This window comes from Lagopus muta, chromosome 2 (assembly GCF_023343835.1).
Source record: "Lagopus muta isolate bLagMut1 chromosome 2, bLagMut1 primary, whole genome shotgun sequence".
Taxonomy (NCBI): Eukaryota; Metazoa; Chordata; class Aves; order Galliformes; family Phasianidae; genus Lagopus; species Lagopus muta.
Window position 1 is genome coordinate 53,106,371 of NC_064434.1, and position 129,639 is coordinate 53,236,009.

The 129,639-nt window shown below is 39.7% G+C and overlaps 2 protein-coding genes across 6 annotated transcripts; one reads left to right on the top strand and one right to left on the bottom strand.

Moving 5' to 3' along the window:
- The first annotated feature begins 5,633 nt into the window (after positions 1-5,633).
- On the top strand, positions 5,634-81,765 carry AKAP7 (A-kinase anchoring protein 7). Of its 5 annotated transcripts, XR_007375291.1 has the most exons (9): positions 5,640-8,184; positions 11,936-12,091; positions 13,076-13,221; positions 16,551-16,687; positions 20,396-20,556; positions 30,902-31,014; positions 40,936-41,080; positions 79,561-80,226; positions 80,465-80,575. XR_007375291.1 is itself a non-coding variant. In XM_048936619.1 (8 exons), exons 1-8 carry the CDS (start codon positions 7,800-7,802, stop codon positions 77,963-77,965), a joined length of 1,335 nt encoding a protein of 444 aa, XP_048792576.1. In that variant the 5' UTR covers positions 5,635-7,799; the 3' UTR covers positions 77,966-79,479. The 5 variants fall into 5 exon arrangements, 4 of the variants coding, with proteins under 4 accessions (XP_048792577.1, XP_048792576.1, XP_048792573.1 ...); XM_048936619.1 differs by lacking the exons at positions 79,561-80,226; positions 80,465-80,575 and adding an exon at positions 77,874-79,479 and having other exon boundaries at positions 5,635-8,184; XM_048936616.1 differs by having other exon boundaries at positions 79,561-80,582.
- On the bottom strand, positions 33,634-37,975 carry MSH5 (mutS homolog 5). The gene has a single exon (XM_048936615.1). The coding sequence runs from the start codon at positions 37,859-37,861 to the stop codon at positions 35,432-35,434; it is 2,430 nt and encodes an 809-aa protein (XP_048792572.1). The 5' UTR covers positions 37,862-37,975; the 3' UTR covers positions 33,634-35,431.
- Positions 81,766-129,639: the final 47,874 nt, after the last annotated feature.

Consider the following 129,639-nt stretch of genomic DNA (forward strand, 5'->3'; position numbering starts at 1 on the left):
TGTGATGAAAAACAGTGTTGATAACACACCAGTGTTTTATTTGTTGCTAACACAGAGCCAAGGTCTTTGCTGCTTCCCACTGCTCTGCCAGTGATGAGGCTCAGAGCACACAAGAACTGGAAAAGAGACACAGCAAGAACCAAAGGGACATTCCTTACTCTGTGACGTGCTTCACAAGAAAAGCTGGGGGAAATGAAGATGGGAGGGAGGGGACTGTCAGAGTGATGCTGTCTTACTAGTAATGGCCAGGCCTGATGGCTCCTGCTTTCCTTGGAGTGACTGAACCCCCACCTGCTGACAGGGAGTAAAGAATGAATTCCTTATCTTGCTTTGTTTGTGTGTGCAGCTTTGCTTTACCTGGTAAACTGTCTTCATCTCAGTCTATGAGTTTTCTCACTTTCACCTTTCTGGTACTCTCTTCCATCCCACATGGGGAAAGTGAGTGGCTTTGTGGTGCTGAGCTGCCTGGTGGAGTTAAACCATAGCACCACTGTTGCACCAGGACACAACTTCTTGTTCATACTATTATTTTTTCATTATTTTAAATGTACGTATTATTTGCAACATTGATGCTTACCTGTTTTGCTCAGAATGATTACAAAGCTTTCAGGAACCAGCAGAAACCAGAGAGAGAGCAGCCATACTGCAATGCTTTCTTGTATGGTAACTTATCATACATGTGATCAAAACTGAATGGATGCATAGCTCATATGGAAAAACATCGAGCTGAGTACAAATTATGTGTGAGATTGCATTGTTTCTCTGGCTATCCACCAAAGGCAGAGGTCTTGACAGGATGCATTTTAATGTATGCTTGAGCTCTTACCTTTCAGTATTCAAAATAGACACGTAAGCCACGTTTCATTATTTTTAAGTTGTATATTGATTTTCATGCATAGAATTGAGCTTGGCAAATTCCGCTCTTGAAATGAAACTGATTAAAATTAGTCTTTCTTTCCCTTCTTCATGGGTACAAGTTCTTGTAATATGACCAAATAGCTGTTGTGATCAGACTACAGGAAATACAGCTTTTAAGGAGGCTGAGAAGATATTTTCCTCATACTTTCTTCACCTGATATATCAAACAATCGTGAACTCACTTTCACAGACACATGCAAAAGGACACGGTACTGACTTACTGGGTGAGATTGTATTCCTGATAAAGAGACCCAGATCTGGTCCTGGGCATAGGCATGTTGAAAATACTGCTCTGGTTTGGACTCAAAGCCAGATTTACCAGAGAAAATTTGATAGTTTCCATACACTTTCAGATCTTGCAATGCATTTTAGTATGGGGAATAAGAATTCAAAGTGACTCAGCAAAGGCTGTGAGATTGAACAAGATTGTAGGAGATTTAATGCGCAAGGTGGAAAATTAAAATCCATTCTTTTCCCATTACCTAGAATGCACATAGGTGGGGTTTTTTTTTGTTTGTTTGTTTGTTTGTTTCTCCTTAAATGTTTTTCAGGCTTTTTCATAACACTAGATGAGTTAAGTCTTTCACTTAAGCTAAGTTAAAATAATGACTGTAAAATGTGGGAGCTCTGAATGGGTTCACCTTTGCAAATTGTGCATTAAACCTTAAGCCTCCAGTAGAGGATCAGTAACTCTCATCATTAGCAAAGAGCTGGCAGTCACCCGGGGAGGAGTACATCCAGTGACTGCCAGGGAGTTCAGTGACAGAAACTGGATGCCAGGTCCAGGTGTGAATGGCAGCCAAAACAACGTTAGAACTGAGCCCTCTCACTTCTTAGGTCAGGGACCCTTTTCTCTTTCTGACAGTAAGTTACTGTTTCCCTGAATAGCTCACAGGAAAGGTATTTTGAACAACAGTTGTTTTGTGGGGTTTTTTCTTTCTTTTTTTTTTTTTTTTTTTTTTTTTAATTCTTCTAGTTAAATATAAACAAACATCTTAAGAGACTGCTGATGTGAAAGCAGTGGGTGGGATTTTTTTGTGCAGCTAGCCCCAGCCACACCAGGGGTAAATCAATTTCAAAATTCACATGAAATACAAAACAACAGTACTCAATTATTTCTTCCTACATAGGCTCTGACTTGGAGGAGTCCCAAAGCCTACACTGCCGAAGTTTTCAGAGTGCTTGAGCTTTGCAACATTGGCAGTAGTCTTTATCGGGTTCTTCCAACCGAGCCTGGCTTAGTGTCACATCCCAAAAACATTTGCTTTGACATGAGTGTTTCCACTTAGAAAGTAAATGCTGAATTTAATTGTCTGGGCTCCAAGAGGCTTTGCCAGAGACTGAAATACTAAGCCAAAGCACAAAGATTTTTTCCTAATTCTAAACCAGCCTATCACAAACTGTAGGTCTGGATTCATTACACCCAACTCGTGCCTTTTAACTGATATGCTCAGCAGGATGTCTTCCTAGTTGTTCTGGCCATCTGTGCCATCTGTGGAGAAAGAAGAGTGTCTCTAGAACAGCTCTTAGGCATGCACCAGAAATGCCTCTGGACTAAGAGTGATGATCTCTACGTCACAAGGGGCTGCACTATGTGCTGGCAACAAGAAGCTCATTTTTTTTTTTAATTGGACTTTGTGCTCAGTAAACATGCATGAAAGATACTGCCTCTATTCCACAGACATCTTAACCTTACAAAAAGTCTACAGATAATAAGGGAAAAAAGATACAATGCCACTCACAAAGCCTGCACAGTGGTGACAAATACATAGGGTGTTTGTGTAATACTTGGAGCCTGGGAAGGTAAAGAAGTCAGGGCTGAAGGAGAAGTTTGTGGCTGAAGAGAGGGACAGACAGATGAGCAAGAAGGGAGAAGAGAGAAAGAAACACAATAGATAGGCAGCTGAGAATCAAGATTTTTCAGTTTAGTCAGTAAATACATATTTCCCCCACCCACATTTGGAATAATATGCATTTTGGATTCAGAACTGCATTCTTTACTTGCCTAAGACTCCCAGTAAAGTGTCTTCTGCTCAAGGAATGCAGGATCTGGTGTCTCGGCTGCGTGACTTCCGCATGGCTTTTTGGCAATATTCACTGCATTTAAAATCAAACTTTTAAAACTGTGGGCAGTGTCTTCTTTTTTTAGATTAAATTTTCTGTCCACACACTTTTCCTAAGTTTCTATTTCAGTCAGAAAATAAGAGCAACTCCAGAGACTTCGGACCAAACTTAACTTGACCTCTGGAGTTAAAAAGTCCACTAGGTTTATTAAAGGCTCTAAAAGAGAAATGTGTTTTTATTTCAATGTACACTGTGTGGAAGTTTCCTATCAAACTGAATGCTGTCTTCACTTTGCAGACTGTCATTAGTGGTCTCCATTGCACAAAACCTTTTGCATAAATCTGAATGGTACATGTGAAGATTAAGAGAAACAAGATTGTAGCTATCAAAATCATTTATTTTATGTTTTATAGTTACATCTGTGGGTGCATAAATATTTAATGATAGTAAAATATAAATCAGTAGACACATTCCATAACATTGTTTGTATTATGTTTACCTTGTATTTTTGAAACTAAACTTCTATATATTTAATTGTGTGACAGAATTTGTACTTCTGAAACAGGTAAAGAAAAGAACAGCTTCTTCCAACCTGACGCTGGAGCAACGCAGGGAAAACTGGTTTTGTCAGCAATAGCATGACAGGTCTGCTGCAGAATGAGAGTTTATTCAGATGACTTCTTGTGGATTTTATTTTGTACTGAGAAGTGAAAGAAAAATTAGATTAGGAAAGCATGTACCCTCTGCTTCAAGTATTTAAGAGGAAACATTAAAACTAGCCAGTGAGATACAATGAGCAGGGCAAATGGATAAACAACTGACTTCTTTTTTTTTTTTTTAGAGAACAATATACAAAAATACAACTGTTTTTTTTTTTTCAGGGAACAAGAGCTGTAGAAGGAACAAGGATAACTAGAATTGCTTAGCAACTGGTAGCCTTTTAACAGGGGCTATTAGTCTTCTCTGCATCCCCACCCAATTCCCCATCCATGAAGGAATGCAATTTATAAGCAAACCGAAAATGATGTAATAGAATCCTGAAAGAGATCTGTAAGATATCTATGTGCTTGTGAGGTTAATTATGTCCTAAGCCAGTCTCTCTGCACTACAACTAATGGGAAATGGTTTTAAGTTGAGGGAGGGAAGATTTAGGTTGGATGTCGGGGGAAGTTCTTTACAGAGAGAGTGGTGAGGCTGCCCAGTGAGGTTGTGGATGCCCCGTCCCTAGAGGTGTTCAAGGCCAGGTTGGATGGGGCCCTGGGCAGCCTGGTGTAGTATTAAATGGGGAGGTTGGTGGCCCTGCATGTGGCAGGGGGGTTGGAGATTCATGATCCTTGAGGTCCCTTCCAACCCTGGCCGTTCTGAGATTCTGTGGTTCTGTGATTCTGTAATCCAGCAATTAAGTCTTAGTTCTCTCAGAGGTGTGTATCTTCTTCCACTTGCATTAAGGGGTACATGTCTTCCTGCAAATGACCCTGTCCTTTCAGTCTGATCCAGCAAAGCAAAATTAAACGAATATTTTAGTCAGCTCCTAAATAGACATATCTAATACAAATTTATTTTTGCTACTTGGAGATGTTCTTCCTGCTGCTTTTGTTATTGCAAAGCCCTAAAGGCCTCAGAAGGATTTCCTCTCTTTTGGCTGTTTGGAGCTGTGCTGAAAGAAGGCTGGGAAGATGTGTAGGCAAGTACAATACTGTAATCTTTATACAGAAAAAGGGTCTGATTGAAGTTGTAAAGAAATTTTGTGTAAGACTAAATCCATAAAGCATAGCTACTTTCAGAAATATGCTACAGCAAGGCAATCTGGTTGAAGGAGCTCCGGCTAGAGTTTACACCCTAATAATAATGTTCAGTGCAGAGCTCATCCAAGCATGTAAAAAATGTCAGGGACCTAAACTAATGCAGAAATGCATCCAGATGCTTTTGCCAGAAACATCTGACCTAGATGCAAGATCTTACATTTGTCCTTGTTTAACTTCAAGAAGCACCTGTTGTCCCACTTCTCCAGCCAGCTGAGGTCCTCCCAAGTGTGTGCCAGACCTCCAGCTGGCCTCTCCCAGCTCTGAGTGCTAGAGCTTCACACACGCTGCTTTCTCAGGCAGAGAGGGACAGCCTTTGCCAGCACACCATCCTGCATGTGCCATCCCACCATCTCTCACCACTCTCTGCCAGTACATCTGGGAAAATTCTCTCCCAGTTTATGTCTCTGTCTTTCAGTAACCCAGTCTAAAGCCCTCCTTAGGAGGCCAGTAAACCTGCTGGCAAAGGCATTCATGTCCCACTTTGATATGTGAATCCTCTGTCTGCTCACAGTGATGCTCAGTGTCTTGCCATCACAAAAGCCTAGAGGTACGTGAAAGTGCTCAGAACAATACATCAACATTAATAGCATTTCAGTGTGTAGATTGACCTTTACCAGGTGATTCTCTTAACAGGTCACCACCTAGATGGTAGCAAGTAATGAACTGCAGATCTGGATAATCAACTGATTTTTCATCTGATTCCCCTGTTCTGTTCCCTTCTCTTATAATGTACATAAACTACCATGTCAACAGATCATGCAAATATCGATATATGTAACTTTGATATTAATATTCATGTTAGATATAAAACATAGTTTCTATTCATTAAGTGCATAAATACACAACATCACTGTGGTTTTCTTCCTTTTATTCAGTTACTGACGCAATCCCAGCATTTTGCTTTTTGATCTTTGCATTAAGTTACTTTAATCCAGGCACTTTTGTCTATCTCTCATTTTCCAGTATCTGTAGTTCTGCAACTTGTGCTTTTCTTTGTTCCTATAGAAAGTCTCTTATTACTACGAGATCACAGTCTGTTCTTCACTTGTGAGAAAACAAGTTGCTCTATCAGCAGTGGCTGTAACAAAGCCTTGTTTCATATCAGCTACGTCCTCCCATCTTATCACAACAGCCAAAGCTTCCCCTATAGTCTTGATGCCCTGCCATGACAATATTCTCAACTCCCTCCCACATCCTATACAATATCTCAATATCCTCTTTCAATATTTAGGCCTCCCTGAACTGTATTTTGCTCCTACCCCTTTATTTCCTATCCTCCACAAGTGAATCACGTCCTGAATACTCATGGCTCCCACATCTCTCTTGTTTGACTAAGATAAGAGATTATATGTGCAGATAAAATGTGCTGTGACCTATCGTCTAACGCACGACCAAGACTCATGGCCAGCTGTCACTGCTTCAGGGAAAAACATCTACAGAGCACTATCTCTTCATTTGGGATCTAAATGAATCTTTTTTTTCCCAAAACACTCATTTTCAGGAAAGGTGTGGGAATATCACGCCTCTGAATCTTCTTACTCTCTACTAAATTTGATTTAAATTAAATGATGGATTAAGAGACAGACAGGTGAGAGACTGATAGATACAGGCAGTGTGGCTGTATACACAAATCCATTTGTAGAGCTGCTTGTGCTTCGTCTTTCCGCTAACATCACTCAGCTGTCATATGAGTTCTGATTTTCTCTCCTCAAAGGGACAACTGTGCCACTGTGAGGTTAATCAGAAACTCTCCTTAATAAAGACAAGGCCACAGAAAACTGATAAAACTTTGGCATTAGCCCAAACCTAAGCATTTGCAACAACATACGCATTGGCTTGCGTCAGATAGGTACAGGTCAGTGACAACTATGTAACTTTTATGGTATTTAGGCAGGCAGAAAAATCAGCTTTCTAGTCCCCTCTTGAACATCTTCCTTCAAAACACTTGTAGGGGATAATTTATGATATCAGCTAATCTCACAACCCCTAACAAATGCATTTTTTTCACTTCCCTGCAACCTGCACACTCGGGCACACCATGAGCCCGAAGAATACATCTCCATATTAATACTAGGCTGGTGGCTATTGAACAGAAATAATTTTTTAAGTATTTCACTCATCTGTGCTAAACAGGCCAGAAAGAGGTGACCATGTATGTATTGAGACTTCTTATGACAGCTGATATTCAGACAAAACACACAGCAAAAAACACTGCCTGCAGCCTTATGCTCAGACTCCCCCCAGATTCCTCAGGACTTGGATTTCTGTGTCACATGAAAAGGCCGCAAGTTTTGCCAGAGGAAGTTTATGTTAGACATGAATAAAAACTATTTCTCTCAAAGTGGCCAGGCACTGGAATGGCCTGTCCAGGGAGGTGGTGGAGTCACTGTCCCTGGCATGTTCAAGATGAGGAGCTACACGATATGGTTTAGTGCTTGTGGTAGCAATGGTAGTGGGAGGATGGATGGACTAGATGATCTTGCAGGTCCTTTCCAACCTTGTGATTCTATGATTCTATGACATCTAGTCTGTAGTTTCCATAAGACTATGCAGACCTAACGAAAATACTGTGTGAAAGACATTAAGGGCAAACACAGCGTGAAATGGGTCAAAATAGTTGTGAAGCATTTTTAAGCAGATTTTATCTGCCACGAAGAAAAGGTACAGACAGGTCGAGTACAGAAATCCACACAACTTTCACTAGTCTCTCAGCTTCTAATCTCCTACCCACATCTCTCTGTGCTACTTCTTGCTATGGCCATCTTTGTTTTCCCTCTCCTCCACTCACACTCCCTCCAAAAGCGAAAGTAAGAACCTGCATTTACATATACATAGTCAGCCCCTCCAGATCCTGTCTGTACGCACAGACCTATCTGCAAAAACATAAAGCAGGATTTGGTTTGGCATCATCCACAAAATACAGCGCCAGAGTTTTGTTTCAAAGGGGCGCAAAATCTTCATTCAAGCAGGAAAACAGAGCATTTCACTCCTCGCAGGCCCACCACACGGACGATGGCTCGGAGCACCACCAGCACCGCCCGCCTCCCGCCATGCCCTGGGACGGCCGCGCGGTGCGACTTGGGAGCTGTAGTCCCTTGCCTGCGGCCCCGTGCCCCCTCTCTCGTCGGGCCGAAGGACGCGGCGCCTGCGTCCAGGCCGCGGTGTCCCGGCGGGCATCCTCGCTCGTCCCACTTGGAGATGCAGCGTGCGCTGTGCAGGCTGCTCCCCTCGCTCTGCTCGGCGTGGCCTGCGGCTCTCCTCGCCCCGCGCCCCTTCCTCGCCCCGCGCCCCTTCCTCGCCCCGCGCGTGGGTCCTATGGCGCTGCGGCCGGCGGCAGCAGCAGAAGCGGGGACCGGCGAAGAGCCCGCCATCGCAGCCGGCTCAACCCCAAAGCACGGTGAGGGGACCGGGGCCTGGGGGGGCCGGGCTGCGGGCGGGGCCGAGCAAGCGCGCCGCGGGGGCGGGAGGGCGCGCGGCAGCTGTGGTCACGGGGCGGTGATGAGCGGTTCTGTGAGCGCTCCGCGTCAGCCTAATCGGGCTTGCGCTGTGTGGCTGTGCGGAGTGCTACACCGATCCCTTTCTGGCTTATTATTTAAAGGAGATTTCTTTAGCTGGGTCAATTCGGGGCTGACCCTGTTTAATAATGTATTTATTGACGATCTGAATGAGGGAATTGAATGCGCCCTTAGTAAGTTTGCAGATATCACCAAGTTGGAAGGAAGTGTCAACCTATCTGGGGGTAGGAAGGCCATACAGAGGGGTGTGGACAGGCTGGATCACTGGGCTGAGGCCACTGGGATGAAGTTCAGGAAGACCAAGTGCTGTTTCCCACACTTTGGGTGGAGCAACCCCGTGCAACACTATAGTCTTGGGGCAGAGAAAGACTGTGTGGAAGAAATGGGTGTTGGTCGATGCTGAATATGAGCCAGCAGTGTGCCCAGGTGGCCAAGAAGGCCAATGGCATCCTGGCTTGTACCAGAAATAGCGTAGCCAGCAGGAACAGGGAGGTGATCATCTCCTGTACTCAGCACTGGTGAGGCTGCACCTTGAGTAGTGTTCAGTTTTGGGCCCCTCACTATAAAAAAAAGTCATCAAGGTCCTGGGAGCATGTCCAGAGAGGGTCAAGGTGAGGGGTCTGGAACACAAGAGTTATGGGGAGTGGCTGAGAGAACTAGAATTGATTAGTCTGGTGAAAAGGAGGCTCAGGGAAGACCTTAGAATCATATAATGGCTTGGATTGGAAGGGACCTCAAGCATCAAGTTCCAACCCTCCTGTTATATGCAGAATTGCCAACCTCTAGATGAAGTACTAGATCAAGTTGCCAAAGGCTCTATCCAGCCTGGTCTTAAACACCTCCAGGGATGAGGCATCCAGAACCTCTCTAGGCAGTGCGTTCCAGCGCCTCACCACTCTCTCTATGAGAAACTTCCCCCAAAGTCTAATCTAAATCTCCCCTCCTTTGGCTTAAGACCATTCCCCATTGTCCTATCACTATCTACTCTTTTAAAAAGTTTATTTCCCTCATCTTTATAAACTCCCTTTAAATATTGGAAGGCCACGATCAGGTTTCCCCTGCAGCCTTCTCTTTTCCAGGCTGAACAAGCTCAGTTCCTTCAGCTTATCTTCATTGAATAGGTGCTCCAGCCCTTGGATCATCCTGTATAGACCTTGTTGCTCTCTACAACTATTTGAAGGAAGGTTGTAGTGAGGTGAAGGTTGGCCTCTTCTCCTGTGAAACTAGAAATTGAACTAGAGAGAATGGCCTCAAGTTGCAGCATGGGAGGTTCAGGCTGAAGATTAGGAAATATTTCTTAAGAGTGGTCAGGTGCTCAAACAGGCTGCCTAGCGAGGTGGTGCAGTTACTGTTCCTGGTGGTGTTCAAGAAATGTATAAATACAGTACTTTCAGACCTGGTTAGTGGGCATGGTGGTTATGGGTTAGACTAGATGATCTTAGTGGTCATTTCCAACCTTTCTGATTCTGCAATTCTGTGGTTCTCTGGGCCTGTGAAGCTTGTGCCAGTAGTACGAGCTCAGAAAGCCTAGAGAGCCATTTCCACAGCAGCAATAGATTCAGCCCAGGTTGGATGGGGTTTTAAAGCTTATCCAGTTCCAACCCCAATCATTATTTGTTACTATTCATGGGAACAGCAGCCACAGACCTAGTCTTTGGTGTTTTTCGATGTGCGGGTGTAAAATAATCAAAAACTGTTTCTCTTGCAACTAAGTGTGAAGAGAGGAGGCCTGAGAAAGGAGCACAATGAGAGTGTTTTTCCTTATTTTTGTGTTCTCTATGACACGTAGCTTGTTTTGTTTTGTTTTCTTCTTTTTTCTGCTGGAACAGGTGGCTCATCTTCATGAACAGCAGTGACTGCTTAATGACGGGTAGCTCAGTAACCGCTCAAAGACAAATACAGGAATAGCATAGATCCCTTTTCATATCTGAAATTAATGCAGTTAAGAATAAAGTTTATCCTTCAGTAGTCTAGTGGCCAAGGAGTTGCTGCGGAAGCTCTTCCAGTTACACAGGTCTCAGATTATCAACATTTTGCCAAGAACTTGGAAAGTCCTGTTTTCATGTTGCTTTAGTGTCTAGGATACAAATCTTGGATTTTGTTGGTGATTTCCTTAATGTTTAATTCAGGAAAAGGTGGGATAGAGTTTTTGATCGGAATCTCGATATGTAGAGTTGAAAAGCAGTGCCTGTGTTGTTTGGGAAGGGATGTCGCTAACAGGCTGTGCCCCTGCCCACCTGCTGCTATTCAGCACATGCTGTGCTTTGTGTCTACAGGGCAGAAGGAGGGCATAATCTGCAATACGCACACCTCAGATTTAGGTGAATCCTTGTTCCACAGCTGATGCTACCGTACCAAATTCCTTTTGCTCTTAATAGTTTTGCATTTCTGAATCCTGTTGACAGCTTTCCTACCCCAGCTGTCCTTGTTTGTCAGTTTCATGGGTTTTTGTTTCTTCCTTTTGTGACCTTTCTAAAAGGTGAAAATGTTATGTTCTGTATGCTGGTGGATCACTAGCACGTAAGCTTAACTCTAAATGTTAGGTAATAAATTTATTGTTGCTTTAACATCTCTTTGTCATACCCGGTTCTTTGTTGTCTATGGAGGGAACAAGCAGCCACTCCAAACAGTTTTATTCTTTTTATTAGCCTCTGGCATAAATGTAGGTGTCAGACCACAACCACATAGTGATTTACACCTCCCTACCTTAGGCTGGAGTTAGCATGTAGCCAGATTCTTCTTTTGCTTATCATCCCAATGGCCCAGACTGGCTATACTGTTGATTTTACACACGTAGCATAGCTTTGCATGCCACAGTAGCATGATATGCACTTTTGCTGCCAGTTTTTCCCCTTGGGCCAAATTTGGACTATCTGCATGGTCACAAGAGAAGCTTTCAAAGTGTGTTGTCTGTCATAATGAGCTGTCCTGGGATAAACTGCAATTCTAACAGAAGGCTTCTTCCACTACAGTAATCCCATTGTGGAGCTGTCCCAAGAGAATATTACTGGATGTCTAGTTGTGTCTACATTCTCTGTTGCTAGAGGAGATACTGATTTTTCATTTCTTAAGGTGTAGTTTAATACACATATTACACTGTGTGGGAGATACAGGACTAGAATAATCATCTCGCTCCTGCATGATGTAGTCAGCTGAGATCTCTTTGTTGTATGTGAATTTGTAGGATTCCCTTTCTGCTCCTTCATGCCACATTTTCAGCGTGTTTGTTTGCACTGCAAATAATTTTCTAGTGTTTATCTGCACTGAATTTCACATGCTGTTATTGTTCTCCAGAGTGAGCTGTACATGATATATAAAGACTTGTATTGTTTTATACTTGCTCATAACTGTCCTTTTTGCTTCTAATGCATTTACTTAGAACGGATCAAAACCATAAGTTATTAAATGTAGAAGGCTGGACTCTCTTTTTTATGCTATTTCACATAAAGCATTGAAGTATTTTTACTGATCTGTTGTCAAGGAAGAAGAGTAGCATTCTTAAAAAAGATTTGTATCATTATTTATTTGTTGAGAAGTAGATAAATTTATGCTTTGTATATTGCTTATCTATAATGTCACGTAGGTATTTATACTGAAAACTCATCCCCAGTGTGTTATTTAAATATATTACAGATGGGCTGGATAATATGCAACAAAAGAAGAAAATTGTTAAAGGAAATAAAAAAAGGACACAAGAGGGAAAAAAGCCATGTCCTCCTGCTGATTCAGTAGATTCTTTGATGGCAGAAATGCCATTTGCCGACACAGATATTGAAGATGAACTTGCTAGTAAGTGTATTTAAATGGAAATAGTGTAAAAGGATAGACATATTCTGCACACAGTTCCTGATCCTGGCTGTTGGAATGCACAGGTAGGCTGGGCACGTGGAGTACAGTCTCCCTGCAAACGGAACCAAGTCCAGAGGTTTATTAGTCCTCAGTCCTGCAGATATTTGAGCATGTTAAAAATTTGTTTTGTGATTCATTGAAGCAATGAGCCACAGCATAATGATGTCTCATATATGTTTATTCACATTACTATATATGAGCTGCTGAAGTGATGGCTTTTATGAGCTGTTTCCCAGATGTGTATTCCCAGCATGTGGCTAGAAGTGCACTTGTTATTGAACAGTGGAGAGAGGCTGCAAACAAAAGGCTGGGAGAAGAGTAATTTGTGATACACACAAGAACTGAGGATATGCACTTTTTTTTTTTCCTTAAATGTCGGAAGGGGGCTTTGAGAAGGGAAAAGATGATAGACTAGACTTAAATTTTCTTCTCTCTGGGTTTGGTCCATGAACTGTGGATTGGCCACTCCTAGTCTACCACAACCTTCTCCTTTAATAATCCTGCGTATCTTGTTTTATACTGTAAAATGCAGTATGTGGGGAATTGCTCTGAACTCACGTCCATGCTCAAGTTGCTGGCCTAGTGCACTGCAGCAACCTGGCTAAATGAAACACAGCTGTAGTTTGGAAGCCATGTATGTATGTTAACAGCTTATAAACCTTGCCTGGATGTACTGTTAGTTCAAGCATGGTACTTCACTTGCATGGCTGTGTTCATGGAGGCTAGAGTGGGATCCCAGTCAGACAGTTCAGTGCATGGGCAGATCAGATGTCTGGGAAGATGTGGTCCTGTCAGCTGACTGAAGTGATATTAAGGATTACTGGGTATGATATTAACTGTATCTTTGTTCTGATTCGTCTATATGCTGAAGGTATTTTCTTTTTTTTTTTCTTTCTTTTTTTTTTTTTTTTTTTTTTTTTGCAGTGCATACAACCTCTGAAATAAACATGGAAAAGAAAAGGAAGAGGACTACTGGGAAGGAAGTTCCAGAAGGCAGTGAGAGAAAGAAGAAAAAGAAAAAACAGTACCAGCCAAATTATTTCATTTCTCTTCCAATTACTAATCCAGAGGTGATATTCTTTATTACAGTAATTTGGTATAATTAGACTTATTTCAGCAGCTGCATGTGTTTGTAAGAAGAGCAGTGTTTGAGCTTGAGCAAGCTCATTTTTTTCAGGTATTTTTAGAAGAACATTAGCAGCCTATTCTATCAGTTAATGTTTTTAACTAACATCTTTGTGAATAAAATTACTCATCTGGGAAAGACCAGAGAAAGGTTATCTTTTTCTGCTCTCTTACAAAATTCATATTATTTTGATTGAAATTGCCTTAATTTCTCCCTCTGCACTGTTTCAGTGTTGTTTATTTTGTCATTTACATGGAATAAGGAAGAAAGACATTCCGTTTAATAGGAAAATCACTGCAGTATTTCTAGCTCTCCATATACACAGGATTTTAAATCTGGATCTGTTGCTGTTTTAATCTTGCATTTTGAAGTTTTTAAAGTTTCCCATAAAGCTGATCACCTTGTTTAAAATTCAAACAAGCTACTGCTTTAGCGAGATGCTGTTGAAATGGATTCAAGAAGTGCAGCAAAGTCTTCAAAACTTATTCTCCTGCAATTAGCACATGTTTAACTTAACAGTAACATAGCTCTCAGGTGAATTTTAACTCATTCTGCATCTGTACTGTCTGTTTTCAGTGAAAGTCAAAAATGGAGAGAATCTGCAATGAAAATAATATAAGCTAGTTTTGGAAAGTGCAGTCTTTGATTCCTCAGAATATGTTATGTGAAGAAGAGATGGCAGAAACCCTCCCTTTTCAGGATAGTTTTAGGATAGCCTGACACAAGCGTTGCTGATCTTTTATGCCATCCTGCTCCGAAATATCTTTTCTTCCTGTCTCTTCCATGATTTAACAACAACAATTAATGTAGGAGTTACATAATCCGATAATTGAGAATTACTGCTCACAGTTGTTACATTGAATTGCTGATGGAGCAGAAAAATCTTAACTAAACATGCTTCTTTCTTAATACGCTGTGTATTTGATCTTCTTTCATTTACGGAGGTAATGGGACAAATGTATTAAATCTCAGAGCATTTAGGAATTCCAAGACTCTACTAGAAAGTTTTGTTAACACTTGCCTCAGATGTAGAGTTGTTATCAAAGTAGAAAATACATGTTGGAATTTGTTTAGGCAACAGTAGCCAAAATTCAGACTTCAGACATCTGGTTTCTTGATAGCCGGCAGGGATCTGGTAATTACTAGTAGTATTTCAGTTAGCAATTAGAGGTCTTCCTTTTGTGAGAATTTAATTTTATTCCAGTGAAGTGTTTTAGGCATAATTGCTCTTTCTTCATATTTTATATAGTATTTTGAGCTTTACACAAAGAACCATTTTGTAGTAAGGGATGTTTCTGAAACACTTAATGAACTGTTCCTCTCAGTTGCTTTCATTTTAATGAAGTAAAATGCAGTGTTCCATTCATTTTGGCTTTATAGTCAATTCGTATTTTTAACTGTGCAAAAAATGGTTAAATGGATGATTATTGTACCTGATAAAAGTTATCTTTCACCTGATGTGTTAGCACTGGCTAGATTAATCCCCGAGGGTCTTCCAGTCTTGATTATAATTGCAATAAGCTGTTCAATTTTTAAAGCTACTTCCCAGTGGTGTTCAGTAAACAAAACTGTTACATTATTGCTCTTTAGAGTAATGTATTCTAAGTAATGGGAGAGGTTACACTAAAATCAATATTTGAGTTCTAAGAAGGAATTTTAAAAAATAATTTGAGAGGGGAACAGTTGGGACAGACATCTCTTTAAGTTGGGAAATCTCAAGCTACATGAAATTGTCAGTGTGATATGATAGCTAAAGGGGGAACAGGTGGTAGTGCAGGGAGAATTCAGGACATAAGCAGGAAAGGACTGGGATGCACTGCTCAGAAAATAATATGGATGAGGCAGAGTGAGGTGTTGCCTTCTGATATGAATGCTGAATAATGCTGATCTTCTTCAGCACTAGGGTATGGCTTAAATTTCTCCTGCATCTGAAAGTACAATAAATGTGTCATATAGCCAGGATAAGTTCTGACACATGAAGGAAATGGTTTTATTTCAACATGATATATAATGAGAGTATTGGCGTGATTTTATTCAAGTGTGTTACACTACTGTAAACACTTCTGGTTTTGTTGATTCGGTATCACTTTTTTTCTGGCAAATGGTTTTTACTTTCCTTTGTCCTTACCATTTTCCCTAGAGTTGATACCATTCAGTTACAATTTATTTTTTTTTTATGTATATGGTGTCTTATGTTCTAAATACATAAATAAAAAAGGAGCTACTAAATGTATGAGGTTAAACTACTGCATGGCAAAACCTATCTTAACAATGTGGGTCACAAAAGTACTGCTTGCCCCCATTATATTCTGCTTTTTCAGGAAACATGTATGTTCATTATAACTACATACAGCTATTTTAAGCCTCAGAGCTACTTCTGCTCATTATAAAAGTCAATATATACAGTATATTTGTTAAGCATTCACCAGGGAGTTTCAAATAAAAAACAGAATGACAGTTTCTACATGCTTCTTTTACACTATGTACACCAAAGCTGATTTGTCTTTGCTTACTGTGGTTTAAAGAAGTAGCTCATTTTGCCAGTCAGTCAAGGTTATTGGATTTGATTTACTCATAGACTCAAGCCTTCCCGCATGTTTTTTTTAAATTACTGCAATACAACAGCTATCTTAATTGCAAGCACAGTAAACAGTTTGGATACAATTTATAAAGCATATATTTTTCACTGGAGAAAAATGCAAATCAGATACTTTTAAAGAAGACTGATGGTGTTAGATCTGCCAAAATGTTTGAAGAAAATATGTACATTGTACTTTCTCTTGGACATGAAGATTAGAATTGTAAGTCCGGTATCTCCACACACACAGATATACATATCAGAATATCCTCTGTTTAAAATAGGCCTGATCCTGATCCTCCAGAGACCTCTTCCACTTTTCAGATGCTTGTCTGTACATAGCACATACACACTCAATACACGGTAGAGAGATTCACTAAAGAAGTCTCTGATCTGTGCCCATCAGTGTACAACAATCTGCATGATCTCAAGCTGTTCTAGGAATCTTAGGGAAATCAGGTTCTGTTCTGATGTGATGAGGAGTGTCTACTTCTTTGTTAGTCACTGAATTTGTATTCGCTTTGAGTTTACTCAGATCAGCTAGCACAGCTTTGTTGCAGGATAAAAGTTCCTTCTGCAAGAATGATTTCTACATAAACATTTGACTTCAGTTTGTGTGCTTTCTTGTTCAGCTGCATTATTGGATGCAGTAAGCGTAATGGCTAACTGTTGTTTCTATGTCTCTGTCTTCCCAGATTGCTGACAACATTCGGGCTCTCCAAGATGCAATAATACAGAAGGATGATAGGCTTTCCAAAGCAATGGTTCACTGTGGTTCATTGCACATCACAATGTTAGTGATGCATTTATCCAGCAAAGAAGAAATTAGCATGTAGGTATTTGGAAAAGTAGTTTTATTGGTGAAGTTTGCAAAAAGATAGAAAGAATAACTGATGCTTTTTGTAAGCCCTAAATTACTGGAGTTACTGAGTATTTAATTCATGTTGCTTTTAAATTGCTAATCTTAATATTAGCTGTTTGCATACCATGGTATGTCATGAGCTCTGCCCAAAGTACACGTTTTCTTTGCATTTTTCACAGCATATGCTGAACTTATATGCAAAAATCTCATGTTTTTTAAAGGAGTTATTTGAAAACTGTGTTTTGGTTGTAGGGGATATTGAACAGATTAACAGAGGAGCTTTCAGATTTTCATAGCTCAGGAAATGTTACAGGCCAAGTCAATGAATAGTCAATGAAAAACTACAATGAAATAAGCCTTAGCTGCAAGGTACTGTTTCGTGCAATTAGTTTTTTATGCCTCTAAATGCCTCCAGAATATACTTACACTGAAAGAGAGGTGTTTATATTGCCTTATATTGCTTCAGGGAAATAGCTGAATGTTTGATCATATAGAAGGCATAAAAGTTGTAGAAAAGTGTGTGCATAATACAGAGACGTATGTATGTAAGTGTTACATGTGACTTTGCTGTATAAAAGTGGAATTGTTTGGTTTGGTGGCATTTGCTCTTTATCACATGTCATATAGCGCTCAGGCAAGCCTACTTCAAGGTACAAGTTCAGTGGTTAGTGTGAAGTTCTTAATGTAAGACTCAAGTCAGTACAGCTGTAATTTACAAATGTTTAGAATAGTAATTTGCATGTATAGCTGCAATTGTGACTTGAAATGAGTTTCACAGTCCTGCTTTGCATGGACTTTCTTGGCAGTTCCTACATAGATGTGGTGTCTAGTAGCTTATATATATACACATGCTGTCTCTATATATGCACACCATAATTGCAAAAATGAAATGGCTGATAACTAAAATTAAAATGCTGATAAATAGCCTGCTGGTATTATGCAAACATCTGGGAATCCTTCAGTGTTTACATATCAATGTTGTGAATTGCTCATGAATCAAAATTCATTATATTCTTGTAATTCTATTAAAAAAAAAAAGCCCCAGTTGTTCTATCTCCCCAATAGGAGGTCTTCCAGGAGGCTTCCATCATTTGTATATCTTAATGGTCTTAAAAGCCATGCAGTCCATACACTGAATTATCTAGATCAGTAACTAACAAGTGCAGTGAGATATTGCTTGAGGTATGGTAATACAATTACTAAACAATGTGTCTATTAATTGTGTGTGGTAAATCACTTTTATCCTCAAAAGGTTTTGCTTTTAAAGTACAGATGGCTCATAAGAAAGAATTCAAGGTAGAAAGTAACATCAAGTAGTAGAAGGTATTTTGGCTGAAAACACATAATGCTTACAAATAATGAGATACCAGTGTGTCTAAATCAGTTGCCCTGCTTGTTTTTCACCCTTGTTTTCTTGAGTGCTGTAATACTAAATCCTTAGGCCTCTATGTTCTTACCTCTCCTTTTGAAGTTATGAGTTTCTAGCCTTCCTCCTTCAACACTCTGAAAAGAGAGAGGTAGCTAACCAGGAGCAGAAAGGAAAGCAAGGTATCCCAGATCTGCTGCACTCCTCCATGTTCCTTTTGTCTCCTGGAGGAGACACACCTGCTCTGGTTGATGAGGAAACTGTGGTGGCACCTGAGAATTGGTGAAAACAGTGAGAACAAGGTTATTATTGAAGGCATTTAAGTATGAACTTTTTAAAAAAGAATTGTGAGGGGTTATCTCAAAGGCAAATATACCTTGCCATTAATAATTTTTTACAGTTCTAAACTGCGTATCAAAACAAATATTGCCAAATTCAGTATCCTTAGCCACACCTTGAGCTCTTCTCAGCTCTTGCTGGGCAGCTGGCACTTGCTTATGGAGTTCTTTTCTGCCTCTCCCAGCAGAACTCCACAGTCCAGGAACACAGGATCTGTCCTCTAGTCAGCAGCTTCCCCAGTGATTCTCCCCTTTCCTGTCCAGGTGCTTCCTGCAGCTATCTAGCTCAGCTGTCCTCAAGGTATTCTAGGTTGCATTTTCTATTGTGTGGGATTCTTATTTTTTCTTGTAACTGATGTTTTCTTTTTAACAATCTGTGAGGGCTTGAAGACAGAAAAGTTGCATTTTCCTTTCATCACCAATTTTTGATACCATGTTAATGGAAAGAAATCAAGATCTAGACTGGCAAAAGAACCTGTAATGTGTAATGTTGAGTGACAGTAATAACTCAAACTGCAACTAGTGATCTGGGCAGCTGAGAGTTCACAGATCCAGAAGTTTGGATCCATTAAGTTATTCAGATATTTACACTATCATGTATTATCATGTACTATCATGTATTGCCTCTGTCTATATGTTTTTTCTGTATCTAGAAATGAAATGCATTGAATGCTGTTTGAAGTCCAAACGTGATAAGACTGTTCTAAACATAATATTCAATTGAGCATGACATGGAAATGGGAGATCTGTATTTTAAGCTTCTCTTTGTACGGGAATCCAGACCTGCAATTTGCATAGGAGCTTTCTAGCAGATAGGCTGCAATCTGGCCTCCATAAGTACACTTCACATTTAAGACTGTATAAAACCAAGAATGTGAGATTTAAAATAACATAAAGAAAGCAAGCACTCCGTATAACATGACAAAAAATCCTTGATTGAAATCAAGTAACTAACTTAACCTGGCCTTGGTTTCAATTAACTGCATGGTTCTCAATACTCCATCTTATTAAGCACAATGGAAAAGTGTGTAGAGATGCTTGTATATGTGTGTACAGGCATAAGAAAATACAGACATGTTGGAAATCATGCTGATGCCTTTCACGCAGCTGCTGTAAAAAGAGTAAAATAAAGTCATGAGAGTTTTTATCCTGTTACTGCCATCTAGCGTTTATAAAGCCAACACTGGTTTCGTGAAAACTTCCAGTTCTAGAACTAAAAAGCACATGAGAGATCTTTGGGAGGCATTAAGAATATAGGGTTCTTCTTGATTGTGAATCATTTCAAAACAAAAGCGATTCAAAACAAATATTTCATGTTCTCATACAAGTACCTAATAGGGCTAATTAAAATGATTAGGTTATGAGTGTCGATACTGTTAAATTACATGTGGATTATTTGTGCATGCTACTTCTGTCTTTTAAAGTAAGCATTGGTTTTGGTGATACTTATTTTCCTGTCAGCTTTAATGAGCTTAATAGCAATTTCCATATAATTTTATCATTATATTACATATTAAATGTCACTAACATCTGTTTATACTTTTAAGTAACATTCTATGGCAAGTTTGAAGGAATCAGAATCTTGGAGCATCCCACTCAGATAGCAGGCATGAACAAAAGTAAATTGCTTTAAGAATAGAAAACAAAATGCTTCTCAATAAGCATCTTAAATGTGATGCACAGAGTAATAGAGACACTGTCATCTTAATATCTAGTCATTCAGATGAACTCTGTTCAGGAATTACACCTGTGGCTGTCTGCCTTACTGTTTCTAGTTTTACAGCAGGATGTGTGAACCAGTTTGCCATTACAAAATAGTGAGAATACTGACTGCACTGATAATAAGTAGTGCAGAAATACTTGAGTAAATAGTAAATACTAAAAATTTTGAGATTTTTGTATAGAGAGATTAATAATATATAAACAATATTAAAATATGTGACTATGACATACATATTATCTTTCCCTTGACAGAGCAGTTGGTGCTCTTTCTGACAGCAAGGATTTTGTAGAAGATCTCCTAAAAGGAAAAACCGTGGATTTGTCTTTTCAAGGAATCGATCACTTCAAAAATGAAGTTGGGTTTGTGCAGCTGGCAGAAAATGATCATACAGCTGTACTTTCGGAAATAGCAGGTACAACTTGTGAATATAATGTTAAGTGCTTTAAAGACTTTCTAGCAACCTTATGAAGTAAGCCTTACCTAGCACAAATATGAGTAAGCTGGTACTAATTTAGTCAACATTGATTTACCTTTAACAGCTGCTATTGTTACACAATTGATTTCTCAGCATACCTGAAAGGGACTTTAATTACAGTGCCATTCTATGAGATCTTTTTACTTAGCATATATAAAAAGCACAGCACAAGTTTATAGGTGGATAAAAAGACTTTAACTTGTTTTGGTTCAAACACTGTGTGTTGTTTCTCAGCTGATATGCACTTTATCTGACTTGTAAAGTTGCACAGTTCTCTTTAGTGTTCATGCTGAACAGAGTACTGAGAGTTGGTGGTATTTGTTCCTCTTCTATGGTCTGGGAGTCTTTAAGTTTTGTGTTTCCTCTGTGCAATATGTATAACTCTTAAACCTCATCACATGCTTGAATATAACTGCACATACACACACAGAATTGTATACACCTTTACATATATTTATATAGAAGTATATACATAAAATCAATTTGAGACTTTCTCTCCACCTCTGGAGGATAAAGGGAAATCAGAATATGGCTGATGTACCAAAGGAGTCAAATCCATGTCCACACAGCTTTAGCCTGAGGTTTTTTTTTTGTTTTGTTTTGTTTTTTGAGTGCTTGTGGAACCAGTCTGTGGCTAGTTCAGTGTTATTGCCTTCATTTAACAATTATGAAATTACTGAAAAATGTTGCAGGTGCACAGTATTACACATGTGTACCTGCATGAGCAATTCAGGAGCATAACTCTCAGTTAACAGTGAAACTAAGGCCACATAGGAGTTTTCAAGTCGCAGGAATATACAAATTAAAAGTCATATAACTGTCAGCTAAGAAACAGCAAACAAAATAAGGTAGAGCGGAGATTTTTTTTCTGTCTACAAGGCTACACTCAAACTATGTTGTTTACAGATAGTAATTAAAAATTCTCAGCAAACATTACTAATTCATCAGTGTCCTTCAAAGCACTTTAAAACAATGCCAGCAATTCTACCTATTCCCTGAAAAGACTATTTTAAAGAGTCCTGCAGCATTGAGGAATTATCTTTTGTGCTTTGAGGAATGTGAGGTCACTCTACTTTCTTAATGATGCAACAACCCATATGGGACATTTTGCAGAACAGCAAAGACTGCTGCTGTCACAAAATCTCTTGTGCAATCCAGAATGGATAAATGGAGCTGGTATTGCATCCATTGAAAAGAACAGATGAGTATTTTGCTTACATTAACTTCTGGAACCAATTATAGTACCTCTCATGACTTTGGTTGTGTTGGATGCTTCATCTATCAAGTTGCATGGTGAAGCTTTCAAAGTGCCTTTTGATGCTCAGGTTGTCAACAAAATTAAAGTTGAAAAAAAAAAGTTGAATTAAAATGATCACATTTTATCTATCATTATCTACATCTATCATATATCTACATCTGTATGGTGTAGATACATTTTGGTGCACTCCTCCACTCAGATACCATGTAGTAGTTTCTGGACTGTACTTGAAACAGTAAACAGACCTTCTAACACAAAGAAGCACATTAGCAGAAATACACTGTTGAGTTTTTCCGTAACAAGTTTCTCATATACATTCAAAAATAAGCTGTATGTCAAAAATATACCTTGTATGCCTGCTCTGTGGATAGTATCCTGAGTATACAATTTAGGAAGACAGCTGCAAGAGAAGATACTGGGAACTCTTTGCTGGACTTCTGTGAATCAGGATCTGTACACATATATTCTTCTGCAGCTACATGTTTGACATAAGACAACTGTTAAAAATGTATTTTTCCATTTGTGAAAGCTGTATTCTCTCCAAACATAGCTTGTCTGTAATATAACTTGGGTCCCTGCTTTTCCCTTACTTGAAAAAGAGAAGGCACTGGAGAGACCTCATTGCAGCTTTCCAATACTTGAAGGGAACATATAAACAGAGGGATAATGGCTATTTATGAGGGTGGACAGTGCTAGGACAAGAGGGAATGGTTTTAAACAGAGACAGGAGAGGTTTAGGTTAGATATAAGGAGGAAGTTTTCACACAGAGGCTGGTGACAGACTGGAACAGGTTGCCCAAGGAGGTTGTGGCTGCCCAATCCCTGGAGGCATTGAAGGCAAGGCTGGATGCGGCTCTGGGCAGCCTGGTCTGGTGGTTGGCAACCCTGCACATAGCAGGGAGCTTGAAACTCAGTGATTATTGTGGTCCTTTTCAACCCAGGTCATTCTGTGATTCCCTGGAACTGGTTTTAAAACTGAAGGTTGCAGAAAGAAAAATCTTCCATTGTTGTTTGAAGGATGTTAATGATTCTGTTGTCTGTGGGAGAGCAAACTCCTGTAGCTGGTTTGGTTTCTGGCAAGATCTAAGCTTAGTTTCTTACAGAATTACTATTGTGTTCCTTCCAAATTGCATGTGGTTTCTGTCGCACTCTTAAGGTGAATTGTGTTTTCACCTGTTATTTTGCATTCTTGAAGATGTTGAAAGAGAATTATCAGTAACACAATAGAAAATGCATTAAGTTCACATTAGCTTCCTGTAAGATACTGTTCCATAAGTAACATGGGAGTTTGATACGGATAACATCTGAATATACTGAAGAACCATCATGGCAAGTTCCATGTCTAGTAACACTAATGTAAACAGAAGTTTGGTAGAGAAAAAAAATTCAGGAAATGCAGAGGTAATATTCTGTCTGTTGTGATTTCCTATTTATTCCCTAGCAATCCATTAACAGAGATTAGGATATATTATCTACTAGAAATAACACTATTTTTAAGTATTAACTAAGGATCATGAGGAGTACTGAAATCCATTTTTGTCTAAGCCTTCTTAGAAGACTGTGGCTAAAAAACTAAGTAAGTACAGTGATTTTAAAGAAGCTGTCATTTTTTATACTTCATTATGCCATGGAATATTTGAAGTAGTAAGTGAATTTGAAAAATAACAGATTTCATTTTTATAATTATATTAAAAATGCTGTTTGAAACAGATACAAGTGAATGAGTGAATCCTGTTTGTTGTTGATTTGTTTTTTTGTTTTGTTTTGTTTTTTAATACCATAGGGTTTGTAGTTTCAAGTTTAGGGATGAATGGTGCCAGTTGCATTCTAGTCACCAGAGGGAGCCTGAATTCCATCAACAAGAGTTACTGATGTTTTGGCAGTTGACTGTTTCTATTGCTTTCGATCCTTTGTTTTTTAAAGAAATGTTGAATTATTCTAATTACGTTAAAATGTTTAATCAAATGTTTTAAAACTCTTTAATTAATTAGATGATGAAAACAAGTAGTATGCCTAGCTTCTCTAACTTTAGTTTCCTAAAAATGTCATTTAGTCTAATTTCTCTATGCTAGTTTTCGTAACAGTCACCACCAGAGAGAGAAATGGAGAGGCAGTCACAGCCTGTTTCTCTAAGTGCATTGCAGCTTTACTCAAGCATAACACAGCATTACAACTGTGCCAAAGCAGTATGGCTCCCTGCTGTGTGATTAAACTAACCTTTTTTTCCTTTGCCAGGTAATTTTAACCTTTACAATTTGTCAGTGTAGTTTGCTGAAATGCTACATGACTGTCAGCACAAATGACAGGAGTGGTGGCTGACCTGGGGCTAGAGAGCAGGAGCCTCTTTAAAAGATTATGTAACCACATATTTGTCATCTGTCTTAGGGTGATTTATGTTGCCCTGACTTCAGAGAGCCTAAAGAAATACTTTAATTCAGTTAATTTAGTTCACTTAGCTTCCAGATGGCTGATGCTAAGATAAATACATTTCGTCTCTTGTCAGTTATTTTTAAACCACATTGTATGATGTAAAAATCATGAACTCAAAACTGTTGTAGTTTTTCATTAAAATAACTGATTTGTAAAAAGTGAACAAAAAGCTGCTAATCCAAATCCCTAAGAACCCTATTCAAGATATACTGCTAGGGTAGGTTAGGCTTTTCTTCCAGTCCATGTATCTGTGTTAGTTACTGTTCCTACGAATGCGTGTACTTTCGATCATAGTTTTTCCACAAACTCATAAGAGGTAAACAACAAGCAAGAAAAACACAAAAAGGAATAGATCTCGAAAGTTGTTGGCCTGTGTAGAAACTTGGCTCATGCACAGCACAAAGAAAAGCATGCTCTAAAGTTTAAAGTAACTGGCAGTTGGATTTTTCTTTTTTTCCTAAAAAATATAAAGTATGTATGTATAGGCTGATACAGACTATCATGTGATTAATAGACTCATCAGGAAAAAAAAAAGTGGTTTTGCTGATTGCATTGCAAGAGCCAAGACACCTACCTGGTAGTAGACTTGTGCATTGTTCGTGCCTTTTGATATGATGTAGTTTTCTGCATGCAGCCTTTTCTAATTAAGCCTTTTGCTACATGTCAGTTTTCATTTTAGGCCCTTTGAGTAGACAAATGCTGACAAAAGAGGCATACATTTTAATGAAAATAAACAATAACCATTAAAGATTAGCACCAGTTAATTTTATGTGTTGGTACTCCTGTAGGTAATAGTTATTAAACACTACCAAAGTATTATGCTCAAGACCTTATTATTCATTAGTGAATGTTTAATGCTGTGACCAGCAAAAGAGGCCGAAGGGGATATGAGAAGCGCTGGACTGGGATGGGGGCCTGGCTTTGTACTGCAATGCCTCTCACCTTTCAGTTCCCTGCACTTACACTTAGGTGGGGTCTTAAAATTCAGGACCAGCTGCATGGCAGGAGGCAGAATAGAAAAAAAATGTCTGGTCTGCTGAGAAAAATGCAAAAATATGATTTGACTCTATAATGAGGGCATTTTCAGGGAAGTGCAGAGAGGGCAGATGTAAGGGGGATTCTTTTGTCATGGTGACAAACATTTAGGAAGTACTGGGATGAATTAAAAGCACTATAGGAACTGAGTTCCATTAAGAATTCATGTTGAGCCTTCACATTATTGTTGTCTTGTCAGGCTTACCTTACATATTAGCATCTGTGTACAAAGTGTGGATTGCTTGATCCAGGTGCTCTCTTGATCTTAATGAATGAACACATTTGTTCTTTTATATACCTGTGTAATGATGGAGACAAAGAGAACAACCCATGATTATTTCAGACATGCATCAGTAATAACTATATAGCTCACTGATGCATGATAGTGGTGTGGTGGCAACTCACTGTGGAAAAGCCTAAGTAACTATAAAAGAACTATTGAGAAATAGCCTAGACTATGTCTTGCCTGCTGGTCCAGTGCAAAGCTGCCTGCCTATCTGCAGAGAAATGCCGAGCATGTTACACTCAGTACTACTGTGAAAGTAAGGATGACATGAAGACCTGATTTGTAATACCCAAAACTTTGCTAAGTGGTAGCCAACAAAATATTCTCCTAAAAATACAATTCTCCTAAAATAACAACTAGGAACTTAAGAAAAATGTACATTACTTAGTGTGTTAAATTTATAATTGTAAGTGTAATTTAACAATTCTTAGCTTCCCTGGGTCTTCAGTTTTAAGAGAATAGTCAGGAACACTTCTACTAAGTCTACCAATTTAGGGACCATGGTTTAAAAACAAGCAGAAATTAATAAACTGGAAGAAAATCTGCAAGCATAATAGCTTCATGCATTCAATGAAATATTGGAAAAGAAGAAGGCTATTATGGATTATTATTCAATATACAATTGTAGCAGTTAGGCAGATCAAACCAATGGGAAAAGTATTACATCAAAGGCGTGATGGTAAAAGAACCAGCACATTAGAAAGGTACTATAAGGAAAAAGAATAAGATTACATACCCATATCACAAGATTCCAGGATCACAAGAGTAAGCTTCATCAAAGAAGGATCTCCACGAAGAAATCTTTCCCCAGAGGGGCTCAGCCCCTAAATCAGGGCTAAGAGAGGTGCAGCCAGGCTCCAACCCTTCCAGTCACACAGGTGGATTACCTTCACCTGTGCTCCTAGGGCGGAACCAGGTCCTTTCCCCAGGTCATCAATCAGTGGTTCAGGCTGTGACCCAACAGTTCACATACAACAATTTTTCTGTGAATGATTCTGTATTGATCTAGCTGTGTAATTTCTGAGCCTTTCAAGTTTATAGTTGTTCTGGACAAGTTTCATGTATTGTATTTCAGGTCTAATTATGGGAAAACAGTTGTCTAATGAATTTAGCTACATCCAATATAAAAGGCACAGATGACATTCAGTAATTTTGACATTGTAAAAATAATGTGCAAAGTGATATTGCAGAGTACAGCGAACTGCATGAAAGATGGTCTGAAAGCTGTCCAAAAGTTTGTTCTAGGAAGTCACTGAGCTTGCAAATATAGCCTTAACTTTTTGAGGGTATACTTTGAAGCTGCAAAAACTGGTCAGCCTGAAATTAATAAGGGAAAATACAGATCCTCTTAGTTTTTCAGTCCAGCTAGTAATGTCATGTATGAGGGAAAGATGGTGGATGCTTAGACCCATGTGCATCGTCTGTCTGTCATTCTTGTCACTGGCCTCTGCTTGCTTTCAGATCAGGCAATCCTCATCATGAAGTTTAACCTTCACATATTTGTTCATTCTTCAAATCCCCTTTCATAAAATCCCTTAAGCCTGGAACTTTTTTTCTGCCCACAAAATCCATGCTTCCTATCCCCGTTCTTTTAAAACCCTCCTTGTGATCACTTCTTCAGAGGGCTGCATAGATATTAATAGCATTACATTATCTTCTATTCTTCCTGTGCTCTCAGAATAACATTTTGCTTTGTTTCTTTCTTTCCCCTCCATCTCCTCAGATTTCTTTCTATTTTCATTATCTCTGAGGAAGGAAACATTGTGGTAATGACATTTGTAAGTCACCTTAACCTGTAAAATGTCAAAGTGTACTACAAAGCCATACAACTGAAGTTATCTGTAGTGCCAACAAGTGTGGCCAATCCTTTGAGCCTGTGATATTTATATAATGATCTATCCCACAGCAAAGGAGGATGTATGAGGAGGTTATGTCCGATCACCATGGGAACACACATGGGCACACACATACACATGTAAATAGATCAAATTTAAAAGTGCAGTCTCTCTTGTTTTCTACTTTACAGCAGTTTTTCTTTATGTTTTTTCTTCTTTAGAATTGCCAGATAGGAAAAAAAGAAGATTTTGAAAAGATGATTAGAAACAAAATTATAAATATGTTTATTTAGCACAAATTGAAGACACCCATGCTACGTGGCTGCTGTTCGGCATTATAAAGTGTAGGTTCCTTACTGTCCCACTGTAACACACATTTATAGAACCATCATAATCATTCTACCTTGTTGAAAACACCGTGTTTTAAATCCCATGATTGGCTAAACCACTGCTGTGACACTGAGCTCTTAGAGGAATTAGGGACATATCTCTGTAATCACATCTTCATCACCACGGATCTTAATTGCAGAGGGGAGAGATAAGACATGGTGGCAGAAGAGTTGAGCTTCATAGTCGAGAAAAAAAAGACTACAATCCATGAGACTATCACAGGGTAGCATGAACTTGTTTTTAATAAGACTAATCCTTTGCTGGAGTATCAAAGTCAAGGAGTCCCCAGATGATGCTGTTCAGAGGACCAAATAAAGGAAGCAGAAAATGGGCTTGTTACCAACCATTTCAGTTTTAAATTCATCTAACGCTTTATTCAGCATTTACTCAGCTTACCAACATCAGAAAATAAGCTGGCCATTGGAAGCACAGAAATACATGCCCAGCATTACTAATTGAGTTAATTTGAACTTCTGCATCTCAATTTGAATAAGCAGCAAACATTTATTTAGTTTTGATATGTTAATCTGTTGTTCATGAATTCTTGTGTGCACAGCTGCATAATAGCTTAGCAGGGATTCAGGGCAAACGTAGAACTGTTTCCCACAGACACAAAATAATACAGGTAGGTAAGCTGATCTTGTGTATAGCCTCATATCCAAAACTATTCACAGATTGTAGATTAAGATACGTAGATGCATAGATCTATAGTTTACTTGTAGATCTGTATGGAAGTTATGCCTGTGCACATATTTGGATGGAGAGGGAGGGAAGAATGAAGGAAGGGGATGGAAGGAAATAGGAACAAACTGAAACACAGGAGATTTGGTCCAAATGTGGGAAAACACTTCTCTACTGAGGACTGGCACAGGATGTCCAGAGAGGCTGTGGAGCCTCCTCCTTGGCAGTATTCAGAAGCTGCTTGGACATGGACCTGGGCAGCCTGCTCTGGGTGGCCTTGCTTTAGGGGTCAGACCAGTTGGGCCTGAGGTCCCTGCCAACCTCAGCCATTCTATGATTCTGTAACATTTACTTATATACATAAATATACACATACATGCACTTTTATATAATCTTCTCATGTAACGAGAGGAATTAAATGAGAAAAGAATAGTGATTGTCCAACATAACACAATGAGTTTGTTTCACTTGTGGGAAGGAAGTCCAGATCACTTTTGTACCTCATCTCTTGGGCTGCATCATACCTCCACCTCCTTCTCTATTTACATGCAGCATATGAATACATCCTCCAGAAAGAGAATTCTAGTAGCTTATTTTGAAACCCTGGCATTTACTTTAAAATTAAATTTTGATGCCTTTCTCATCTCTCTTTTCTCGATGTTATTACAAAAGTTCTAATTACAAATGTTTGCTTTACTTCATTGGCTGGGTAGTATAGTAGTAATTGCAAGAAATAAATTTGGATGGTAAATGAGTGGAGACTCAAAAACCATAGAGTGAAACCAAATCTAATTTTACTGACTACCACAGGACAAGTGACTGTTTATACCAATTGTCACCTGTGTTTTGAACAGTGTATTGTCAATTTGCCTGAATTTACTTGGCTATGGAAAAAAAGTGGCTTTAGTACTGACAATTCACACTGTCACACAGCCAAATCTTCTCTCCAGCTGTCCAGTTTTCCACCAGAGACCCAATTCTAGCTTCAACAAAAAACTTCATGGGATCTCTAGAATCTTTTCTCTCCGTTCAAGTGAAATATGTCAGCCTTCCAGTTTTAAGACATCTTATATAGAACTGTATTTTTTAGAACTCCTCTGATGTGAAGTCATGCACAAGCTTGTAAAATCTCTTCTTGTATGTGATTCCAAAGTACCTCACATATATTTTACTATAGCAAACAATCAAAAAGGTAAGAGTAAGTACTAGAAGAATGTGTGAACGGGCAGACTCGCCAGCTTTGAATGCCTGAATTTTGGTTTGTTGGGCCTTCCCTTTTTTCATCTAGCCTTGCTTTTCACTTGCCAGTGTAATGCATTTCCTTCCAAGGAGAAGAATAATACAGTGGGTCTTTCTGATACAGCTTAAGCATTTCAACCAGAAGTAATTCACGTTACTGCAGATACATGATTATAGTAAGAGTAGATTAAATTCATCTGATAGGATTTTTTTTCCTGTTTCGATTTTAGCTCAAGGATAGCGTGTGTCATCTAGATTTACAGCTAGTGAAAAATTTGAAGTTGTATTTGCACAGAAAAAAAATGTTAGCAGTTTTTCTGTTTTTCAGTAATAGGAATATTCTGTTTGCCACAGGTTTTATCTATTTCATCTGAACTTTCAAAATTACAACAGATATTTTTCATTTATAGTATTTCAGTTTAAAAATAAAGCCTAGTTCAAAAATTACACTGAAATTTATTTCCAAGAAACAAAACATTATATTGGGCAGATTAGCTGTGATATGGTAAGCGAGGTCTGTGTAGTAGAGCTGCTTTGACCTTTGTGGTAAACAAATGTGTATTTCAAAATTAGAAAAAGAACTTCAAAGGCAACAGTGAAGACTAAAAAAGTAGAACAATAAGAATCTAACTTCAGTATACTTAGCATGTCTTCCAGCTCTGCCACATAAATTCAGTGACGGACTTTATAGCTTCCAACTTCAGGATTCCTTTAGCCTAAGAGGGATATTACCCAAATAGAGAAAGTAGGACTTATCACAGAACAATATTTTTAAAGACAGAAAATTTTGGTATTTGTTTATAGTCTTCTTGGAGTTTGCAAAACTTTTCAGTGAGAACTCCTGGACTGTTTTAATCTGATGGCCAAAGAAGGCAGCACTGATTGCTATTTAATTGCCATTATCTTACTAATGCCAAATTTGTGACCCATATTAATTGCAAATGCAAGAAGATTTTCACATGAAACAGTGAATATCTTTGAAGTTGTGTAGAAACCTCTCTGCCTTTTGGTATTATATATATTTTTTAAATACTGGCGTGGTTGTGACTCATACTACAGTTGGAAACACACTTTTAAGCATTCTGTGGTTTAATTTCTGAGTTCCTCTACATTTTCTTCCCCTCTTAGAGACTATGAGGAAGATATTTCAAGAAAAGGGCATCTTGGCAGGAGAAGAAAGAGCTTTTAAGCCCCATCTGACCTTTATGAAGTTGTCAAAATCAACACAGCTACGTAAGCAGGTGAGCTCAGGTTTCATGTAGCTCAGCAGCAATCCAGAAAGTTTAATTTGTAGATGAACGAAGGAGTTGCTTATGCTATAGCATCATAGTTTTACATCTTTGTAGCCAGCTGAAGAGGTAAGACTTTAAAATACTGATATGTTGGAAGGAATAATTAGTACATCTACTGTGTAAAAAGTAGTCCTATATTGTACTGTAGGTTAATACTCTTGATATTCGCATTACAGTAAAATCATAGCCTGTTTTCTTTTGTGAAACTAAGCAAAGCAAAAAGGTGGAATTACTTGTTCAAAATTACAGAATTAGTACTAAGGTGTAGATCACATAGTTGGAAATGCTGTCACAGAATTTATATGCTGCTTGCGTGGATATTGTTTGGTTACTCTGTGGGAGAAAATAAGTAAATAAACAGGGGAATTTATATGTTGATTATGCATAATGTGCAGGCTTGCATTTCTTTTGATTGAATATGTTTTGTTGAATTACACGTTAGTGATAAAATGCAGCATTATATTCTCTTGCAGGTATCTATTTCTTGCCCATTTATTAGCTTTTTTTTACAAGAAAAAGTAGACAAACTTAGAAGTAAGCTACAATAACTATAATGAGAAATATAGAGAAGCAATAAAGGATATTTAGCTTTTTATTTCACACTAACTTAACAGTAATTTATTATTAACGTAAGATCTATCTCCATAAAATTTCTTTGCTGGTATTGCAATACAATGCTTTATGTAACCTTTCAACATTGGCTTGGAAAGTAATTTTCAGAAGAAATATTTTCTAAAAATAAGGATTAAAGTACACAGTATAATTACTGTCAGGTGATTTAGCAAGCATTAAAGTACTTTATTCATTAGAAAAAAACTATAAAATCTGAAAGGTGAAGATCTTAATCAAGGAATATTCTGAAATCAGCTGGAAGATGGAATGAGTTCTAAGATGTATTAAGTAGTTTCAGGGACATAATGCATAATTGCTCTGAAGCAAAATAAGGACTTGTCTGCAGGTTGTAGGTGGTGTGTTATAGCTCATCAAATTGTAGGCTGAAGCTTTTGCTTGTATTAACAGCTGCTTTTTAAAACATTCTAAAAATCCACAGCTTTTGCAGAATATCAGCTGTTCACCAATGTAACTGTTTTGTTAAAACATCTCAGATAATCAAGGTGCTTTTTTGCCAGTCTGCTTTTTTGTTGTTTTTTGCTTTTGTTTTTTTTTTTTTTAAAAACATTTATCTACCTTGCATGAAGTATTGGCCAGGATACATATTTTCTGTGTTCTGATATTCACAGCTACTGACAGAACCGGGTTGGTGTCATTTCAAATCATCTTCCTTAGTCCTCCATAACACTGGATAATACACATAGTATTCTGAAGATGCACTGTTTAGAAAGATATTATGTATTAAAAATCTGTAAATTATCAGGAATTTTTGTCAGTCAATCCACTGTCTGGCATTAGCATCAGTCTTCTCTTATCATTTTTAGTTTAATTGTGTCCATATATTTAGTAAGATAGTTTCCTTGCATTTCCTGACAACAATAAATAACAACATGAAACACAGAAATTCTATCTATTTTGTTGTATTTCTTAACATAATGTTGGATTGCATTTTCAGATCATATAACAGCATGAAAAACAAGAAATGGAGAGTGGATGACGATGGCATGAGAAAGCATATAAAAGAGTAAACAGAGCAAAGTAGTTGACTGTAGTTCATAGCTACAGCTTCAAAAATATATCAATATTTTTTAAAATGTGAGATTTCTAATTTGAATCAGTACTTTAAACCATTCTCCATACAATAACATCTAAATTCGACCAACATTTCATTTTGTAAAAATAATTTTAAATATCTTTTTACATTTTGTGACCTATGTATCTTCTGAGAAGACTTGAACTTTCCAAACTTGTCACGGGTATTTACAATGTAGAAGAGTTTGAGAGTTCAAAATGAAGAAAAATCTCAAGAAAACAGCTTTGCACTTTGAAGTCACAGCATTAAGCTAAAAATAGACAAAATGATAAATGATAAATATTAACAAAAACAAACAAACAAAAAAAAAACCCCACAACCTTGGAAATCAAAATTAGTGAAGGATAACATTTCAGATAAAGTGGACAAGGAAAGAGCTGCCTGAGTGCCCTCTCAGCTTCTCAGGTTAAAGAACCTTCTTAACTGCTCAGAAGTGGAGAAACTCATTCTTCACATTCAGCTTGACAATCCTGAAATCAAATGCGCCATGGAAAACTTCCCCAGATTAAGCAGGCACTGTGTGTCTTTGGGTGCCCTTTGGACTGAGACAAAGGGAGATAATTTACTTGCACGTGCCTAGTTGTTTTCACAGCTGACTTGGATGGTAAGAATACTGGGTTAGTATCAGTATCTTCTGAACAAAGAACATCTGAAACACAGTGAAAGAAGTAACTGAGTTTTGCACTTAAAAATAACGTTTCTATTCCTGTTTCCCTCACTATTTTGCTACGTTGCTGTAGGTCAGTCCCAACCCCTCCGTTTTTCATTCATCTGCTATTTATTTCAGGGAGTGTTGTAAGGCACACCAGATAAATGCTGTATAATATTCAGAGATCCTTTAGTACATATACTGCTGCCTGAACTGCTAATGTGATGAAATGGGTTTTGTTAGATGACTGGCAATTACACTGCTCAGATAGCATCTGCTTAATTAAAAAGCTGTATATTCTTAGTCCAGGCATAGGTTGACAAGAAAGTATTCCAAAAGTATAATTTAAGAATATTTGACATATAACTCTATGCAGCACATATTTAGAATGCAGTATGTATAATTAATAAAAGAGAATATATTTGTGAGAAAAATCTGTAAACAACACTTGTAAGTGTAGTACATGGCCTGTTCACTGCTGTCATTCAACTTCAGTGGTAATATCCCCAAGATGTTAGATATTATTTTGCAGGCAGTATTATTACACTGAAAATAGCAGCAAAACTGCAGAGTTTGGTCATTTACTCTTGTATTTTTAACGTAGTTTATGTTAAACTTTTGTCACTATCCTGTTTTCATTATAGATAATAAAAGTTACTTTTTTTGTAGTGTCATAAATGCACATCATAAAAGGAGGACATTCTGCACTGAGCCTGCACTGAACTGTCTCTAATTTCAGATCTTTTTGGTGGACACTCACGTTCACCTTCTTGCTGTCGTCAGTAAAACATACCAAACAGATAAAATGTTTAGTATCTATGTCAAGTATCTAAATGTTAGTAATTATGAATATAACTTTTTTTTTTTTTTCTCATATAATTTTTTTCTCTTGGATTAGTGATAGTGGAATCTCGGCTTCCTGAAATCAAGTAGAGCTGAAGAGAGATCCAGTGTATCTGCTGATTCTCTCTGATTAGCAATACTGTTAGCGGTTACAGACAATCAGTTATCTCATATCTTTTCTGTCTTAGATAACTTAGATAAGGCACTTATGCTCTTGCAGAGAAGGTTATTACTTCTGTGGTAGTTACATATCATGCCTCCTCTTTATTCACTTGTTCATGTATATGTGTTGCATACTCAGTGATCAAATGCTGGGTTCAGAGTTGATCCCTGGCACTGACAGAAGTGAAACGGACTCCTTTGCTCTGGTATTAATCTTTTAAGTTTAGTTGAATAGTTGAAAAAAATGCTGGTTTTTCCTGCCTTATATGCCTAGTATAGTTTACCATTTCCTGGACTTGTAATTTTGTTTTTGTACTCACAAAGCATAGTTATGTACTCTTACTCTGCAGGACCTTAAGAGAGTGATTATTGATAAAACCAAAGCGTTTCCCCTCTAGTTAGACCCCACTGATTCTGACTCCCATTCTTTTTATATCAGCTTTTGGAATCTCTCTGCCTTTATGGCCAGAAATGCAGCTTTATTAAATGTCACAGAGCTCATTAAATCCCTCTATATTTCCATTAAGCAGTGTCTACTTTAGTGGTTTGTACTGTAACAAAGTGATCTGTTGATCTGGGAGTCCAAAGCACATACTTACATGTGATCCTTTGATGATGATCCTAAAATGACTGAAATGATTATTTCAACAAAACAATCAACACTTTGTTTTTATAGTGCCATGAGACCAGCAGAACTATTTTGATTTTTCTACAGTATTTTTTCAGTCTGAGAATCTAACAATAGGGGCTCAAAATGCACGATCCAACAGCTGGAATAGGTTCTCTCCTCTTTCAAGTCTTCCTGCTTTCATATCATGCACCATACAGGGATATACAACTACCATACTGATTTTAAACAAGAATAAGAAATGACATACATTATAGACAATTTTTAAAAGTGAAATGTAGTGTGAGGCATTAGTCATAGTCTTTATTGTTGAAATTACCAAGCCACCCTATCGAACGTGGCAGATACCTTGTAATATATGCTTTTAGACATAGCCATGCTATAGAATTGAGGCTGCAGAGGGCAACACCTCTTTATGCATGAACTCTTCTAAGTTCACATTAGGATCATCAAGGTCTAGGCTAAGAAACTTTTCAACAACAGCCTTGCATTTTTCCATCTGGTCTCCTTTTGAAGGATGATCAATACGTTTGATAGCTTTTCCATTCCGAATCAGTTCTGATACTTCCACTCCCCTTTCAATAATTTTGGCAGGCATTCCAGCTAGTGCAGCAATGTTGGCAGCATGACTAACAGTGGATACTCCTTGTTTGATCTGATAGAAAAACACCAATTCATCTCCATCTTGGTGAGTCTCCATGGTCAGGTATTCTAGAAGAGGTGTGTCAGGCAAAAGTTCCAGCTGCATTAAGCTGTGAAAATTAGTGGACACAAAGACCTGCGGACACTGGGTTCCTTGATTGATCCAGTACTTCAGCACAGCAGCCAGAAGGGCCAGGCCATCTAGTGTGTTGGTCCCTTTGCCAAACTCATCAATAAGTACCAATGACCTCTCTGTGGCATTGTTTACTGCTTTGGCAACCTGGTTAAGATCAATCATGAATGTGGAGAGTCCTACAGAAACTGATTCCCTAGTGTGGATTCTTGTGTAAATCCCATCAATTGCTCCGATCTCTGCCTCTGCTGCAGGCACATAACTACCAATTAGACCCATAAATATTATAAGACCTACTTGCTTTAAGTAGACGCTCTTTCCAGATGAGTTGGGCCCAGTGATTATCTTTATTCGTCTGGTAGCCTCACCACTGTTCACAGGATTAGCCACAAATGTCTTTGCACATAGTTCCATCAGTGGATGTCTTCCATCCTTGATGTGGAAGCCATGGCGCTGAGTAAAGCGTGGCCGGCAGTAGGAGTTCTCCCGAGCCATCACTGTCAAAGCCAACAGCACGTCCAGGTGTGCAGTATACTCAATCACGCTGTTAAGCACTTCAGACCTCTCCAAGATCTTTGCCTGCAGCTGGTGCATAATAAGTGTTTCTTGGTCTCTTATCTCACAGTGCAAGTCACCCAGCAGGCTGTCTAGCTCCTTAGTTCTAGCACTTCTGTAGTGCAGTTTATCCTCTGACAAGAACATGAAGTCCAAGCCTTCAATTTCAAAGTCATTTTTATCCACCATGCTTGGTAGCCGTGGAATGGAGAGAAGGAACCCAATCAAAGGAATGTAGATCACACAACAGGAAGGAATATGGTTGTCCAACGTTTCCAGTTCTTTTTGTGCCACTTCTGTAAGAAAGTCTGACAGACCCATTAGCCTTCGCTTCTTTTCATCAATGGTGGGATCCACATTGGGTCTAACAGTGAAGCGATTTTGAGAGATGCTGCCTTCAAAGTCCACCACTTTGCTGATAAGACTAGCAATGTATTGCAGATCATCAGTGAAGACGCGTGAAATAATCTGAAAGAGTTCAATACTATGGGGCAGAGAGCGACATGTGTCTCTAAGGCACAGTGCACTGCACACTGTCTTATAGAGTGCTTGCCAGTCACTAACTTTTGTATGGGATAGAGTCATTCTTTTTAGAATAAGAGGCACATTTTTTATATTCCTGAGGCAATCTTGAAGGGTAAGGACTGTTTCATGGTTCTGAGCCAACAGGAAGAAGTGGATAACATCCAGCCGTTTGTTTAGCTCTGTCAAGTTCCGAGTAGGTCGTGTAAGCCACAGCCTCAAAAGTTTTTCTCCCCGTTTGCACCTACAGCGATTTAAAATCCCATATAAACTGAATCCTTCTTTTAGTCCACTAGAAAGTTTATACACAGAAGGATGGATATCACTTTTAAATATCTGTAGAACACTGTAAGTGTCTTGGTCTATATTCACAGTTTCTGACAGAACAAACTTTCTAAAGGCTAAAACAGGAACTGCAATACCACTTTCTTCCAGTTCAACTCCAACCCTTCTCCTGTCAAGGTACTTAAGGAGCCCCCCTAATGCTCTTATCATGAGTGGGCACTCAAAAGGGATGACTGAGGACAAATAAAGAATTTTTTCTGTTGCAGTCATATGGGATGGGATAAATGGAAATTGTCTAGATAGAATTCGTTGCTTGCTGACTTCTAGGCCAAAATCTATGTTAGGAAACAGGACAGTTTCTATTTTTCCTTTATCGCTATCACTGTCTGCTAGGTTGGTCAGGAAATTGGCAATATTCTGATCCTGTTTTGCACTTGTCACTATGCATTTAGGATGAACTTCCCCAGTCACTTTTTGCAGCAGCTCGAGGCCTTCACTATCAGGTGTGTCAGGCATGAAGTAAACTGAGCAATCTTCTGTATCATAGTAAGTAACTGCAAACTCCCCTGCATACCACAAGACAGACATATGTATGTCAGAACACTCTTGCTCCTCTTGTTCAGGCACAAGCAGTGATGGCAAGGGGCAACTCGTGGCTGATGTGGCACTCATTCTACTGGAGAACAAAATCCCTGACTGGATGTGGTCCAGTGCAACCTGATGCAGGCTACTGCTTTGAGCCAGAGGGCAGATGGGTGATTGCCAGAGGTCCTTCCCAACCTCAGCAACTCAGACCTACGCCCAGCATTTCTGTGAAGTGAACTGTGCAGCTTTACCAGAAGTAAGCACAAATGCCCATAAATACAGCAGCGTACTTGTGCATATATACGCGTATACAAAAACAACTGCCCGCCCCACTGACCACAGTGCCTTGCAAAGACACAGCCACACGGACTGGTCAGCTGGGCCTCCCTGCTATTTATGCACCTGCTTCTTCACACAGTGCCAATTTCTGTGCCAGCAGATGAACGTTTGCTGTAGGGGTCAGCCAGTCTCCCTTACAGAAGCCACAGTAACAGCCACCTCTCTGCCTCCAGCTCCTCTCCTTACCCTCCGCTCGTCCTCCTCGCCCACCGGTGAACAGCTCACTGCAGCTGTGTGAAGGCCGCGACTTCCACCTCAACCCCCTTCTTCCTTCCCTGGCTCCCGGCCTGTCAGGGAGGCACTGCGCCGGGGCCGAGCCGCTCCACCCGGTCCGCAGCGCCGCCTCTGGCCGCCGCGATGCCAGCCCGGCCGTCGGCAGGCGGCGGGCTCTGCTGCTGTGCTGTGGGCCCTTAGCACGGCTGCGTGCCGCGCAGGCCTCCGCTAACTGCGGCACTGCTTCAGAGGCCGGGTGTTTTCTTCCTCCCCACCCAGCACCCAAGTACAGCACGTCTTCGTAATCGAGCGTCTGTAGCTTTCCCATGTGGAAACAGCTCCTCTTCTCCACTGCTCCAGACACGTTCCTGTAAATGAGCCATGACCTTCCCATGCACCTGCATTGTTTCATCCTTTTACCATCAGCACCTCATTGCAGCCATTGCCGGCAGGGCTCCATCAACTGCTCCAAGTCAGTACAAATATCATTCAGGTTTCCAAATATCTTTCAGGAGTGTGTCAACAGCAAAACTCAATTCCTGACCATTTAGCATTTGATTCACTCACAACCAATCTGTTTTTGACAAGCACCATCCCAGCCCCTTTTGAATGCTGTTTCTTATTGGAGCATGATGATCTCGATCTCTTCCCTGGATTCCTCCCTCATTTTCTTCACCGAATACTTGAGGCTTCACATTTTGACAAGCATTCTCCTGGCTGAAAAGGTCTTTCTTTAAATTACTGATGGAAGACTAAGCGTATTTCAAAGAACTGTCAGCCAGAGAACACAGTTGATGATTTAGTTTCAAAGTAGCCTAGAATTCGAAATTATCTAAGAACCAATTCAGCCATAGAATATCATATTTTAAATAATGAGTGAGTTTGGAATGCACTTACACTTACAAGGAGATTGTGTACCTTAGATAGAAAACGTCCACCACTAGATGTCATCATTTCAGAGATTAAGGAACTGGAAAGACATTTCTGACCTGGTTGAACAAGACTTACAATGATAGAACTAAATGTGCAGGTACTTAGAGAAACAAGGTTCTTCTGAAGTGAATCTTTATTGAAGTAAAAACTCAGTAGAAAGCCTTCAGTGAGCACATATTGCATGCAAATAACTGTGAAAGGATCACAAGAAATGAGTATGTGCACTGCTTAGACAAATGGATGTTGTATAAAGGTATGTGGAAGGAGACAGCATCTATCTGCCTTGGGGCATCTGGTGGAGGACCTTTTCAGTGTGGATGGAGATAATAAGAAAAGCAAGAAGCCAAAAGCAGTGGCATATGGGGACACAAGCCTGACTAACATGATTAAGGAGACAGCAACAAGAGTTAAACCTAGTCAGTCACAGTGATTGCTATGAGTGTGTGGAGTGTGGGAATGCTTATTTCCATCAGATTGTCTAGTAGAAGGCCTTGTCAAGTGGGGTGATAAGGGGAAGAGAGAAGCCATAAATGAAATGTATAGAGACTCAAAGCTGTCAGGCAAATGTAATACAGGCAAAACCAAGAAACAAACGTTGCCAATGACACTAATTGGTGGGCTGCTGGGAAAGTGCAGGCAAAATAGGACATCGCAACTGTTGGTTTGTGTAAACCTTGAGGGTCCAGGATGTTAAAGGATGTTAAAGGTGAGACTACAAACTAATGGACGAACATACTGGGGAAGGGGATATCGGAGAAACAAAGGAGGGACAAAAAAGAGTGTAAAAAATCATGTAAAACAGCACTTGCTTGACCACTGAAGGCCGTCCTGTTTTATTAAATCTTCTCTTAACCAGCTGTCTGCGTAATCTTACTCCCAGTCCTGTGTGTGCTGCAGGGATAAGGGGCCAGCTACTGGGGGGACTGGTGTGTGTGAATTTCGAGTTAGGGCAGTGTGTGAGTTCCGCAGGCCTGCTGTGTCAGTGGCTGGAGCCAGTGGAGTCTCAGTGCCAGATGCTGAAGTGAGTGGGGTCTGTCTGCTGTCTGCCCTATCTGTGGGTACTGTTGTACCAGTGTCTTGCTGGGGCACTTTCAGTGTATGTCCTCTACACTTCTGCCTATGTCTGGGGATATGTGCTCAGCCTTCCTACCAGTGGCACCTGCACAGAGAACAGCAGCAAGTACATCCATCACAGAGCCTGTGTCCCCACAGCGCCAATCTGTTAGGGAAAAAAAAAAAGGAAAAAAGTACATATTTTCCATTTGATGACTTTGAAAACAAAAAACTGCTCTTGACAAACATTTGAGATTTTTCTCTGTAATAACTTGCCTGGTGCTGATATGGCGAATAATTTACAGTTAAGTGTTCCATGAAGACTCTTGCAAACCATTTGAAATTAAAGCACTTGCAGTGTTGTGTATGGTACGTGACTGAAGAAGAATGAGTAGAAAGGAGGTTTAATGACATTTTTAATCCTTTGTTTAAGTTCTGCAGTAGATAACTATGTAGCTGAAACAGAATATTTGGCACAGCATTGTTTCAGTACTCTTCTTTCATTTTGAAGCAAATTTCCATTTTAACAAAACCTCTAGTTAAAATGAAAACTATAGGCATTAAATGTGAAAGTTCAGTCTTCTAGCAGAACCTGTAATTGAACTTTATATTGATATTTAAAGGTGAAAAAAATTGACTCAAGCCTTTATGAAGATTATAAAAGCCATTATTTTGGAAATGAAATCCTGCATCGCTTCGATCTTTGCTCTATGTTGAAAAAAAAGCAACCCAATGGCTATTACTACTGTGAGTCCTCTGTTTTTCTTGGTAAGTACATCTTCATTTTCCTCTTTTATCAGTGATGTCTATAATTTATCTACATGAAAAACTATTCTTTCTGCAGTGTATGTTAGGAATTTTTTGTAATAATATCCATGGAGTTTGACAGAAGTCTGTCCTTCAAGTCTTGGCATATAGGTATACTGTGTAGTGCTTCTTGATGACAGCTAAAGCTTGTGGTTAACTATCCATCCCCAGTCCTATTTCTTATTCCAAAATGAGTGAGAGCTCATCTCTCTTTTGACTACAAAGGCAGCATGTGTTACCAAATTTGATTAGACACAGTAACTATGGATGATTAACAGTAAGTGAAATATCTCTGGTATGGGAGAGATGCGACTTCACTTATTCATATATAAAGAGAATTTAAATGGTGTAATAGATTTAATAACTTGTCAGAGTATCATCAACACTACTGACGTTGTACAGATACCTTGTGTAGAATGTTACAATGCCAGAAATTACATTTGTCTACTCCTGCTTTATTTGAAATTTCACTCAGTAGTTATTCTAGACTTGACTTTTAATCTTTGCCACAAATCATATATAGCTGGCATTTCAGGTGGTATGCAAAGAAGGTCTATGCACTGAGAGTCTAGGAGATAAAGGCTCTATCATAAACCCACTTAGTTCCAACTAGCTGATGGTAGAGCTTGGTTGAGACTGCTGTTATTCATATTAAGAACATGAGTTAAAATAATCTTCAGTGGAATATTTAGAAAATTTTTAGGATATTTACTTAAATACAGTCAACCCTTTCAACCTAGGCATGCATTGAGTAATTTATTACCTTGAAAGACACCATTCCCACAGTTTGGAGATCTTTAATGGGATGACAGGCTAGTAGTCGTACAGCAAAATTAAAATTAATTGTAATTTTTTTCCCTTTCCTAATTAGGCAGGATCTTTATATGTGCTGTGTCAGATGTGAATCTTAAACGAGGTTTATAACAGGGAACAGTTCATGGTCACAGAAGGTCAACTTATGTTTTTTCTTTGTACACCTTTGATTTTATATTTTGGGTCATGTCAATGGTAATGTAGTGGTGTTGGAAGACATGGGATACTGACATTCATGCCAAAAGCTCATTTGAAGATTTAATTTGGATTTTTCCTTTAGAAATAGAAATTCAGAAATGGAGCAAAACTTTGTTTTGCATGTTGTGAATGAGCAGTGGTTCCTTTTCAACAAGAATGTGGACAGTCTTAAATGTTAATAAATTGAAGTCTTCACTTTGACATACTCAAGGAAAAAGAGAACATCTGTTCTTGTGTGGTTCCTCTAACAAGAAGGAAGAAATATAAAAAATCTTTTACAGGTGTCCTCAACAACAAAATGCTTACTTAAAGACTATGATAAACTAATTCTATGATAAACTATACATTGCAGCATTTTCCAGAGTTCTGGTAATAAGCAGAAATATTCTTAACAAAAATTGACCAGAGGGATCAACAAGCATGCCAGTGGATATAACCTTTCCAACTTAAAAGCATCCTAGCTTTATTAATGAAAATATCCATGACCAAGGAATGGTGGAATCCTCAGAAAAAGAGAATAAAACATACATTAGGGAAGTCTTCCAAGACCGTTGTCATCCCTTCTAGCTCAATAGAAACACCTTCATTGTAGACAGTTTTAAAGGAAAGCCATGACTTCATCTTTAAGGACTGAGAAATCTTAAAAAGAAGAAAAATTCTACTTATTTTGAAGATGCATCCTTAAAGACTAAGAAATCACAAAAAGATGGGAACTTTGCAAAGGTAGCGTGTCCATTCATCCTCAAATTCTGCACAATCCTTAAAGGCACGATGAGCAAAAAAATAAAATGAAAACTGCTGATACAGGCATCTTTTCTGTCTGAGCTGATTTCAGTGGAAAGCTACAACATTCTAAGGCTTGAAATGAACAGAAATACATGGGATTAATTCAATATACTCCATTTTTTTTCCCTAGCAAATACTATTCTTTCATCATAAAAAAACTACACTGAGCTTGTATGCCTCATCTGCTGTTTTTCACCTACTCTTCAACATCTGAAGTTGTTAATACTTAATGCTATGTCAAAACTAACTGTAGTGGAGAAGACAAAGGGTGTTTACGAGCAGTTACTACCATCTCTTTAAGTTTCTATTGTTTGGAGCAGATTTGCATAAACACTGCTACTAAAAGGTAGTGTTGCTTCCAGTACCCTATGTAGGGTGCAGGGGATAACTTGCTTTGTGCCTTGTGGTACCTTGTTTCCCTATTCTCCAACACTGATGGGGGAAGTTCTTACTGATCCTCAGGTCTGTTTTGAGGAATTGTTATTAAATACTTACACAGTACTTTCAGCGTGCCAGTCACTTTGCAGATGCTAAATATTATTTTGTGTTAATGGTTTTGTTTGCACTTAGGTCATCTTTATTGAAATTTACTGTTGCAAAACAAATAGAAAATACTGCCTATGGTACAGATTAAAAAAATATATATAGGATGGCTCTTTAAATTAGTGTCGACAATATTGCAAAATCCAGATCAATCAAAACCAAAATTAGATTTATTTATACATTTCTCTTTCTCTCTCAGTATATATAATATTTTTTACTTGTCTTATGGATGTTTTATAGCTTTATCTATGTGTATATATATCGCTAATATCTGCACATATGTTTGCACATCCAATTAGGTACTTATATATATTCAAATACTTAGAAAAAGAGAAAGTAAAGATTATTTACCATGGAACAACATTTTTCATTTGGATTAAAGTAAGGCTCAACTATTCACAAATATACTTTAGAATGTTTTGGAATATGTATCTGATTAAGGAATATGGTAAATAGCTCATTATGGATAAAAGTATATGTGGTAGATATTGATGATATTATTTTGGAACATTTATTTAAATCTCTGTGCTTCTTGAACTTTTTGTGTTAGCAGCATTTGAGAATGCTAAAATGAGATAATCTTTCAGCTTTTGAGTGTAAGTCCCATTAAATGTTTTTTAACAACAGTCAATCAACTGATATTCAAAGCAAGAATCAGATGCCTCTTTGGCTGATTTGTGGTGTGATAATGCAAAAGAATTTATGGGAAGTGTAATTTTCACAGTCTGAACAGAATCCTCTGAATTGTTTTTATATGAGTACTACATCTGGCTTTCTCTAGCCATCATATTTGGATAGTTCTTCAGTGACATGACATTAAGAAAATGGAGCTTTCTGATCCCCATTTTCCTCAGACCCTCAGAGGGTCAACACATCTTTCCAAAATGTATGCATCTTGTTTTTCTAGTTTTGTGTACATTCTAAAGGCAATAGTAGAGGAAAAACAGCTATATTTGAACAGAGTTTAAAGCCTTTATTGTTTAATTTCAGAGAAGGAGAAACTATTCTAATGAAATTTGAAAAACTCAATATTTTAAATATTTTTTAAATATTTTAAAAGATTATTTGAATAGGGGCTTTAGTAAACATAGCTGGCTACAGCATTCAAGTAAACATGAGAGGGAGTCAATGCAGTTCTATCAATACATCAGAAATAGAAAAAATTAAAAATTACTTATTACAGACAAGAGCTGTGCCCAGCCCTAATTCTTTCTGCGTATGTGCACTCAAGCACAGGTTTTTCCTCAAAGTGCACAGAAAACGCAAAGGCAGTATTTACTTTTTACTACTTAGAGTTTGGTCAAATTTCAAGTTTACTCATCTAATAAGATGAAAAGATCTAAAAAAGGGTCAGATGTAATGCTAGAAGAGGAACACAAATCGATACACAATTAAGGGCTGCATACTGTCATTGCTATTGCTAAGAAATGCCACAACACAAACCAGCTTGGTAGCTGCACATTTTAAAAACGTTTAAAAATAGAGGAAGCATTAAAGCTTGATATAGACAAAGACAGAGGTGGAACACCTACTGAGATTTAACAGTATGCACAGCAGGTGAACAAGCATTGATGGTATGTTACAGAGAAACATCCAATATCTTTAGCATAGCCAATAGATGCACATACCAGACCTCTGCATCTGCATGCCAGCCCCTCAGGGTATGTATTCAGAAGTTAGAATTTGACGTGACAGTGACAATGGGGTTGAAGCTTTATTCTCAAAGCAGAGACCAGTTTATTCTTTAAAGCAAATAAAACAGCAAGCCATCAAAAAGTGCTTCTTCAGACAACTCACTGTGACACCCCTTGTATGTCACCCCAAATCTGAAAGAACAGTGAATGTTGGAACGAGGTGAGCTTCTCAATATGAACTCCCTTAGCTAAATGATGGGTCAGTTCTTTATGTCACGTTAGAGATGTTCAGTAGACCATCTGGCCATCAAAGTGATCATTATTAAATTTCCTTATGTTAAACATGACTTTGATGTTAAGTATCCTGCTTAAATATTTTTCAGGATCTGTACATTAAGATTTTTGTAGACTTTTGTTTTAAAGAGAATGTATTTATTGTAATAAAAAATAAAATTGAATTATATATACATCAAAGGAAGCTTTCACATGCCAGGCTGTATTTGTGCTGTAAACTCTGGTAAGGTTCTCCTGAGTGGCTGCTAATAAGGTTAAATATGAGACTTCCTCTGTGATATCTTTGAGACAGAAGATCCTCAACAGTAGTCTGTACTTTGGTGGAAACCACTCAGCTCTTTCTTTCTGCCCAACTAGAACTCACATGTTGGGACTGTGTGCCAGGCCAGAGGTTAGGGCTCCACTTAACACTTGCAATCTAGCGGTAGCAATCGGGAAAGTGAAACAGCAGATGACAGCCATTTAGTTATTGTGAATAGAAGCGTAAGAATATGGTAAAATAATGCTCTATTCTCAAATAATTCTTCGAACAGGTGCGTTTTTCAACAGCAGAGCACTGGTGTGTTAGTCTCCATTTCTCTGGAACTTACGTAGAAGGCAGGTGTCCAGTCTGCTTTCTGCAGTCTCTCTGAAGTGGGAGACATGTGCAGACAGTCATTCATCCCATCCTAAAGTGCATGTCAGATAGGCAGTGCTAAGAGGTGTCTAATATAGGCAAGAAGTGGATCTGCGATAACCCCATTTAAACAGTTGTTAGTATTTGTTAATTAGTTTGCTTGTTAATTATATAGATACAAAACCACACAGATTCTCAACTGAAGGATGCATTATATTTGTAAGGTTTGCATTTGAGGAGATCAATAACCTTATAAGCAGAACATGTTACAAACAAAACATATTCTTGCAGACAGCTGTTCTTAGGCCATCAGAATTGTTTAAGTAACTTTTTTAATAGCCTCGATTTAGGATGTAGTGGTGCACCTTATGCTTCCATATTATATTTTACAGTGCTAGCCAGGCAGCTGGTTTGACCCGACTGTGATTGATTTTATTCATACAGCAATTAAACATTTTCTCACGTTGGACACAGCAGTGGTAAACAAGTAAATGTTGGTTTGATCGTCCAGATTCTACATCCTTTAAAATGATGCGTGTCTTTTATTGATTTCTTTTACTCTCCATAATTGCATGGCATTGAATCACTTCTAAAATTCTGAATCATCCTTTGAATTTGCCCGTTATCTGTCCTACTCCTTGTTCTATAATTTCAGAATATTCCTATTCATATTGTTTCACTTTTTAATTTTTCTTTCCGTGATGATCTATTTATAGGCTTTTAATTTCTCTACTGTATTAGGATGTGATTAACCATTCTTGTGTTTCTTGCATATCTCTGGCACACTTCCTAAATTTTAATTAGTAACAGCAGTCATGCTGCTAATGGATAAAAATGTCTTGGGCAGCTTCACAGGGGCTATTTCTTAACATTTGTAATTAGTTATTCGTTCACTGTTTGTGATGAGTTTATCCACAGCTGCTACAGTTTTATGCATACAATATGCTAAATAGCGCTTTGCCTACATGCAAAGCAACAGATACCACGGGTTAATCTGTGAAGTCTTTCTTAAAAGCACTATTTGTTTGCAGTGTCATGTCATCAAATACTGACGTATAAGAGGGATTCCTTCCAATATGGCAGAGAAGCACTCACATTTTAGTTTATAACCTAAAAACCGGGTTCTTTATGGACAGTGGATAGAAAGTGGTGATCCAGTAGTTTCATACACTGCAAATATTTTGTATTCATTGCTGAGAATGGAGCGTTCCCCTAGTCATTCATTTTTTCTTGTCTTACATTAAAACTTGATGTATGCTCTCTTTAGCTTTAGTGACATATGTCATATGCTGTACAGTTCCTCCTTTATTGATAACTTTATGCTATTGAAACATTAATCATTAGCATGGCATTTTTCATAATGATACAGCACTTTTATGTTAAGTTATAAGTTAAAAGCTATAGTGATAAATACTCTGTGTAAATAGGGAGGCTAACAAGTTGACTGAAATGAAATTAATCATTGTAAATATGATTTGAAAAGATTTTCATTTCAGAATGATATTTTATTGCTTCAAGGGCAACTTCTAGTGTCCCCAACATTCAGCTCTAACATTGGCAAATGTGTACAAAACTTTTCATTAGAAAGCAGCAGAGAGTCTTAAATACAGGAGCGTGATGCTTGGTGTTCAATCATGCATTTCCTAATACTCAAAGTAAGTAAAACCTCATCATCTTCCAAGATTGTTATTTGTGAGTCCATGATTACATATTATTTACTTTGTATGGGGCAATTTTTGCAATTTTCTTTTAAAGATATTGTATTAAAATTCTAGGGCTGTCTGAAGCCTAAATGCTGGTATTTGTCTTCCTATTTTCCAATAAAAAGATGTTTGAAGCTGAGATGTTTCATGCCAGTGCTGTTATCAGCAGTGGAAACAACAAAAGTAAGACTTCCCACAAATAGCTTTCAAAATTATCTGCAGACAAGGGAAGAAAATTGATGAAGTAAACCTGACAGAAAGTACAAAAGTGTATTTCAGATCAATGAGAATGTGACTCATAGTGAAAATTTTCTTGAGTAAGTAAGTAGAAGACAACTGATTTTTCATCACATAGGCTAACATGCTGTAAAGTACAATTTAAAATTACCAACCATCTTTTTTGTATGTTAAGTATTTTTCCTTTGCAGACATTTTTCCTCAGGCAGATGTTGGTTTCCAAACAGCTGATTCATTCTTAAATTTTTAAATAGATTGCAAATATATAACATATTGAAGTCAAGATATGCTAAATGCCTGCAATAAATAAACTGCGAGTTTATTTTTATTTATGTGAGGAGTAAATAAAATGTTTAGTGTTCTTTCATTGAATGTACCATTAGAAAATAGTAATTTTTTACAATTTTCCAAGCTAGAAAGTCACATCTTGTTCATGCATATTTATTCTATGGTCGTAACATCAATAGGAAGCTATATTTGACTTACTGTTATTTAATTAAGCTCTTGTGCTGTACCTGCACGGAGTGCTTTTTAGTAATTCAAAGGGCGTACTCTGAGAGGAAAAACAGTATTCTGTTGTTACAGTGTGAGTATTTTTCAATTGCTCTAACTGTCCACAGCCTACCAATTATAGCAGAAAGTACTTGCTGACCAAAGACTGTTTAAAAAACTTTGTAATTTTAAAATCAGTTATTCAGGGAAACAGTGGAAAAGCATTTTAATACCCAGTTAGTGTTTTCATAGCTTGTTGATTTATTTAAAGATGTTTGGGTCAGAATGCCTACATACCGAGCTTTGTTGCTTTAATCAAGAGAACAAACAAAAGGCTTCTTTACACATAAAACTGTTCCTGATTAAATACACATGGAAAATGGGTCAAGCTGAACAGGAACAAAGCACTCTTATTCCAAAATAAGAGTGTTCACGTATGGAATTGACCAGAAATGGCACTTTGTATTTTAAAATGCCCAACCAACGTTAATCTGTCTTATCTTTCAAATGCAGGAAAGCTCCGTATTTTTCCTTCTCTGTTTTTATCTATCGTATTGGAAACACAAAGCACTGCATGTTAAAATTTGCATCACTTAATTAGGACATATACAACCCTTGGCAGAAAAGGAGACATATTGGTGCATATTTATTATTACAAATGTTATTTTTACTACTGTATTGCAGTTGTACTGGATCAATGCGAAGAAATCACTTCCAGAACAAAACCTTTGCTATATAAATAGGTTTATTTGTCAGGAGATGTATGGCCATTCTTTGGTTAAAAAAAAAAAAAATATATATATATAGAAGCATTAATATAAAATCAAAGAGACAAACAAAAGCTTATGATTGTTGCAATGTGACCATATAAACACGTAAAAGCAAGTGAAAGTAATAATTATTTTACATGGCAAATATAGCTGCTTCTCGTAGATGGACTTTTTTAGAAGCATAAGTTGAATTCTTTGTAGTTTTTATTGCTAGTCAATTCAGTTTTTTCAGTATTGCAGTTATCTTCTCTGACAAGTTAGCCAAGGTGCATAGATGCTAATCTCCAAATCTCTCAACTGCTCTCCATAATCTGGATTAGCCATTACCTCAGTCATTTCTATCATCTAATTCTTTTGCAGTCACCTGGTTATCTAGCCTCAGCTTCTCATGTGACTCTGTGTTTCTATGTGTATTTTTTTCCTTTTGAGACATATGCACAACACCTTGATAATCTTTCTTCATTACTTGGATTGGTTTGAATGTAGATAAGTAGACTGCTATATTGGTTATATATTTTTGAGGATAGTTTTTCTTAACTAGGAAAGTCATGAAGAGAGTTTTTTTCTTCAAATGGGATTTAAAATATTATAACACATTTTTTCTATATAGACAGCATAAACCTATTTCAAAGTAAACCTAACTATGTAATTTGAAATACAGATGTGTAAATACCAAGGCTTTGTTTAGTTTTAAATTTGTAAATATTTTCCTGTTGAAGCAGAATCTGAGTTTTTGCTGCTTCTCTGTATTATCATGCCTTATTTTTTTACTTACATTACCAATTTGTGCAGTGAAGCTGTGATTATTCAAGTTGCTTATTAGGAAAAAGGATAAGATTTTTTTAAAACTGAGTTCTTTCTGATTTTTTATGTCCTTTTATTTCTAAACTCTTCAATCACTTTCTGTCCTTTTTTCCCCATGTCTTTCACATTTTGGGATTTCATGTGGTTCAAGGCCAGTAGTGGTGAGGCATACGTAATGAAATTTCAGGAAAATAATTATTTTGGGAAAAAAAAACTCTGTAGTACAGTGGAGTTAGAGGTAAAAATTACAGAGCACAGTGCATTAGCCAAGTAAAAATATTTCTGAAAGTTTCGATCCTACTTAGCATCCCTCTTTATTAGATGAGTTGCAACAAATGCATGGAATTAATCAGCTGCTGATATTTAGTAAATTCACTTTTTATAGACATAACTTTTATGACAATTGTGTTTTTGTTTGAACTCTTTAGTTTTTGTCGATCACTTTAATGGAAGAATTAATTTAATTTAATGGAAGATGTTGCATTCTGTCATACACATACATTCTTCATTGTATGTTTACATAGAGCCAGACTAATCGTGGAGACATTCAAAGGCTGGACAGGGCTCTGAGCAACCTGATCAAACCATAAGTATCCCTGTTCATTGTGGGGGAGTTGGACTAGATGGCCTTTAAAGGTCCCTCCCAACTCAAACAATTTTATGAAATTCAAATGCAATGGTCCACCAGTGCAACTATATTAAAACCTTTGTGCTATTAGTGCACTTATATTAGCAATTCTCTCTACAGTCTCTATCTTAAGGGCTGTTCTCCAAACAGATTTTCATTCCTGGTCATCTTGCATGCAATGAAATATAACCCATGGACTGAATGAATGTTATCTACTCGACTGAAATGTGCATTTGATAGGTGTGTTATGTTGACAAGTCCTGTTAATCTGAGTTATAGAAGCGTGTTACATGTCTATGTATAAACAAAAGTTACAATTCAAAGAAAGGAATATCTTTTGCAGACATTTGGTCCCAAAATGAGATGCTTCCATTTCTAGGCTGTTCAAAATGAGCATAAGTATACGACTACACGAGTGCTTGACTATAGTAGTATGTACATATTTTTATTCTATTTTTGGATGCAGACATATCAGTCAAAATGTTCTGTTTGGTCTTCTCTAATTTTAGTGGTATTCGTTCATTAAAGACAAATTATCAACATAAAGGGTTGATGAGTGTGTGTGTGTGTGTGTGTATTTCCATGTTTGTGTATGTGCACATGCATGCATGTCTATGTACCGTAATGCAGCTATTTATTTAACTAAAAGTTGCCTTTAAGCAGCTCTTTTCTCTCTGGAAGCCTTTTAACCAACTGAGCCTCCAAATTGGTGTGTTCACATGGAGAGAGTTACAAAAAGCACAAAAGAAATGCATTTGAATAAGCATGCATTTTTGAGCATTCTTTGACTGTTGGACTGTCACCGTTCTTGACATACCAAAGCTGCTTCCTGCCAGTCCTGTGGATTACAGATTACCCACTACATGCAGGCTCTGGACTGAGTAAAGCCCAGATGTTCTTTCTCACATGTACAGTTAGTACATGATTCATTAAAATGTTCTTGTACTTGGAAACAGTTCAGAGTTTCCTAGACTGACATGTTTGTGAATGTCCATTTAAAAGATTATCTTTTATACGTGAGCTTACTTTTTAAGCTATGCTTTATTTTGCATTCTTGCTTAAAAGCTTCTTTAGCACATTAATGAAAAGTTCATTTTTAGCATTGTAAGTAAAATAAATACATAAATCCTATCAATTAGTGCAGAACAGTATTTTAAAAATAAACATCAATACCAAAGGTGTAACCAGTGATCTCCTCTACAAGTTTTTTGTTTCTAGGAGTAAATGCAGTTTTAGTTTGTACAGCACACAAAAATGTTATGCAAATAAATAGTATCCAGAGCAAAGGAAACCACTTTAGTTTTTATAAAGCTTGACTACATTTTATAAAGAAATATTTTCAATAGACTCAGGAAGGGAGAATGGATTTATTATTTTGCTTAATAGATATTGTATGTTCTTGTTTTGACAGTAAGTACAGAATCCCTTTCCTTTTTTTCTTATCTTTATAAATACCGCTGTGTTATTTGAGTGAAGAAATATATAGGAATGTCTGCTCAGTTGCTTATGGTGCCTATACAGGTGTCTCAGTCACAGCTCTTTTTTAAGAATTAAGATATTTTTCTCAAAAGTATATCATTTTTCTACAAATAAAATAGGTGTGTATGAAACTGTATGACCAAATGACCTCTAGAGGTCCCTTCCAATCTCAGCCATTCTGCAATTCTGTAATTTGGTGATAGCAGGAATCTGCCTATGTCTAACCAAAAGGAGTTCCGTTTGCAGCCACCCAAGAAAGCAAAAGCTAGCTGGCTTTCCAAAATCTCCTTTGCTTTCTATTTAGAGTGAATTTTCTGCTTTGCTGTCGAAGAAACCATGGAGGAGAATATCATAAGAAAGCAGTTAGTGTTACTGCCTCTCTGGATCTTTTACCAGAGACTATCTGGCACATTTCTTTGTGATAATGAATCCAATAGATGAACACACAGGCAGTGTGGCAACTGCAGTACTCTCACAGTGTGGTAAAAAGACATTTTGCCTGCAGGCAGTAGTCAAAGCCCTGGCAGTGGTGGAGGTCTGGCTGTTGGGGAGATGAAGCTGCTTTCTCCCTCATTGGTGTGGAGGAAGCTAGAACTCAGCTGAGCACATTCAGAAGTTGAGACTTCTTTTTGGAAAACCATGAGACAGAATGTGTTACATGTTTCAAAGGAAGGGGTGTCAAAGTTAATCCTTTATTTTCCTAATATTTTTTTCTTTATACTCTGAACAGGTTAAGGTGTGCAGTTTACTAAAGTTCACAGCTGTTAGATTTCAGTGAACTGGTATTGTCTAATTTCATAGACTTGTACACATTGAGTCTCATGAGGCAGTCACATGAATCTCATGTGATTTGCTCTGCCCTTAAAGCAGGAGGGATTTGCTCCCCCTACCCCCAGCTAGAGGTTCAGGGACATGAAAGTTGTCAGAAGCCAGTCTGCCAGTAAAGTCTGAAGCAAAGAGCTTGCTGAGTTCGTCAGTCTGTTGAAGCCAGTTCTCCCTTCTCATTTATTTAGGGGCTACACTCTTCTCGGCCTGTCTCTTCTGACCAATGTACTTGTAGGACCTGTTGTTATTTTTTACATCCTTTGTGAATTTCAGTTCCACCTGCACCTGTGTTTTCCTGATCCCATCCCTGCACGTTCGGACATCGCTGTATTCTGCCCAGGGCGCATGTCTCTACTTCCACTGATTGTACATTTCCTTCTTTTCCCTCTGTTTGACCAGCAGGTCAAACTCAGCTATGGTGATTTCCTGCCTCCTGTGCTTGATTTCTTCTGCTGGAGGACAGAGAGCTCCTGTGCTCTCAGAAAGGTGTCTTTTAAAGAGCTACCAGCTCTGTTCCATTTCTGTTCCCTAAGGACAATTTCCCAGGGGATCTTGTCCAGTAATTCCTTAAACAGCCTGAAGGTTCTCTGCAGAAGCTCAGGGTCCTGACTGCTCTTTGCCAGGCCCATGTCCCTCAAAATCACAAACTTGACCAGGGCATGGTCAGTACAGTTCAAACTGCCTCCAGTCTTAACTTAATGACTTCCTCTGCAGTGGTGAGCACGGGTTCAGTAATACTTCACCTCTGGTTGGTCTCCCATTACCAGGGACCAGGAAGTTATCCTCAACACACTCCGAGAGTCTGCTGGATTGTTTGCACTGTGCCATGTTGCTTTCCCAGCAGATATCTGGGTTGTGTGAAATCCCTCATCAGTATGAGAGTTTGTGATCATGACGCCCTCTTGTAGCTGAAGCAAGAAGGCCTTGTCAATGCAGCAAAGAACATCACACTGTGCCATGTTGATACTGCATTTTATTTTGAATGTAGAAAGTTGGCATGTTTGAATGCCAAAAAGATAAAGAAATTTGAGAACATCTAACAACTTGGTAGCCAAGTTTTCCCGTTCATTAAAATAAGTATTGTTAAATGCTTAACATAATCAGGAAAACAATGCAAATACTCAAACCATCATTTGGACAAAAATAAAAAAATAAAAAAATCAGAACCCCTCTAAAAAAAACACAGCATTAATTTGTTGGAAATGAAGGTGTACCTAGCTTAAGTATTTGAATATAGTCATTTAGAACCTCACCACTGTTTTTAAAATTCGTTTAATTTCTATCCACAGAAGAAAAAGTCTTTTTACTTTACTATATGAGATATGTTAGAAGGAAGGCAACATTTTTATTTTCTCCTTAATTTTTTTAGTATGCTCACAGTCAGGTTAACTCCTAGTTAACCATCAGTGAACAATGATAGCTGTCTCTAACTACTTACTGCTAGGGACATAGCTTTTCAAACTTCATTACCCTCAGCTGTTTTAGAATGAAAAAGTTCACAGGTGCAAGCATTTTTGCCCTAAATTAAATTTCAGTGTTTTTTTCACATTGCATCTGGTAATTTTTATTAAGCTAAAAGATTCAAGGGTTTTTTTTGTTTGCTTGTTTGTTTGTTGTGGATTTGGAGGGTTTTTTCTCTGTCTCTAACTAATGTATCCTTCACTCAAATTGAGCCAATAGGAGTTCTGGATTAAAGGAATGCTTGAAAGTACTCAGAGGCTCAGGCCTGTAAAGTGAGCCTTGGAAAGAGCCTGAAGTATGAGGTGTGTCTTCCCCTAGCTTTTCACACTGTCATACTCACAGGGCTTATCTATACATTTCCTTTATCAAGGAGAACATTCACATATGCTGGAGTTCTCTAGGAAGCCCATCTCATACACCTACCCTCTGCTTAGGCAAAATCACTGCCAGAGCTGGTGTGATGCATTAGGGCATGTACCACGGACGTGTTCACTGCAAGAAAGGGTTCTGTCTGTACTCCTGAATTTAAGGTTTTCACCCAGAAGAGCTTGTGACTCATTCCAAACATGGCTCTGAATGCATTCCTGAGCGTAAGCAATCTGGGCAGTTGGCAGATTTGGTCTTGAGCCTCGCCTTCAGGTTACACTTAAAATAGAAGTCAGGCATATCAGTGGCTGAGTTTTCAGCCTTTGTGGAAAAGGTACAGTATGTTCAGCAAGTCGAAGTCTGAGAAGCAGTAATTTACAGTGAATAAAAGCAAGATTCTCTCTCTAGAAGGCAGTGTTGTAAAACATATATTAGCAGTTAGACATCCCTGGAAGCATATATTTTAACGTAGTTTTAAAAAGCAAAGCTAAAATAGGCACTTCTATTTTAGAATGCAAATGCCAACGCAGTATCTTTTTTTCCCTGTAGCAGATGTTTCTAGGGATATGCTTAAACCATAAGAATAAGAAAATCAAACACTTTAAAATCAATTTGGTTTAGTCATTTAAGCTTTTTCTCTGTAAAAAAAAATAAAAATAAAATGGAATTCTTTTCAGAAGGGCACAATGGAAATTCTGATGGAATTAACACTGCATTATAAATCAAGTGTCAAATAAATGGGAGTATAGTCTGCAATGTTAAGTGCAGCAGGAAAATGTTTGCATTTCAGGAAGTCCAACAGAAGGCATGTAGTTGTAAAGGCTTCCTCATTTGTTTCTGCTTTTTTCTTCTTGACAGAGATTGTAGTCTTGAACTGATAGATGCTCAAAAAACAATTCCTGACAGTGGTAGACAATCTGATACCTATACACACATAGAGAGAGATACCCAGGCTTGGGAACAGCTTATGTTCCTTCTGGATGGATGACAGTATTCAAAAGCATTAAGAAGGCTGAAATTATCATTGCCTGGAATTGATACCTTTTATTTTTCTTTGTCTGCTCTGAAAGAGACACTTTCTGAGATTAAAGATGATAATTTCTGATTGGTAAAAGCCAATAGTTCTGCTTGCTGGTTCTGTACCAGCTCAACTTGGCTAGTCTAGGCAGGCATCCTTGTTAAGGGTGCTACCTTGCCCTTCCTTGCCTGGAGAAAAGCCTCCCATCAGCTATAGCCCCAAGGACCCTCCAGCTTCTCTGCCTCTCAACAAAACAGGTACCTGTGTATTGTAGGGCTTGTTTGCTTTTTCTAATGCTGTGGCTGCTCAGGCCTCATGTGACTACAGTTGTTATAATTAGATATCCAGTCACATTTCTGTGCCTGTGACAGCTTTATGTATCTCACCAAAATTTCAAGAAGTGTCAAAACAGAATGAACTAAAGCTGACAAAGCACTGATTTATGATCAGTCACACTTCTGGCAGTGAATATGTGCTCAAATATCTAAACGGACCATATCCAGCTGTGAAGGTGACTTCATGGTCCCTGCTCTCACCTGCACATTGCAGCACCACAGGCTGATCTGGACAGAGCCCTCCTTGAATCCCCTTTCATCAGATGATTTTGAGTGAGATCACACTGCATATGTGGGAAATCCAGGGTATCAGGCCCAGCCAGCATGGGTTCACAAAAGGCAGGTCCTGCTTGACCAACTTCTGTGATCTTTCTGTGATCAAATGACCTGCCTGATGGATGAAGGGAAGGCTGTTGGTGTAGTCTACCTAGACTTCAGCAAGGCCTTTGACACTGTCTCCCACTGTATTCTCCTGGAGAAGCTGGCAGCCTGTGGCTTGGACAAGAGCACTCTTTGGTGGGTAAAGAGGGCTGGGCCCAGAGAGAGGTGGTGAATAGAGTTAAATCCACTGATCACGAGTGGTGTTCCCCAGGGATCGGTACTGGGGTCTGTCCTGTTCAGTATCTTTATGGATGACCTGGATGAGGGCTTTGAGTTCACCCTCATTAAGTTTGCAGATGACACCAAGTTGGAAGGAAGTGTCAATCTGCCTGGGTGTAAGAAGGCCCAACAGAAGGATGTAGACAGGTCACTGGGCTGAGGCCACTGGGATGAAGCCAGGTCCTGCACCTTGGCCACAACAAGCCCATGGAACAATGCAGGCTTGGAGCAGAGTGGCTGGAAGACTGTGTGGGAAAAATGGACCTGGGGGAGTCAGTCAACACTGAGCTGAATATGGACCAGCAGTTTGTCAACATAGCCAAGAAGGCCAAGGGCATCCTGGCTTGTATCAGAAATAGTGTTGCCAGCAGGAGCAGGGAGTAATCATCCCCCTGTACTCATCTATGGTGAGGCCACACCTTGAGTACTGTGCTCAGTTTTGGGCCCCTCAGTGGAGGGTAGATGGTCATTGATGCCCTGGAGCAGGTTCAGAGAAGGGCAATGAAGCTGGTGAGGAATCTGAAGCACAAGTATTATGGGGAGCAGCTGGGGGAACTGGGATTGTTTAGTCTGGAGAAGAGGAGGCTCAGGGGGGACTTTATTGCTCTCTGCAATTACCTGAAAGGAGCCTGTGGCAAGGTGGGAGTCAGCCCTTTCTCCCAGGTAACTAGCAATAGGACAACAAGGAGTGGCCTCAAGTTGTGCTGGGGAAGGTTCCGTTTGGATATTAGGAAAAAATTCTTCTCCAAAAGAGTGGTCAGGTGCTATAGAAAAGGCCCAGGAAGACGGCTGAGTTACCATGCCTGGAGGTGTTCAAGAAGCATTAAGATGTGGTTTTAAGGGACATGCTCTACTGGGGAAATATTGGTGGTAGGTGGATGGTTGGACTACATGATCTTGGAGGTCTTTTTTAACCTTGGTGATTCTGTGATTTTGTTATTCTATTTCTTTTCTGTATTTGCATTTGTGATTATGTGCTTTGTTAGGTTTGGCTGAAAGATGGCTTGTATATATGAAAGAGATCTGTCACTGGTTGTGACTGTTCCAAAATTGATATTGTCTACTTAACATCTCTGAATTGCCAGGACTGCTTAGAAGGAGAAGAGCAACCAGAAGAGAACTGGTTGCTACATGTTTGAAGTATTTTATGCTTCATGTGCTGCTTTGTATAACGTTATCCAAAAGATGACAGCACCCCAAGTTCTCTATTCATTCAAATACTGCATAGACAGGATATATAGGAGATTGTGCCCGCTAAATGTATGCTATTGTTTGCTGTATTACTCAAATGTTTCTGATTTTTTTTTTAACATTTCCTAATGGAGAAGATTTATTTTTCTCCATAAAATATTGCCTGTGTTCCTGTTTTGATCCTGAACAGTGTGGAAGGACCTTCTGGCTCTTAGACATAGCCTCTGTGCTTTGATGACTGGCTTCACGAATGCCCTGTAGTATTCATGTTTAATTCACTTGCATAGCAGAATGTGGGTCATGTGCGTTCTTTCTGCTCTTGATTGGGCTGACAGCATCTTCTCAGATGAGGGCACTGCACAGCTGAAGAGAATTCCTATGAATGTAGAACTTGCAGTATGAGCTGAACTTTTACAAGACGTGGGCACCCACAGCACTAATGCCCGCAGCACTGTGGTTATTTCTCACCTCCACCCGCGATCGGGCCGGGGCTGGAGCCGTGTGATGGGGGCGGGCCAATGGGCGGAGGGACGGACGGGGAGAGGGAGCCTCCGCCCACCCCGTGCCGCGGCCGCCGGCAGCGGGAGCCGAGCGGGCGGGAGGCGGTGAAGCTCTGTTCGGTCCGCACCCAGTCGAGCTCGCGGCAGGCAGAGGGGCGCGGGGAGCGCTGCGTGGCTGCTGCCATGGGGCAGCTCTGCTGCTTCCCCTTCTCGAGAGGCGAGGAGAAGATCAGTAAGTGCCGCTGGGCGTGCTGCCCGTGTCGGGGAGTTTAAAGAGGAGAGCCGGCTGGAATTCCGCGGGTGGGATTTGTTCCTTTCTGAATAGGTGGTGACAGACTGGACAATATTTCTGCTAAGTAGATTATGATTTCTTTGTAATACAGCTGAGTAATTACGTCTAATTGTATTTGTGTTCTGGCAAACCATCTCCATAGGCAGAAGCAGTCTAAGTGAACGTTTCAGTATTCCTTGTTAGCGGCATTTAACGTGCGAGGTGCAGGGCAGGACGCAGAGGTCCCACTGCTGCGAGCATGGCACAAGGCTGGCGGTGCTCCCCGCACCAGGCGGGCTGTGACTGCAGGGCAGGGGACTGACGGCTGGCAGAGCCTAGCAGTCCTCTTTGTGTGGGTGCTGCGGGAGCCCGCACAACGATCAGCTGACGTGCAGCACAGTGGCAGCACAGTGTGTGTCCGGCTAGCACGTCCTAGTGACCAACAGGCGCAGCACTTCTCTTTGGTTTTTGGCTGAGCAAACCCATGTTGGATAGGAGGAAGCGATTTCTGATTGCTTTACCCTTTGGTGCGCCTAGTCACGCAGGCTAATTTGGCTGGAGTGTTGTTTCTACTCAGTTATGTGCTGAAAATTGTGTTTAAGTGTGGTTACACAATAATATTCTCACTCTTGACTTGCTGTTGGGTGAAATATTTGTAACCTTTCTTCTAGAGGTTGTAGCCAAATTTCTGTCACACTCCTCCTGAAACCAGTTTTAACTGAATTCACATAATGCACTGGCCGTAAGCTAGAGAATTCCCTTTTATAGGTCTGGTTTGTATTCATTTTTGTTCCTCAGGAAGCTGTTCAGGCATAAATAAAATCAGAGGATGTATCATCAGTCAAAATCATGTGTACACCACCAATGCCATATATCTAGAAGGCAGCCTGAAGGAGTCTGCTGTTCATAGGTGTCTTTCCTTAACAGGTCATGGGATGAGGATGACTGCTATAAATTTTGTATGGGGAATATGACTGAACATTTTATACTTCAGAACTCTTTTTTAGCATATAGCAAGTATAGATTTCCTTTGTGTGAGAAGCAAGTTGCTAGTGCTCCTCATTTCTAATGCACAGAGCAGAGGGGCACAGACAGCATTAGCAAGTGTGCTTTGAGACTGTTGTGCTGACAGAGAACCAAAGATACACGAAGGGTGGGTCCTCCTGCATCCCACTGCTCTCAATCCTCTCACGCTGCCACCTCTGTGCTTCCTCTCAGGCATCCCTTGTCATGCACCAGCTTTCCTCCTATGAGTTCTGTGAGCAACACACAGTGTGTATAGCATTTAGCACGACGTGACCTGAAGCTGCTTGTGATCTGACAGTGGTGTTTGGGGATTGCACTGTGGCAAAATGAGAAGAGCATTGGAAGGGTAGGCTTGGGGCCTGCAGTGTCTGATGTGGGCAGCACATGCTCTGGGGAGGGGGAATAGGCACCGTTATATGGTACAGCTATGGGTAACTGAAGTGGGGAGGTCTCGTGATGGCTGAGATAAGAGTGTGGTGTCTGACGTGGAGATAAAAACACAGAGGCGGCGCTGCTCTTTGTGTGGGAAGGAGGTGTGCTGAGATACCTTGGAAAGAGAAAAGTAGCGGAAGTGTTTGACAGGGGTAGTAAGTATTGGGCTTTGCCTTCAGCCCAGCACAGCCTGGTAAGAGAGAGAAGGAAAGAGCCAGAACTGTCCCTGTGTGTGCCAGCGCTGATTCTCATGTCCCATGGCTTTGAGCCCAGCGTGCCATGTGTTGCCCTGCCCTCCGTAGCTGCTGTGTCAGCGGTTGCTGCCTCGATCGCTGCTCTGTGACAGCCCTGCCTGGCACTACAGGCATATGAGGGGAGGAAGGGAATGGCGTTCATGTATGTTTGTCATCTTCTGTCATGCTATCATGATGGCCTTTAAACTGATTGCGCTGGGAAATTAACCCGAGCTTTTTATTTCCCTTGTGACAGTAACAATTGCCTGGTTGTTTTGCACTAGAAACAATGGAGTTGGTAGGGCCATCAAAATTTGGCTTCCTATTCCTAAGAAGAGACTTCTTAAAAAAGTGTAAATTCCAAAAATACACTATGGAGTATATTATGTATGTGTGTGTGGTCTACAAATTCTTGATATTTCTGTGGTCATAAGGGAATTCTCTCCATGATAACCCTGGAGTTAGGCCTGGCATTGGTTTGCCTATGTTAGTGCTAAACATGTTGGGTTTTTTTGTTTCATTTTCTCTCTATTATTCCAGGCTTCAGTGCCCATTAGGAATTAATTACAGTGAATGTGTGAAGCTAAAGGTACCACCTCATTGTTTTCAATACATTTATTCCTTTCTTCCTTTGACTAAATTTTACTTGAAGTGCATCTTTGGTACATGCTGAGAAATTGCTTAATCATGTGTTTATTTGATATATACAAGTTCATAAACACACACTACATTTAAAACATATGGTACTGTGGTGGCTATGTATATGCTCAGGATTACCATACATATGTAATAAATGTTTGCATGTGATGCTTTTGTGTGTGTGTGGTTAAAAAAAAAAGAGAGCGTTTTATGAAATAAGTGGTGTTAAACTTCATGTTAGCCCATTCGCTACCTGGTTTGAGTCTTTCATGAATTAGCATGATTTAAAAAACAAAACAAAAAAAAAAGAGAGAGACTTGTAAATATTAAACATATACAAAATTATGTATCAGACAATTAGTGATATGATCATCACAGTAGAATATGAAACTTATTTGCACTGTAGAAGTTGAAACTTGCATCTTGGCAGGGCAGAGTATAACAATTTGAGCATTTATGTTTTGATTTAATGAGATCAAGCATTTAGTGCAGAGTAGCTGTCAAACAATAAATTATTACTTATGATGTAGATTGAATATAATACCTGAAAATAGATGTGGAAGTAAGTAAATTAATACAGGGACTGGGGCTGCATACTGTCTAAGCAGGAGCAAGGGAAGCTGAAATGCACAGCCTGGCCAGCAAAATTCAATCTTGCTCTTTTGGGTTTGACCCAAAACTGCCAAAATACATCAAACTAGGGATTGCTTTCCAGAGTAAACGAAGGGTCAGTGGGCAAAATGTGATCGTTTTATTTAAGTAAGTCTTGAATTAATTTTGAAAATTCTAAAAGTTATGGTTGTAAATCAGTGAGTTGACTAAACTTTTAATGTGTCGGATAGGGGTTGACATGAATTATTTTGTATTTGTGCTACATCCACAGAAAAGATGTATTGTCCAGCCTTCTGTCATGAGAGGCAGGACAGGTTTGCCTACCACAAGCAGTAAGTCAGTCTTTGTTGTTAAACGGTCCTTGAATGCTTGCCAAGCTGTCTAACTGGTTTCTGATACTGGTAGCTGCTTGTCCAGCAGGCACATGTATTGGTGCATGACATTTTCACTTTCTTTTTCTGATATTTTAACTCCTGGCTGCTCAATCTGATGGCCATTCAGATACCAGGAAGGCCCTACAGTTTTCCTATCTTCTTCCCTGTGTATGACAACTCACGCTCATTATCTGAACTTGGTAAATCCTCCATTCTTCAGTGCTTCTATTCTTTCTGGTCTTGACATTCTTTCTGGGCAATATTGTTTCAATTCCTACACATCTTCATATGTGTAGGATATGAAGATATGTGCAACAAAGTTATGCATGATGTGATAAAGAAACAAACAATTTGAAGGAGAGGTATGTGTGTTCCTCAAAATGACAGCTTGAATAATAATTCGGTGTTGTTAATCTTTTTTTTTCCACTCATAAAGCTTCTGAGTGACCACAGTGAGGTTTCTAACGTTGCTTCCATTTTCTGCTGGAAGAAAATGGGCACAGGAGAAAACGATCCCACAGACTTTCTAAACAGTAAAGAAATATGGTGCAATGCTGAAAAACACATCGTGATTGTGTCATTAGTTCCTTTAGGATTTGGTGGCCCCATCCAAAACTAATTGCTTAATACTTGTAAGTCAAAGTTGAAAAGTACACAAATCTCTCTCCTGCTGCCAGTGATGTTAGGCTTAATGATCAAGGCTGTGAGCCTAAGCAAGATTTGGTGATATCCAAGGCTGTCATTCGTGTTTGTGAAGTATGATTGTGGATACTTGTTTGTCGAATCTTGGGATTCACGTTGGTTTAGGAAATAATTCCTGCAGTAATGGGGGAATTGTACGTATCAATGCAGAAAAAGAGAAAGCAGAGATTTAGAGAAAATCTGGCAGGTAAAACAGAGGAGTTAGTTGTACTGGTAAGTTCAGCTTCATTGCAAGGTGTCCTAGAGGGGATGGTAGAAGAACAAGCTTTCAAATAGGAGGAAGCAGACTTGAAAACAAAAAAAACAAAGAAACCCACAAAAACAAATAAAGCACTAACAACATATATGCCTACTTATGGCCTTAAAAACAGAAAAGTGTAGTTATCTTGAAAAGAATAAAAATAAAGGTGACTGCAAAAGTGGGGATTGTAGAATGACATTAGGTGTATCCTTATGCCTTTATGCAAGCCTTCCTCAAACTGAAATGTCCCTGCATTGTATTTATTTAATTAAAATTACTTATTGCTTTTAGAAAGTAGCCCTGCAAGGTACGAACACACATTGCTGAATTTTTTTTCTACTATCTATAATTGTTTCAGCTATATTTGGCATTTGATTGAAAACAGAAAATCTTTTTCTTTTTTTTTTTTCCTCTTCCTTTATGTTTAATAGAAAGATAAGTAAAAATTTAGTCCTATAAGCATAAGTATCCTATGGTAAGAAATTGACCTTTTGAATTCAGTTTTTGTGTCAATTTTTATTTGAGCGTAAGGAATTCTGGAGCACAGAACTATATTATTTTTAGAATTAGGCTACATTTTCGTATTTCATGAAGGTACAGCAGACTGTCTTACTTTATAATGTGTTAGACTGCAGATGTTGGGATCCCTTCCACATTTCTGTCAGGATGTTTTATGTTAAATGAATTACAACTAGGAATTCTGGACATGAATCGAGTCAAGTGTGATTGCCTTGCTATTAAATTATGTTACTGGGGGTGGAGGGAGGCAGAGCAGCAGTGTTTATTACAGAGTTTATTTAGAAAAATGGCAGAAGTGCTGCTTTCCTGAGTAGAAACATGAGCAAAGGCAGGAAGTTCTTAGGTACGTAATAAAAAAAAAAGTCCACGGTAATATGTAACTGCTTTTAAATACTTTAAATTGTGGTTTTGGTTAGAAGTAAAATCTTTCATGTAACATGTACTTACATATCAAATGAAAATGTGTATGAAGCCTAAGACCTTGTGTGGAGGTGCTTAGGACCACAGTGATCCTTTTCTGCTGAACGCTGAGAAACTTCAATGAAGTCTTTAACCAAACCTATCTTTATTAAAGGAGTCATCATATCTATACTAAAGGAGCCCATCAGAAGAGGGGTGGCCAGCAGGGACAGGGAGGTGATTGTCCTCTTCTACTCTGCTCTTGTGACACCCCATCTGGAGTACTGTGTCCAGGTCTGGAGCTCCCAGTGTAAGAAAGACAGGGAGCTGTTGGAGAGGGTCCAGAGGAGAGCCACTAGGATGATCAGGGGACTGGAGCACCTCCTCTATGAAGACAGGCTGAGGGAGCCGGGCTTGTTCAGCCTGGAGAAAAGAAGGCTGCAGGGTGACCTCATTGCAGCCTTTCAGTACCTAAAGGGAACCTACAGGCAGGAGGGGAATCAACTCTTTGAAAGGGGAGATAACAGCAGGACAAGGGGAAATGGTTTTAACTTGAGGGAGGAAAGATTTAGGTTGGATGTCAGGGGGAAGTTCCTTACAGAGGGAGTGGTGAGGTGCTGGAGCAGGCTGCCCAGAGAGGTTGTGGATGCCTCTGGAGATGTTCAAGGCCAGATTGGATGGGGCCCTGGGCAACCTGGTCTAGTATTAAATGTGGAGGTTGGTTGCCCTGCATGTGGCAGGGGGGTTGGAGATTCATGATCCTTGAGGACCCTTTGGCTATTCTGTGATTCTGAGTTAAAGAATTACCTTTGAGAAGTTTAGAGGAATTTTCAGTTATAGTAAAGGGAAGACCAAGATGATCTAATTGGTGTAGGTGACTAGTTCAGTGGTGGGACACATACCAACATTTCTCCTTGATCACAGTGAGAAGAGATGGAAAAGAGGTGAAGAGTAATAAGAAAATTCAGAAGAACCTGATGGAAAACTTTGAGACAGAGTGCTAAAATGTCATGTTAATATATTTGAAACTTTCATGAACTCAAGGGTCTCATTTTCAAAAAGTGTATGATCGGAGAATCAACCACCAAGCAACTTGTGACTCAGTAGAGCAAGATGAGAAAAGTGCTGAGATCACTGAGTGCTACAGTCTGTTACAGCAATACCTTGATTGTTTCTTTCTTCCACAACCTCACTGGGAGCCTGCTGCAGAAAATGTCTGTTCTGAAGGTGAAGACCCTTTGAAAACTTCCCTTCTGGATTTATTTGTGGCCAGTTTGTTGCAATCTATTGTATAAGCATTGACCATTAGCTCAAGCATCTAAGGGTAAATAGTTTAATGTCATTTTATAATAAGCACAATTGTGAAATCACTGCTGTGAATAAGTGGTCAAAATAAGGACGTTTTTGACTTTTGAATGACACACATGATTTTGTATACATGTTTGCATAGGTTCATTGTATTGTGTTGAAATCATATGTTTGATTTCCGTACTGAGGCCAAGAGCCTCTATTTGCAAGCTACTTTTCATGTGAAAACCTCCACAACTGTTAGCTTCCAAAAATCTGTTTAAATTACAGGCAGAGTGGAGTGTAATGTAACAATGCCTTTAACGCTCCCGTTTGCTGTGATTATATTCATCTTGGCCCAGATGTAGGAATTGTGTGATACTTGGCATGCCCACCTCTCGGATAAGACCATGGAGTTGAAAACTGGACACATATTTGGTAATCCTGCCAGTGCCTTGTAGTGGATTGCTGGAAGCTGCCTTCTTTTACAGTGAGTTCTAGTTAGAAATACATGGTTATGTGCAGCGCTTATTAACAACACATTTTAATATTGTTGTTACAATTTAATGTTGATAGAAACAAAGCTGTTAGCCTGGCAGTTGTTAAGTTAGCAAACAGTAGTGGCTGTAAGGCCATAAAACCCCATTCTCTTTTAAATTCAGAAGTGTTGACATAAGTGTTTGCTGATCTCACATGGTCATTGTTGCCAGTATTGTTGGTCATACAGTGGTGATGTATGCTACATATACTGCTCCATAGCAGAGCAGATTACATGAGCCATCCTTTAAAGCAAAATCACCTCAGTGAGGTAAAACACTTCTCCATTACTAACCCATCTCGTTTTTCTTGAATTGAATTAAGGAGTTCTCCAAACCTGTGGGGCAGATGATGGTAAGAACCAGCTAGGTATAACTTCTTCCAGTGTAGGACTGGATCAAGTAAAAAATACCTTTGTGTTACATCAGAAATATATGGGCTCAATCTTGCAAGGTACTGACCAGCCTTGATCCTTTGTGAACATGTGCATACAATAGTGCTGTCATGTTGCTGCCAGGAGGGATGTTGGGAGGGACAAGTAGCTGAAACTTTTCTTGCAGGGGAAAGGATTGGAAGTATAGACGTTATGGTCTTTCTTGGTTGACTCAGTAATGTTTGTATTGGTACTCATGTTTAGGTATAACTCCCTTAGCACAGTGAAAAGGATTCTGCTTTGTTTAAAATACTAAGCTTTGCTTCAGTGCAGGCTGATCTGCTAATACTCATGGATAAAATATAAAATAAATAGCTGAGAGGTTTCCTCTTTGGTGATCGTCAGAAGCCACACAGATGTGTTCCTGGGCATGCTGCTCTGGGTGGCCCAGTTAAGCAGAAATTGGACCAGATGGTCCCTGCTGACCTCAAAAGTTCTGTGATTCTGAGATAGACATCAGATGGGACTCAAATGGAGAGAACAACTAGTTGTAGTCGTAATGCTTTTTGGAAAGTGCAACAAGAATAGTTGGAAGGGCAAATCTCTGAGAGGGGTTTATGGACTGTGCATCTTTCTCTTGCCATTCCTCCCAGTATTATCGCTTCATGGCTGCTGCCCCAAAAATAAAGTGCTGTACTTCTCCTGGCTTAAAATGTTCTGTAAGGTGTACTATGCCTGTGTTTCACAAGAAGTTTACCTTCACATTTGTGTACTTTCCCATTCTCTTTGTATCTTCCAAAACATAATTCTCTGAGAATTCCAGAACTGGGTTTATTGAGAAAGAAATCATAGTTATGCCAGTCTGGGAATGTTGAAAGTTGTGGAAGAAAAATGCAGTGAATGAATCAAGTTCATATAACATTTCTGCTGTGAAGAGCATTCTGTGATCCATTTATGTATTTTCAGGTAAAATAATCTATTTCATTATACAAGAACAAGTTCTTCATTGTTTAGTCATTAGTGCTGCAGTGGATAACTCAATTTTGAGACTTTTTTTTCGTTAGTAAAGATGAGAGATTATATTGACATTGTTTTGTTTATAGATTATGGGAACGGAGCTTATGATCTGAGTTAGCCAATACAGAGATTACCACTGCTGGAACTAATCAGTACTCATCAGTCTAACAGTGAATAGGGAAAAATGAACTATTTATTACATTATAACTGTATAGCTCTTTCTGGGCAGAAATCAAGCATAGTAAGAGACTGTGCAATATTGGTGCACTGTAAAGAACAGGAAAGAGAATCTTCTGTCAAGGAGAGGGACCTTCCCTAATGCTTATTTTACTGCAGGTTGATGCAGTGCATTAATTCTGTCACTTGTTTTTTTTACATTTACTATCTATTTCAAAATTTATGCTCAAGTAACTTTTTAGCACACTTTGCTACAGGGTCAGGCAGTCCAAATGGAGAGGTAATGTGCTGGAAACTTGCTTATGTGGAGACATTTCTCACCGTGACATTAGACACATGTTTTGTTTATTGTTTCTGGTAGGTATTTCATTCAGAGAACTGCACGAATGGAAGAGCAGATTGCAAAATAAAAATAGTGTGTTCTCATTCTACTGAGCACACTTAGTGCTCCTTCAATTAAACTGATTGGCAAATGTTTGATGCAGCAGGAAACTTTTGTAGATGCAGAATTGAGCTTTAAATTTCTTTGGTTGAAGATGTCAGTTTAAATTCCATCCACTGTAGGTCACTTCCTTGCCTGGCTGGGCAGCAGGCAGAGAATGCCTAAGAATATATCCAAAACATTCTGTATGGCAGTCTAGGGAGAAGGAAGCTTTATGGTAGCTTGCAGTGTGAGCAAATTCTGCTGAGGTAGATTTCAAGGAGCCCTGGGCGTTTCTGTGGGGTAGCAGCTGCCATGGCAGATTACAGCTGGCAATTGCATTTAATATTCCAAATTACGCTGCTGCTTGATTCAAAACACCAGAACAGTAGCACAGACCAAAGAATGGTGAATATCATCTTTCCTGGGGCAAAATCTTTCAACTGCAATTAGTTTGTGTATAGTAGATCTCCCACAGAGTTAGAATAAAAACTTGAATAGAAAATAAATATTTCTTTAATTATACTGGAATGGATAATAGCCTTTCACCAAATAATTAGTTGTTAACCAGTATCTGTCAATTGGCAGTGTAGTATAAATAACAATTCACAGTGCTTTTGCCTGCAAACTTACTTCTGTACAATAAATATGATAGCTTTTTTATTAGTGACAAAATCTCATTAAATGTCCATTAAAATTCCCAGTCAGTTAATAAAGATTATATTCATTTAAAATAATTTCAGTAATATGCCATTCAGATATTTCAGTGCTCGGGAGCTGTCTAAGAGGACACTTAGGCTGAAGTATTTCGTTAGAAGCAAGTTAAGTGTTTAGGGGTATTTGCTAAACATGCAAGTGAATCTGTCTCACAAAAGTGAGATAGATTATCTGGGGCGTGAATAAAGTGGTAGTGAAAATGTCAAGTGAAATCCTTAGCAGCTGTAAGTAAGAATAGTGCTGGTTTATACCAATCTAGGACCTGGCCTGCCAAGTGTCATGGCTGTGACAGTCTGCTGGCATCCCTGGAGTTAAGGACTGTAGCAAGATGGATGGGAATATCAGCAAGACCATGTAGAAGTGGCCTTCTATAAATAGTATCAGGAGGGCTAGTTCAGATGGCAAGCCAACAAAGTGCCAGCTTCATCTGGAATCTACTTCGTAGCAAGAAGAGGAGGACAGGTTAAAAATACTGATCTTTCAGCCTCAGGCAGACAATGTCAGACTCCCTTGGAAGAAGGCTGGTGTTCTGCTCACAGCTGCTGGAGGAGACTTCCTGCACAATTTCTTCAAGTGAGAAGGCAGCAGATCTGTAAGGAGAATAAGGCCACTTTAAATGTTCTGCATATACACTGTTGTCCTTAAGCAGTTTGTTTACTGCTATCCCATATTCTCTTGGGTTTGAAAGGGAGTATAAAGGACAGCAAAGTAAACAAATACAAGCATGTTTTAGGTAAACTTCAATCATTGTCCTCTATGCAGGTGTTCCATTTAAGCAGAGAAAGCATTGTGTTGAGTTTCTCATACTTCAAGTGAGCTGATCAAACAGTGTTGCTTGTTAGTGATAAAATGTGTTCTGTATCTACCACACACACTCTTAGATATGAGATATTCTGTCTTTTAAGCCGTTAAGATGATTTTAAGATAATCTCAGTAAGACCACTGCTGCAACAAAAGGAAGACAAGGCAAGACAGAGTGCTCAGAGCTGTTCTTGCTTCTCACTAATGTACTATTGAATAAAGCAAAGTCTATGACATTGTTTGTATTGATTTCCCAAAGTGTAAATGAGACGCCGTTGCTATCACTGATACTATTAGAAGCTGCATTATGTTCCCTTTGAACATAAGACAACATCCAAATAGCCTATTCTAAGGGAACTCCCCTTGCTTAGTACTGCTTCTCATATTCATATTAATTTTCACATGCTCTTTTCTCAACTTACTGAGCTGTATGTATGCTCTGGTATGGTGCCTTTCCCCTTGTTGTACTAATTGAGAAAAAGAACTTGTGCCACTTGCAGCTCACCAAAGAAAAGAAGGAGCAGTATGTTTTCTGAAGTCCTGTCAGACCTGCCCTGAGAAGTAGAAAGTGTCTGAGAACCTCAAGGGATATGAGTGATATCTCTGTGTTTCCTCATGTCTGAAGATTAAATCAGAAGTGCTGCAGAAGGATCTTATCATCATGGAAGAGGAAATTGGCTGTGTTGTACCCACAGCTTTATCAGAGTCTCAAGCCAAATCCTGTCTCTGTCAGTTGCATTATGAGCTGCTGCTGCACTGCATTATGTGTTCTTGGTAATATTGGTTGCTTGTGCTGGTAAATCTGTAGAGCATGGTACAGATCTGGCTCTGGAGAAAAAACACTTTTGAAAATAATGCATGGCAGTGCCCAGGAGCTTGCTTGAGTCACTTTGGTGGTGTGGGCCCAAGCTGGCTTCTGCTAGCAGGCCTCAGTGCCAGAGAGCAAACAGTGGCACTTGCAGCTCGCCTGTGCCAACACAGTTGTGTGTGTCTCAATCAAACACTGGGCTGAGGGAATCATTTTCACATTGCTCTAATGGTTTGTCTAATAGCAAAGGAGAACATACAGCTGACATGCTGTATTTTCCTTCTTCGCTCAGAAATGAAGTGTGAGCAAACCCAAATTATGGCCAGACAAGAAGTGTGATGTGCTGAACATTGAATACTGTTCTCTCTTACCAGATACAAACAGCTCCCTCAATTTGCAAAACTCATTTGTTTCTGCTGTTGAATTGCTATATGACAGGTCATGCTGTAGCCTGGTCCCCATGAGCTCAGGCCAAAGTCAGTCACTGCATGCAAATCCTAACATATGGAGAAAAGTATGTGTTACAGAACACAGTCACAGTAAGGGAGAAGTGTTAAAAGCCGTTATGTAGTGGTTGTTTGTAGTGTAGTGGTTGTCTACTCCTTCCTAACCTGATGTTTTAAATGGGCTTTTTTTTCCCCCATCTTAATTGTAATGCTTAATGCTAGCTAATTGTGTGCTTTGTTTTCTAGTGGAGAGTGGTATTCTTGGAAGCAGCGAGGCGTGTTTTAACCTTTAATCCAGAAAATGTTGAAATAGTAAATATACTTAAAAAAAACTGCACTGTCTCTCTTAAAGATGTCATATAATTAAAAAAGAGAAGACAACTAACTTGCTTCATTTTGGCTTATTAGAAAATGTAATCTGGGTAAATAATCCCAGTCAGTCAGACTTGACTTGACATTTCCATTCTGAGCTGGAATGACGGGAAGACTATACTCTGCCTTCTTTTGAAAAAAGGCTTCATCCATAGAAAATATTCGCCTTTGGGAAGGAAAAGAAAACCCCAAATCTTCTCTCTTTTTCCCCTTTAGCAAGATAATACATCACTGTGCCTACTGCTGCATTTTAGCATAAAAGGACATGCATGTGGTGCAAATTAAGTCTGCCCTGGGAAGATCGGAGTCTCTTCTTTCTGGGAAGCCCAGAGGCACAAGGCAGGGCTGAGCAGGGTACAGATGGAGGGCATCTCTGTGTGAGGCGTGCTCACATGGAACAAGTCAGAAGGGTTGCTTTCTCACCGGAAGATAATGCTTCAAAATTATGGCAACCCAGGCAGCTTCACTTCCAGAAAATGGCTGGGAAACTGTGGAGCTGCAAACCCAGGAGGCAGGAGGAGGTTAATTTGATTAAGCAACTGTTAAGATAGTGCAGGATTACTTCTGTTGCATCATGCATAATAGGAACAAGAGGGAACATTTTGTATATATTTTGGGGAAAGCTTCCTTCCAGTGACAGATGCTGGGCTGCGGAGCAGACTCTACATTTTGCAATATTGTGACTGGGATTTTCAGATGAATGCAGACAAACAAAGCAGGCAAGGCAAACAAAGGTCCTTGGTCCAGTGAAGTGGTCCTTTAGATAACACTGGGCTGTTACTACTTGTTAAACACTAGGCAAAAGGGAAAATAAGGGATCTTGTGAAGTATTGTAATAAGGGTACTGACGTGTTGTTCAGCAGCTAGTTATTATTGGTTTAGTACTATTTATATCTTTTCTGCTATTCCTAAGATTTGGGTAAAACTGTCTTTTCTGTTCCCTTAAGCTTGAATTGTGAAACTGGGAGAAAGGACTGAGATTTAGGGAGAGTTCTGGGTGTTGGAGAGCTGTTACATATGCTCTGGAAGTCAAACTGGAGAAAGGGATATGCAGTTACTCTGCATTTATTAAAGGAAAATGGGCTGGATGTCACGGATATTGTTTAAATTTACCCTCTACCAAAGGAAATGTTTTGAGTATAGACTAAGTCCCTGGGCCTTTACCTGGAAGTGTGACACCTGTGGCATTTCCAAACTCTTGCAATGGGTGGTTCTTTCAGACCTGTAGTTCTGATGTTAGCATACACAGCTGAACTTCTGTCAGGCTCATAACCCAGTGTGAAACCCTCATGAACCTTAAGAATGCTGTTTTAAATTGGTATAGAGAAAATTTGCTCCTTATTTTGAATCTTGTCTGGATTCCAATGCCCGAAGTCTCAAAATCCTCCATTAGCTTTATCATTCCTGCTGATGGCTTAATCCCTTTGAATATCTTCCCATCTCAGGTAGAATCCATCTGGCCACTTGCTTCATTTCCTGTGAGTTAAAATACTGAGATATGGATAATTCATTTACTCTCACTGGAGAACTTGTATCCTCTCGCTAAGAGAAATGCTTTATGTCATGGTCTATTATGGTGTTACTCATTCCGTTTCACATCGTAGCTATAATTTTTTAAATGGCATTTTATTCAATTTTCCACTTTAGTACAAAGCACAAGCATTGAACAAAGCCGTATTAAGTATCAGGCATGGGTTTTGCAGCACTTCTGAGGCTGAGAGGAAACAGCAAATGAGAAACATGCTTTTCTGTCTTTAAAATCCATTACCACTCAGTGTAGATTAATGCAATCATAAAAGTTTCTCTCTCCTCTCTTTTTTCCGCTCTCCCTTTACTTTTCACAAACACATCAGTAATAGAATGCGAGAGGCTTTTTTCAGCACACACAAAAAAGTTTGTTCTTGTAGTATAATATGAGACTGAGGTGAGTTTCAGGGATAGAACACCCTTCTCAAGTCTGGGGTTATCTTTTTTGTTAATGAGAAATCTATGAAATGAGAAATACACATACAGCGTATGCATATTTTGAAAGGCTTGATCCTCTGATTTAGTCAAGTAAATACTGCTTTCTGTTACCTCCACCTTGTGCGCTCTGTTCACCCACCATGGGTATTTGCACTTACAAACGGACTGAAACTTAAGGAGTGAGGGCCTTGAACAACAAGGACAGAGGGCTTGGTACAACACAGCCCAGGCTGCTTGGGGCACTGCCTGTAACACAGTGTGGTGAGTAACAATACTAACTCTGTCGCAAATGAAGCTTTGAAAGGTGAATTTAATTGCCTGGAACCATTCTTTGAGCCATATACTAGGCATAAAATAAGAAGAGATTACAGGATTAGATTTTGGATGAAAACTTGTTATGTGGTAAGATGTGTCCAAGTATAAGCTCCCACATCAGTGATGTGTCCAAGTGTAAGCTTTCATGCTTTTCAGTGACAGAATAGCTGGATCGTTGTGGTGCCGCACCCAGGCTATGAGGACAGGCTGATCTTCAGGTGCTCTGAATGACTACTTCTGGTGCAGGAAATCCCAAAACTGTGAAAGATATTATTTGTTCTTAAGGAGAAACATTGCCCATCTTCTTCCTAATACTCATCTTGTGGAAATTCTCTTAGTCTTTCTAGCCAGAAGTAGATGTGGAAAACATACAGGCAAAGTGAACTGTTGAAACAAATGCATTGCTTTAACAGGACTAAAGAAAAAAAAATACTGCTTTATTTTTTCAAGGCGAGTTCTGAATATAGTGAAGAAAAATGCAAAAATACTTTTTAGCTTGAATATCAAACCCTTATTTCCTTTAGCTTGAGTTGACAGAAGACTATGAAAAACATTGCTTTAAAATAAGAGAGGGTGAAGAGGTGAAGATGAAACTCCAGGTTAGAAGTATTTAACGTGACAGAAATAAAGGACCAGGACTAGCATAAATAAGCAGTTCTCTACTGATGCTAAGAGGACAAGATTATAATTATTAGGATGCTAAAGAGTTGGGAATACACTGCAGTTAGAGCAAATAAAATTTGAGAATGGACAACAGAGTGGAAAGAGAACAGAATTTTAAGGCATGTTAGTGAGCAACCTGTTGTGGTACGGAGTGTAAACTGGTAAAAGTTATGATGGTTAGTTCAGTTTATGTCATTGCTGACATTTTGTGAATTTCTTTCATAGAAATGCCACTGGAATAGACTGGCTCGCTGACTATAAGGAAGTAGAAATATGGGGGAAAGAGAGAGAAGTATTCTTTTGCTACAAGAGTGCATTTTTGGAGCTGTAGTGAATCTTGTGAAGGAAATGTTGCTATTATGTTGAGAATATTGGTTATCTTCTTAAGGTGTTTTATGTTGTTTGACGAAGAAAATGTTTTTACAGCTATTTCATTTTTAGCATTGGAAGGTTGTGAACAATGTGGCCCCCTGGCTTAAACAAATAATTGAAACTCAGTGTTTCTTGATTTTTAACAGTAAGACAGACTCTAGAATAAAGTTTTGTTTGATTATTAAATGCTTGTTGATGAATTTAAGATATACGTACTATCAAACACTAAAAATTGAAAAAAAAATATATAATATACCTTCTAGTATGCTTTTTTTTTTTTTTTAACCTAATCTGCTTGGTTTGTTTGAAAGGTTGATTGCATTAAATTTAGTTTTATGATATACTAATCTTCCTTTTTTTTTTTTTTTTTTTTTTTAAATGAAGTGGTATTTCTACACTATGCTCTGACAACTCGTTCTGGATTCTGGTGAATTAGGTTAACTGTTGGCAAATGTGATCATACCTTAGAATTATTAGCTACTTTTTAACTACAGCAACTCTGATTTCATATAGCCTAGGTGACTGGAACCCTATGACAGACCAATTACTTAAGACCAAATGATTGTCTGAATTATTTGCTTAACAAACTAGACCTTTTTTTTTTTTCTTTAGGAATGCTCATAACTGACATTGCATCCTTCAGTGCTTGTAGGAGAAAGGATAGGTTTAGCAGAGCATGTTGTGTTTCTCCACTTGTAAGAAGAGATGGTCAGAAATTTTAGATCACTGAACTTTGAAGGATTTTGTCTGAAACAAAACAAACTTTTGCTAAGTTAACTAAGCCTCCAAATTGAAGGCAGCCTGCAGATATTCTTGCTTTCATCATAAAAGCTGGCAAAAGCGTCATATTCCCTGAACAGCTGCAATAGCCTGAATTTCCTCTGCACTTGAAATTCATAACTGTTATGGTTTTATTTTATTGTAGGCTAAATCACATAAATTAACACATGCATTCATGTGTTAATTTAGAACCCATGCATTAACTTAGAAACCCATGCATTCAGCATGAAGGGTTAGTGTTGCTTTGTTAGGCAGTTCTGTGTATACAGAAAGAAAATTCTTAAAACCAAACAAGTTTTTTTACATGTCCAAGGTGAGCTAAACTAGCTGTATTACATGCTTAGTGTCATTTATGGGAACATGCAGTAATGCAGTAATCTTACTGTAATGTCATAACAACATTGTAATTTCACCCTTCCTCTCATTGCTTTATTTGTGCCAATATCTTAAGTGACCACTGGAGACATTTCATGGAAGCCCTTCCTAATTAACAAGGAATTGTTTAGGGTTGCGATTTTCCTGCTGATGGTTATTGTGTTGATTAGATATGGGCATGAGCTCTTGTTTGTGTTCATTTCTTCAAAACCATGATCTTGACTGTGCTGGATGATTTACAGTCTGCTACAAGGGTGGGAAGCATACAGTCCAGTGAGTGGTCATAGCCTGAAATTCAGCTCGTTATGGACTGTAGGTTCTGTCTTAGTGGGATGAAGGTGGTGGTATTTTTTTAATGCTGTAGTTCTGTTAGTATATGTGACCTACCAAATTTATCTGAAAGTCCTTAGCAAAGAGGGTGTTCAGCACGTTGGTCTGATGCCAAGAACACTGCAGTTTTTTGTGCCAGTATGGGAATCTTATTCCCACTAAAGTCAATGAGATCTACTTTAATTTTGAATTAGATTCTGCAGGCACAAAAGTATATCACAGTAAGAACAAGGTACTTCCATGGGTTGTAGCAGGGCACGGCAGCCTTGCAGTAGTCTACATCTGCCTGGGTACTGTGAGTGTAGATCTTCTCTTGGTAACTTGGGAATAGTAAACCATGGTAAAGACACAAACACTGAAGTCACAAACTATGGATTCACATGGCTGAAATCTGTCTGACTTTGCCTTTATTGGCCTCTTTCTGTTAGTTCCAACCCCATCATAGAAATCATTGATAGTTGTCTGCTGACGTTCCTTAGTCCATCAGTATTCAAGGGTGGTTGTCTCTTCCCTTCCAATCTCACCATACTGTGTGGTAGCAAATCCTTTGCCTCTGTACCAGGGGAGCATAATCAATTAACTGATGGTGGGTGATTATTAAGACTTAGAGTGGACTCCTCAGTCATTGCAGGATCTCAGACAGAAAGGGATTCCTTCACTGAAATACAAAGTTTTGTGCACGTGCAACAGCAACTTGGCTCACAATTTGAGTGTCAGCAAGAGGCACAGTGTAAGTAGAAAAATGGTATTTTCTAGCATTTAGGAGGAATTTTATAAAGTTCAGTTTTTGAAAGGGTGCCAGAATCCTTTGTGGATTTTCTTGTTTCCAGATTTTGTAAAGAGTATTAGAAATTGATGAACTAATGGGAGACAGAGGCATTTCTGTTACCACGGAAGTCCTCAGGGCATTCATTGCCTATAACCCCTGTCCTCAGAAAACAGTCTTTCCAGCTCGTCTCATCCACCTATGTGAATTACCAGCACTCTCCTTTATAATTTGCCCCATGTTGGCATCATTCTTCAGTGATGAAAGTCTGTTGAAAGCAAAAACAAAATGCAGTGTGTTAAGGCCGTAAAGCAAGGACTGCAGAAGTTTGTCTTAGAATGTAGCTGATTAAAGGCTGTAAAACTGTCTTTTCTTGTAAAATGGATGTATAGCTGGCTCTTTTAGTGAAATGTCCTGCAAAAATGGACAAGTAGGATAAACAGGATTTGATCCCAGTGACTGTTCTGCCTCTCTCCAAACCTGAAATGCTCACATAGGTGTCTAACTCAGGCTGAACCAGGACTGCAGCATCTGATTTGTTCCAAGGCTATCTTTCAAAATTCAGTTAATGGTCTTGTAAAAATGTCAGGGAGCGTCAAATTGGAAAGTCAACCTAATCCCATGGAGTTGTTCAGCAGTGAGTTTGAATCTAAACTTAGATTTCGTTTCAGGACTCCTATTCATGTCTGTGACTGCAGCAGCATGTTGTGGGATCATAAATCCTTGTTTGAATAATTCTGTGCACTTCATAGTTCCCTTTTGAAAAAAAAGTGTGGCCATTTCAGGATAACAGGCTTGCTTCAGTTTTAGTAAATAATAAAAAGGATGCATGCATTGAGTCATATTCACAGAATAAGAATTTGTTTTCATCTTCCAAAAATTAAAATGGATAAAATGGAGGCTTTGTTTTGTTTCTATTCTAAGCCATATGCAAGATGGGAAACATTTTTTCATTCATAGGCACAGGAATAGATCAGCGGTCCATAGTCCATACTAACAGACACACTATGGATGTAAATACAGTGCACGTGGTATATCTGTTCCCTTTTTCAGATATCTCTCAGATTGGAGATTACAGTCAAAGTAATGCTGAATTTTTAAACCTCCTTTTTGAATCTAAAACATGCATACGAGCAATGACTTTTTGCTGATATTCAGAAAATGACAGTCTGCGTTGTTGCCTGCAAGCAACAAATGCAGCATGGAGAAAAATACATGGAGTAGACGTATACATAAAAATTTAAGTAAATATAAATGATCAATACCTGTTGTTATTGCCTGACCTATTTCATTTTGTTAATGGTCATGAATAGAAATGCTGCTAGAATACACAGCTGCCTTGCCAATGAACTTAAGTACTGTGCACACGCGTACACACAGTGCTATTTAGGGAATCTGAAAATGTAAAGAGATGTAATGAGTGAATCGTATAGCCACATGTGCCAGGCCACCAAAGTGTCTGGAAGATAAATCTAGGCTTTCTCTTGATAGTGGGATGTGCACACACCATACATCAGCCAGATCCTATGGCAATCTTCCCAGTGGGAGTGGAGGACTTAAGGAGTACTACAGACTGTTGGTGAGCCACAAACATCTCAAAATATTAAAAATACAGAAAATTTTAAAAGCAGTTCTGTGGCTTTCTAAAGTGTACTTCTAGAAGGCTCATTTTAGATCTTTTTTCATGCTTGACAGATTACACAGCAAACCATCTACTTGCATCTAGATGCATATATATATAATGTTATTTATTTGTGAACTCAAAACCTATGTAGAAGTGACAACTGTTTAATAAGAAAGCGGGAAATATTTGTGGGAGAACAGCTCTGTTCATTTCAACAATGTAAAATACAAAAAAAAACCACGTAACATACTGTAAGTAAAATGATTCTGAATAACTGCAATCACAACTGTTTTATGTTATCTGGAGGCCTCTGCTGCTGACTGTTCATATTCTGCATATTAAATACTATTAGGTCAAGTGCCAGGGCTGCTGAACACCTATTCCCATTGATTTTGTTTATAGAATTCCTTGGACAGATCATTAGAGCTGCGTGAGTAACAATTTCTGTGATTCACTGGCAGTTCTGAGAAATAAAAAAACTCTTAACTGGAAAGCAGTATTTTTTCTAGTAAATAAATAGACTGTGACAACCAAAACATTTTGTTTCGGTTCTGAGCATCTTTAATAAAAGCAGAGGAAATTTGAAATCAAAGGGCTGCATTCAGAGGAGCCTGAGGGATCGTCTCATAGAAATTGAGAGGAGATGCTGCTCATGTGTATCGTAGGTCTCCAAAGAGATAAGAGCCTGAATTAAGTCCCTCCTCTAAGTAAGTTAAAGGATGGACTTAAACCCAGGGAATGCAGTTAGTGGAAGAACATGGTAACTGATGTGCCATGGGGTACGTAGGCATCTGAGTGGTTTTGGGAAGGGTGTCTGTGACTCATATGTTAACCTGAAATGCTTCTTCCTGGAACTGCAAAATCTGTTTTTGATGCCTTATTTTTGTTATTTCTCATTTAACTTTTTTTTTTTTTCCCCACAGATGCCTTTCTGAATATTTTTTTTCAGGGTATTTCCCAACTTTTTACAAACCTGATGAAATGTTTTGCCCAGATCTAGTCTGATCACTCTTCAGCTGGAAACTCCAGTTCTTTTAGACCCACTGTAATGGCACCATATTAACTTTATGAACAGAACTGGAGGACATTGGTCTGTCTTGCTGTTCCAGAGCAGGATGCTCGTGCTAATAGCTAACAAAGGCTTTGCCTCTGGAAATGGAGGCTTTTGTGTACCTCTCCCTCTCGAATTCCCTTATGAACTGTGTTTTATCACTGAAATTGCTCACAGGTTGTTCAGTCCCCTAGCAAGACTAATGAAAGTCTTTTATAACTATAATCTATATGTGCTGGCAAACTTGAATAAATTTACATATCTGAAGGAGAACAAGTTTATGTAATTGAACAGTGCAGAGCTTTGTACTGAGAACATACAATAGTATCTCTTTCACCAGATGCGTGTGACTAAGCAGCCTCTTATTACTGGTTACAGAATGCGAACTCCAGAAAAGGACATTAAAAATATGACTTTTAAATGTACACTTTTAAATGACTTTTAAATTCCAGCTGCTCTTTCCATGGAAATGAATTCCTTCTCTTATCTGTTGTGACACATAGGTGAAAAGCACGCGGCAGAGCCAGATGACGCAGAGCTCGTGAGCCTCAGCAAAAGGCTGGTGGAGAATGCAGTGCTCAAGGCTGTACAGCAGTATTTAGAAGAAACACAAAACAAAGCCAGACAGACTGATGGGAGCCCTTTGAAAGCTGAGGAAGCTGCTAGTGGCACTAAGAATGAGAGCAACAATGGCAACAGCAAGTGAGCGCTGAGCAAAAGCCTGGGAGCGAGTATCCCACCAAGAATAACAGCAAAAAAGTGTCCCAGCTCCCTGCTGAAACTTGCTGAGCGGTGCTGGGTGACAGGCACTCTGCTCTGAGAGGCTCTTATCAGAAGTTTGTTCTAAATCGAGGGACACTGCCTGCTGGTCTAATAAGCGCTTGCATTGCTGAAAATCTATTGAATGCTGGAAAAGGACAAGAATGGTGAAACAGCTCCAGTCTCCATGGGCTCTTAGTACCAAGAGTCCCTCCCTTGCTTTTGAAGAAGAACTGAGTTCTCTATGTTTGCCTTTTGGATCATAAGGAATGGGCACGAAGAGGCCTTGCCACAAGTGGAAACAATGCCCCGTGCGCAGCCTGGCACTGCCGTGGGGCTGCAAAGTCAGCAGCAGGCATCCCAAGCTAAAAATTACCACTACCAGTACTCGTCACAGATACTATTACACAGTATGTAACATAGCAGGAGTTTCTCTGAAATGTGACACCTTTCTGTTCTGTATTTTTGGTAACTGTTGTTGATGCAAACTGTGTGTTTTCTTTCGATGGAGTACCTTTTTATAAAAAAATATGGGGAAAAAGCACTTAACACTGTCCAAAACAGATATGGTTGGTCTCTGTCTCTGTACATTAATGATTCTAAGTGACGTTAGTTATTATAAAATGTTATATTGTTCTTCTTCTCTAGGAAAGAGCCATGAAGCAGACTTTGTAAAGGAAGCTTTGCACAGAGAAACACAGGCCCTGTTATCCGGGCTGAGTCAAATAAAGGAGCTGTTATCCACGCCTGAGGTCCGCATGAAAATGAGAAAAGAACTGTTTGAAGATGGGCACAACTCTAACAATAAATGGAAAAGTTATATCAACTCTGGATCTCCAAATGAATGATTGTAAATTGCTGTAGTAGAAGACCCTCATCAGGTTGTTTGAAGATGAAAAGTATTTCAAGAAATTTTCCTTTCTCTTTTCATCTTTTTTTTTTTTACTGAAAATACGAATGGGTGTAAATGGCTCCTGCAGAATAATGCTGAAGTACTTGCACAGAAGGATTGTAGTTCATCATTAAATACAGCCGCTCCTCAGCACTGCTTTGAAACACACTTGAATGTGCAGGTATACATCGTGGTTCCAAAGTGGAAAACTACTGATTTCAAATAAATCTGAACAAACACTGTGCCCTTCCTTTATCATTGCAGATACTTCAGACTTTTCTCATGGATTTTTTTCTCTAGCAATGATATATGGATATTTAAAAAAATGGATGCTTTTAAATACTTTAAAATGTGTATTTGGAAAAAGGTCTTTTAATTCTCTGCCTTTTATATGTGTACCAGCGTTTTGGGTTAGCACTGTCTATTTTTAATTGTTTTTTTAAAAAACAGCACTTGAATATGTGTGTAGATGCTGATATGCTGTTTCTGCAGATGTTTACACTACCACAAGAATGTTTCAAATTTCGGAATAAAATTCAGGCTCCGCTAATGTCAATGGCAAACATTACTGGCTTTAATGGAGTCAGGATGCTGCAATTAAGATCTTCTGAAAATAATAATATTCCTTGATGGTATTTGCCTTTTCTTTTTTTTTAGAACAGTGTTTTATGCATTCGGGTTGTGATGTTTCTTTTATCTCTGCCTTCTGCTGCCTGGGGTTGTGTGTCAGTTTGCTCTTACTGTTCCTCCCATATACCCGCAAGATTCAGAAAGGCTTTGGATGTACAATGCAGGAGTAGGTCCAATATTTGCATTTTCTATGAACGTTGTTTAAAATTGCCTCTGGTGATAAAAGCTATTTCATACATGTTGCGGTTGGTATCAATTTTGTGCTGTTAAAACAGCTGTGTGCATATTCTTCATTGATATCAAGCACTGATCATTTATCTCATGTTTCATGGCTTACATTCTTTTCCCTCACTGAGTATATAACAGTGTATTCTGAAATGTTATACATTTCTCAAACCACGCTCGCAATAAAGTATTTCTTCCTTTGCACTGTGTATGTTTTCACCTATTTCCAAATAGACTTTAATAAAATGAAGTGCTTTGCAAGTAATAAAAGTGACAGAACCATTGCTCGTATAGTCAGCTTGGTGGAGCTGATTCATGGGTCTAGAGCCAAAACACTGATCTGGAGTCTGAGTGCTGAAATCATGTGAAAAAATTTATGCAGATAAGCTAATCCCAAGTCATTGCTGTTTCAAGAAGCCACCAGTTACCACATTGTCTTCCTTTAAATGCTCATTTCATTGAAAAGTTTCCAAGGCAAGATTTTAAATGATGAAACTTTAAAATCGGATTCAGGTGATGTGGGTTTAGATTTAAGGAGGTACTGCTACAACTTCCTTCAGGTTCACATCCGATCTTTGAAAAATTAAGTTTGAATTTAACAAGTGATCTCAAATATAATTAAAAAAAAAAAAACAAAAACATTTTGGCATCCTACTGGATATAAAAATCCAAACTTCCACAGGTGAGTCCTATCATCTTCTGCACTGTGCTTCTCTGAGCCCAGCATGTCCTCTTATTCTACAGGATGCCTAAAACTGGAGAGAGAAGCTGTAACTGTTGTATCTCTGTATAAAATCTTCTTGGTCATATCAAACTGATTTGACATCTGATATGTATTGTCAAGAACTACTTCATTTGGAGATATCTATTTACCATGGCATCAAGTAATTTAAATACAACTTACGTATGGCAACACAAAGCAGGAAAACAAAAAACTGTATGATGTCTGAGTCTCAGATTGTCACCTCCCTTTCATCCACACAAGTCATTGCCATGAATAAGTGCCTTTTTGTATCATTGTGCACTGCAGAAATAATTCACTAATTTCAAGTAAAGCTGTAGAAAATGATGTTTCAGTGAAGCTACGTCCAGACACTTTGATAGGTGATCTGATAGTTAGAGACTCCAAACATTTACAGTACTTACGGCCATCATCAAGAATAGAAGCTTGAAAAAGTAAATCTTAGGGGACGTATTGGTCACCTGGTGTCATTTGGGGTGTCCTGGTATGGGGGATATGACAAGCGAAACTCTACAGAGATGTGTTCTGGGTCAGGAATGGCTGGAGGCCACTCCAGAGCATCTAAGAGACACTGATGTCCATATCAAAGAAACTGGACCCCATCCTTGATTTTGAGGTGTTTTGACCCATGAAAGTAAACAGTGCTTTTGTTTCAGAAGCATTTGAAAAGCTTTTCCAACCTGAGTGATTTTGTGATTCTAGGATTGTTTCTTTTAAAATTCTTTCTTTTCTTTTTTTTTTTTTGTTTGTTTGTTTTACAAGGTAGCACTACTAATTTACTCAAAATCGGGCTCAAAATAGGGTTAAAAACAACAACAACAACAACAAAATACATGTTTTTGTTTGATTTTGGGGTTGGGTTTTTTTTTGTTTTTGTTTTGTTTTGTTTTTGTAGTCACTGGCAGTGGAGTGAACACTTCAGAGTGCAGGTGCACAGAGACCAAACCTCGTGTAGAAAGGTGTGAAGCTCTCAGAAGCATAACAGCATGTCGCAGAAAAAATATGTTGCCTTCCTCCTATATCTTCAGACAACAATTCTGATTTTTATTTAAGTGCTTCTTTGGAAGAATGTCTTGAGGTAATGGTGCACAGGTGTCTCGCTTCAATTTATAGGAGGGAGAGGAGGTTCTTTGATATCTGTATACCCGGCATGAGATTAAGAAACAACAGTTCAAATGTTGGTCCGAGCAGTTTATTACAAATCTTAATCAGGGAGATGGGGAAGAGGAGGGCGGACACTATTACAAATTAGGGTGATGGGGAAGGGAAGAAGAGCAATAGAAAAGATAGGAAAGAAGCAAGGAGTCTTTATAGGAAGCAAGAAGGAGATAATCACCTCCATGGATCTAGCGTGGTTTGTAGTTCAGTGATTGATCTTCAGTAGTGGTGGGTTGTCGGGCGTTCCTTTGATGACGACAGTGACCACGGCAATGATGGCAACTTTTCAATGGTAGTACCAACTTATTTATACATCCAAAGTGGCCAAGTCAGCTCTCTTTGGAGTGGCAGCTTCTGGCTCTGGGATCTCAGCAGAAACTCCGTTGTTCCCATCTTCCAGGCCTTGCCAGCAGATAAGAGGGAGCTGGGAGGCGCCAACTTGTATCTTGCCTTCACAGGATACAACGATATCATCCCCCAATGTCCCACAGCAAGCTAAAGTTATTTGGTCACAGGCCAGATCTTCTGCCAGTAAACAGCCCTGAGGACTCTCTTCTGAAGGCAAACAGCTCCAAAGAAATGCTTTCAAATGTGAAATTGTCCACACAGTTGATTACCACACGGCAACACCCGTTGCTCATCTCCTAGACAAGTCAGTCTTACCTCAAGAAGTACCTCAGGAAGCAAGCTTTGAGCCAAAACCAAAGAAGGATTCATACAACAGGTTGTTCTGGGAAAGTGTTGGTATTAAAAACAGATGGTGCAAGTGTGTCCATGTTCTGTTCTCAGTTCTAGTTCACGCTCCACACTATTTCTGTACTGCTGGCTATGGAGATGTTTGTGATGGTTTCAAAGCAGCTTCCAAGTCTGGCTGGATCTCTTCGAGTTGCTCTGAGGAACTGTGTCTGATATCAACACTTGCTCCGAGTAGAAGCCATACTTTTGATACCTCAACAACCCATGCCATAGATTGTCTGCACTGCTAAACTGAGGTGTTAGGGGTTGAAGGAGTAATGAGAAAGATTAGTAAATCATAATGTAACCCAAATTGGCAAGGGACCCACAAGGATTGTCATGTCTGACTCCTGAAATCATGTCTAAGTCCTGATAACAGACATGAATTCACTGATGTGGGGAGAGAGACTATTTTAGAAAGAATGACTCAAAGCATAGGTGAACATGGCATGAAGATGCTCAGTCTGCAAGGAGACTAACACAGCAGATAATGTGCAGGAAGCTTCTGGGAGACCATTTAGTGGTGCTTTTGTGTTGGCTGAGGCTGATACAAATCTAAACAGGGACTGGAACATCAGGAGTGATTCAGGCACGGAGTATCCAGATACACAGATACTGGAATATACTTTGGATAATACATTGTATCTAGTGGTAGAGTTATTGAACTTTGATGCTTTCAATGGTAAAAATGCTTCTTAAGGTTATACAACTTGGAAATTAGGATTTAAGAGACCTCATTTTTTGAATTTATGGATGTTCATGATTTTTGACTGCACACTTCTGTGTATACTATTTCAGCCTAAAGGCCACATTGGGTCAGTGAGCAGTCAAAGTGTGTGAGCCATGCTTTGTTCTAGCAACGAGAATGATACCATTCCCTTTTTATGTCAATGTAGAGATGTGACGTATGTCTTCTCATTAGAATTCTGATTTTGTGAAAGCCCTGAGGAGACACTACAGATTTCTACAACCAGCCAGCAGGAAAAACAAAAACACTGAAGCCACCACACTCAAGAGAGCTTGTAAATTGAACTTCAGTAGAAATACACATGCACATTTTAAATTTGGTTGTGCCTGGGAATATGCTGGTGAAATTAAGTGTAAATTGACACTTTTTCTCTGCAGATGAGACACCAGCTGCAGTGGCAGAGCTGACCCAATGGAAGCCAGGAGTGGATCCCATGGCCTCAGAGGGAGCTGGGTTGCTGGACACCTGTGGCTGCGCTGCTCCTCACCTGAGGTTTTGTTTAGTGCGGTCTTCCTCAAGGCAGCTCTTTATCTGTGCATGCCCCCTGCATCTGTCCAGCTTTTAATGACATGTTGTCTGAGCCTTAGAAAAGGAGAAGATAAACTGGCAATTCCCTCTGCAGAGGAGGGGAAAAGTAGACACTGAAATTCCAAAGAAGTCTGTGTCTTTGCCACTTCCAATCTGGTTTACAGTGGGAGGGGGCAGAGGAGGCTGTCTTGCTCTACAGGTAGCTGCTGTTGGAGCCTGAAGCAGCCTAAAACCACTGGATGAAAGCAGCTTCCAAGGGATGCACATCCTAGAAACTAGCCATAGGTGGTTCAGCTGCTGGTCAGATGAAGCATTCAGATGAAGCAGCAGTGTTTCAGCCTTCTGGAAATTGTTCCCAGCCAGGCTCACCTGGTTGCCTCATATGTGAGCACCTTTTGGAATTTCAGTTCCTCCGTGAGGTTTCATATAATCATAAAGCTTGATGTATGAGCATGGTGGTAACCTTGCTTGCAAAGGACTCCTCATACTAATGGCAAGTATAATGGTTCTTTAGAAATTATTTGTACTTTCAGTTAAGCAAAATCATGAAATTGGCCTGGCTTCAGAGACCAAGAGTCACACCATTCTTATGGGAAAGGAAACTAACTGAACTCAGTAAATGAGAGCACATGAATGCTGGTGTGTGTTTAACTCCACCACTCCTTTGATCAATACAATTCTGGATAAGCAAGTTCTCAGCGTGCATTCATCCTCTCATTTATATTCTCCTCGAGTTAAATCTTCATAATGAGAACATTTGTGCAGAATGAAAATCAGTCCTGAGAGACAGCCGGGCTGAGAAGTAAAACACACTCATAGTGGATCAGTAATTAGAACAGTATATAGGAAAACCAAAAAAGATACGGCTGCCATTCCTGGCATAGCAAAGGGGGCATGCTGGCATTGATAAGCAAGTGTTGGCACAGTGTGTCTGACTGCTGGGGTCTGCTTTCCACTCCCACAGTGTTTGGGTTTTGTTTAACAATTCTCAGATTCAAAATGCAGTGACTAGAATGGGGAACTACCTTTTCCAAGGGCCTGTCTTCATTACTGGAAATTCAAGTCCCCTCTGGGGTTAATCAGAAGTGGAGAATTAAGGTAGTTAGAAGAGCTGATTAAGAAACAAACAAAACATGAAGATTTCAGCAGAAGCTTATTTGAAATAAAAGTTTTTCTTTCAGATAAGAAAGGGATGTTTTGAGGACGGAGGTTGCTCTGGAGGTTCTGGGTTTTGAGGAAAATTACAACTGTGAATTACAAGTCATAGAAAGCATTGCACTTCTGGAAATCTTTTTTTTATTCTTTTTTATTCAACCGCACAGAGAACTTCAGACACTGAAACATTCAGAAGAGAAGAAGAAATAACAGATACTGACATGATTTGACTTCAGTCATAACTCAGACAACCAGAATGTAACAGAAAAACAAAGTCAGGGTAAAAAGCCATCAGCTGCCAGCAAAACAGCTGCCAGAGTAAGAGAGCTTTGATGGGTGAAAATGTTCAGAAGAATAAGTGGTGAAATGAAGAAAACTGACAGTGTTCTCTGCGCCTGGTCAGCTGAGGGGGGCACACCTGTGTTTGTCACTCAGATGCACTGTAGAGACAAATGTCACTCTTTTTGGTCATGTTTTCCAATCACATATATAGTCATCAAATATATCAGAGAGGAAAAGCTAAATGATCACCTTGGCGTGAAATACCTCTCTGGAAGAATACTGTAGTGAGGTGATACGAGGGATCCTAAGGGTAAACCCCTAAGAGGAGACAAAGTAGTCTGAGACTGATTCTGCACACTCAAGTAAAGGATCTCTGGAGAAGCAAAGAAGCAGGATGTGTTATTTAAATTATTAAGACTTTTTTTCCATAATGTAGGTCTACTGAAGCTCTGTGTCTGGAACTCAAAGCCAAATCTCTAAATGTTCACAGGTAACTATGCAGTCTCTGTGTGAATGATCTTACAGTCCTAAGGTGCTCCCAGCCATCAGGGCAGCAGCACAGAGCACAGCAGTAACACATCTCTCTTCTCTAAGAGCATATTTATAACCAAATGCTTACAAGTGGACGCAGCATCAAATTGCCAGTTGTGTCACATTATGCTTGTAATGTACAGAATATAAGAGGAAATGAAATGTCTGTTCTTTGTGTAGGGAGGTGAATTAACAATCCCTACAAAACCAGGCAAATATGATAACTACACAAATTAAAAGACCATTATGATATAAAATGAGATGCATTACTGCACCTGGTTGCAGTGAACGACTGCTAAAAAAGGGTCTGTGTATAGAACTGCCAGACCAATGTACCTAAAGAATAATACTGCAAAGATGAAGACAAAGTTTCAGAAGTGAAGATAGGAAAATGAAAAAACTGATTAATTCTTAAGTAAATGCAGATATTTATTATTTCACCCTTCCTGGCAAATCTGCAAGTGCAAGACAGCTATCTATTGTCCCATTATATGAAAAATATAAAAAATTTCTATGGGAACATAACTGAAGCTGCTTTTAGTATTAAATTTGAGCATGCATATAGAACTGTTGTTCATCAAACTAATGTTTATTGTAACTTATCTAACATTTTCTTTACATGTGTATCCTGTAATTTTTTAGAAGGGGGCTAAAATACAGAGGACACCCACTTCACTTGTATCTTAAAGGAACATTAGAAAAGGATACGAAGTTACACACTGTTTAGAGAGACATCATTTAATATTATACTAGGCACTTCTTGCATTTTCAGTATATGAAGACTTATCACTTTGAAAATAACACACAATAAACATATTACTAGACATAACTGGATTTAGTGAGTCCCACTAAAGAAGGCATGTGTGGAGAACCCCCAGAGCAGTTTGTGTCATTTTGTCTTGTTACTGTATAATTTCAAATTAATGGAAGACCACTTATATCCGTGGTCACTATGGGGATTCTCCTTCATAATTACTGGCTGACCTTTTGGCTCTTTTACTTGTGTAGCATTTCTGGATCACCGATGTGAATTAATAATTTATATAAGATAATAATTTGCACTGGGGGATCTGATGGAGTAACAGAGCCTGGAGGCTGCAGGATCAAAGCGAAGATCTTTGCTGTAGTCATTTAACCTACCAGGGTCATGAAGAGAGAATAAAGGGCTCTGTGTAGGGCCTCATGTCTTTGTGGAAAGGAGCAAAGATGTGTCCTATCATGCTGAGTGAACATACTCCACCAGCACAGGATGACCAGGGCTGGGAAGGTGAACACAAATAGATTGTAACTCAACACTTCTCTTTTGCCTCAGTTTGGGCATCTTCAACCGGTCACAAAGAGGTTTTGCCAATGGCCATGCAGGCATGGGGCAGGAGGTGAGGGGTCTCCACTGATGCCATCAGGATCCTGTACCTCCCCATACCATGTGTTGTACAACAGCTCAGACTGGTTGTAAGCACCTTCTTATCCAGCAGGAGAGCCAAAAAAAAAGCACTTCAGAGGAAAGCCAGCCACACTTGGACCTGCATGCAGGTGTGTGGCCCAGCCTGAGGTTCAGCACCCACACCTGGGCCAGCCATGCCAAGCCATTGAGTCAGGGGAAGGTCACAGCCTGCACCATGGGGCCTCATCCCTCTGCTCCTGCCTCACAGAACACCTGTAGCTGCATAGCAGCCAGTGGTGTAGTCAGGGCCAGGGCACTAAGCAGAGCTGTTTCTGCTACCAGCAGGCATTTCCACTGAACACTGTGTTAGCTAATACGTGATAACGTTAGCTAATAGTGCATTAACATTACTATTAATATTCCAGGCTCCAGTTGGTCCTTGCAAGAATTAGGAAAAGAAGGTTTCAGAGCACTGGTAACATTTGTTAATCATTATCCTTTGAAGAAATCCCTTAACGCTTTGCTCTGCCAAAATGTTGGGTGCTTCCTTACCCCACTTCTTTGCCAAAGAGAAGATTCCTTCTGCTGCAGCTGGCCCCAGGAGATTGGCCATGATGGCATAGGAGACATGTGGACAAAATCAGTCAGAGGCCCTGAGGGATGGACGCTGATCACACACAAAAATCTCCATATTGTATGTAGTCCACTTTGCACCCTGTGTTGTCCAGCAGTCACCATGCAGAGTCTCTCTGATGCGGCTACATGGAAATGCTCACATGCAGCTGCTCTATGTAATCCATCCCCAACTGTCTCTGTTATTTCTGTGTGTGGATCTGTATAAGAACAGTTTAAAAATAAGTACACGAGCCCAGCACGGGCTGCAGTGAACATCTTGCTGTGGCTGACTTGCTCTGCCCCGTACTAAAGAAGCTTTGTATCCTACCAGTACTTACTATGAAAATCATACAAATGAATTAAGAAACTTTTTAAAAAGCTATTTTGTAAGTTAGAGAGAGAAAAACTTACCAATGGGTTAGTAACTATCCAGATATTCTATTAATCATGTAAGCAGATATATTATTAGGATAGCGCACAAAGCACGGGCCGAACAGTCTCACCTCATGATTTCTGCTCAGACTTGTACATGGCCATGCATGAAACTAGGTTCACATCCTCACATCCCATCCTTTACTTTCCCCTGTGGTGACAGAGGCCTTTACAAGAAGAAAAGTGCAGGTACCAGGGGGTGTTTCCTTCCCACCCCTCTCTGGTAGGGAGAAAAAGAAACTCAGATTGGCAGCACACCCAAAAGCTAAACAAACGTGGGCTAGGAAACAACAAAGTCAGCAAAACTGATTTCAAATCAAAGCAAGCTTCTAAAGGGTCTTCTATCTCTCAGGTTTCTGCATTGAGAGAAAGGGTATAGGAGCAGAATCCCAGACTTGAACCAGGAAATATTTATTGGGCAGTTGTTCATAGGCTGGTCTGCTGATTGAACAATAGAGAATTTTTAGCAGTAGCAGGAATAGTGGTCCAATCAGTCTACTTTAGAGTAGTACTTAAAAACTGCCACTGCCACCCAAGCAAGGCAATTTCACCCAACTGTCTGCAGGAAAGATGTATCCAGGATGGGGCACTTAACAAAAACAAAAGTTGTTTTAGGCTAACAGTAAGCACTTCTGTTCTGAACCTCCACAGCAAACACAGTTAAACAATGGAGAAGTGGACTTGCAAACATCTTAAAAAATGCATTCTGCAATTTACATTACTGCTTTATGAGTTCAAAAATCAATGTGCACAAAATTATGTGTGAATAATCAGCCCAGCTCCTATGACAAACAAAATATTGGAGAAACGTCACATTTTGAGTCTGCTTGAGGAAATGTTTTTTTCTTCATTTTTGAGTTTCCTTGCCTAAAGCATTTCAGAGCCAAGTGAGAATATGATCTTACCCTAACTGGTATTCTGCACATCAAGTTCTCATGCAAAAACATTGTTTCAAACCATAAGTTTTCCAAACACACTTTGCTCGTGCAAACGTAAGAAATGAGTTAAAGCAGAAATCCACCTGTGACAATAAGCTGCAGTAGCTGCTTAAATACTGGCAGCTGAGTGTTTCTTTCCCTTGCAGATCCTCCCAGTTTCCAGCAATCAGCCTTTCAGGGATTTCGAGAGTGGGAGCTTTCGTCTGGAGCTGGAGGATTTGATTACAAGTCTGATTACAAAAAGTGGAAATGAAAAGACATAAGGAGAGAATAATAAGACAGTTGGTGGCATAAAGGAATTAACGAGCTAGAGAGGAAGGCAATTCTGTTTAACAGTGATGAATTGAGTATTATTTGGTATTGTCCTAACTCTCAGCAAAGTAGAGATTTGTTGCAAAATGCTGCTGGGCCTGGTTTGGGAACACATGCTATAAACACATACCCACGGCACAGATAGGAAATGGCAAAACGCAAATTATATCGCAGTCCTTAACACCACATAGCAAGCCTTGCCCAAAGCATTTAAATACTTAGATTGTCAGCTGTCTTTTTTATTACCGTGCTGGATCAGAAACGTTTGGCTCTTGGGTAAGGGAGATGACATAGCAGCAAACTGGTGGGCAGTTCTGGTTTTCTAACAGGAGAGTGCAAATCCTTGCCACCCAGCCAGCTGAGAGGCCACTGGCTGAGAAGCAGTCACACTGTTCTGCCTGGAGTGAATAAGGTACTATTAGCAAGCTCTCCCTGTCACAGGTGAGAAGTTTGGGTAATTTGTACCCTCTCAGGTCTAATGCATTTCAGATAGGCCGGAGGATGAAATGCAGTACGTTGGGCAGAACAGCTAGCATAGAGCGGATTTTTGGCTGCAGATATATTTTGAAAGACAGTGTTCTTACAGCACTGTTAGGTCAGGAGAAATGTCACATGAAAGCTAATTCTAATTGAAATTCAGGCCTGATGCACTTTTGTTTTTCCACTTGGTTTGGGGGTGGAATAGCATTACCACAGCTAGCAGAAGAGTCTGATTCTTCTTTACGTACCAGATCTGCTAAATGGAGAGAAGGTATTATTGAGTAGGTATTATTCATATTCCTTTCCTCTTATGCGCCTTTCCTATTCAAGTTCTTTTAAATTATTATTATCTGTTTCAAACACTTGGCAACCAGCTAGGGACATATTATTCTTTGGTGCTTCAACAGCTGAGGCCCTTTCAGTAAACTGTGTTACAATGAGTAGCATCAGAAGAAGCTGGCAGGAATGAGCCTCAAAATAAATGTAGAAAGGGGTTTATCGTGCAACAGATAATTGACCTATGGAAACCACTGCAGAAGGCTGTTGTTAATGGAAAATCTTTATGTGGCTCAAGGGGCCTAATGGAGGAGTACTTGGAAGGGAAATCTGCTGTGGATTGATGCAGAAACCATCTCCAATTCAGTAAAGCTGCAACAGTAAAATTAGCTGGGAGGTGGGAGGGTATTGATGGAAGAAAAATAATTCATATTCTTATTCATTTTCTACTTCTTTCTGGATATCTGCCAGCCTCAGATATGGTATATTAACTCTCTAGACCCTTCATCTGATTTTTCTTAAGTTCTTATTCCTATCAAATGTCGAGAGTGTCAGTAATGAAGAATAGAGGGCATGGTTTCCATTTCTTCTAAAATATTAAATTACTGAATGTGTTTTTAAAAACAAAAAAAAAAATTAACCTTTTAAATCAACGACTTTGTAAAAGCTGTGAGCTTTGTTACCCATACTTCTTGGGGTTTGGAAAGTTGTTGTACTATAAATTTGAAAATCTACAGGAAAAAAAGGCATTACTACCAAACTGCAAATAGATTACCTGTAAAAATATAATTGTAGACTTGGTAAATTCAGAATAGCCTATTGGAGGTGATAATATGTACGTGCAGTTTTCTCTTCTAAAGCCTGAGGGGATTTTCGCACCTCAGTAGGATCTTTCCCACTACTGGCACAAAGAATTATCCTTCTTCATCCTTTTCCACTTATTTTGATTTAGAGCTCTTTACTAACACAAGTAATCTTCTTGCTGTTTCTCTTTTATTTGGGAATGTAACCAAGCACATCAATAATGAGGGCTCCATGCCCAGAGGAGGCTTCTCCTTCCTCTGTTCCCTACTCTACACCTTCAGTGAGACAAGTGAGCCACCATCACCTTGGTGGTTATTTTCAGTAGATCTGTCGTTCCTTGTACCGCAAAGCCCAGCACTGGACCCTGCACTACAGGTGTATCCTCACTAGAGCTGAGTAGAGGAATTATTCATAGCAATATCAAGATGTTTTTCCTGAGCAATAGGTAATTTAGACGACATTATTGTGGCTGTGTAATTAGAGTTAGTTTTTCTTTGTGCAGTAATTTATAGTTATCAGGATTGAATTTCATTAACCACGGCATTATCTACTGATGTTCTCTCAAAATCCTTTTACAATTCTTTATGACTTGACTACTGTGAATAATTCAGTGTCACCAGCAAACTTTTTCTCCTAATACTTCATGTTTTTTTTAATGTTTAGTTACAGACATTTTATGGAGTTATACAGCTATTTGATTTTCTATTTGCTGATTTTATATGCATAATTTCCTAGTTTTTTTAAGGCTCTATGAGGAGAGCCTAACATTATTAAAGTGATTTGCTTAATTCTTAACTGTGTTTGTTGATATCTTCAAATTATTCCAACAGATTTTACTCTAAAGGTAATTCCTTTTATAACTTACATATTTATCTATAAATGCACTAATTCTATTTTTTAATATGCTTACTATTAATCTGCTCCATACAGGAGGCAGATTTAACTTCCTGTCGTTTTCAAAATTCCCCTGGAGGATATTATGAAATACTGATATCACATTTACTATTTTCCAGTCATTGGGATGTGAGGTAATTTAAGCAGTGGACTGAAGGAGCATTCAACACCTTGGTCATTTCAAACCATTCTAGGTCTGAGTCAAGCAGAAATGATTCACGCTCAGGTAGCTGGCTTTCACAGTGATTGTTGTGCTGCAGGGGCACCTCAGAGGAAAAAAGGTGCCACGCTGCAAATTTCATCACCTGTAGGTAAGCACCACCTCATCTAGCTGCAGATGAGCACGATTTTCATTTATATTTTACTTTCAACTCCAGAATTTTTTTTTTTTTAAATTTATTAGACCACTTGTAAAGACTCAACAGCAAGCAGAAAGAAGAGGCACCTGTTGCCAGCAGCTCTGAATGATTATACAACATGCTTCCAGTAGAAAGGCTTTAATGGCCTTGGTGTCAACTTGGTGTCAAAATATATTGTGAAAACTGGGTTAATCAATACAACTTTTACAAAACTGGTATGGATTAGTTAGTTTTGGTTTGTGAGAAGCTCAAATAGCTGAGGTCATATGCAGTTACCGACTTCAGCTCTCAAGAAAGAGAACCTCGGGCTGTATTTTTCAACAAGTTTAAGTTTTTCAGCATCCTTCTTTTTTTTTTTTTCTTTTTTTTTTTTTTTTTTTAATGAACACCTGAAAGGGAAGTCTTTATTTTGGGAACATCTGCTCACACCTTTTTTTTTTTTCCTTTATTTCCCCCTCCAAAAAAAGTCTTCTCTTTCAGATGAACAGTTTGATTGATCAGAGCTGCCAAGCAGGTGAGCTCGTCTTCAGCCTGTAAATAAAAAGAGAGCTACCAGTGAAAGCCAAATTGGATGCGCTTCCCCTTTCATCCTTTGCTAAGGCTCATACAGGTGAAATTAGGTGACAGTCAGACAGCACTTCATTGCGTGAGGGAGAATATGAGGAATCTTGCAAGCATTTACAATAGACGTGATCTACACTCATTTCCCCATGACTGTATTTTGACTTTGACAATTTGAGAGGCAGAAAATAAGGATGAGAAAGACAGAATTTAAGAAAAAGAAAACCCCACATACAGAAGATACATATTTAATACTGTTTCATACAAGAAGATTTATTTTGGCCTTCAAAAAGAAAGCTGTTTTCAATTTTCTGTCCTACTGAATCTGTTTTGCACTAAGTTCCACTTTTCAGACAGGAATTATTTTTGCTGTGAAAGCATTGTCTTGGAGTGATTCTAGAATTCAGTTACAAAATTAATATAGCTAGGATAGAATAAAGACTGAGCTTCTAATATCAGATAATCTCTCCAGATATTCTGTTTCTTTGAGGGGGAAGCTGCTACATCCTCACAAGGAACCTCTCGTAGGATCCCCTTCTTGGATCCGCAGATATAGAACCAAGACTCATCCCATGGCCTACTTCTGCATCTGCAAAGTATAGTGGCAATGCTGCCTGCTATTTTGGCAGTACAAAAAAAAAAAAAAAAAAAAAAAAAAATTGAAAGATTAATTTCAACTGGAATAGGGCTAGTTTTCTTCATAGCGGCTGATATTTTATGGATTTAGGATGAGAATAAGGTTGGTAACACACTGGTGTTTTAGCTGTTGCTGAGCTGTGCTGCACAAAGCCAAGGATGTTTCAACTTCTTTTATCGTCCTGCCAACAAAGAGCCAGAGGTGCACAAGATGCTGGAAGAGGACACTGCCAGGACAGCTGACCTAAACTGGCCGAAGGAATGTTCCTTATCATGTGGGAGTTAGTCAGGAGGGCTGCTGCTCCTTGGGAACTGGCTGACGTAAATCAATGAGTGGTGAGCAATTGCTTTATGCAGCATTTGTTTTATATATTCTTTTATTGTTGCTATTAATGATAATACTTTTCCCTTCCTTTTCTGTCCTATTAGGCTGTCTGTATTAGCCTGAGTAATGGCCAGCTACCTGACAGGTTAAACCACAACATTTATATTGAGACATGCTCCACAGTGTACTGTTCCTCATCTACAAGAGCAAAAATGTTGAACTTCAGTTTGCGGAGTGCTGTTGTCTTTGTGTTCAAAAGAAATTTTAAACAAATGCAATAGTCTCATGCCTGCACGTATCACAAATGCCATTAATTAGTAATCCTGGAAAGTCTGCTTTGGAGTTAACAACAGGTGATTGGATAAGCAAATAATAGAAGTCCTATTGCTTGTGGCTGGATTAGTTGAAAGTTTTCCTTATTGTCACTGGCATTCTCCATTTCTCTTTAAGCTGGAAATACTTTGCAGATAGTTTTAACTTCAAGTCTTAACAGCACCTGTTTAGGGGGGAAAAATATTGAAAACAAAAGTAACATTTCTGTAACTTTTTGGCAAGCTGCTTTTTTTTAAATGAACATCTGAAGTGGAAACTTCTTGGAAACCCGCTTTTCACATTTCTTTTCTTGGAATGGTACATCTTCACTCAGAGAAGTGATAAAAATATTGATAAACAAACTGAAGATCTTCATGATTTTTGAAGATGTAAGTCTTTGTTCAGTTACTCTCAATATACCCCTGTCACTTTGTATGCTGAATGAGTCCTCTTCTGACCTTGTAAATTGAGTTTTAGATGTACACTTAACTGCAGTCCTCATTTGTAATGCCAGAGGCAATTTAATTGTTCAATACTTTCATTAGTCTGCTATTGATTGGTTCCTTTTCTTCCCCACTGTGCAGAGAAAGGTGCATTTCATCTTGCTGTTTACAATTCAGCAAACTCTCTTACTGTTTCTATGGCATTTTGATGGTATTTGACACTAATCTTGCCTAGGGGCACTTAAAGCAACATTTTATTTAAAACAACCTTCTAAGCAATTTTACCTAGCTTGGCAAGATCTTTTCTTCTGAGGTCTTAGTAAATCTCTTATCCTCTGTGCCTCTCTCCCAGCATCTATTAAACCAAATGCTGGGGTGGGAAGGGAGAAGCTTTCTTCAGGTGGTTAAAGGCATTTATTTGCTAATACTGTTAGTTAATGAGTGATGGTATGCCCTCTGAAGCTTATTTCCAGCCTATATTGGGAAGAAGAGTACCCTAATAGGCTATGGGTGTCATTAGCTATGATATTGGGATGTCCAAACTCTCAGAGCACTCAGGTTTTTTGACAATTCAGTACCCATGCCAAGCTGTAGGACTGTCTAGGGTTCCTCTACTTTCTGCTATCCTCCCTCACTCTACAAAATGAGGGCTCAAAAGCCACCACGATGAAGACAAGCCAAGGCAGATTGGCTTGTCACCTGCCCGATTCCAGAGGCTGTGCACAGCAAGCATTCAGTGCCAAAACACTCATGGAATCTTAGAATGTCTTGGGCTGGTAGAGATCTCAAAGCCTACCCAGCCCCAACCCCGTGCTGTGGGCAGGGCTGCCCACCACCAGCTCAGGCTGCCCAGGGCCCATCCAACCTGGCCTTGAGCACCTCCAGGGATGGGGCATCTACAGATTCTCTGAGCAGCCTGTGCCAGTGCCTCACCCATCGTGGGTAAAATCTTGCCTCCCAGTATCTGAACTAAATCAGCACTCATAAGGCAATAGAGGGAGGCCTCCAATGTAGAGACCCACTGGGCCCTAAATGGCCACAGGAGGTGAATCCAGCTTGCCCTGGAAGGAATAATGAAAAAGTGGATTTTTCACTTTTGCAAGCAGTTTGTCCCTGTAAGTGCTTTTACCAGTAAGAATGTAGTCCTAATTGCTGATTGAATTCGTCTGGATTTACCTTCCAGGAAGGATTTTTATTTTATATTCTCTGATAGACTAAAGAAGTTCTCTGTGTCTTTTATTTTGCACCTGGTAAGATACATGCTGTAATCATTGTATGACAGCTGAAATGGACCAAACAGATTTTATCAGCAATGATTCCTCATTACTATTTCCCATTATCATTTTTCCTAGGGCTCATGTTGAGGTATATTACGTTATTCATGCTGACAGTCTTTTAAAAACTATCAGCACTGTGTTATCACTCTTCTCCATCCTCTGGAATTTTTTTGCTGTAAATTGGGAACAGGTTTCTTCACAAATCCCCTTAAGATGGGAATAGATTAGTTACATCTACTGAACTCGTTGGTTTTTTTTTTTTCCTGAATATTTTTAGCTTTCTCATGAGTTTCTGGTGGCATCCTAATAGGCTCCAGGTAGCTTACCCTATTTCCAAATACAGAGTAAAATCTGTTTTGAACATGAAAGTTTTTTAAATTATTCATAGAAATGAAATTGTTAGTTAATTATTAATGGTACTCACAGGCCTGTGCAATCACTTCAGTTACTAATTCCCACTGGTTTTTGGTACTAGGTGAGAAATTTGGAAGCAGATAGGGAATTAAAATAAAATCATCTGTCCTGCTTGGTGCCATCAGTAGTGTTTGTGTCACTTTGAGCAGCAGAGCCAACACAGGCCTCTTTCTTAGTTAGGAGTCTGACAAGAAACAAGAGGAACCTCAGAACCATCGGCACAATCATAGAATCATTCCAGTTGGAAAAAACCTCTAAGATCACCTAGTCCAACCATCAACCCATCACCACCATGCCCACTAAACCATGTCCCTAAGTGCCACCCTTCTTCTGAACACCTCCAAGGATGGTGACTCCACCAGCTCCCTGGACAGCCTGTGCCAGGCTCACCACTCTTTCTGAGACAAAATTGTTCCTAATATCCGGTCTGAACTTCCTCTGGCACACCTTAAGGCCATTAATTCTCATCCTATTTGTTGTATCAATTTCTAATAAATTTTCTTTTAAAGCTTCATAAAATTGTAAGATTATTTTACGTTGTAACTAATGGATCCCATTCACAAGTACATGCATTGATGTATGCTTGCAGACACAGCCCCCTGCCTTTGAGACCTCCAGTTTGGCTGAACACGAGGCAGGTTCTGGGTACCTTGGAAACAAAGTTGGCTTTGTGGCTCACTTGTTCAGGCATGGCTCTGCAGCTGCTAACCTAGAGGTGGCACATGTCCTAGGAGACCTACCAGTCTGTAGCACATACCTTCATTTTGCTGTCTCAGTCCTGCTTCAGTCACTTACCTGGACTGAAGTAATCTTTCGGCTCTACTGGTAAAGATCTAACCCAGGGTATGTTATGGCGTAATTCATAATTCAGCTTTTTCTTTGATAACGATATGAGTCTGGATTCAATGTGAGGACTGATAAAATGAAGAGAACTGATTGGTAGTAGATGGCCTTTGGGCTTTTAACAATTTCATTCATATTTGAAGATCGTATTTAGCAACATCAAAGGAGAGACAGATCTTTGAATATGCATATCTTTGATGGATCAAACCATTGCTATAGTCATCAGAAGGAAAATACTGCAAGCACAGTAAGTTTCAAGAACTTTGTGCAGATGGTTCCCTTTGGATTATTTTTTTCCTGGTCTGTTTTGTACATTACAGAATTAGATAAAGCTTGCCCAACATTTATACAACTGTATTAGCTGAATAGTGCATATAGTAATATAAGCTTTTTCAGTTGGTTTCCTGTAATCAAAATACACAGAAACCCAAGTTTTGTAATCTTTTACTAATGTGGTTTCTCTCCTAAACAGGAAAAGAAAATAAATTTTGCCAGTAGCAATCCCAGCCCCCTCTGTGAGCAGATGACACCAAAGACAGAAAATGCACAGAACTCCTGGAGAACAGAGAAGCCCTAAGAAAACTTTTCCTGTGCTGCCCGTGGATAGCTAGCTTTATGCTAACACTATGAAAAAGTCTCAGCTGCATTTCCTGTAAGCAATAACAAGATCAATGTTCGTAATCTGCAGTGGAACAGCAATGATAGCACAAAAGCTTTACATACTCTTAAGTATTTATCTAAGTAACTGTGGATGAGTAAACAACTTGCTGGTCACCTATTTAGCTTTTTGAGGACCAGAGAGCTGTTTCAAATTATGTGTTTTGAAGATTTGCAGCTAAACTGCAGATCTGAGCTCTGACTTGGGATTATGACATACTGATGTTTTCCCATCAGTCACAACACCTTGGGAATGCTTTGTGTGGTTTCACTATGATTACAATGATTTCCAAAATTAAGTTCTGGGTAGAAATCTTAAGTTCTAAATATGCCATTTTTTTTGCATCAAATACATCTCTCTCCTAAAGTGTGCTAGGAGTTCTCAAATGGAACCCACAGAGTGTGTGAGTCTTACTTTCTAATACCTGAAAACTATGAAATCTGCAAAGAAATACTTATTTACTTAATAAGTAAATAACGTAAGTAAATACTAAAGTAAGTAAATACTTATTTACTTACAGTGAAGCCATTGGCTGACCCAGTAACAAAAACTGTGACAAGAGACCCCTATACAAGGGAAGATCTGAGCTTGCTGCTGTCTGGCTCCAGCTGATGCCTGGCCCCTTTGGTGATGCAGCACAAGAGATTACTGCTGCATAGCTCTGTCCATCCTGCTTGAAACTGTCAGAACCTTGTCTACATGGGTCATTTTTATGACAAGAGGAGGACTCGTGCTTGTCATACTGCCCTTTTCTCCTGAGCTTCCTTCATCTCCTCACGCTGGAGCACGAACCCATGTGACATTTCCCAGAACAAACATGCCTGGCTGTTCTATCCCTGTTCCTCTGCACACTGCCTGCTTTCAGCCTGGCTGCACAAGCCCCTCATGCCACTGCATCACCCCAGCCTCCTGCATGGTGAGTAGCAGCACAGGGTGGCCCACACTGCAGTGTTTGCTTTTTTTCTAGCATTAGGTGTGACAGGGTGTTTCCTAGCAGTTGCTTCATTATTAATGTCGGATGCTTTAGCCTTTGCTGCTCACTAACTGCAGAAACATCTGAGGGAGCAGAGTATTTGCTGAGGAGGAGTTGGGGACATCATGGTGTCATAATTGTAGTATAAGATCCAGATATGAGAACAGCAAAATAATAAATACCAAATTGGAAAGTACAAAAAAATATTGTTTAGGAGATTCTCTATGAGATCATTTGTCTTTCCTCTTCTTGTCTTTCAGCAGGAACAGTCCTGCTGAAAGTCTCCACAAAAATTTTCCCTTCACAAGCTACAGGTTCCCAGGGCACTTACTGTCCAGGAAAGTGATCATAAATAAATAAACAAAACCTCTAATTCATATACATGAGGATCTTCTATTCACCCTCCAGAGACAGGAACTTCTATAGGCAAGCACTGTGAATATCTCCAGCTTTTTTGGTAGGTTTGTCTCCACAGTGATCCTACTCAAGCCTGAGTCAAGATTGAAGTCAGTGCTCATCACATTGCTTCTGCATTTGTCATGGCCCAAAGGGGATAAAATGTGGTTCAGATCACTTTGAAAGTCAGATCCAAAACCCTTTTAAAACCTGTCACTTTAAATTGGAGCTATCAGTAAAGAGAATTAATATTTGTTGAGACAAATCTATAGCTTTCAGAGTCTGTTTTGCTCCAGGATGTCTGTTGCAGTGTTGCATTTCCTCACATTTGGAGCGCGCCCCCTCAGCACTGAGGTGGCTGCCGACAGCTGTGAATGAGAAGGGTTGAGAAAGGGTAGAGCAGAACGTGGGGTATCTGCAGTAGCTGAACAAGTTGCGTTCTTCACTCAGATGCCAACCAGATGCCAGGCAGCACAGGATGTTTTCTCTTCATTGTACTGTAAATGTTAAAAAGCACTCACTCCCTACCAGACACTCACCCCTCACCACTGGCTGTTTTACCTCTTGCCTCCTGTCCTTGGGAGCTGAAACATTTCATCCTTTTTAGAAGACACATCTTGTTGCTTTTATCAGTGACACCAGTCCTGTCGCTCCTCACCAATATGTCCACAATGTCACAGCGAGCAACCAAGAAAATAATGACTTTCAGATCATTCATAGCTCTGCAGCACTGGAGGAATAATGCCATAAAAGGGCAAGCTGTACAAGGTGGCCCTGCCGCATTGCTCAAGCTCAACCTGGGGCTCACTACTGGTAGTTCTCCTCATGCTCCCTGCTGTGATGCCTGCACAGCCCACCCCATCTCTGTGTGAGGGGATTGGGGCGGGGGCCAGAGTCCCCCCTACACCAATCCTGCAGCCAGGGCTTATCCCGCAGGGGAGTCATAGATCATAGAATCATTCGGTTTGGAAGGGATCCGTAAAAGACCATTTAGCCCAACTTCTCTTCAATGAACAGGGACACCTACAAATACATCAGGTTGCACATTGAAAGTGTTTCCCTTTCATTTGTTGGCTTGACAACCTAATTTTTGGCTGAATATCACATTTTAAGTACATGATTACCAAATCTACAGCTGAATGGTATTCTTAGTTCACACTAGACCTTCCCACATAGAAGCAATTTGTATTTCAGTCAGGGTAGAAGATATGGTGTATATGCAACAAAGCTGCTGGAGGCAGGCTGAGAAAACATAAATGAGCTTCATTTCTGTTGCTTTCAGGTTGCTTCCATACAATCTCTTCAGTTCTTATTTACTGTAATCAGCCTCCATCTGATGGCAATTTGTAGGTAATTGTGCACTACAGTTTGTTCAATATTCACAGCAAAACTGCATCCTTCTGAAACCTGAAGTGAACCTCCGCAAATGCTTGAGCTCCAGAAAGATGAAAAGGTCTCAGCCCAGGACACTCATTGTGCTGCTCAAAGAAAAGTACAGGGGCAGAACACATGGGCACCAGGAGCACAAAGCAGCTTTTTACACTGAGATGATTGCAAAGACAAAGAAGTTCAAAACAGACTGAGATCTTGTACTCTCCCTGCCCTGAGGATTGCCCCAGGGTGGGTCGCAGGACTTCAGCATTACCTGGTACAGCCAGGGGAAGTAGGGAAGGCCTCCTGTGGAAAACTTTTATTCCTGGTGGTAGTAGGTGAGAGTGGCATTAGTTTGAGCTCTGCTGGATCAATAAAATCACCCAGGTCCTCGCGCTTCTGGCTTCTCTCCGATCATGCCTGAATAACTCATTAACCTTGTCTTGGCTGTTCTCGTGGAACAGCCCTTTTTAAACTGATAGGGTCCTTCTCTGGAACAGGAATGATGTATTCGTGTTTGTAAAGAGCTGTGTACATTTATGGCACTACTTAAGTGCTGAACAATAACAAATGTAGCAAAGGTCAACACAGCTGCCAGGCTCAGCATGGCTGTGAGAGATAAGCCTGGCATGAAAAAGCTGTTCATTTTACACTGAGACAGCAGCAGCCTCCCAGCAGACTTGGGAGAGGCTGTCCTGAGAAGAAATGGAGAAGTGGTAGGAACACAGCCTTTGCAGGGGCTGAGCAGCACAGGCTCATCTAGGCAGTGAGTGTAGTCCAGAAGAGGCATTCTCTGCTGTCACTGCTGGATATTGTAATAGACTTAATTGGTTTAAGTTTTTGGGGAAGGCTGTGACCCAATTGTTCTCTGCTTCCAACTAAAAGGTACTTATTTTCTGTGTATCCTAGAGCACAGATCTCTCATTTGAGATATAATTGGGGAGAGAGAATTCTGTGTGATAAGCCTGGAGCAAGACTGATTATATTTTGAATTAAACTTTCTTATCAGACAGATCAGCTATTGCCTCTGTCCATTTCTGGTGAATGGGCTCCTTTGCTTTGCAGCCAGCAGTGTTTTAAAGCTCCTTTCACAACCAAAATGCCTAGATCCTTGCACAAACAAACCAACAAAGCTGGTTTGTGTGAAGTCAAATTCTCCACAGAGGTCTGCACACTCTGCCACTGAGAGGCATATATGAAAGCTGCTTTGGAATAGCTAAACCCATTTAAATCCATTAAAAGGCTTCACAATTAAATTTGCATGCAGTCAGAGCCTGTTCTTTCTCTCCCTAGTAGCAGCAGTGAGCCCAGCCGTCTGGAGAACATCAGTTTCTGTGCCTCAGTCTGTCACCTTGGCCTCCACCAGCCGACTTGGTGAGGCAAACCTGGCTGCACCCAGCTGCTGCTTTCCAACAAACCAGCATCCTGATGGTGAAGGCAATGCATATGCAGGTGGATGCCCAGCCTGTCTCAAAGGAGGCTTGTCAGCCACCCAGCAAGTGAAACCTGTGGGGGCTTTGACTGAACCAGCTGAATCCCCAGAGGCTGCAGGTCTGTGCTCGGGTGAGGCCCAAAGAGATGGCAGGACCTGGGAGCCTTTGGGTAGGGGATCTTTCCCAGACAGGTTGTGGGAAGAGTGCACTGTGGCTGAAGCAGCTTCATGTGGTGGGAAGGTGGCAGGGAAAATTCAAAGGAAGTGGAGCATGAATAAAAGGCCAGATGTTGACTGTCATAGCACCTTCAGCAATTGTTGCTCCTCATTAGAGGACTAATGATGCCAGAAGTGTCACGTGGCAGCTCTCTGCAGTAAGAGCCAGAGCATAAATGAGCACTGCCATGCAGATTTAGGGTCCCAACCATCTTTGGGTACAGAGGATCTTTATCAAAATGGACGGCCACTACGGATGGATAAATTGCCATGGATATGTCTGTCAGGGATAGAAAAACCACATCTTCCCACAGCTGCACAGAAATCCCACTTGTTAGGCAGGTGTCTTTGCTTTCAAACATGGGCCAGTATCATATGTAACAGCAGCTGTGTGCTCCCAAAAATAATTCCTTGCCACCAGGTTGCAGGAAGACAAAATCAGGCAGCCCAACTCACTTCTTCCTCCCTCTGCTCCAGCCCCAGGGAGTTGCTGTGTGCTGACACCAGCCACAGCTGCCATGAAGAGCCTGGAGCTTTAATCGGTTTCTGATTGAACCTTTCTGCCTGATTCCTGGTGCAGGGCAGGGACACCCCCCTTTCCTGAAAGTCATTTAGGGGAATGCTGAGCGGGTGTTCTTTTCTGCCTGTTCATAGTAGGCTGTTCAAGGTTTCATTCAGGGGAGAAAAATAAACATGGTTTTAGTCTGAAAAACACTAATGAGCAAGGAAAGTTCAGTGACACATCCTGTATTCAAAAACTATGTGGATTTCGAAATCTTAATGTCTTTTTTAAAATATGTCTTTTTTTTTTTCCTTCAGAAATATGAATTACCCACTTTGGTGTACCCAGTATTTTTCAGAAAGCATTTTATGTGTTCATCTGAGGACATTAGAGTGCTGCTGCTCTCTGTAAGGTAAGCAGCGTTTTCTTCAATCTCTTCAGTGCCCTTTGCCTATATGTATTGCAAGTCCTGCTGTTCCAAGTGGATGTGAACAGACATCTAGGTCTGGCTGCTAAATTCATGCCGTGCTAACAGTTTGGATGGTTTGTGCTGCAAAATAATCATAGAATCATAGAACCATAGGATAATTTGAGTTGGAAGAGACCCTTAAGGGCCATCTAGTCCAACCCCCCTGCTGTGAACAGGGACACTTACAGCTACGTCAGGGTGCTCAGAGCCCCCTCCAGCCATGAATGTGTCCAGGGGCATCCACCACCCCTACAGGCAAACTGTTCTTGTGCCTCATCACTCCTAGTGTAAAAAATAAATAAATAAATAAATATTTCTTAAATCCAATCTGATTAATCTAATATGATATAATGCTTATGTTTTGTGGAGTGAGCTGTTCTGCTAACCCTGTGGGAACAGCTCTCTCCTTGTTTGGGCTTCCAGGGGAACAACCAGCTGGAAGGTGATGGATGAGGAGGAGCACAGGTTAGGAGCAGCCAGTAGTGATAGAGCTGGCCCACAGCTGTGAGCCTTGGGTGAGCTGGGAGGAGTAGGGAAAGGGAATTAAAACTTCTGATTGTACATGGCCCCACAGACTCAGTTCATTGCTAAGGGCTGGCTCTTGTACCACAGGAACAAATGCAGGACCTTCACTGGCCTCAGGTATGATCAATGTAGATGTTTTGTGTTTGTTTTCCCACTGTGAGGCAATATTACGTGTGCTTCTCAGTTTCTTCTGTATTTCCAAATATTTCTAAGAGATCTTTCTTGAGCATTTTCTTGTAACAAGATCAGAAACATGTAAGGGATCTTTCTTGACCTCCATTTCCTGCTCCTTCTTTTTTAGCTCATCATTTAAAGTGGTTTTATGGGGTTTTTTGTTTTTTGTTTTGCTTTGTCTGTTTTTGTTTTGAATGGTTTCGATATAATTATTATAGCACTCAAGTGCTGGAGCTTCTCATTCACATAGCTTAAAGCAAACACTGCTGAAGAGCAAGGATGTGATGGTAGAGATGTTAAATTTCTTTCAATAAGCCAGAAGAAGGATTATTATCCACCAGCTGCTTGGGAATATTGCCAGAACATGCAGTTTTATCAGAAGAAAGCAAAAAGTGTGTGCTTGCAAGTGTATCTGCAGCTTTGCTCCTCAAATTCTTCAGGCATGGCAATGTTACATGTCTAATGAAGTGGCAATTACAAAAGCAACAGTCCTTATTAGTCCCTTTGGCAGTGAGAATAATTCTAGATGATTTTCATCCCGTTCTTTGCAGAGTCCACTGAAATGCAAGACAAAATTCTCAGGTCTTTCCAATAGCCTCAGGGGAATGAGCCTCATGTCCTGGGTGGGTCCCCTGTGAGGGTCTCTGAGAGGCTGGTGTTTAACTGCCTCTTGAGAGGTAATAATGCTGCTCCTGCAGATACAATTTGCAGGATGTACTACCAAAAAGATGAGAAGAACTACTCCTAGGCTTGGCAAATTGGTACGCTAGGGATTTCTGCTGGGATGGGGAGGGGTCAATTTACACTTCAAACACTGAAGTGTGCCTTTGGATACATTTGCAGAGTTCCTTCAGAAGTTAATAAGGACCGTGAAATTTAAGAAGATACAATTTAGCTTAAATGTGTCCTTCTAACTATGCTACTTATATGGCTAATCCGTTTTAATGTGCTAACCCAGTTTTTAAATGACTTTCTGAATGCTTGAGCTGAGGCATCCTAAGGAGAAGAGGATGTTGGGAAGCATCTCCCAAATTCTCTTAAAACAAGAAATTAAATTCCAACAAAACAAATCCCAAATCTCTGGAATATTCCAAGACTGGGAAGAGGGTTTCTGTATCCAACAGCTTTATTTATTTATTTATTTATTTATTTTCTGTCTAAGCTACTTTATTCAAAAAAAGATTAACTCTACTCTTATCGTGTCTAAGAGTAAGCTGCTGCACCCGAGCTGTGGGTGGAGTGAAATGGAAGGAAGGTTTTCTTTCTTTTTCTTTTTCTTTTTTTTTTTTTTTTTTTTTTTTTTTTTTTTTTTTTAAAGCAAATGTTTTATCTCTTCCTTGTCAGCAGATTTTTAGCATCAGTAGAAATCTAAAATAAGTTCAGAACAACAAAAAGAGCAATGTAAAATGATGACTGAAGTCATCATCAAAGCAGAATCACCATGTCCACTTGCTTTGTCCTGCCTTGTTCTTGAAATAGGTTTATGTGGCACTAGTGTGGGTACTATACAGAAACTCACGGAGGCATTACAAAACCAGGGCAGAAACAGGAGCATGAACTCTTTTTTCCTGTTTGTGCTTGCCAGAAGCTCTGTTGTTCTTGCTACAGTTTGGCAACTCCTTCCCTTTAAGTACAAGGACCACCACTGAGTCTGCCTGTGTACTCTCACAGAACAGAACTGTGTGATGCTGTAGGACTTTAAGCATAGCCCTGGTGGACTTTGCCTTGCACCACTTTGAAGCCCGAGATAGATGGGTATGATGGCAATGATGAAGCTAGAATTTTTGTGTTAGAAATGAAATCGCCACTTTTGCATTTCTACCTCTAAATGAATTCTTGTCGTTGTATGACAAGGCAGTCAGAAAATGTGCAATAAAGAAAAAAAAAAAAAAGTGGGGGGAGATTTCTGGATATTAAACCTGTATAAAAGCAAGTACTTCAGTTAAAGGAACATAATAGGAGAGGAAATCTTTTTTCACATTTTTAGAGAGGTCAGACATTCACTCTTCCTGTCGAGGATGAGTACAGATGAGTAGGTGTGCCATACAGTTTGGAAAAACAGTTCTCATTTGTACAGAGATAACTGACCATTGACTACTAGAGTTTCAGTAAGCTCCATGCTCAGTCTTATCTTCATAAGGTTTGTTCCTACCTGTGTACTTGTGAAAATATCATGTCTTCCTAGCGCAGCTTGCTAGCTCATCCATGGTCGTGCAATGGACTCACAGTGGTTTCCTCTGTGCGAAGTCAATAGAATTTTTTCAGCTCTATAAAGCTCTGGAAGCTAAAATTACATCTAATATTCTAAAAAGATGGATAGTAGGAGAAAATTAAATATATAGGGTATGTAATACAGTGTTTGACAAAAAGGCACTTAATGAGTCCATCATAAACCTGGTGGACCTTGGTGCTGCTGGAATACCTTACTAGCATGGAAGGGAAACTGTGACAATTTTTGTCAAAGAGAGAAATCTGGCCACTACACTTCTATCACTCAAATAGATTCAGTAAAGTTGATTTTTTTTGCCTTAGAAACCAGTTCTGTAGCAGATCCAAACACTAAGCTCACTGATTAACTATTGTCATGCCAAAATTCTAGTTCGCATTTATTTAGTCTGGTATATCAGTATCTAGCATTGCATTTCAGTGAAGAGCCATAAAATATAAATACATTTTTTTAAAAACAGAATTAAAAAATACATAAGAATGCAAACAAACTTATTCTCTCAGAGGGGAAGCACAGTATGAGATACGATTTCTAAGAAAGGTAACAGAGGATTCTGTTCTGCACAGCAGACTACTTGATCATCCTAATACAAAGAGGAATAGGTAAAATTCTGTGCTGTTGGCTACCTTTTGCGCTCAGCACCCTTAGCTGCATTCCACCTGGTTCCATGGCCTCATCCAGATCAGACATTACATCAGACATTGATTTGTTTTACCTTTCCTCAGAGCTTCTTACAGCCAGACAAGTTGCTGTGTACTTGGCACCACAGAGCATCTTTGTAGTTCTCCACCCTCCTCCCCAGTTTAATAGTAGATATGCAGCACCAGATGCAATTGTGGCACAGCACTGGGCACCACCTGGCAGCAGCTGGTCAGACCAGACCTTTCCCCTTGCATCCTTCATGCTCCTGTGCCAAATCGGGTGCTTTCAGCTTGCAGATTGGGTGCAAAGGGGGATGCTACTGCTTGAACTGGGAAATGTTTTCCCAGGCCATGAGAAAATATGATTTTGTTTTTAATTTCTTAATATTGTGATATATTCCTCTGCTTTGCTGGACTCTGCACTGCAGATCTATGAAATCCATTGCAGTATTGACCTTGATGTGATCCAACATGCTCCAGCCAGGAGGAATAGCTACCCTCAGAAATGTTAGTTTCTGTGGCTTGCAGTGTTTGACTGCTGTAGGAAATAAAGTCATTGTTGCTGCAGAATATTTGCTTACTGAATAAAGGAAATTAAGGCAATGGAGAGAAGAAATCCCACTGTGCTTTAATAATCCCATGGCTCAGAAAATCCGCCTAGATCTTGTGATTAAAATACTGATGAGCCTAGTGAATTAATGCTGTGATAGTGCAGCATTGCCTTTGAGCAGTTAGCTTGACTGCTGGGTCTGGTGTCTTTACCATGGGCTGATCCCCAGACTTACAAAGGAAACTGAATTCCCTGGGGCAGCATGTGCATGTGATGCCAAATGGACTGAAAAAAACTGACTGGACCTGGGGAGACACGCAGGGCTTTTATTTACTTCTCCAGGTATGAGAAGTTTGCAGCCAGCATGGTCAGTAGGACTCTTGTTGGCCAGCATCCATTGCTATCTGTTATGAAGACAGATATGGAAAAAGCTTCAGAACAAGCAAAACTTGAATTGACACCAGCCTAGAGCCTGTATTGGTGTCTCCAGCGAACCAGCTTCTCAGGGGAGAACTGGACTGTGTCCAAGCCAGGCTTCAATAACACGGGAAATGGAACAAAGGATAAGAAAGAAAACAGTGCTGAGAGCAGACTGTAGAAGACAGGTCATCAGATAGTGTAAATTCTGCTGGTACCATGGATGTTAATGGCTCAACAGGATGTTTTCCTCCTCCAGACCCAGCCAGAACTTCTTTTACAGTAAGTTCTTTCTTACTGTTCAGTCACACAGCTGAATAATAATGTGGAAGTGGAATTAGAAGTTTTCTATGGGAAAAAATAAAAAACAGCTTTTTGATGGGCCTTGTTTCTACACAGGCAGTCCATAAGCTATTCAATTTTTAAGGCATACCCTGGGACAAAGAAGAAAAACAAAAAATGATCTTAGATTGCACACAGGATGCAAAATGTTCAAGAAAAAACCTTTTAGATTATGACTAGCTGTTCCTCCCTCATGCCATCTTTCCCTCCCCCCTTCCCTACCTCTCCCTCCAAAAAGATTAGAAAATCACATTTCTGGTGCTTGTTTCTCCCATGTACTGTCACAAATATTCTGTTACTTTAAATGAACCAGAGCTGTAACTTCAGGAGCAGATCTACAAAACTTACATCATGCCACACACATACACCAGATGGTTCAAAATGCAGCAGCATGAAGCAGTTGTCAAAACCAAGGAGCTGCTTGTCTTTTTCATTTGTCGTCTTGAATCTGAATGACCAAAAAGCAAAATTTGGTGCAGGGAACTCATGGCAATGGCTTCACGTAAGGAAAGGAAGCTCAGCACATTCATCTTCATGTGCAGCTGGGAAAATCACAGCTCTATTGCAAGATGTATGTGAAGTCTTTGTATATTTCTGGATGTAAAGTGCCATGGTAAGAAATTTCTTCAGAGTGTTCCCTGTCAGTGCTCATCTTGTCTGATGACGTGCTTCTGCATAATGGAAATGATTCCAACATTCTTGAAAGAAGAGCATCCCCTGTTGTGAGCTACTCAGCTTGCTGGTTCAGGCAAATTCCAAGCACCTGAGGAAAGAGACACAATTCAGTTTGCTGCTTCTGTTTTCTCCCTCCTGAAATTTATGTTGTCTTAGGGCACTTCAAGGTTACCTACCGTTACATGAACGAGAAGCTGCGTTTTGCATCAGGAACATCTAGAGCTCAACATTCAAAAGAAGTATGGATAAGCCAATTAAAAAAAAAAATTAAAAAAAAATATATAAAAATGTCAATAAACTGCTGCTAGGCAGCTAGTAGTAGAAATTTAACCATGATTATTTTTTCCCCATGAATTATTAACACGTGCCATAAAAATGCTATCAGCAGAGGACAAGTAGGGCATTCTGAGAGAATTTTGAGTTTGATATTTTCAGCTAGAAACCAACAAGAAATGTCCTCTTCAATGACACAGCTATTAAAGCACAGCCAACCATAAAAGCAGTGAAAGTTTTACACTCTTACTGTTATCTCAAAATCCAACAAAGAGAGAGGCCAAGACATGTCTGTCCCCCATTTACTAGTGGCAGAGATTATCACTTTACCATCATGACCAAGAAATAAGACTCGGGGAACTAATCACACTACTTCACTATAAAAGCATTTTAAAATAATTTTCTAAAATACTGGAAGAATATAGCTCTGTTACAGACCAAAGGTTTTAGTTTTACAAATCTAATTCTCATCATAAATATTTCTGAGAGAAAAAAGAAAAGTATATTTCCTGGAAAATTATTTCAATGCATGTCTAAACTTGTCTAAACTTCAAAATCAACAGCAGTGGTCCTGCCTGACCTTGTCATTTGCTAATGGATTCAATGACACAGCCATTAGCTTCATCTTGGTACAGAAATTGATTTAGAGAGTTCATATACAGAGAACTTAATGTGTTCTGTAATATATCCATTTTTGTCTGACATTAGGGCAACATAGAAAAGGTTCTAAGACTAAACTGGAGTAATTAAGGAGAGAGGGAGTCCTTTCTCCAGTACATGAAGGATTCTGTCCCCCACAGATAATACTGTGAATCTTTCCCTGCCAGTCATGGCCTGGGTATAACCTGGCTTCCCAAGGATGCAGCTTTCCTAGCTCCCAGTTGAAAGAAGTCCTAACCTAGCCTGAACGGCATGTTGAAGACCAGAAAGAATAGGAAACAAAAATAATCTTGCCTGCTCTCTCATTCCTGTAATTTTTCCAAATTCCAGCACTGTCTTCAGTTCTCAAAGCTATTGATTTTCTGCACCAATCATTATCTTGTCCATCCAGGCAGAGATTACTCTTGAGAAAAGAGGAGTGAAAAGATGGGCTGTAATTGAAGGCAGCTGCCTCCATAGCCCCTCAGGTGCTGCAAACTTCCGTCAACATCCCTGGTTAGATATTAGATTTTAATGGGCCTGGACAGCAATGAGAAGTGTGGATATGGATATTGGGTGAGGTCATTAGTCCTCTTCCTGCAGGGTTCAGCTTCATGATCAGTTACAGAATCACTCCTGAGGTACATCACAGGATTCAGCCTGCAAATGATAAGAAAAAGCTTTGGACCTGCACTGTGCCAGACTACTTCCTAGTTCATGCTCCTGAGTAATAATGTCCCCAGCTGAGAGCCTGAAAGCTTTGGATTGCTGAAGTCAAGCACCAGACAAAATCCCAGCTCTGAGCTGCATGGCAGCCTACAGACCCTCTGAAGGGCACATGTAACAAATCCCCTCACTTAACACCATCAGTCACACTCCTTGTGGTATTCCAAGTCCCACTAAATTCAAGAAAAATGTATGGGCTTTGCACTATTCTTTATAACCCTCAAAGAAACTTGGCACAAGCATTACTGATAGAGAAAAACAAAGCTTTTGGCACTTAAAATAACCTTGGGGCTGAATTCCACTTTCTGGACATGGGAGACTGCATGTTCAAATTGTGGTGGGGGCTGTCTGCTCTGGTCCTAGTGGGCCTGGTAGTCTAGCAGAGATCTGAGAGAAACACCTTTATAAACTTGAATAATGGCAGTCAGGTTTCCCATGAAGGCTACTACAAACACACACAAAAAAGCGTAAGAGCAAAGAGAAGCGTGTAAGTTTGTGTGTGGCCAGGCATCTGGTCTGCCCAGATCTTAAAGGTTTGGGTTGGTCTTACGGCTAGTCAGGGGATAGGCGGATGGCAGAAGGATGTGAGGCAATGTATGAAGAAAGCCAGTGTTGCTGAGAGCTAGGGGCCTGTCCTCTTCACAGGGCAGGGGCTGGTTCCCAGCTCAACCCAGATGAGGAGTACTGAGAGGGCATAAAAGTTATTCCCTCTGAGGGCTGCAAGGTGGAGAGGCTATCTGATTGTGCTATTCTTGGCTTTCCAGTTGCTTGAAATGGGGGTCTGCAGGCCGTAGCTGAGCTATATCAGATGGGGGCTTTAGGCTATTAGTATTATAAAGTATTTCCAGAAGAGGGATGGGCAGGTCTCCTTCTTCAGGATAAAGTGAATAATGAAGAGGCTTGATATTTCGAGACACAAAGATTATTGTCATAACATTAGTCAAACAAAAAATCAGAAGAGCTTACCTTCATGTTTTTCACGTTCTTTTGAACTAAGTGTTTTCAGAATAATTAGAACTGATGAGTATATCAAGTACAAATAACCCCAACCACACATCTGTGTGTTGTACAGGCTGACCATACTGTGAATGTAATTAAAAGCTCAGCTCCTGCTGCTTAAGTGATTGTGATACAAGCAGTATTAGAGCAGTTAGCAGAGGTGCCCAGGGCAGGAAATTTCTTAAGGCATTTTCTGTATTCTTGTCAGGAATAACAACAGGAGTGGGACAACATGCTGAGTCGAGACAGTACAGTGCTGAGCTGCTCTGGTAGGGAGCAGAACACAACCACATGTGAAGTAGACACCCATGGTCTCTGGTGGGGAAGGGGGAGAAAGTGTTTTCACCTTCATCTCATCCTCTTTTGAATTTATTTTTATAGTGTTCATATTATATTAGTACATTGGAACATAAATGTAATGTAAAAGTAAACATATACAAATATATGGGTGTGCTTGCTCAAAAGATTATACTGATAAATGTGTGCAGTCAAAAATACTTGGGCACCACTGGTCTAACATGTCCACCAAAAAAAGGTCTAGGGAAGGGAAATATTAAGCTCCTGTCTCTCAGTTACTATTAGGTCTCTAACAAAATAACCACACACTTGAAGCAGATATGGGACTGAAACCCAAGTCCTCATTAAGGTACCAGCTTGCTGCCATGTCTACAAACTCCCACAATGTCTCCAGTTAAGGTATCAGCTCTGTTCCATTGCATGTAGAAGTTTACAATTGAACTGAAGAAAGGACATAATTTGGGGCTAGGTTCAGCTGCCCCATAAGGCCTTTTCCTGCCATGGTGCAGGCACAAGCCAGAGCTCCTGGCTGGCTGCTCTGTTGTCATGCATGGAAACAGTCAAGCTACAAGCATAAAATATGAGATCCTCATGATGGCATGAGCAGCATCCATATTTTATAACAAATGTTACAGAAATAGGCATGTATGTTGCTGCTGAAAAGTCTATGATGTCCATAACTGATATTGCAATGGGCCATTAATTGCATAATTTACATCCTCTGAAATGTGCGTCAGGTGCTGGAGGGATTTTGTGTGAGGAATGGAGGAAAAACAAAAACAAGAACAACAGGCACACACCTAAACTTGAAAGACACTTGAGAAAACTTCCAGCTAACACTTGAGATTAAAAATTGATAAATGCATTGCCAGGGGGAGCAGAGCAGCGGGGGTGAGGCAGCCACCGGTGAGTCACAGTCAGAGCCTTCCCAAACCCACAGTGGCAGTGGAAAGCAACCAGTTTGGGTTTATGTTTGTATGGATAACCGTGGCAGCGGGCCCTGTTATGAAGCATTGCTTGCAGCACTGCAGTGTTGTGTCTCGCTGGCCCCTCCACCACTATTTAATAATTCCTCCATCTCTTCCTACAGCGATACTGAAGGGATTTATTTAGGTGTCTGTGATGTGTCAGTCTGTGTCAGTAATTCTCTCCCAACTGAGAAAAAATTGTGTCTCTGTGAAATACGTTTTCACACTTTTCCTGATGAAAGCTCTTTGCTTTTCTGCTTTCCAGGTGGAAAAACTGAGCGTAATTCTGGTAACTTGGGTATAATTAAGCCAATTATAACTAGTTCATGAGCTTGCCTTGTGTATTTTTTACTTTGCACTGCACTCCACATCTCACAACTGCTGCTGCTATGCATTCATCACATTTATGATTTTGTTTTCGGATGGATCTCCACATTGAGATTCGTTTCATTCCTCTCTCATTCCTCCTTCCCCAACAGATGAAATGCAGATGAACTTCACTGCTTGATTTATGCATCTTAATCTTTGTATGGAGCCAGAAAACTGTAGTCACATTTGTGAATCCCTCAAGATGATGCAGAAGAACCAAAAGTGTGCTGCCTAATTTCATAGGAGTTGAATCTTTAGTCACTATGTTTAATTTGAGAAAGAAAAGGCCTTTACCTAGTTGTTATTTTTTTTTATTCATAATGAAAGCCACAGGAACATCTCACAGTCCTGCCTAGAAAAATTAAATAAAAGCTTTTCAGTTTAAGTTGATGATGCTTACAGTACAAAAATAGACTGTTTCTAGTCAGCAGGATTAAAGGAAAGAAAAGCTCAGCAAGAATGAAGTTGCATTGCAGAGTTATCTCTATCTAGGCAGCAGGCTAATTTCCATAAATGAAAGGAAAAACTCTTTTCTCATCCCTGACTTGCAGGTCAAAGAATCATTTTGAAATTCCTTTATCTTCCCTTTCATTTCCTTAATTCCCTCTCTTCCTACTCTCTTGCACTGTATTTGTGAACTGAAGGACAGCAAAGCGTAGAAAAACTGGCTGAGATTTTATAGTATTTTTGGCTGTCTATATGATAGTGCATTTTGCAGGAACAAATTTAACAGAGAAATGTCATTTGACAGAACTACCAATTGCAAGCCATGCTCTGCAAGTGACTCCCTTGAGCCACCACTACCTTTGCCCTGCCAGCAGCTGAAAATAACCTGTCAATGGCAGCTTCAAAAGTGAAGATTGGCTTTGAGCCAGATACATGAGTTACTCTGAAATTAATGCCTCCTATTTATTTATGTGGAAACTACAGCAGATTGCAAGAAGCATGATAACATTATTTGATAGGGCATATTCTCAGCAGCAAAACACTTTTTCAACATAGTCACCACCATTAGCCATGCATTTTTTCTGGTGATGAACAAGAGCCTGCATGTCATACTCATAAAAGTCAGCATGGCCATCTGGAACACAGTTTATCTATCCTTCACGCCGCTGCTGCCTCTGCTGAAATGCACCACCCACCACCTCACTGTGCTCACATCCACTATTTGGTCCCCTTAAATGTTCAGCAAGTGTCAATGAATGTCAGTAAGAGTGATTTTTTTCTGCATGAAGGAATTCAATTACACATCTTTAATGGAATTTTGGTGGGAAGTTTCAACCCTACTACCATATCACCGACACCCACCTCTACACCGTGGACCAACATAGTAAAATACGAGGCATTTGTTTCTGAGCAGCCCTGGTATATTAAGGACAAGTACTTTCTTGGGTTAGCTCAGGCACCTATTTCAATAAGCTGTACAGTAAATGACCACTGTACAAGTAGTCAAGCCACTGTACAAGCCACTGCTTTGATGAGGAAGCTCCATGACTACACTCACATTGCTTGGCTGAATGTTTTACTCTGAAATAATTTAAGGCTGACTTAAGGCTGGGTTAGCATCAAAAGAGGTGTCTTTATTCTCCCTCGGCCACCTTTCAGTCTGCCAATGGCCTTATGTTGTTGCCATGTCCCTCAGGCTGATACCAGTGTTGTCAAGGCCTGGCAAAATATGACAACGCTTATATGTGCCCCATGTGGATGATAATCTAGGAGAAATATCTATGAACAGAACATAATGACTCACATATCTTCCAAATTCCAGCTCAATAATAAATCTATTTATCCACAAGGCTTGCTATCCAAATAACTTATTTAATTAATATATTACTGGGTTGTGAAGCTGGCATGTTTTTCAACTAAATTAATAGCAGATTTTCCTGGGCTCTGCTTCATTAATCTATTTATTTATTTATTAGCACCAAGGAAAGGCAAAAAAAGAGAAAATCATCCAAGCAACCTGGATGGCTGATTATTTCTCAGTGTGTTTGTTTACAGCTCAGCTCCACAACCTCCATGCAGCCTTCAAATGCACCTCCAAGCAGCTGAGCAGGGGGCAAGGACACAGGCAGTGCCAGCTCTTTCACTTTCATGGCTTTCCATCCTCCCACCACCCTGGTTTAAAGCCATAAGCTGGGTTAGTGCCACTGCACTTTTTGCCTCTGCATGTTTTTTGCACTTCTGCCTCCACCATGCGAGGGGGCAGAGCAGCCCATGGGGATCTGCAGCACTACAGCTATGTGGGAGCCAGTGAGCAGAACTCAAAGGGCTGGGCACCCTTCAGGGACTGACACGTAGCAAATCTCAGGGACCACGCTCACTGCAAGCCCTCCAGACAGAGAGGGAAGACTCATTCGGCTTTCGCTGACGTTATGCTTAACACTGAAACAGTTGAAGGGATTTATATATAGAACTCGAACTTCTGCACATGTGCACAGTTTTCACTCAGTGCTTGTAATGAAATTCCAGCAAGGTTATCAAGGGCTTTCCATGCATATTCAGCTGTGATTGACTCAGAGCTCCTGGGAGTCTAGAAAAAAATAAAACAACACATGTGGCAGTTTTCTTTGCTCTTTACTTTAAAAACGCTTACATATTCCTCTGCATGTTTGCATCAGTGTGATTGAAGATGAATGCAAAAAAGGCTTTATTCTTATGCTAGGTCTCATCACTATTAAAACACCACTCACTTGCTCTGCAATGAAAGAGAGGACTACCTGGCAGATTTATAGTTTAAGCTCCCAGTAACAAGCGTGTTTGATACAGGTTTAAGTGTAACAGTTGTAAATTCTGTTTTATCCTTGTTAATTTTATCTGTGCTGTCAAATAAATAATAAATCACAATTTTGTATTCGAATCCTTAAATGATGACAGGATTTGCTAGTAAGTTTGCCTGTGTTGCCAAAGTGAAAAGTTACGCTTTACACTGCATAGCTTAATCCCCACTGAAGCCCCCTCACCAAAGCCTTTCAGAGTCCCAATGCAGATGTCATATTGCTTCAGTTACAGAATCTTCCTAAGACCACAAAGATAATCAGATGCAAACTCAGGCAAAGAGCTGGGTGCTCTGGTCTTATCCCTCAATAGTACACCTCCCAAGGTGGAAATAGATGTGTCCTTTCCACAAGGTAGAATAACTGCATCCAAAGCGAGTGTTTTCTGGCTTCAAGAGTGAAACTTGGGCACTGCCTTCTGTTCTGTTCAAGTCACAGAGGAACTGGCACCACCCCAGCTGTGAGTGACACACAGACCACCAGCCTTTCCTTTGCAAATGTAAGTTTAGCCTTGGCTGACAGCTTTGACAAGAAAGCCCTGAAGCTTCAAAGCATTGAGTCTCCAGGGTCAGGTTTAGTGCCTTTTAGCAGTCACAAAATATTTGTCTTCAGCTTAATTTTTTTTTCCGACTCATCACTTGGATTTCCAAAGAGCAGCCAGTATTTTCTTTTGGAGAACATTTGGGCTTACAACAGGGAAGGCAGAACGGACTTGGGAAAGCACAGAACACAGAAAGCAAGTGGCAGAGATGGATGAGTAAAGGCCAGGGCCAGAGGGAGAAAGATATGAAGGAAATCAGTGTGGTATTTAACTCTGTAATACTGTTGCCTGGCTGTGTTGATTCAGGCAGATAAAACACTATTAAAACCTTATTCAGTGTTTACAGACCTCTCCCACACCACCTCCAGAGCTTTTTCCTTTCTTCCTGGAACAAGCTCTGTAAATATCTTCCTCTCCTCATGCAGAAATTGCTCTCTGTTATGCTTTCTGGGCTTCTGTGAGGTGAAATTCAGCAATCTGAGCTGTAGTTTCTTCAGGAACAGAGTCAGCATCCCCTTTCCTTCGGTGTTTGTAGTGCAAAAGAAGCCAACAGTGGCAGGACAAGTGCCCACAGGTCTTCTGCAAAGCATCTTCTGGGTACTGTGTGTAGGCCAACGAGTTTTTAAAACAAGCCTTGGCTGTGCTGGGCTCAAAGTGTGTGGGCGCTGGTGTGCTATTCAAACAGCAGGCCCAGCCTGATAAAATGGCTGCAGGAGACACAATGTCAGATGCACCTCTCTAGTGCTTCCCTGGTAGCCCTGCTCACTCAGCTCTGAGCAGGGAGAGCTGGGCACAGCCAGACTCAGCTGGCTGCTGTCGAGCTGGAGCAGGGCATTCACACTGCCTGTTATTTTCTGACATGGATATTTCCCTTGGACAATCCTATAGGTTACAGTTTCTTCTTCATTTACTTTTTTTCACAAGCTTCATTTCTTTGTGTTAAATGGATGCTGAGGCTGTGAGATCAGAAATGCTGCTGCCACTGTTTCCTTGGCTGATCTTCTGTGACACACAAGCAGCAGGACTGCTTGGATTCAGACTTTGTTATACACTTGCTCAGGCTTTCAGAAAATCTCATCCAGGCCAAATAGGGCACAGGTTGGCCAGGCCTTGTGCGTGCAGTACCCAGCCAGCCAACATCTGCACTCAAGGCATAAAGCATCATCGTAGCTGTTTCCTCTGTGTAAAAGCATAAATCAGTCTGCACAACTCTGCCCTGTTTCTTGTCAGAATGCTTAAAAACTTGTCATATCTTTGAGATTTTCCCACTGCCTCACTGTGGTATCTTTGGTTGTAACTGGGCAAACATGCTGACACATGCTGAACGTTTATAACTTGCCTGGGTGGGAGAGAAAGAGAGAAAACAAGGGATGGAACTGAAAGATGGGAGAGAGTTTGCTATCTCTAGGAAACCTGTGAAAAAATACCCTGTATCTAGCCAGCTCTATTTTCCAGCTTTTGAGTTTGTTATCTTGAATACTGTCTGTCAACTTGCAATTCCCGGTATTTAAAAAAGGGAACAGGTCCCTGTCAAACATACTTTGAATAAACAAAATAAGCTAAATCCCTTGGTTGCTTTCTCAAGAGACACATGCTCCAGTCCATCAATTTTTTTTTTGTCTCTTTCCTGAATCTTCTCCAATTTCAGCGTCTACCTTGAATTTGTAAGCATCAGACCTGAAAAACATTTTAGCAGTAACCTCCCTGTAGACATAACATAAACTTGTTACTTTAGCTTTGTACTTTTCATAATCAGGAGAGAGCAAAGGCAATATCAGGTGGTTTTGTCATCATCATCAGTAAAGCTCACATTCTACAGATGATACACCCAGGCCACCAAACCCTCCCACAGTCCTCCCCAGTACAACATACCTTCAGATACATACCTTCTACCTTCAGATGCATACTGTTCTGTATTAGAGGTCTGTTTTCTTCATAATGAATTAATCTCTTTTTATTTTATTATATTATTTTATTTTATTGATTGGACTCAATTGATCCTTATGGGTACATTCCAAAATGGAGTATTCTATGATTCCATGATTTTATGATTATTTTATTTTAATTTTCAGACCATTGGATTTCTCTAGGGTGTTAGGGAACAATTTCAAACAGTATAATACTTAAAATTGATCTCTGTGGGAATCAGTAGAAATGCAACCATTGAAACAGAAATCCGCATTACGTTTTGAGACCTACTAACCAGTTGTTAATCCACTCTGCTTCTTAATCAAAATGCCATGCTGTACCACATCAAACACCCTGCAGAGTCTATTACAACAACCCCAGTAAGGTTTTGCACTCAAACTCATAATATTATCAACAGATAAGAAGTTATTTTTTCGTAATTGAACTCTGTTCAGAATTAAATGTACCACTTCCTCTTTACTATTTTATTAGTTCACTCCCTTATCAGCAGCAAAGTTATTTACCTGGGATAAGTTTCAGTTTATCAAGCTTATAATGGCATAGACTGCTCTATTTACTTTGTTTGAGAAAATTGGTAGATGTGACTGATTTTTTTCCTATGGTGCTGCAGAAGATGTTTATCCAAATTGTGATATGACCTCGGTTAGTCTATTTTGGGAATATCTGAGCCACAGATCAGTTGGTGAGACATCAGCCTTACAAATGTGTTCTGGTCCACTGCACAGCTCCTGCATTTTTCCTGTGCTGAAAATTTTAGAAATAAAATGTTTCCTCCTCTGGCTTCAGATGAGGCTTATTCAGGATAAAATAAGTGGAAACAGTCATCTGATGCTAGAAGAGCAGGGGCAGGGTGGGGAGGCTGCCAGGGCATGGGGAGGATGTGGCTGAAGGTCCCTGTGGAGCAGCACTGCTTCTGCGGGCTCTGTATCCCCAGAGCTGAACCTGCCTGCAGACATCAGGGAGGGACCTCATGATCCTTATTGGTCTCTTCCAGTTTGGGATATTCTATGATTCTACGATTTTTTCTGTGGCTCTCCTGCTGTTTAGCTCTCCTCTCCTTAGAGAAGAATCCAGACACACTCTCACATCAAATGTGAAGATGCTGATGTCCATAAGGCTACAATACCATTCCTAATGTGATGACACTTAATGCTCCATATATTACTTTGTCTTTGAACCTGTAACTGGACAGAGGTTATGTCCTGGAGCAAGTCTGCAGCCTGCTGGAGGTCTGCCTGCAGTGTGATGCTGCTGCTTTTCTATTTTTCTCTTCAGTTTCCTCGAGAAGATTTTGATGTGCATTACAGTTGCAGTAGGAAGAGGCTTCTACAGAGGCCGAAGCCAGAGCAATAGCTTTGATGAAGCTGTGAGCCTCTGTACATTTTCATTTATAAAGTGTGGAGCAGAGCTGCAGCTGGTACAAATCAGGACAGATGATGTGTCTTCAATGGACTGGTCCCTGGTGACCTATGTTGCACAAGCAAAAAAGTGAGAAATTGATCTCTGATTAATTCAAAATACTTGTGTGTAAGGAATGGGATACATTCTTTCTACAGAAAGAATTGAATAATATATCTGAAATAATGAATGTGTCCTTCTGACTTTCACAGGCAAGTAGAAAATAAAATCAACTGTTTCATTAGAACAATTTGGCACAAGACCTGAAATGGTTAGGTCCTTGCAGTAGTGCTCAAGACCTTGTCCCAGTTTACCCCTTTCCTCCTCCATCTGCTCTTTCAGTAACTGCTGAATATCTGTAAAATAAAGACAGTACTGGAAATCAGATGCATTTTTTTTTTAATAAAGCAGCAATTTTAAATTCCCTACGTGAATAAATATTCCATATGTTGCCTGAATCTTTTATGACATGAATTCTGAAAAACAACTTAAACAGCTTTCTCTGTGGTTTTGGAACTGGGTCAGGAAACTCGCGCAGGGAATTTTTAATGAGCAAGGCAGCCTCTCAGCTCTGGGTTACTGGTTCAAACGTGAATCAGGTTAGTAGGGACCAGAATTTGTTGCTGCAGCTGAAGAAGTTAAGCCCAAATCTCAGCCCAGATACCTACACTGCCAGGGGTGATAAAAGAATGATGAGTACAAAAGCCCATTGCAGGATACAACCTGGCTTATGACAGTCGCTGAATTTCCTTTCTCTGAATGCTGCCTTTTAGCCCATGCACTAGCTTGGACATTGCTCTCCTGTGCCCTTCATTCTATTCAAAACTCTCTCTTTTACCTCTGATTATAAGGGAACTGCGAGCTCAGTCAGCTCAAGGATAATGAAATAAATCCTTTTCTCAAGGGTTATCTTAGTGCAGCTAAAAAGAACATCAGTTAGCAGAAAATGGCAGTACATATTTTTATGAAGTTGTAATTCTTCACAGTTGACAAAAGTACAAGGCTTGATGTTGTCTTAATCAGTATTGAAAGCCTATTTTTGACACTTGCATAAACTTTCTGTGCTCAATTTTTTCTGTATTTTCCCCCATTTTACAAAGATTTACCCTTCCTTGCTTTATTTCTTTCCTTTCTTCTCCATTCATATTCTTTTTTTTTTTTTTCCCTTTTTCGGCTCTCCCAACCTCATTTCTCTGGTCTCTCCAATTCTGAAGTACAGCACTGTTAGTATGGTTCCATTTCTTTCACTGATTTCTTGTCTGTGTCATACTACCCTTATTGCTATTCTGCGCTCACCCATTAAACTGTAAGAATGATTTTTTTCCCTGCCTTTTAGGCACTGACCATGGTCATTCTCCTTGCCTCCATCCTTCACTCCAGCCTTTAGATCCATCACTGTCCCTAGTGTCCCATCTTAATGCTCCTAGGTATCTCATTCGAATGGACTTGCAGACAACATGAGCTGCCCGAGGCCTGGCTCTGCAGCAGCATCCCAAAGCATGAGGGAAGCATGTCAGAATCACACTGCTGTGATGCATTTTCTTCCCATTTCTCCTATCCTCAAGTTAGGTGAGTGTACTCATAAAAACAGGTGAGCACACTTATTGCATGTGGCTCCCTCATCAAACCAAATGGCTTGTATGGTCTCTGAATCCTCCTGGAATGCTTCCTCCAGGTCCAGCACTTCCGTGCCAATGAGGAAAATACTGCCAAGTCAGTGGTCAAGAATAGATGTGGAAATCAACACCTGGTTTGTGCAGTTAAGTCTTTTTACTATGAAGAATCATTAAATATATAAAAGATAATCCTTCACACATTAGACACGTCTACAAATATACAGAGAACAGATTAAGTGCTGCACACCATTCTATCTGCCTGATTTATATATGTTACAAAGCCCTATAAAAATCAGTAGTAAAACTTTCAGGCTGTAGTAGACAGCCTTGCAGTCCACTCACAAATCTCATTTTCTGGTTGTTCAGCTGCTGGGATGAGAAGGCTGCCAAATAAAATAGTAACCATTTTCCCTTATCTGTTTGTTGTTGTTGTTGTTGTTTTTTGTGGAAGTAGCAAAATGGATCTCAGTAGTATAGTGGGACAATCAGTAAAGAATATTTTTTTCCAGGATGGAAAAGAAGACAAGGTATCTTTGAGACAACACAGCCAAAGGGAGTCGTTGCCTCCAGAACCTAGCCTAGTCATTAGGAAGCAAGTAATATGACATTCTTCATGCATATATTGGGACTTTGATTATTCCCTATATATCCAAAGATTACATTTTTTGTGTGCTGAAGGAAGGCTGTGAATTACACTGGAGGAATTACTGCAAAATAGAATTATCAAGGACAAAAATAATAAAAAAGAATTAAAAAAGAAGAAGTAATTATAAGTTTCTTGTAGTTATTTCTCTGGTCTGCTGAAGAGCAAAAATAATTAGATGTACTTACACATAAGGTTTTTTGAGAACACTACAGTTAATAAAAGGCTGTGAAGCTTTGGATCTACTCACTTCAGAGAACTTCTTACACTAAATAAGCTATACTCCAAGGCAAGCAAAATGTTGGGTATGAAGAGATTATTTCTGGAGCTCAACAAGGAGTGCAGTTGACAGTTTTCTGCTTATGAGGGCTTTCTGGCACAAAACTACTATTATTGAAGCTTAGGAGAAAACAAGCAAACAAAAATAACAGCAGTATATAATAGCATACTCAGAGAGAAGACAGTTGATAACTATCAAACTTCTGTTTTCAGAGACCTGGAAATAACACAAGAGGGAAGGAGACTGCCAAGGTCATTGAACTGCAGATTCCAACTGCATCAGGTGATCCTCTTCTTAAGTGTTTTCTTCTAAGCCTAGTCAGTTTCAGAACAAATACACACATTGGCCATTCCCTGTTTATTGTCTCTCTATTACTTCCAGGCAAAATTACAGTAAGACACATATATCCAACTCTTCTGTGTGTCATGATCTGACACACAGAAGACTTCAGCATTGAAGCTGAAGTGCTGGGAGTGGGAAAAAATGCCCTGGAGAGCAATTAACCAGAAACAGGTGCTGGAACAGGCTGCCCAGAGAGGCTGTGGATGCCCCATCCCTGGAGGTGTTCAAGGCCAGAATGAATGGGGCCCTGGGCAGACTGGTCTAGTATTAAATGGGGAGGTTGGTGGCCCTGCCTGTGGAAGGGGGGTAGGAGATTCATGATCCTTGAGGTCCCTTCCAACCTGGGCCATTCTGTGATTCTGTGAAACAGCCTTTTGTCAACTTCTCTGTCATGAAAAAGTGTAAGGGAGGACAGTGGATTGATCTTGCCCTTGGTTAAAATCCCTGTATTTTTAGTTCATACATGCCTTCCTAACAAAGAGAAATCTGTTTGTTCTCAGTAAGGATCTACCTTCTGCAAGCAGGTATTTAATGACAAGAGAGATGCTTTCTTCCAGTTTAGCTCCCTGGGTGTGTCACCCAGCTCTGTAATACTTAGTTACATGAATGATTTTGTGACAGCAACTAGTCAGACACCATGATTCTAAATGTGAAGCTAGCTCACTTGATTTTGGCTCGCCCAAATGTTGCTATTTTCATTGCAGATTTTTTTTCAGCTCTGAAGAGCTCCGAATTTCTGTTCCCAGAAAAGGCCCTGCAATCTGATAAGTACAAGTGATTTGTTTCGCTACCGATCAGGCTCAACCTGCAGTTTTGTCCTTTGTGTTCTGACAATGAAGGCATTGTGCTAGCACATGGCTCCTTGCCACCAAGGAAAGAAAGAACTCAGAGAGCCCAGCTCCAGTGCCCTGTGTGTGGCTGAATGCAATGCAGTCCTGATCAGTGGCTTTCTGGCACTCTGGGGCACCTTGCCATGCCAGACATCAATGCGTATCACAACATACATTCTGTTTTGTTGTGGCTTTTTTTTCAAGCCAGACATATGAAAAGTCAGACTGGGGTGAAAAGAAATTGAGAGAATGGGGGGAGGGGGAGGAGGGAAGGAATAATAAAGAGGAAAATGCAGATGTCCTATGTCCCCTTCTCCAGGGGGTGTATGATCCAAGAACCTTCCTGGGGCATAGTCTCTAAGTCATGCTGTTACTGTGTGAGACCTCCTGAAAAGTTTTTAGATGCTGTTTTTAAGTGCAATTAGAGTTTTCTCCCTCAGTATTCCTGTGGGAAGGCAAACCAGCACTTCACAGCTTTGATGCTTACAAATCTCCTAGTTTTCATGTTGTGGTTATAAACAGCTGGCTCCTATTGGTATATTCTTGTGACAACGCTGTCCTTTAGCTTCAGTAACTTCTTTTATGGCTGTATCATGTTGGTGTTTCATAGTCCAGTGGTGAGTAATGAATGTATGCAGGTTTTGGTTTCTGTTGAAGATAACAAGTAGCTGAAATGCATATTGTTATCTTTAAACTTGTGTAGCTGAATAATAGGAGAGACATTTAGGTAATAAGGGATGAGAGTTCTGTCAGTGCTTTTGGTTTAAGACATCAACTCAGTTAACTTTAAAGAAACAGAAGGGGATCTTACAGTTCTATACCCTATTTTATTAGGAATCCTCCACCTGAAAATGGGATTTTTTTTCTACTTAATTACTTCTTGTTTCTCTCCCAGTATGAGGCACTGTTCATGTCCATTTGCATTTTTTCTGTCCTTTCACCTTCAAGAAAGATCTATATTGATGTATCCTTCCAAAATTTACTTATCTGTAAAAACAGTTGAAACAAAGCTAAAGATTAAGGAGCAGTAAATACAGAAAAGAAGGAAGAATGAATGAAGCAGAAAGGAAACCCAAAAGATCTCTGCAAGGATCACCAGGACACAGAAATATATGTATTAGACTATAGCAAAATGAGGTAGTTAAATACACATAAAAATAATAGTTCTGTACCCAAGAAGATCAAGGCATTACAGATTCTCAGTGCAAAAACTACGAATCTTACTGAGGTTTCCATTTTTCATTCAGAATATTGTATCAATTAACAGATGCACTCATCAAGAAATGCAGGCAGAATGTGTCCCCAAACCTACACAGTTAATGGTCAACAATTCATGGCGAATACAACTCTTCTCAGATGCAGAACTGCATACAAAAGATCAAACCAAACATTGCTTGAGAATTTGGACCATAAGGAACAACAACAGAAACTAAGTTGTTTTTTTTTGCCACACAACCCTTTATCTTTCCTGCGAAGGGATGGACTTTTTAAACTGGATCGTGATGTCCTTTGCATCATGCTGGGGGTACCAAAGATGTTGCAGTCCAGCCACACAGGAGTAGAGAAGCCTTTTGACTTCTGAGTCCATCACTTGTGCCTATATTGCATCTCTGCTCCCATTCTTCTGTGCTGAGAATTTGTCATGAGAGATGCAAGTTAAATACACCCTTGCATTAAAGCCTATGAAGATTTTGTCAGTGACAAGGATGGAACCGATTACATCAAAGTCTTTGAAGTTTTTCTTTTATTTTTCTTTTTTACCATTAATCTTGTCTCCTAGACTTTTAAAATATGGTCTTACTAAGACCTTACTGACTAAAAAATGCCATTTTGGCAACAATGAGATTATTTTTCTTTGAATCAGGGCTGCAGGATTGGCCTGACTTTAGAATCTATGGAAATTCCAGATGTCACACTTCTCTTTTCTCCACTTCTGACACCTATTTACAATATTTTCTCATTGTGGAGGATCTGCAATTTAACTGGCTAGGGCACAGCACTGAATTCTGCAAGATACATATAAGCTGCAGGTATTTAAAAACACAAAACACAAAAACACAAAAAGTAGTTTCTATATCATCCAAACCAAGTACAAATCTTCCCCGGTGTGGTCTTAAAATGTGCTCTTTTTTCTTTCTGTGGAAAAGTTACACATCTTTCTTGATCAAAGTTAGCTAGCTATCATCATTGGGTTTCACACTGTGAATATGTGTGGTTACAAAGTCTTCTCTCTCTGAATTGAAAGGAGATATAATGTTGCATAGATTTCAAATTCTACTCTGACAACATCTTAAACATTTAAACCATTAAACCATTCTGTGACCTCATAAACCACTTAAACCACCACTTAAACCATTCTATGATTTTTAGCATTAAATACAGCATAATAAAATCATCAATATCACCTGTCAGTTTAATACCCTCTATGAATGGCGTGCTGTTGAACTCGTTCCCAGAGGGAACCAAGTAGCCTATTTGCTTAGAAGTCTGGTATACGACTCAATCAATGACTTATCTGTGTTGTTCTCTTGAAAATTCATTAGTTTTAATTAGAAATAAAAGCCTAGAAGAGTGCACTTGCTCTGCTCAGTTAGTTTATTGAGTTGAGAATTAAGCCAATACTGATCAAAGTAATTCATTTTTGTCATTTCTATTGACATGAAGAGCCTCAACACTTTTAAGGGACACTCGTCTATATGGCTGTCCATTAGCCCAGACTCAGAGCTTTCCTTTCTTACATGCTAAATGCCCTTCTTTTCCTCTTGCTCAGGGTACTTGGAGGCTGAAGCAGCCCAAATGATGATTTTTGCTGTCAGTTGGGGGCACTCAGTCCAGGCCTTGAGCTGATTGTAGATGACTGAAATTTGAGTGCTACCTGCAGGATCCTCCATAATTCCTCATCCCATATAAGTCTCTGATCCCAGTTTGATACAATTTTAACATAAATAAAACAAACATTCCAAGACTATGACTTGCACTTCCACTATTTAAACATGGAAGGATGGGTTTTCTTTCTGTATCTATTGAGGGAATGCAAAGAAACTAGCTCCAGGCTGTTGGATGCTAGTAGGTGAAAGACAACTATAAGTGCAAAAAATACTCAATACAGATTTGTCAGTCTCTTAATTCAAATAAAAGTTCAGCCAGATTAAATTTATACTGAGAAATCAGCACTCTGGAAGGGAAGAGGAAGTGTGTTATTCTATCAGCATATCCTTTATAATTTATCTGACTGAAAATAATAACAATGATGTAGTTTTTTTCTCTTGAAAGCTTGGATACCAGCAGAAGTTCAAATAGTCTTAAAATTGCATATGCATAACCAGGAATGATATAAGGGCAGTTCTCCTACACATGCCCTATATGCATTTAAAGTCAGTGCTGTATTAGCTTAAAATGTTACCGATCTAAAACATTTAAAAGTTTATCAGCCAGGTGGACCATGGGAGTTGACCATAATCAGAAAATGTCTGCTGGTGATAGAACATCTGCCTTCCATGGACACTAACGTATATTTAAGTAGTACCTGATTTTAAGTGAGTAAGCCCTGTGTGCTCAATGTCAGCATTGCCTTTGACAGGAAATTATACCTGTTCAGGCAGCAGGCAGAGCAAAGTGTACATACGTGTTCTGGTGAGTAGCTACAATGAGGAGGACAAAATAAAGCCCTAAGCTAGAAGTAAGCTGTCAAGGCAATCAATTAGTCTGCTTTGGGTTTGAGGGCCTGCACAGAAAGTAGTACAGACTGACAGATACTCAGGAGAGTGGAAGGCATCAGTCAGCCTTCACACCAGGGACATTTTAGCAGGAGTGTGACAGCTAAGAACACTCATGGGATTTGTGCTGAACGCATTCATGCCTGCCCACCCAAGCATAGGACAGCTTGCTAGTCACAGTCATGTCCTTCAGTTATGGCAGGCATCGCTGTTTTCAGGTGGGGAGAGAAGAAAGATGGAATTCAGAATCCTGATGGAAGACCCACATTCCTGCTTCACTGTGGAGACTGAGAAGGATATCAGGCCTGTAGCAAACGCTCTGCCTGAAGGTACAACCAGACCAGGTCTGAATGGCAAAAAAGTACAAGGGGAAGAAGCATGCACAGTAAGAAAATACTTATTTCAAATGGCTGCTCTTGTGAGATGGTTTATGTTGTCTGATTTTGGAACACTTGCATGAAGAGACAAGGGAGTTCAAGGAGAAAAAGTAGAAACACTTTAATGCTGGAACTTTTTGTCCATACACATGAACATCAGTGCTTACTGAGATTTGAGCTCAGGATAAAAAAAAATGTTGTTTGCTTGTGTTTTCCTGCAGAAAAGACCAGAATCTTGCATTGCAGAGGAAGCCTTCCCCCACCTGCTGGCTTGGCAAGAGGGAGAGATGCAATGAACAATCAAAGAAGAGGGAAAACACATTTCTGAAAAGGCTTTTAATTAATTTTTTTTTAAAGGATTGTGTATTACATCCACATGACACTGACACATTCAAATTTGTATGATACGACACATACTTTGAATATGTACACAACTGATAAGCATATTAATGAGCCAAGTTTGACAGGAAAACATATTTCAGTGCTTGGATTTCTTTGACACAGAATTCTTCTGTGCTGGAGATAATTAGTGCCACCTGTTTTCTCCTTGCTCACGGGAGAAATTTTTTCCTATTATAAAGATTAGTCAGAGCCATTAAAAATC

Excerpts from the sequence above, each read along its gene's own strand:
- AKAP7 (XM_048936616.1), top strand. The coding sequence starts at position 7,800 with ATGGCTCGGAGCACCACCAGCACCGCCCGCCTCCCGCCATGCCCTGGG. Across the intron at positions 12,092-13,075 it reads TATTGAAGATGAACTTGCTA|TGCATACAACCTCTGAAATA; the intron begins GTAAGTGTATTT and ends TTTTTTTTGCAG. Across the intron at positions 13,222-16,550 it reads TTCCAATTACTAATCCAGAG|ATTGCTGACAACATTCGGGC; the intron begins GTGATATTCTTT and ends CTGTCTTCCCAG.
- MSH5 (XM_048936615.1), bottom strand. The coding sequence starts at position 37,861 with ATGAGTGCCACATCAGCCACGAGTTGCCCCTTGCCATCACTGCTTGTG.